General features: G+C 42.7%; 7 protein-coding genes across 16 annotated transcripts in view; 4 read left to right on the forward strand and 3 right to left on the reverse strand.

Annotated features, from left to right (window-relative positions):
• Window positions 1-12,121: 12,121 nt before the first annotated feature.
• On the forward strand, window positions 12,122-18,940 carry srd5a3 (steroid 5 alpha-reductase 3). 2 transcript variants are annotated; one of them, XM_083766905.1, is made up of 5 exons: window positions 12,122-12,364; window positions 13,830-13,969; window positions 15,369-15,560; window positions 15,921-16,049; window positions 18,478-18,940. In XM_083766905.1, exons 1-5 carry the CDS (start codon window positions 12,141-12,143, stop codon window positions 18,735-18,737), a joined length of 945 nt encoding a protein of 314 aa, XP_083623031.1. In that variant the 5' UTR covers window positions 12,122-12,140; the 3' UTR covers window positions 18,738-18,940. The 2 variants fall into 2 exon arrangements, with proteins under 2 accessions (XP_083623031.1, XP_083623032.1); XM_083766906.1 differs by having other exon boundaries at window positions 18,484-18,940.
• A 371-nt stretch (window positions 18,941-19,311) lies between these two features.
• tmem165 (transmembrane protein 165) lies at window positions 19,312-26,740 on the forward strand. Of its 2 annotated transcripts, none has more exons than XM_083767443.1 (6): window positions 19,312-19,696; window positions 21,243-21,468; window positions 21,962-22,137; window positions 25,071-25,253; window positions 25,414-25,519; window positions 25,629-26,740. In XM_083767443.1, the coding sequence occupies exons 1-6, from the start codon at window positions 19,529-19,531 to the stop codon at window positions 25,703-25,705; spliced, it is 936 nt and encodes a 311-aa protein (XP_083623569.1). In that variant the 5' UTR covers window positions 19,312-19,528; the 3' UTR covers window positions 25,706-26,740. The 2 variants fall into 2 exon arrangements, with proteins under 2 accessions (XP_083623569.1, XP_083623570.1); XM_083767444.1 differs by having other exon boundaries at window positions 21,246-21,468.
• Window positions 26,741-27,245: 505 nt separating this feature from the next.
• On the reverse strand, window positions 27,246-82,068 carry clocka (clock circadian regulator a). Of its 8 annotated transcripts, none has more exons than XM_083767968.1 (24): window positions 81,972-82,068; window positions 72,909-72,965; window positions 58,583-58,645; window positions 57,710-57,905; window positions 57,075-57,169; window positions 47,282-47,341; window positions 46,405-46,553; window positions 45,400-45,491; window positions 44,410-44,499; window positions 44,047-44,167; window positions 43,779-43,892; window positions 43,443-43,561; window positions 42,947-43,029; window positions 41,766-41,872; window positions 41,315-41,462; window positions 40,718-40,793; window positions 40,453-40,603; window positions 39,686-39,786; window positions 38,920-39,540; window positions 37,430-37,600; window positions 35,708-35,917; window positions 34,887-35,068; window positions 34,257-34,530; window positions 27,246-32,964 (listed from the first exon to the last, which is right to left on the reverse strand). In XM_083767968.1, exons 5-24 carry the CDS (start codon window positions 57,092-57,094, stop codon window positions 32,701-32,703), a joined length of 3,153 nt encoding a protein of 1,050 aa, XP_083624094.1. In that variant the 5' UTR covers window positions 57,095-57,169; window positions 57,710-57,905; window positions 58,583-58,645; window positions 72,909-72,965; window positions 81,972-82,068; the 3' UTR covers window positions 27,246-32,700. The 8 variants fall into 8 exon arrangements, with proteins under 8 accessions (XP_083624094.1, XP_083624097.1, XP_083624096.1 ...); XM_083767971.1 differs by lacking the exon at window positions 81,972-82,068 and adding an exon at window positions 81,571-81,699 and having other exon boundaries at window positions 37,430-37,594; XM_083767970.1 differs by lacking the exon at window positions 81,972-82,068 and adding an exon at window positions 81,571-81,699 and having other exon boundaries at window positions 37,430-37,597.
• A 3,576-nt stretch (window positions 82,069-85,644) lies between these two features.
• On the reverse strand, window positions 85,645-94,983 carry nmu (neuromedin U; the record flags this gene model as incomplete). Its single annotated transcript, XM_083766662.1, has 8 exons — window positions 85,645-85,782; window positions 88,580-88,622; window positions 88,720-88,773; window positions 90,081-90,161; window positions 92,295-92,348; window positions 92,495-92,542; window positions 92,714-92,766; window positions 94,851-94,983. The coding sequence occupies 7 exons, from the start codon at window positions 94,981-94,983 to the stop codon at window positions 88,587-88,589; spliced, it is 459 nt and encodes a 152-aa protein (XP_083622788.1). The 3' UTR covers window positions 85,645-85,782; window positions 88,580-88,586.
• A 13,394-nt stretch (window positions 94,984-108,377) lies between these two features.
• On the forward strand, window positions 108,378-110,219 carry LOC310859897 (mannosyl-oligosaccharide 1,2-alpha-mannosidase IA-like; the record flags this gene model as incomplete). Its single annotated transcript, XM_083766663.1, has 1 exon — window positions 108,378-110,219. The coding sequence occupies one exon, from the start codon at window positions 108,378-108,380 to the stop codon at window positions 110,217-110,219; it is 1,842 nt and encodes a 613-aa protein (XP_083622789.1).
• Window positions 110,220-115,262: 5,043 nt separating this feature from the next.
• Window positions 115,263-118,918, forward strand: part of chst14 (carbohydrate (N-acetylgalactosamine 4-0) sulfotransferase 14) — a 3,676-nt gene continuing 20 nt past the window's right edge. The window contains exons 1-3 of the mRNA XM_083767103.1: window positions 115,263-115,762; window positions 117,208-117,399; window positions 117,676-118,918. The exon at window positions 117,676-118,918 is cut by the window's right edge and continues 20 nt beyond it. Of these exons, the coding sequence (XP_083623229.1) occupies window positions 115,436-115,762; window positions 117,208-117,399; window positions 117,676-118,311 (1,155 nt within the window). The 5' untranslated portion in view covers window positions 115,263-115,435 and the 3' untranslated portion in view covers window positions 118,312-118,918. The remainder of the gene's footprint in view (window positions 115,763-117,207; window positions 117,400-117,675) is intronic.
• Window positions 118,819-118,918, reverse strand: part of cep135 (centrosomal protein 135) — a 30,522-nt gene continuing 30,422 nt past the window's right edge. Inside the window, exon 26 of the mRNA XM_083767101.1 lies at window positions 118,819-118,918. This exon is cut by the window's right edge and continues 34 nt beyond it. The gene's annotated coding sequence lies outside the window, so the exon portion shown is untranslated.

Consider the following 118,918-nt stretch of genomic DNA (forward strand, 5'->3'; position numbering starts at 1 on the left):
TATATATATATTACTGTTTGCTTTGTTTAGATATAGTTAGGATAAGGTGGGTTGGGGGGGGGGAGTTGCGTTAGTTGGTACTCCATAGTCTTTGCCATTTTGTTTCCTGTGTCTTATATGGTAGCAAAAGGATGGAGCAATGAATACAGTCCCGGGCCATGTATGTTTGCAAACAAATTGCTCAATAAAAGTGAAGCACACATACACACACACACACACACACACACACACACACACACACACACACACACACACACACACACACACACACACACACACACACACACACACACACACACACACAGTTTCCTTGTTCTTCCTCTTCCTGATAACTTGCTTGTATGAAGAACTAGAAAATTCGCAATTTAAAAAAATTGCAGAGTGTGGTTGCCGCAGTGGCTTACATATGCCCCTCCCACTAGTATTGCCAGCCAATTACAATTTCAAGTCACGCCTTAGATCATGCATAAGTAATTCGGAGGGGATTTAACCCCCGAAATTCATGTTTTTGCGACAAACGGTTACATTTCTCGCATTTGCGGCGCCCCCTATGGATGAAAATGGAATTGCTTTTAGAACTTGGTTGATTGAACCACCCCGGACCTGTGATTGAAATTTGGGATGGATTGGACATTCCGTTCGTGATTTATGGCATTTTTTGTGATATAGGCCCCTCCTACTAACTTCGGAAGACGATTGCGGCCGAACGATACGCACTTTAAAAATTCTGCGGCTCAGTTTTAATTGGATGGGTCCAGAGATCACGTGTGCCGATTTCTGTGAGATTTGAACGAAATCTGTAGGAGGAAAAGCAAAAAGTGTGTTTTGGACAAAATTCAAAATGGCGGAAAATCTATCATGGCGGAAATGGGCGTGGCCTATATGGGGAGATGCGTCATGACCCAAGGAATCCAGGGAAAAATAATTTTGATTTTACGACCTACAGTTCAAGAGTTATAAGCCAAAAGGTAAAGTGGGCTGTTATAGCGCCACCATGAGGCCGACCGATAAAATTTTAGGGTTAAATAATTTTAGGGATAATGTTGAATTATCCCTAAAAGTTTTGTAACTATAGTGATTACAGTCTCCGACGAACAAATACTTTTATGTGAATTTTTGCCTTTTCCCATTCATGTCAATGGGGAAATTTAATTCACTAATAAATTCATATCAATTAAACTATACAACATTTCTCTTAACAAAATACAAGCACACGATTCCCGATTTTTCCGGTCAATTTGACATATGGCTCAAGTGCGTACAGCGTACAGTGTGGGAGGTATAAAGCGTCAAAATAAAGACTACTCCAGTGAAATAATAAGTATAAAGTGTTACAGTTACTAGAGTCTGGTTGCCCATTCGGGCAACCACACTAATAAACTGTAATCACCTGTGAACCATGTGACAATAAAGTTGAAGGATGCAATGGCTTTGCAGCTCCATGTGCTCTAGACATTCTACAGCTGACCTCTTGTCATGAAGGGAGGGGAAGTGGTGGGGGGCTCAGAAAGAGCACAAAGAACCTGGAGGCAACTATTGCAGCTGGTCATAGACTACAGGAGGAAGAAAACAGACATTCCACCACTGTTCATCAATGGGGACTGTGTGGAGAGGGTGTCCTCCTTCTGTTTTCTGGGAGTCCACATTGAGGAGGGCGCGAACACCTCTGAGCTGCTGAGAAAGCCCCAGCAGAGACTATACTTCCTGAGGGTGCTCAGGGGGAACAACATCACACAGAGACTGCTGGTGTCCTTCTATCGGTGCTCCATAGAGAGCATATTGACATACTGTATATGTGTGTGGTACACCAGCTGTACAGTGGCACAGAGAAAAAAGCTCCAGGGGGTCATAAATACAGCACAGAAGATCGTTGGCTGCCCTCTCCCCACACTGGAAGAACTACACAGATCCCGCTGTCTTAGGGCGCTTTCACACCCAAAGTTCGCTTAGAAGGTCCGGATCAAGGACCAAGGACCAAATATTTGCAACCGAACCAAAGGGGTAAGCGGACCATGGTTCGTTTTAAACGAACCAAACATGTCCGGTGTGAAAGCGCCCTTAAAAAAACTCTGAACATTATGAAAGACACTTCCCACCCCGGTCACTCACTGTTCAGGCTCAGGCTTTCCTCCGAGGTGGTGGAAAGCCTAAAAATATATTTATTTATTCCCACCACGGAGTAACCTCGTAGCCTCGGTCCCATCCCATGCTTACTTCTGCAAAAAGAAAACCTCGCGGCAGACTATCCAGCATGTAACCTCGCCTCACCAGGCTTTCCTGGAAACAACTTTAAAATACCATATGGCACAGCATACAGTAGGTTTCTTAGTAGTGACAAAGAGCCATATTTATTATGATGGAGGTACAGTATGAAGGCCTCTCAGGGAGAAGGATGACGTTCCAGGACCTGAACAAGAGGCCTGTTCAGCCTCAGCTGGGGTGCCTGGGGCTCATGTGTGATGGTGTCCGATGTTAGCCCCCCCTAGACACCCCCCCCCCCCCCCCCCCCCTCCAACACCACCGCCACTGGTACCTCTGTGATGAAGTGTCCACGTGTATCTGGAGAATGCCTAAAGAGGTACGTATTCAGCACCCAAGTGCATGGACAATAGCGCTAGCACACACACACACTCATACACACGTTTGCATGTGAGGACATCAGCATTTTAAGATGACAATTTTATGAATGCAATTTTCAACCTTTTTTTAAACGCTAAAGGAGATTGCAGCACGCTGTTGTGTTTTTCGGATTTGGTTCTTGGGGCGTTTTTTGGAAAAACTGTGTAAAAAACAGCGCACCTGACATTCGCTCCGATATTTGGGTCAGAAAATGCAGCAGTCTGTAAACACTTTAACCCAGTAGGTAAATCTGCTATTTTGGATGCACTATAGGCCTACCGGCATGCAAGTACAAATCAACCATAACTCTAACCCCACCACCTAAATCTAACCTCTAAATGGAAACTCCTAATCCTAACCAATTGTAAACCTAACTCCTCACTTGTGGGGACATTTATGGGGGAGAGCATAGTGACGCGCTCTGTAGGATTTTGGTTTATTTGGCCGCCATCTTGCTGCCTACATGTAGGCAAGTAGGATGCTAGGCTACTTGGCTGCCAGTCTGTAGTTCGTAAATTTGCTTGTCAGTGACGCTGATGTGAATTCCGTCACTGCAGTACACCATCTTCCATCTCTCTACTATCTTTGACTTGTCACAAATCTTCTACTCTATGGCTCTGGATCAACGGCGGTATTATTATTATTCGTCGTTAGAAAATGTTCGAGTGTTCTGATCTGATAACCCTCACGTCAAACGCACTGCAAGGCTACAATGGAAGCATCATTCTGACGGCCCACGTGGAATGGACAAGTTAGGGTATAAACTAAATTAATTATTTTATATCTATAATGGTATATGTCTCTACAGTGAGGCTGGAAAATGTAGCCTTGCAGCCTACTACTATAGCCTACTAGCCTACTGGTAGGCAGGAAAATGTCAACCAGAATAACCCGTTCTGAGTGAAACTCCTCCCTATGCACTGGCCCTATAGCCCCCACGATAGTAAAGCACACACACACACACACACACACACACACACACACACACACACACACACACACACACACACACACACACACACACACACACACACACACACACACACACACACACACACACACACACACACACACACACACAGTTTTGTCAACATTTATGCAACACACAACTTGCTTCGGCCTTGTTTATCAGCCTACATACACGTCACAGAGGCTGCTCATACAGTAAAAACAGTGCATATGAATATGCTTAACATAGTGCACATTTTCATGTCAAAGACCCCCAAGTTGACAATTTTTTCACAAAAAAGAGATAAGACAGGGTTAAAGTGGTGATTAAACTGCTTTTGATGCTATACAGTACAGTTTGATGCTATATTACAGTACCCCCTGGAACCCCCTCAAGGACCCCTGGGGGTTCCCGGACGCTATGTTGAGAACCACTGATAGTGGATGACTTGAGACATGACACATCATGCTGCTCAGTTACCCATGAGGCTTAACAAGAAAGTCTTCTATGAATAACCAAGTGCGCTGAGGTTGTGTGAGCCGCCGCCTTTGCAACAATCGTGGAGAGAAAAAAGTCACCCCAGTTACTGCAGTTAGAGGGAAAACATTCAACTATAAATGACTACAAACACATCACAGCATCGCAGAAACTATTAACCCGGAGCAGATATAGGCTTTAAAAAGCAAGATTGAACACAATTCAATCTTTATGTGCACAATTTATGTGCACACATAAAGGTTATGCAGAAGACAATACAGTAGTTTGTTTCACTGTCACACGCAACGATCAGAGGCTTCAACGCATTACAAATGGTGCCAAGTCAGTTCATTTACAGGCTTTCTCAGCCAATTATTTGAGTTTTTGAAAGTCTAGGTTTCAAATTTATTCACCCTAAAACCAATCTGGGAACCCATTCTGTAAAAAGAAAAAGGGGGGATTTGTTTTTTTCTTTGTTTTAGCAGAATCTGTCTTTTACCCTAAAACTGTCTGTCTGTCTACAATAGAGCGACGCAGTCCCTCCCCCTTTCAGAACAACGAACGGCCCAGGAAATGAAAACGCAATGCATTTCCCCATAGGCAGTTTTTATTTAATTTATTTAAAGACCTTTTAAGCATCGTACGAAGCCAACTCTTGTCGTAACAAATCATGACAACACACACAATATTTTGGACCAAACAAATAATTACAAAGAAGAAAAACAACAAAAAAAGTGTTGTAACCTGCCGTTTTTTTCTACATTCTAATTCTTTGTTTGGCCCGACATATTGTGTGTGTACGTTGTCATGATTTGTCACGACAAGAGTTGGCTTCGTACGACGCTTAAAAGGTCTTTAAATAAATTAAATAAAAACTGCCTATGGGGAAATGCATTGCGTTTTCATTTCCTGGGCCGTTCGTTGTTCTGAAAGGGGAGGGACTGCGCCGCTCTATTGTACCTACAACCACAAAGACTATGGAGTCCATGGGGACCGTAGAGACACAATGAAGACAGGAGGAGGGAGCCAGGGGGACAGGCAGGAGAGAGAGAGAGAGAGAGAGAGAGAGAGAGAGAGAGAGAGAGAGAGAGAGAGAGAGAGAGAGAGAGAGAGAGAGAGAGAGAGAGAGACAGGAAACAGTACACAACTTCCTCAGACAGGATGCTGGAATCGAATGCCTCAAAGACATTAGCGAGTCCGTCACACAAACACACTCAACTGTCTTTAACACATTACTGCAAGGCCCACAGGGGACGCTTCAATGTTTTTCTTCCCAACGTTCCCATACATTGCTTTACTTTACATTTGAACCTGATGAAATTAAGGCTGCAACTGGCAACTAGAAAAGTCGCGATTTTGAAAAATTGCAAAGTGTGGTTGCCGCAATGTTACATTGCGGCTTAGGAATCCACCACTCTTGGTCTTTCCCTAATGGGACTGATCGAGGGTAGCTACTGGGACGTAAGTCTGCACTTGATAAGTCTGCACTTGGGTCGCCTGAGCGAGGAGTATGATGTTCGACAGACCCTGATGATCTTGGGATACATCACTGAGGATACGTCCCAGGTGCATCCATGCAATGTTTTTTGTTATAGAAGTGCATGCTAAAAAAAAGAAAACGTATTCAAAAGAGTACTCAAGTAAATGTACTTTAGTAAATGTACCTCTGCCAATTCCTGACAGTCCCGTCTGTTTACAGGAAATTGGACACAGTGACCGGCGTGATTGGACTGGGCCAGTTCGAGGGTAGAGTACTATTTGTTCATTGGCAAAGAGACACTATGGCATATAAACCAATTATATTATCAAGATGAAGAATCTGTTTTTAAAATTGATCAATCTGGTGTTCTCCATTGAGTTACATAACCTCCACCTGAGCGACCATAGAACTGGAGTGACTAGATTGTTATAGAAGTGCATGCAAAAAAGAAAACGTAAGTATTCAAAAGACTACTATTTTTTGGGGGTGATAGCCCCTTCTATGTCCAGCTTTAGGTGTATGTGCACAAACTTGAAAATTCTGGGGTTGACAACAGAGTACAGAATCTTGCAGTGGGTCTGGTCCACAAGATTCGCTACTCTACCAAGATACCCATGTAGGCCTACCTGTCTAAATAATTCCTTAATGTCAACGAAGTTCACACTCACAACACCAGAGGGAGTTCAACAAACCATGTGCAACCCAGATTCGGCACAAACAAGGGACTAAATTAATTTTGCTCTTATGCCACAAAAATGTGGTTGATTGATTGATTGAAATATTTATTAAGAGTTTGTAGAATTTACAGTACATTTTAAGCACAAACTCAATACAAAGACTGTCAACTGTGAGTGGACGACCCAATTAAGCATTACACTTGTTTACAACAGGGTCCACATTGTTCAATTCATCAAAACATTTAAAGACATACAAACATTTAGAGACATACAAATAGACATTTCTATGTAGCTAAATTCATCATGTGGGAAGCAAAAAAGGGAAAAGATACAATATACAGTGAGGGAAAATGGGGTGGGGGGGGTGGGGGGGATTCAGATTTTACAGAGGCCAGTTTCGAATTGCAGCCATCCGTAGGTGCCCTTTGAGAGCGGTTTTGAAGGAGTCAAGGGATTCACATGTCTTAATGACTGTTGGTAGGGCGTTCCACATTTTGGTGGCATAGGAGCGAAAAGAATTTAGTCCCTTGTTTGTGCCGAATCTGGGTTGTACATGGTTTGTTGCACTCCCTCTGGTGTTGTGGGTGTGGACTTCGTTTACATTAAGGAAGTATTTAGACAGGTACATGGGTATCTTGGTGGTGTATCGAATCTTGTGGACCAGACCCATTGCAAGATGCTGTACTGTCGACGACCCTAAGCCATCCCAGCCTGTCAAAGTGGGCAGGGGTGAGGTGGGTTCGGGGGGTGAGGCCAAGTAGGAGCCTGACCAGTTTGTTTTGGGAGGTCTGGAGCCTTGTTTTAAGGGCCTTTGAGGTGCTGTGGTACCAAGAGGTGGATGCATAGTCAAAGAAACCTTGTACGAGGGCTCCTGTTAAGGTCTTCAAGGTGTTTTTGCTGACCAGTGAGGAGATCCTGTAAAGGAATCTTGTTCTTTGATTGACTTTTTTGATTACGTTGGTGGCCATCTTATCACCGGAAAGATTGGCCTCCAGGATGGAACCTAGGTAGGTACTAGGTAATTTGATCTTTTCGTGTGATAATATTGTCACCCACTCTAACCAAGAAGCCATCTGCCTTGCTGAGATTACTATTTGAACCGAAGAGGATGGATTCAGTTTTTCCCAGGTGTAAGGATAGTTTGTTATCAGCGAGCCAGGTGCAGATTCTACCGAGTTCAGAGCTGAGGGTCTTTTCAACCTGCAGTTTGTTCCTGTCTGAGTCATCTGCGAACAGGAACAAGTTGCAGTCACAAGCTGAAGTCATGTCGTTAACATATAGGAACAGTAAAGGCCCTAGTATGCTTCCTTGTGGGACGCCACAGCTCACTGGGAGGGGAGGGGACAGTGTTCCGTTCACCTCCACCATCTGTTCTCTCCCCTCCAGGTAGGATTGCATCCGGCTCACTGATGTGCTATCAAAACCAATAGCTTTAAGCTTGTTAACCAGTATGGAGTGGTTCACGGTGTCAAAAGCCTTTTGGAGGTCCAGCATGACCATGCCGCAGTATTTTCCAGCGTCCACCTCGTGTTTGATGTGGTCGCTCAAATAGAGGAGGCATGTGTCAGTGGAGTGGGATGTTCTGAAACCAGATTGGAACTCGTACAGCAATTTATTAGTGGCAAGATACTTTTCAACCTGTTCATAGACTATTTTTTCCATCACTTTCGAGATGGAGCTTAGAATAGAAATAGGGCGGTAGTTGCCGGGTTCTAATTTACTCCCTTTTTTGTACAAGGGGGTTACTTTGGCCAGTTTAAAATCTTGGGGGACCTGTCCCTGTTTGATGGAGAGGTTAACTATGTGGGTGATGACTGGAGCTATGGAAAAGGCTGAGTCTCTGAGAAATTTGGAGGGGATATTGTCATGGCCAGTGGCCTTGTGGGGTTGGAGGGCACAACCTCCTCGGTTGTTACCATTGCCATTTTGAAATCATCTTTACAAACACCAAGGTTTTTGTAGAAGGCTTTGATGTGCTCTACACCAAAACGCCCAGAGTGGGAGGGCAGTTTGCTAACCAGCTTTGTTGCAATGTTTGTAAAGAAGATGTTCAGGTGGTTGGCTACATCAAGCTTGTCAGTGATGAGGGTGTTATTCGATTTGATGTTTATGTTAGTAAACCTGGTTTTTAGTTTCTGACCACAGCCTAGTTGGTTGTTTAGTAACTTCCAGAGTTCCCGAGGATTGTTTTTGATTTCCTCGGCTTTATCATTGATAAAGTTACATTTGGCAGATTTGGTCATGGCAATTACACCGTTTCTTAGCTTGTTACACTGGGTTTTTAGGTTGCACAGTTTGGTTTGGAGATTACTGTCGAAGCGCTTGGCTAGCATGGACTTGCATTTAAGAAGTTCAGAGCATTTGTTGTCTCTGGCTTTCATTGCAGTCAGTATGTCCGAATTCATCCATGGCTCCGAGCGGGTTTTGACCCTGATGGTTCTCAAAGGAGCCATGATGTTTAGTACTGATGTAAATTTGGTTTTAAAGCCAAGCCATGCTTCTTCGACTAGTGAGCTCCTGAGCACATCGGACCAATCCAGACTCTCCAGTTCAAGGTTAAAGGCCTCACTAGAGTAGGTTTTGAGGTCCCTAGATATGACTGTTTTGTGACAGTCAAACTTTAGTTTTTGTATTTTGCGGGTACAGAAAATCATAAAATGATCACTGAGCCCACATACAATAACCCCTTTCTTGGAGATTCTGGATTTGTCCAAGGTCAGAATGAGATCAATGACAGTTTGAGTAGAATCACACACTCTTGTGGGTTGGGTAATTAGCTGACATACACCATGCAGATCACAAAAACGACTAAATGACTTAAACACAGGTGCTTCCTTACGAAGCATATCCGTATTGTAGTCGCCAATCAGGATTTTCTCTACACATTCCTCCCCAGCTAGGCACCCCTCAAGTATATATCATAGAACCCATTCTGATCGAATACTGGACTACTCGCCCCGGTGCTTGCCCGTTTTTCCTCCCGGAACTTTCCCCAGTGAGGGGGATAACTTTGTATATGCTATTGGCTGTTTGTATTCTTTTTGGAAAAATATAAAAAGATACTCCTGTGGAAAGGCTATATTATTTGACTTATATTGAACCTATAAACAATTTAGTATTATTTAGTATATGTAAGGTTTTGCCCCCTCAAATGGTACCTCGTCAGATAATCCCCACATATCCTACAACAACTTCTGTGAATAGACTTCACTGTAGTAGCTTTTCATAAATTATATTTGTACTTATTTGTTCTGCTGTCATGAAAGTTTATAGTTAGAGAAATTCAAAGTCCAGCCGTCTGCTGTCCAGCATCTCCCACCCCTCACTGGGGAAAATTCTGGGAGGAAAACAGAAACGGGGCGAGTAGTCTTGTTACCTTCTGATCGGGCGGTCTATAGACGGTGCCAACTAATACTGATTTAGCATTTTTGAAAATTAATTCAACCCACACAGTTTCAATTTCATCATGCTGTAAGTCAGTACGAGTAACATATTCAGTGTCTTTGTGAATATACATGCACACGCCACCGCCATGCCTGTTTCTGTCGTTCCTAATGATCTGTTTCTGTCGTTCCTAATGATCTGTCGTTCCTAATGGAACGCCCTACTTATAACAAACTATCCTTACACCTGGGAAAAACTGAATCCATCCTCTTCGGATCAAATAGTAAACTCAGCAAGGCAGATGGCTTCTTGGTTAGAGTGGGTGACAATATTATCACACGAAAAGATCAAATTACCTACCTAGGTTCCATCCTGGAGGCTAATCTTTCCGGTGATAAAATGGCCACCAACGTAATCAAAAAAGTCAATCAAAGAACAAGATTCCTTTACAGGATCTCCTCACTGGTCAGCAAAAACACCTTGAAGACCTTAACAGGAGCCCTCGTACAAGGTTTCTTTGACTATGCATCCACCTCTTGGTACCACAGCACCTCAAAGGCCCTTAAAACAAGGCTCCAGACCTCCCAAAACAAACTGGTCAGGCTCCTACTTGGCCTCACCCCCCGAACCCACCTCACCCCTGCCCACTTTGACAGGCTGGGATGGCTTAGGGTCGTCGACAGAGTACAGCATCTTGCAATGGGTCTGGTCCACAAGATTCGATACACCACCAAGATACCCATGTACCTGTCTAAATACTTCCTTAATGTAAACGAAGTCCACACCCACAACACCAGAGGGAGTGCAACAAACCATGTACAACCCAGATTCGGCACAAACAAGGGACTAAATTCTTTTCGCTCCTATGCCACCAAAATGTGGAACGCCCTACCAACAGTCATTAAGACATGTGAATCCCTTGACTCCTTCAAAACCGCTCTCAAAGGGCACCTACGGATGGCTGCAATTCGAAACTGGCCTCTGTAAAATCTGAATCCCCCCCACCCCATTTCCATCACTGTATATTGTATATTTTCCCAGTGCTTGTATATTTTCCCTTTTTTGCTTCCCATAGGCCTATGATGAATTCCTGTTGTTCTTTAACTACATAGAAATGTCTATTTGTATGTCTCTAAATGGTTGTATGTCTTTAAATGTTTTGATGAATTGAACAATGTGGACCCTGTTGTAAACAAGTGTAATGCTTAATTGGGTCGTCCACTCACAGTTGACAGTCTTTGTATTGAGTTTGTGCTTAAAATGTACTGTAAATTCTACAAACTGTTAATAAATATTTCAATCAATCAATCAAACCAACAGTCGTTAAGACGTGAATAACTTGACTCCTTTAAAACCGCTCTCAAAGGGCACCTATGGACCACCTAGAATTGCTGCGTCCCGCGTTGTTTAATAAAAAGCATTTTTGTCCGAGCTCCGGCTACTTTTTTCAAACGGGGTTCGTTTGGGAAATCCACAGTTGCACACCGGGAGCGCACTCGCCTATTAGTCTGTATTGGCAGGGCGGTCAGCGTACCTATATCGAACACACCGAGTGCCACCCTCCTCCCGACCGATAGGGGCGCGTAGTTGAAAGCCAATGGCAAAATAACACCTCGGATAAAAATGCTTTTTATTAAACAACGCGGGATGCAGAAATTCTAATCGCTGGAGCTGCAACTAACTAACACCCGTGGGACAAATTGTGAGTACTTTATATTTGAAATCTGAATGTTTATATATACGGAAATCTTGTAAATGCAGCGAGCGCAAAAAACAGGGTGAATTTCTTCATGACTCTCGTATGAATACGAGAGTCATGAACCATGGCTAATCCAATTGTAAACAAGTGTAATGCTTTTCATGGTGTCGTCCAAAGTTAACAGTTTTTGTATTGAGCTTGAAATTCTGCAAACTGTTAATACATACTTCACCCTGTATTGAACTGTACTTCCCTGTGCTTTTTTCTTGCAAACTGCAAATAAAGTATTCAATAAAAATAAAATAAAAAACATTCCAAGTAGGCCTACGTGCTTTAAGGTTATGGGGTCCCCAGTTCAAATAGGCCTAGGGGTGGGGGGGTCAATAAAAAAAGGTTGAGAAGCTAAACGTGCAAAAGAGTTCCTTTCTTTCACATTTCTTTTCAATATGTTCATAACTTCATAGGCTACTCGTACTGTACTGGTCTGTACAGTTGCATCATAGAGTTGCATACTGACAATGAGCAGCACCCTTAGAGTATATATTTCTATGGCAGCACCACAGTGACCACACGCAGTGCTGCCATCTGCTGTACACTTTGTATTACAGCAGCTATAGGTCACAGTCTTACATTTTGAGTGACATACGGTAATGACACTAAACGTCCATTCACTGTTCATGGTTGTACAAGTTAAGACGTACATAATATAATTTCAAATGAAACGGATAAAGTAACTCCAACTTTCCACCACTTTTCTTCCAGGTTACTCCGGAACGGCGGAACCGTTTTCTTTGTTTCTTTTTACAACGGGGACGTTTTTTCATGCTGCACAAAAACAATGAGGCGGTGGTCAGCATGAGCGCAAGCAGCAATTATTACAGTGTGGTTAATGCTGTCTGGTCATTTTTAGCTGCATGTTTTCTTTTGGCATTTTGCGTCCATAAAGTTTCGCTACATCTGCCAAAAAGACCGGAGAGATCGCGCGTTTATCTGTTATTTGAGGATTTGATTCGATACGGGAAAACAAAGCAACAGATAAAACGGGACAGCTGGTTGCATGTCTTCGATGTCCCCAAAAGGTGATATGCTTTCATTTTTCTTTAAAGACTGTCAACATTTTCTCCTATAGCTATAATGACATGTCCAAAATCTGGAAGCCAGGTTGAAAGTGGTCAAGTGGATATGTTTTTCTTTATTATCTCTGCCCTAGAATGTCTGATATTTTACATTTCATTTCACACACATAAATAGCTTCCATTCCATGACATACGGTGATGCAGGATGTTAGGATGCTCTCCGCCACTGCACACCTGTAGGAGGTGGTAAGGACAGGGGTACCTAGCCCCATATGTGCCCTCTCCCTACGCTCATTCTGTAGCTACAGAATGAGCGTAGGGAGAGGGCACATATGGGGCTAAGGGGTACCCAGCCCCGCCCTCTTCAGCCTCCTCAGGAAGTACACACGCTGGTGGGCCTTCTTTATTAAGGAGGCCGAGTTGCAGCTTCCAGGTCAGGTTGTTGGAATAATATGCACGCCCAGGTATTTAAAACCGGGGACCACCTCCAAAGCATCTCCACAGAAAGGTGGCTGGGGGGGGGGGGGGGGGGGGGGCACACTTTCTGAAGCCCACTATCATTTATTTTGTCTTTTTTACATTGATGCACCACGACTCCAGGTGTTCCACCTCACGCCTGTACTCCACCTCGTTGTTGTTGGAGATTAGCCCCACCACTGCTGTGTCGCTAACTTGACAATATGGTTGCTTTGGTACCTGGCCTTACAGTCATATGTCAGCAGGGTGTACAGCAGGGGACTCGGGACACATCCCTGGGGGGAGCCGGTTTTGAGGGTGATGGGAGAAGAGATGATGTTGCGGATCTTCACAGTCTGTGGCCTGTTTGTCAAGAAGTCCAAGACCCAGTTACACAGGAAGACAGGAAGAACAGACAGTTTGTTCACTAGGGTCTGTGGGATGATGGTATCAAATGCCGAACTGAAGTCCAGGAAGCGAAGTCTAGCATAGGCATTCGGAGTCTCCAGATGGGTTAGAGCGACATGGACCACGGATGCTATTGCATCGTCGGTGGAGCGGTTCTTCCAATATGCGAACTGGTGAGGATCCACGTTGTCATCAAGGCTGAAACTTCCTCTGATCAGCACAAACGTCATCAAAATTGACCTGGGAAGCACAAATGGGGTATATTTGCACCATGCGTTGTGATTTGTGTGGGGTAATTAATTACACCACCTGCCGATTGTGTATGTTTTCGTATTACAGACAGAGTATAATAAGGTTTAATCAATTTGAGATGAATTGAGTATGATGGACCCCAATGGAAACAAGCCAATAGGCTTACTTGGGTTTAAATCCTCTTCAATAGCAGACCTTGTATTGAACTTAGCTCTGGTCCATAGCTCTAATACAAAATGAAACGGCATTAGAGCCGTGGACCAGAGCTATATATTAAACTGTACTTTCCTGTGCCTTTTTCTGCAAACTGTTAATAGATAATCAAAAAAGAATCTGTGTTGTCAACCATTAGATGGTTCTGGCACTTCTATGCAGTGTCTGTTGTGTGGAACGGTGCCCTTATCGCCATGCATGTCAACCAGCCCTACCCAGTATGGTTGACTGACATACTGGGGTTCTTGACCGGCGTGCCGCCGAGGACAATAAGTCAAGGTAGGTTACACTTCAAACCCTTCTAACATTTACAAAGAAATACCTTATCTGCAAGTTCACAATGTGTTGCAACAGTTGCATTGTGAGGCGTTGCGTCACAGGTGCACTTGGGTGAATCCTCCGTCAACTATATCTGCCAGACATAACTGTAGCAGACCCCGGCTGGACTGATGATTTTGACTGACACTATTCCAAATTCCAAAATGCACTGTAGAAACTGAGAAAGATACAAATATCACATAAGTCAATCAATAAATCCATAAACATACACACACAGCAAAGGTTGACATAATGCATATAGGCCTAAACAGCATAAATAAACCATGTTCACATGAACCCTTAATCAAAGTAGCTTCATCACTACTGTGAAGCATAACTCAAGAAACCCCTTTGTATCAACCATGAATACAATCAATACAAACCCCACAACAATAAGACCATCAAGATCATTCCAGTAACCATAAGCAGTAAAAATACAAGATGACAAATAATAAAAGGATTAACCTTGTTCCCCTTCCAGCCAGGCGCTAATAAAGTGGCATGTGCAGTTTGTTCCAGGGCTTGTTTGGCCAGCCGTCCTTAGTTCCTTCGTTGACAAACTTCTCCATGTATTGCTATTCCTCTCGTGGCAGTATCTGTTCCTCAATCCTCTACCACTAAGATGGGCAGGTGGCATTTATGATCTAATGCTGCTATCTGTAGCCCTATCCTGGGCGTTGTCCTCACAGTCACAGGTGAACTTGATCATTTAAATTCAACTGATTTGTCCCTGTGGGCAGGAAAATAAAAGCACTGGAGAACTGACTTGGGGCAGGAAACACGTCAAAATAAAAGCCTCAAAGACAACACAAATTAACCATGGAAACCTCCCTGTGGGTCTGTTACAATAACAGCCCAAACCCTTGCATCCAGCAGCCCAACCCAGTAGTCACTTTGAGTGGCACCACACGCGGAAACCTGGGACATGTACTGTCATCATCATCATCATAACCTTTATTTAAGCTCGGAGTACAATTGAGGTGCAGGCCCTCATTTTCAATGTAGCCGAAATACAAAATCAACAAACAAAAATCAACGACTGTATGTCGGACTCCGTCGCCTCAGTCTTAACCGGCCATGTATGTCGGACTCCGTAGCCTCCGTAGTCTTAACTGACCATCATCCCTACGGGCGAGACTTCCACTCGCCAAGTTTCTGGCAGAAGCCCTTGACGGATGATTTCACCCTTCTGCGTCACAGGCGCAGCTATTTTTGAATAGCTGAAGTATAAAATAGGGTTAAAGGGTCTAAGTTACTGTTCTTTATTTTGATGGGGATACTGCAAGTCTCAGTTGGAGAATCACTGATCCAATGTGTACAGTGTGACTGTGTTTCTGTTCTTGTCGTCGTTGTGTTTTAGTTCCACAGGTGTCTACGTTGCTTGTGCAGCTCCTGCTGTGGCTCCACTCTTTCAGGAGACTGTTGGAGTGTGTGTGTGTGAGTGTGTTTTCTGACGGGGTCATTCATGTGGTCCAGTATGTGTTCGGCATGGGCTACTACGTCATCCTGGGGCTGACGGCCCTCTGCTCAGATCACCAGGGTGCTGGACAAGGTGATTCTCCATGATCGATACTGGATAATTATTAATAACAAACTTTATTTGTATGTAGCACCTTCATACATAATGTGGAAGTCCTTTACATTAATATTGTTTTGTTTGATTCCATCAAGGACTACTAGTGTTTTTAGTAATGCTTTAAAGTGCTAATCTCTGGATTTTAACTCGTGACACTTTTTTGTGATGTTTTCTATCCACAAGCAATGCTTGGCCTCATGGAAAGAATTCAGTTGGAATCACTGTGTGGCTTCTGGCCCCCAGTCTAACTGGACCAGAAAGCAAGCAAGTACACTGATCCTCAGATAGGCACCCTAATTGACAATTATAGTGAATATGCTTCTATTCCCTGTTCAGGAGCTCCTGAGGCCTCCCTCCAACAGTTGGGTTGGCTTCATGTGGGGGGAATCGTGGTCTTTATTGGGGCCTCGTTACTGCAACACTGCTCTTTGGTCCAACTGGCCCGGCTTCGCACAGGAAGATCAGGTAAACCCACAGACCTTCACTGAACTATTAGTAACTGAATGGCACAACTCTTCCAGTATGCACCAATAAATATATGAGCTGAAAACTTCCAAATTGACAAGAAAATTATATATATTTTTGTCGCACAACAAAGTAAATGGGGCTTAAAGGACCACTTCACCACTTTTCAACCCATCTTCATATAATAGGTCCTCACTAATAATCATGATAAAATGGCGCAAAAAAAAAAATCTACTCAGTCTGTGTCTCATAGGAGGGCTGTGGGCAGTTCAGAAACCCGCCCACCAGTGACACCATCGATGGAGAATCCAAGCTATAGAAACTGCAGGCATTCTAGTCCTGAAAAGTTGCAATACAAAAATGGAAGCCATCGTTCTCACGATAATAAAAATCTAAACATTTTTGTAAAAGAATATTGTTTAAAGGCGTAGTGAAATGAAAAATATGTTTTTCACACTTTTAGACCACATCCATGGTCATATGAGCATACCTAACAATGGATGACAAAAAAATGGGTACATTTTCATTTTTGTGTATTTTCTATTTTTATATCAAAAGTCCATAAAATCTCATTTTAATTACTTCCTGAAAACGAAAACGTACTGCGTGATGACGTGTCGAGGCCCACATCGATAAAAGCCAATAAAAATGAAGCTCATCCGTTTGAATCCCCATATCTGCGCGTCCGTCCTACAATGTCCAACACAGCTGCTACTGATTACAGAAATCCTCCGTTTTTATTCCCATTCAAGATACCATCCAGACAGTGTATTACTCGGTTTCAACTTAATCATCACGCTAAAATATGTATCTGAAAACATTATAGGGTAGAAATAAGCCACATAACAGTAAACTGGTACAGCTGGCCAACTATCTGACTTGTAAACAAACACACTACATGCGTCCTGCTATAGCATACAGTAGCTACCGTCCCTAGCTACCGTCCCATCGCCTGAAGGGATCCTTCTGCACCATACTCCTTGCTGTTCACACATGCGCGCTTCCGTTCACTTCCCTGTTTACAGCAAGGACTGTATAAAGAGGACAAGAAGCGAAGACCGTAAGGGCGCCGCCATGTTGCTCACATGGTGCTCCATGGAAGGAAAGAAACATGCGCAGTTGCAGACCAAGGAAGCTGGACGCGGAAGTGTTGGCTGCATAAAGCCCATTGCGAATGTTTCTTTCCTTCCATGGAGCACCATGTGAGTAACATGGCGGCGCCCTTACGGTCTTCGCTTCTTGTCCTCTTTATACAGTCCTTGGTTTACAGCAAGGAAGCTTAGAGAAGGAAGTGTCATGGTCACGTGACTGTGCTGCGCCATGACACTTTTATGGGAGCCAAATCTCGCACCGGAAGTTACATGAATACAAGCAGTGAATGGAGCAAGCTTGACCAGCTCATAACAAACATTATTTATGAACCATTGAGACCTTTGTCATATAATCGGTTCAGGCATATAAAAGAAGACATATCACAGTTTTTGTTATAATAAGGTATCGTTTCTGTTCCGGAGGTATCGCAAGATTTGGCTGGGTTAACGGTGCCGGAGATTAGCCGGTAACAGACGGACGGGCGGATGCACACACAATCTTGCAAACTTTGAAAGCCAATAGGATGGAATATGAAATATCGGACAGATCCATCTTGAACACATGACTATAGAGATACTTGCGGGATTGCAGGATTTTTGGACAGAATCTGGAGGAGTAATATCTAACAATTTGTTTTACAAAAGTCGGCCTCCTGGTGGCGCTTTAACAGGCCGTTCTGGAACATTTGGGGCAGAGGTTCATGGTTGGCATCCAGGGATTGTGTGGTCACAATTTGGCGTCGACCGGGGGGGGGCTTTCAGAGTAAAAGCTGCCATATCTGCGTGGCACCCCGAGCTGCTATCGAGAAAGAAATCACAGCGCTGATTGTGTTAAAAGAATCTGCCTAACGATGGTGTCACTGATGGACGGGCACACAGCCCTCCTATGAGACACAGACTGAGTAGAAAAACATTTTATCATGATTATTAGTGAGGACCTATTATATGAAGATACAGTAGGTTGAAAAGTGGTGAAGTGGTCCTTTAAGTGGTTGACCTCCCATATATCCTGTGTTCTATTTATATCTGGAAGTGTAATTATTTTAGTGTCAGATTCAGCAGAGTTTCTCGAAACGGTTAGGGAAGCAAAATGAACTCTGCTGATATCCACATGATTCTGCAAATTCTCCACCACGCCTTTCAACCAAAGCCTGTTTAATGACGTCATCAGACTTCCTATTCATGTTTTTCATCTTTGACTTGGATTTCTGTTTTATTTATTTGTATTTCGTTTATTGCATGAACATAGAGAAACTAAACGAGGACAAAACTTTTTTTCTTTTTAATTCTGACATTGCAAACAGAGATGTTATTAAACAGTGGCTCTTTCTTAACAGGAAAAGTGGAAACACTGGCTCACAGGATGCCAAGTGGAGGCGGTTTCGAGTTTGTGTCGTGCCCCCACTACTTTGCAGAGCTGCTAGTCTACGTTTCACTGAGCCTGGTCTCTGGAGGCCTGTCTCTCACCTGGTGGCTGGTTGTCCTCTATGTGGTCTTCAACCAGGCCCTGGCTGCACAGCTCTGTCATGAGTTTTACACAAGCAAGTTTGAATCCTACCCAAGACAGCGCAGTGCATTTATACCTTTTGTATTGTAAATTGTAACTCCATCCTTGTGAACATTGTGAACCAAATGGCAGAAAGGTTGCTGGACCAATATGGATTTTAATTTGTTGGCAGAACACTATTACTGTCCTCATCCATTTGCTAAGAGCTGTCAAGAGAGAAAAAGCCTGGTTGTGCCAGACTCCAAAATGTAAATGTGTGTAAATAAACATATGAATGTGTATTTCTTACCATATTTTCCTGTGTATGCGTGTGTGATTAATAATTTCAATTTGTGTTGTATATTTTCGTTTAAATACTGTATGTATGTATAATGTATAAATTAATCGTTTTTGTTTACTTTAGCGGGTACTTTTATTCTGAAGAGCTCAGCCATCGAAAGTCTTATTTGCTTGACAATATTTGCTGCCTTGACTTCAGTTTCCTTTATTTTTGAAGTCTCTCAAAAGCTTGAACCCCATTTTCCACCGTCACACGACTGACAGCGCGCTTATCCAATCAACGCTACGCACAGCACGTGCGTAAAAATGCAACGTCCACGTCATCCTTCCGACGCTCCAATCAACGCGGCGGCTTTCCTCTGCCTTTCAACCAGCAGTTCTGATCTTTTAGTTCCGCTCGATGGGGGAAGAAACATCGCCGAATAGCTTCTAAAGTAAACCAATACAATAAATAACAAATCTACCTCATTAATATGAAGTTGGCAAGCGATGTCAAATGACTCACAGCCACAGCTGATAATTAACACAGCACACTCTTTAATTCGCTTTAATTAGTGAGAAGCGGGGGGTTTGCGTCGATCCGCGTAGCTTTGTTGTTGGAGATGCCTGCTCTCATGGTGGCTGGCAGAGGAGCTGGACGGGCTGATGGGAGAAGTGTGATCGGCGTCCTGGTGCCGCTGCTGGCCGCCGTGGTGCTGCTGTCAGCCGGAGTGGTCTCTGCCATCCCGGAGGAACACGGCAAAGCGCTCCCAGAGCAGCCCCAACAGGAGGTACGAGCCACGATTTACATGATAACCTGTATAAAACAGACAGAGTTGCAATTTGCAACTGTACTTGATGCACTCTTTCCCCCTCCACTCTACACCAAATAGCTTGTCCAGAAATAGCTGATCTACAACAAGCTCGCAACAGAATAGTTCTTTGTCGGCAAGCGACAATGTCGTATGTGCTTGCCTGCCCTGCAGTGCTGTCCTGCAGATGCTAGGGCAGGTCAGACAGTACAACGTGGCTCTGATGTACTATTTAGTTGAATCTAACATCTGAGTCGATGTCAAAACTCAAAAGGACGCAGCCTGGTCTGGGTGACATTTGTGGTGATGTCACCTGCTGATGTGATTCAGATGGCATATTTGTTTACCGGCTAGTATCCTGGTTATTTTGAAGAAAAACAAAGTACCCTGCCTTTATTTTCTTCTAATTATTTGATCGGCCCAAAACATTGTTTGTCATGATTTGTCACAACTTTGGCTTTGTCAGTTTGTCCCGCGGCGTAAACGTCTTTACTTTTTGAAAAGCCTATGGGGAATTATTTTCCTGGGCCACGTTCTGAAAGGGGGCGGAACTGATTACTCTGCTTATAACCGAAGACACACCCCCGCCCTGACACTGACAGTAGTTAAAGTGACAATTTTGAGCCCTATTTCACACCTAATGAAAGCTGAAAGACCATTACTGCATCAAAAGTAATCAACAAACTATAAAAGATGGTCAAACATTGGCCAAATAATGAAGAGGCAAAAGTTGTGACCACGTGAGCTTGTAGATCTGCTATTTTCACAATATTTAACCAACTAACAGTAACAGACGGCCTACTGCATTAGCTCCTACAATTCCAAGTGCTTGTCGGGGTGGGGATCCCAGTTCACATGATACTACAAATAGGATTTTTTGTTGTTGCGGCTTGAAAAAAGGTTGAGAAACATTGTTTTTGAGCGGTGCCGTAAACTGCAACATGTGGCTTTGTGTGTAGGCCCCCCTCCCCCGTGATGTTGTGTGGCAGCCGCATTCAAGTCAATGGCAAAATTGGTCAATGGTATGTCTAGTAATTGCCCAACTTTATTCTGTGTAAACGTTTTAGGCCCCTGTGACGTTATGTGGCTATGGTCATGATAAAAGGCACCACTTCGATTGATTTAAAAAAATATATAATTTACATTTTTCAGGGGTGTTTGTCTTTAGTTCAATGTTTGTTTTAAAAACGCCATTGACAATGAAAGGTTTAATGTGTCTTTAGTTCAATGTTTGTTTTACATCACCATTACATCACCTAATCAACATGAGTTAGACTTTAATATATTAGCGCCCCTCACTTCACATGGGTGTGATTTTTTTCACCCCACTTAGTCTTTATTCCAATTGATTCCCCACCTGGCTTCCCTCCCCCAATCACAATTATGTTCGTATTAGACGCCTGACAAGGCCGGATGCACCACGGTGGATTCTAACCTACAACCTTCGTGGTGGTGGTCTGTGGTGGTGGTGTGCCACCCGAGAGTGAGAACCATTGGTTTTAATGGACAGTTTTTTTCTTTTCAGAAGGTGCCGAGTCCCCATCCCATAGGGCCGGTGGTTAGTGAAGATGACCCCGGCAAAGCGAACATGGGCTTCATACACGCCTTTGTGGCGGCCATCTCTGTCATCATCGTCTCGGAGCTGGGAGATAAGACGTTCTTCATCGCTGCCATCATGGCCATGCGGTACAACCGGCTCACTGTGCTGCTAGGAGCCATGCTGGCACTGGGCCTCATGACCTGCCTTTCAGGTCGGTACAACTTAGTAGTAGTAGTAATTAGTAGTTCTGTGCTGAACCCAAATATTCTAGTCACTTTATTTGTTGACCAGGATCTCCCAGGGCTCTTTTATTTTCACTCTACATCAAATCTCTTTGGTTAAACTATCCTATCAACAAACTCTCAATGCTTTGTGAGATGGTAGATCATTAACGACTCATACTTTGTTGACTGGGGTCTCCTGGGGCCAAATCTTTGTCGAAAATAGCTGATCTACAAGCTCACAACACGTGGCGTTGTGAGCTTGTATATTGGTTATTTCCAGTGTTCTATTTCATGTCCTGAATAGAGATACAAGGGTTCATGTGGCTTAACGTCACTACAAACGTTGCGACTCACTGAGCTTGTAGATGAATAATGTTCGCCTTGAGTAGGGATGCTAGGGTCTACAGTATGTGGTTAATATGACTACCTCTGTATCTTACCTGTAATATTTTACGTGTTTTGTTCGATTCCCCCTCTCAGTGCTGTTTGGCTATGCCACCACCATCATCCCCAGAATATACACGTACTACGTGTCCACAGCTCTGTTTGCCATCTTTGGCGTGCGGATGCTGAGGGAGGGCCTGAAGATGAGCCCGGATGAGGGGCAGGAGGAGCTGGAGGAGGTGCAGGCGGAGATCAAGAAGAAAGATGAGGAGGTATGCTGTACACATACATAGACATTTTAATGACTTCCTTTGAACGAAAACGTGCTACAGTACATGTGTAGAGGCCTGAAAGAATGTTTATTTCATTCACCTGTTTTATTCCCATCGCTGTGCGTTCCTCCAAACACAGCTGGTTTTGATTGCAGAACTACTCCAGACCAGACAGTATATTACTCATTTTAAACTTAATCAGCACACTAAAATATTGATCTGAAAACATAGCTTAGAAATAAGCCACATAGAACACATGCTGATATCCACCATAATGTCAGTCAGACTTGTAAACAAAGACTAGACTCCGATGTATCTAACGTCCCATAGCCTGAAGGGATGCAACTCTCTGATTGGTTCAGAAACTGAGGCTTCCGTTTCAGTCTGAAACTACTAAATAAAATGCCCCAAAAAGTCATTGCACTCTCACTTTAAAAGTATGCCATACCAACAATGCCAGGCGCCAGAGTATTTATTAAGCACCCCTTGTGGACAAATTTGCAGAGAGCAACCTACAGACTTTCAGGAAGCGGGGAAAAAATAACCTACCTGTGTTCCATTGGATCCAATGTAGTTATTTAGTCACAAGCTCTTGTAAATACTACGGGTTAAATGTTTATATAGCCCACATACATAACTATTTTTAAATGAGCAAAAATAACAAGCTCACAATGCGTGATGTGAGCTTCTAGATCGGCTTCTTTTGCAAGACACACAAGCGTTTTTTCCCTGACAGTAACAATAAGCACAGAGAGCTTTTTCCCTGACAGTAACAATAAGCACAGAGAGCTTCTTAATACTTTATGCCGGGCAATTTTTCTGAATAAAGGTGCTAGAGTGCCAAGCAGATGAAAAGCCCCACCTTCCATTTCCCCCCAAAACCGAAGGTGAAATCTCATTGCGCTAATACAGTGGAGGAAATAATTATTTGACCCCCTGCTGATTTTGTAAATTTGCCCTAATACAAAGAATTGAGCGGCCTATAATTTTTATGGTACTTTTATGTTAACAGATAGACAGAATATCAACAAAAAAGTCCAGAAAAAAACATTATATAAAGGTTATAAATTAAATTCCATTTGAGCAGGTGAAATAAGTATTTGATCCCCAAGCACATCATGACTTAATACTTGGTGAGAAACCCTTGTTGGCAAGCACAGAATTCAGACGTTTCTTGTAGTTGGTCACCAGGTTTGCACACACCTCAGGAGGAATTTTGGTCCACTCCTTTTTACAGATCCTCTCCAAATCCTGAAGGTTTCGAGGCTGTCGCTTGGCAACTCGAAGCTTCAGCTCCGTCCACAGATTTTCTACGGGATTAAGGTCTGGAGACTGGCTAGGCTACTCCATGACCTTAATGTGCTTCTTCTTGAGCCACTCCTTTGTTGCCTTGGCCGTATGTTTTGGGTCGTTGTCATGCTGGAAGACCCATCCACGACCCATCTTCAGTGCTCTGGTTGAGGGAAGGAGGTTCTTGTCCAAAATCTTACCGTACATGGCCCCGTCCATCAACCCCACAACGCGGTGAAGTTGTCCTGTACCCTTAGCAGAGAAACACCCCCAAAGCATAATATTCCCACCTCCATGCTTGACGGTGGGGATGAAAACCATTGGAAACACATTACGCCGTAATGGATTGAAATCCTGAAGTGCCCGCAAGGTCCCCCTGCTCAAGACACATGTACAGGCCCGTCTGAAGTTTGCCAATGAACACCTAAATGATTCTGAGAAGGCTTGGGAGAAGGTGATGTGGTCAGATGAGACCAAAATTGAACTCTTTGGCATCAACTCGACTCGTCGTGTTTGGAGGGAGAGGAATGCTGAATACAAACCCCAGAACACCATCCCCACCGTCAAGCATGGAGGTGGGAATAGTATGCTTTGGGGGTGTTTCTCTGCTAAGGGTACAGGACAACTTCACCGCGTTGTGGGGTTGATGGACGGGGCCATGTACGGTAAGATTTTGGACAAGAACCTCCTTCCCTCAACCAGAGCACTGAAGATGGGTCGTGGATGGGTCTTCCAGCATGACAACGACCCAAAACATACGGCCAAGGCAACAAAGGAGTGGCTCAAGAAGAAGCACATTAAGGTCATGGAGTGGCCTAGCCAGTCTCCAGACCTTAATCCCATAGAAAATCTGTAGAGGGAGCTGAAGCTTCGAGTTGCCAAGCGACAGCCTCGAAACCTTCAGGATTTGGAGAGGATCTGTAAAAAGGGGTGGACCAAAATTCCTCCTGAGGTGTGTGCAAACCTGGTGACCAACTACAAGAAACGTCTGACTTCTGTGCTTGCCAACAAGGGTTTCTCACCAAGTATTAAGTCATGATCTGCTTGGGGATCAAATACTTATTTCACCTGCTCAAATGGAATTTAATTTATAACCTTTATATAATGTTTTTTTCTGGACTTTTTTGTTGATATTCTGTCTCTATCTTGTAACATAAAAGTACCATAAAAATTATAGGCCGCTCATTTCTTTGTATTAGGGCAAATTTACAAAATCAGCAGGGGGTTAAATAATTATTTCCTCCACTGTAGGTCTGATCTCTCTTTAGAAGCGTTAATATTCTAAACAAGATGCATGATGACAGTGTCCAGACCAGAACAGAACATCAGCGTTCTGATCAAAACCATGGACAGCGTTGTAGATTCAGAGTAAATAAGGAAGATTGTCGGCCCATAAACCAGGAAGTGAATGGCTGCGTGCAAAACAAAACAGCTCCAGAACGGACGAGCAAGGCGTTGCGTAGCAACAACCGCTGATTTTAGCAATCATGTTATGTCATTAAAAAGGACCTAAAGATGTGTCCACATGTCCTGGGCCTCTTACGGGTGTAATTATGAAGACGTGTGGACACGTCCTGGGCATCATAAGTGTCACACTCTGGTTTGGTAGAAATGGCCTTGTCTCATCTTTTTGACTGCCACAGTACCAGCGGAATAAGCTGGCCAACGGGACATCGGACGTGGAAGCCGGCACGGGGACCACCCTGCCTCAGCGGAAATGGCACAGCTTCATCTCACCCATCTTCCTCCAGGCGTTCACCCTCACCTTCCTGGCAGAGTGGGGCGACCGGTCGCAGCTCACCACCATCATCCTGGGCGCCAGAGAGGTCAGTCGATCTCTGTAGGGCTCCATGTCATTTTAATCTCACAGCTAAGCCCCATAAAGTGTACAAGAAAGATCTACAAGGTTTTTCCCACCTGCCCAAAACAGGGATGCCAAGTTGAAAGGGGAAACTTTGTCTGACCAGATAAATACCATTTTCCCAGGATCCTTTTGGAGTGGCAGTGGGTGGTACACTTGGACACTGTTTGTGCACAGGACTGGCTGTGGTTGGAGGAAGAATGATTGCCCAGAAGATCTCCGTCAGGACTGGTAAGATAGCGGTGATTCTGGCTTGTTACACAGCTAAAAAGTTTGGAAGTGGTTCATTCAGTTACAATGCTAGTTCTTCTGGAAATGATTTGTGTCTCTGTCTCCTCAGTTACAATCATTGGAGGGATCGTATTCCTGGCCTTCGCCTTCTCTGCCCTTTTCATCAAGCCAGATGCTGGATTTTGATCAAGCAAAAAAAAGACTCAGGCTCACTTTGTACATAATTGTAAAGCTCAACTCTGTTCCTGTAAAGAGACTGTACTCTTGACTCTGTGTGTGGTGTGGATGAGAGCTGCACTCTCATGTATGTGTGACCGACTGTATGACTAGTGTCTGTGGCCCTTCAACTTTTTTGGACATGCCTCCCTCACACTAGAAACAATATTGTTTATTGGGTCAGTTTAGTTTGTTTTCCAAAGCCTTGTTTATTATCTTATACAAGCTGACTACGTTCATTTGCCTCTTCAGCCCAAGTCCAAGAGCGGTCAGGTGACTAGGGCCGTAGGCTGATTGGAGGCTGCTAAAGATCACAGAAGGAAGATAGTGTTGAACTATTAACGACTATCTCTTCCAAACATTGTAAACGGTCAAAGCTTAGTTATGCATTACTACCCATTCTCTCACTGACCACCATTGAATTAACGTTCATTTTTGGTAAAGGGTATGGCACTTCTTGCCACTGTGGCTTTAAAAAAAAAAGTCCAATAAGTGGTCCTACTTTTCCACCCTTTGTATTTATTAGATGAATTACCATAAATGCCAGCCGTGTACCCAAACGGTGCTTCAGTGGTGTTCATAGTCTGGCCTAGCAGACCTTCCACAAATTCTTAAGTGTTTCTTTTTTTATGTGAAGCAGTGAAAAATGTATTTGGTTTATTTTATATTAATAATCTTACTTCACTGCCAACACAAGGATGGCCTTTTAAAAATGAGTTCCCGATGAGACTGCCTAGTCTCACCTTTCTCTAAAAGTGATTTGTATTTATTTACAACTTTGGAGCAAGGAGATGAGTTTAATTTGTTTTTCCTTTGTTTGTAAAAGTACTGTAGACAAGGTATGAGTGGGGGATATTTTTAAATGTGCAGGGTGATACTACACTGTCAATATTTGACGGGTTGTGCCCAGCTGTGAAACATGTCTGAATTCTGTTTGACACGGCTGTACAGTTGATTGATCCAATGCCTGACACTATTGCTCAATAAACACCTGTCTTGTGTCAACTGCATTGCAAGACATTATTGTTTAACACGGTTACTTTACACCATCAATGTTTAAGGCCTAAACCCCAATCATACGTAGTTGTTAAAACAGTGTAGTGCACAGAAAATACCAGACTGCACAAAACATTGTGAGCATTGTGAGCTTGTAGGTGTGTCTTTTTCTCTAGAGGGTATGCACATCATACCCAGAAGTTATGCAGGAACAGCAAAAAGCTACTTTCTGGCCTTGACGCGAGCATGGTTCCTTCCTCGGGTTGAGTACAGAGTGAGCTGTGATTGACAGCCTAACCTTAACCTCAGTAAAACTATACCCAAACCTTAACCTCAGTAAAACTAAACGCAGTGTCTTCCAAGAACCCAGAAGAACGACGGAATTCGCGGAAAATACCGTCCTCGTGGCCTTGACAGCCCATACATCCAAACGGAAAAGCCCATCTGAATGCATTAAATGTCGTTAAACACACTATGATGACAGTCATACAACGGAGCATAAATTAAGCATAAGTCACTCCTAAAGTAAAGTCTTCATTGTGGCTGCCAAAACAAACAGAACAGAGATTATGATTTCATACTTGAGTATTATTTTCAAATTTGAGTAAGGGGAGCAAATGTCCAATACATTTGCTTTAAAAGGTTCAATTATGTTTTAATGGTGGTCTGGCTCTTGAAATAAGCAGCACAGTGCAACAATTGAGTGGGGGACACTGCATGGTTTAATTAGATCATGTGATGATCTATTCCACACCAGAGGGTGTATATGACATGGCTACAAATGGAATGTTTGTTCTTGGTGTGATTCTTGTGACAGTCAGTGTATCCTACAGGTGAACAGCAGGTGGCAGCAGAGGACCGGTGAAATCACAGCCCGCCTGTGCCAACATTTGCTAGTCTTAACTTTCAGGTAGGGCTGCAAACTATCATTTTCTATCAATTACCGTTTTGATTAATCGAAAATAACAGATTTCACCTATGAACATACCAAAAATATTGATTATTAAGCCATTACTAAATTGAACTACCGATTACGTTTTGATTAATCGTTTGTCCGATTAGTGTTACAGCCTTATTTGCACCGTGCACTGTGCTGGTCGATTTCATGAGCCAAACGAGAACGCCACACAAAAAGGTTAAATGATGGAAAGACGAGAGAACACCGATAGACATTCAGTTTCTAGCGTGTAGTACATCAGAACTACAAGAACATTGAACATAAGTCTCCTCACACACAAACATACTGTAGGGCGTTCCAAAACAAGTGCCATCAACTTTTGGACCTCTTTGGATACAAAACATTTTCCCTCATCTTCAAAACCTGATGTATACGTATTTATGTCGTATGGCGGTCTGCCTCACCGAAAACAGCAGATCTACAAGCTCACAACGCATCATGATGCAGCACGTTGTGAGCAGGTAGATTTGCTAATTTCAGCGAGGAACACTGCCATATAACAGTGTATAAATAATCATTAGTCTTTTTTTTTAAATCCCAATATATATATTTTTAAATCCAAGATTGACAGTTTCATTTTAAGACTTTTTTTTCTCTTCTTCCCTACTGGGTAAACAATAAAATGAACATTGTGTGGTCTTTTTGGACAAAAGTATTTCCGTCAATCAATATTCCTCCACAAATAAAAATAATTTAAATTGAGTGAAGAATTATAATTTATCAGTTTAAAAATATAAATCTTTTAAAAATATTTAGAGACCAGTTTGAAATGAGTGTGTATTTTGCAATAACCAGGAAGGTGAGAAGAAACCCAACTCTTGTATTTTTTGGGGCAAATCAATTCAACAGTCATCATGTGTGTGTCACAGTTCGTTTAAAATCCTTCACTGGAAAACACAACATTATTGGAACATCATGGTCTTTGTGTGTTTGCACGGCATAAACTGCAGCGCAATTACAGTGTTTGACGTCATAGTTTTATCTATAGCTGAGGTCTATTTTGGCCATAGAAAAATAAGCTAGGTCTATGCTTTATGGTTATATATTTAATACATAATACATTGTGAAAACGCCTCCGTTGCTGTACATCTCTATAATAAGTACTATAATGATATTTAATTTACATTCATTCAGGTATTGCACTACCTAGCCCAGTCCAGAGTAGGTCTACGCCGTTCAGAATAGTGATCATCTACGATCACTCAAGGTTATATTTCTGTAACTAATAGATACAAAAAGAGGTGCTGTGACACAAGTTAGTACTGATATGCATTATAGCACCACAGTGCATTTGAAATGAATGGCTATGAAATGAATGGCTATTTTCTGACTAACAGGTCCATATTGTAAGATCTAACAATATGCAGCCAGCCAACAGCCAAGCAATAGGCACCATTTGTTTGTGACATTGGTTATTATGATACTTCGTTCAGTGGTTCTCAAAATGTGGTCCCCTCAGGGTTACTTGAGGGGGTTTCAAATTTATCCTTACAGGCCTGTAACTCTGAGTGTACAAATGGAACCAAATGGACCCAGCGTACTCTCAAAAGAGTTGCTATTGGGGGGGTCCTAGTTGAAACGTGAACAATAAATGAAGTAGGTGGCTTTGCTACGACACAATGCAACATTTTGACACTGATCAGCTAAAGCCCTGTTGGCCGATGACGGGCTGAAAGCAGCTCCAAAGAGAAGTTACAACAGACTTTAACAGTACTACACAGCACAACCAATGACTTCCCACCACAAAACTTCAAACACAAAGCAACATGCAAACCATTTCCATCACAAAAAGAGACCAATAACAATTTGAGCGGGCCGGGTGCTATTATAATTCAAATACAAAACCAGACACGCTCTGAAATGATTGTCAAAAACATCCAAATTAATCTGTTGAGAATGAGAAGTTGTGTATGACAGTGTCGTGAATGTGATGCGTTGTGAGCTTATCGATCGCCTATTTCTGGCGCACAAGCAGCGGCGCTGAAATCTGGCTTAAACTGTAAACCGTGACCTTTGCACTAAATTGAACATTCTCCAATATCTAAAGTGCCATTCCACAGAGAACAATGTTCCACGTAAATTAAGAAAAGAAACACAAGCGTCTTGTTCCCCCAGAAACACTTAGCTGCGTTATGAGGCAATCTACAGTACTTGCCAACCAAGTGGTAGCCCTTAGAGAATTGAAAAGGGGGAGTACACATAATGCACACGACAGCTGCACTAAACTCCCATGGAAAACTCCATGACATCTCAGAACACCATTCCATCCACCACCACCAAGGCAAACTTTAATACAGGCCAAACACCTAATCAAAACCCATACAGAAACGCAAAGTTACCATCCCCCTGGGCTTGTGAGTATTCTATGCAGAGCCAGATGCGGCTATAGTTGTTGAAAACATGGGAGAACATTTCTTCCCTTATCTATCTGGGACTCAGGCCCAGATAGATAATATGAGCTGGTAAGAGGCGACGTGTGTGTGCGCGCGCGTGTGTATGGGTACTAATAAGAGAAATGCATTTGTTAGCAAAAGTTAGGCTTAAAATTGGGACATTTTTCAGGTTAAGCCTGATTTATACAATCTTTTAAAAATGACATTCATGAAATTGCCGTTCTAAAAGGTGGATGTCCTCACAAGTATAGTACTACAAGTGTGTGTGTGTGTGTGTGTGTGTGTGTGTGTGTGTGTGTGTGCGCGTGCACGCACCCCCCTGCGTATGTACGTGCGTGTAAGATACCCTAGGGGTTCTATTATGCCAAAGAAGGACTCAACAATTGAGGGGGTTACATTTAGAATGTCTTCAATGGCTTTATGTTACTTGGTTAAGAGAAACGGGTATGACTTCTGTTGTCCCGCTTGTAAATTGAGTAAACTGAGAAGTCTGTCCCTGCAGCAAATTGTTAAGTGAATAAATATAAACCGGATAGGTAGGAGATCACAGCCACCTCATGGGAACTTGGGAAGGGCAATCTGCTTTTAGCCATTTGCCATCAGAGCAATGGGTGGTATATGCTTACTGTAGGATGGTGAGACACCCACAGTGGTGGACAGTATAGAATTGCATTTACTCGAGTAGTGTACTTAAGTACATTTTCTGTACTTCACTTGAGTATTATTTTTGGATACTTTCACTCCACTACATTTCAAAAGACAAATATTGTACTTTTGACTGCCATTACATTTCTAGGAAGGGAAAAAGTACATTATAAATTAAACACTTAAAACCTACTAAAAAAATACAAAAACTAGACTTTCAAGCTCACAACGAAACGTGATCGGAGGCGTTGTGAGCTTGTAGATCTGCTATATTCAATATTGTTTTGTGTTGTTTAAAATGTCAAAACACCAATGCATTGATATTACAAAGAACATGTACTTTGTACTTTTGAAAAGTTACAATTTTGTAAGCAAGTACTCTATACCGAAAAGTCCAAATTTTGAAATTAAATTAAAATGAATGCAGCCTAACCTATCCTGTGATAGGGGGGAGGGAGGGAAAAAGTGCTGATAATATGACTGCTATTGCCATACCATATTGTAGTAAAGCATCTTACTATCTTTGTACTGAGGTATAACCTCTATGGGGGACATTTCAAAACAAAGCTCCTGTAAAAGGTACTGTGCTGATGTTCATGCATTATATGAGTAAGAAAATCAAAGAGAAGAATTGAATAATTAAAAAGCTATTAGTTAATTCAATATTACGAGGAACAACTAGGCATTATAAAAAAAGCTAAGTTTAAATTGGCAATGTTTTTGCGGGATACACACCTACCCCGGCAGACTGGATTCACTTCATTAACTGAATCAGTGACAGATTCAATTACCGACTTGTACGGCGAGTTAAACTCCTCTGCCTGTTTTGCGGCGTAAAGCTTAGCGAGATTCCAAAAGCGTCTCAAAGTGCTTCTAGTGTGTGTGTGTGTGTGTGTGTGTGTGTGTGTGTTGGGGGGTTTGGGTACATGGATGTTTGTGAGGCTTAAACAAACTGTGACACAACCAGCAGCATTGGCATCGTCTGCTATGCAAACATTTAAAGCCTGATTCACTTAGTTGCGTTCCGGTGTCGGCATCAACAAATTGCATCTTCAAGCTCACATGGCGTCACGGTGCGACACGTTGTGAGCTTGTAGATCGGCAATTTTTTGGTGCACAACGCGATGCGCAACCAAGTATAAATCAGGCAGAACACATCCCCTCAGAGAAAAAGGAAGTCCGTCAGAGAACATCAGCAATGAAGCATGTTAGCTTCTTTCTTTTTTTCCTCTGAGTACTCAAAAAAAATAAAAGCATTTTCAAAGCTACAAATAACAGACTACACTTATTTTCTGTTCATGCATCATATAAAATATTAGTTTCTCTTTCTTTTTCTCCATATATTTACACATTATCTTACACGTAAATGTTCTGTACAGTTAAAAGTTCAATCTACAAGACCATCTTAAAAATATTTTCTGACCCATAATTACTTTGACATGAAAAACATAAGGGGAAAACAAAATAAAAAACAGTGGGAGATATTATAACATAAAAACCCCAGAAAGCATGCCATCTGCTGGTTCGAAGGGACTCCGGTGTGTTTGCTGGACAGCTCTGCATAAATTATTCCTGTTGAGGCTTGACCAGAGCGTCCACGCCACACACACAAACTGTCAAGGGCCATCGGGCGGGTGGGGGGGAGGGCAATGAGCTCAGCCTGGCAAAGTTGATCGTGCCACAAACCCGCCCCCGCCATCTCGGAGAGAGTAGGCGCCGCCTTTGGTCCAGCAGGTTCTGGAGCCAGGGTGGCGAGCCAGAGCCACTCCGAGACACGTTGAAGACACACTGTACTCACATGAAGTTAAGTGCAAAAGATCGAGCTAGGCGGGAGCAGGGCAGACGCCCAGCGTTTCTCCAGACGCGGGTCTCAGTACTGTGCTTTCAGCACATCTCCGAATGAGTCGCCTCCAGCGTAAAAAACAAACAAACAACAAAGTGCCCGGCGCCTGGGTTTGGCTCGATGGCAGATTTTACTGTGGCTGCGTGACTGAACGCTCGTCCGGCCTGTGAGAGGCCTGCTGCTGCAGTTGCTGATGTTGCTGCTGCTGCTGCTGTAGTTGCTGTTGTTGCTGCTGTAGATGCTGTTGCAGCTGCTGCTGCTGCTGCTGAAGCTGCTGTTGTTGCTGTTGCAGCTGCTGTTGCGACGTGACATTGAACGCGCCCTGCTGTAGCTGTGGGAAGGCAGCCTGCAGGATCAGCTGTGTGGACTGGTTTCCATGGAGCAGCCGAGGAGCCTGGAGCATTCATTCATAATGAATTATGAACTTCATACTATAGTACAATACCTTAACTGTAATAATAATATGAGTTTAAGTCTTTACCACAGTCTTTACCACCTTTTGTGCCATGTTTTTGTTTTCTAGATGGTCAGTGTGACATGTCAGCATTCATTTTAATGACACCACATAAAAAATCCCAACATATTTTTAATTGGATTGTCCACGAATATATTTTTTTTTCCTTCTTTTTAAATATTTTCTTTCACATTGTTATAATGTTCATTTAATGTTCGATTTAAGTTATTTGACTATATTTGACTATTTTTTTTAAATCAATTTTAAACCAACACTCCTCTCTCTCACACTTATGCCAGTGTGCCAGTGATGAGTGATAACCCTCCTTTGTGCCGATGTTGGCACAGTCACAGTGGTGCCTAAAGTTGCCTACCCCTGCTTTACCTGTGTGTGTGTGTGTGTGTGTGTGTGTGTGTGTGTGTGTGTGTGTGTGTGTGTGTGTGTGTGCGCGCGTGTGTGTGCGTGCCTGCCTATGGTTGCATTCCGATGCTGCTGTCACTTGATTGAATTGATTGTCTTGCTGCTAATTTTACCCAGTGAAAAATTATCTAATGTAATCCTGGGCGCTACACTTCCTCTGCCAACCTGGGGAGGGCAGCAGACTGACATCATGCTTCCTTCTATGCATTCGGAGTCCAAGCTACTTCTTTTCACCTGACAGGGGGGAGATTTCTCAGCCGGACATAGCGCGTGGAAAGAACACGTTATTCCGACCAGTCCCTCCCCCCCCCCCCCCATCAGGCTGGCCATGGGGAGGTAGTTTAGAGACCAGGATTACTGTATGTTTTTTGTGAGAGTACCTACCCTAGGGGACACGGGGAGAACATGCAAACTCCACACAGAAAGGCCCTTTCGCCAACCCTGCCTCGGGTATGGGCATTGATGACGCAGAGGAGAGAACACGCTCTAGCTGTGAGGCGACAACACTACCGACTGTGCCACCGTGCCCCTAATTCTGCTTCTATTATACCTGCTGCAGCGTTAGTGTATCGTTTCTGGCTGGTACAGCAGCCGGATGGCAACCGCGAGGTACCCAGTACGATCCCGGGCTCCCCCAGAATAGTGTCACAGTGCACAGTATGTGTGAATGTATGAATGTAATGCACAATCTATGTAAAGCGCTTTGGATAAAAGCGCTATATAAATGGCACAACATCATTTGGGGGTCCGTGGCTAAATACTTAAATCATATTTTGGAGTGCTGGGCATGAAAAGGTTTGAGAAGCACTGACCTGAAGGAACTGGGCCTGCGTTTGGGCCTGTCCCGGCTGCAGCGCTGTGACCTGCGTCTGCCCTGTCTGGTCCTGCGTCTGCTGCTGCTGGGGCTGCTGGGAGATGCTGATGGTCTGGGGCTGGCCCTGCTGTGGAGCGAAGGCCGTCATCACCTGGCCCAATTGGTTCATGGTGAACATGCCGGAGGGGACCATGACCGCCCCGCACGCCATGGGACCTGCACCACCTTGGACCTGCACCACCTTGGTGAGCAGCTGGGGAGCGGCAGAGAACCTGGGCCGGGCAGGGAGAGACAGGAATGGGCACAGCGTGGTCAGGTGTGGATTCCTCTCGGCCATAAGCAGACTTTTCTTTACAGACTTTGTCCGAGAAATGTCCGAGCATGAGAAATGTCTGTATGAAATGTCTGGTTCTCCAGTTGGGATAGAGGGGGGAAACTTCATTCTGGGTTGTGTGTATTTTTGGGGAGACTGATGACAGCCAGTGTTGTATAATTTTGAATTACGAAATAGTTTGAGAACTGCTGATTTAGAAGGCATACATTTGTAGATTCGGCCTCAGATCTTAAACAAAACCCAAGACCTAAAAATAAACTGCGGGCTGCCCTGAGTGCCAGTGCTGTAGCATACCTGATTTGACCAGAGCGGTCCTGGGCAAATGTAGCCACGGTGGGAGTGTTGGGGCTGTTGTTCTGGGCCAGACTGCTGGCAATCTGGACCACGTTAGCTGGACTCTGCTGGGAGATCATCATGGTGTTGTAGAGAGAGGCGGGCAACACGTTCTGTTGAGGCTGCAGTGTGAGAGGCGACCGCTGAGAAAACATAACACACAACCAGGAAACAAAGTCAATGTCGCACGCATCAGAGGATGAGATTAACCACTTCGTCCCTATTCTGGGGCAAACATTCTGCGAAAATAGCTGATCTCACAATGCCAAGAGATTTGGTGTAGAACGAGCAGATCACGTTTAGAGCCTCGGGCAACCCTCGTCAACTAGGCAAGCTCTACTGCAGTGTGTGTGTGTGTGTGTGTGTGTGTGTGTGTGGTTAAAGCTGTATGTTCCGATAGTAATCATTGCTATAGTGTGTTCTTTCAGTAACAGGCCAGGGTCTCCCTGTTACATGTTATAGTAAGTAAAAAACTATTACACAGCACCTTTCACAGACAATGACTGCTTTACAGGTAAAAAACTAAACAAAAACAAACATAGTAACACATTTCAAACACCCAGTCATTAAACAAAAGATACAATTGGTATCCTGAAAAGAGAAAAGAAATTATATATATACTGTATATATATAGGCTGTGTGTGTGTGTGTGTGTGTGTGTGTATGCATGTATATGTATGTATATATGTATGTATGTGTGTGTGCGTATATATACACACACACAGACACACTAAAAAGCGTTGCAGTGTTGCAGTGCTGCAGTGCGATGGTGTTGTTCTGACCTGTGACAGGGCCTGCTGCTGGGTCTGGGCCTGTTGCTGTTGGACAGCGTGTTGTTGCTGTAAGCTGCTTTGCAGAGCTCCAGCAGAGACCACCTGGCCCTGCAGGGTGAGCGTGGCCCCCTGCTGCTGCTGCTGCTGCACCACGGCGCTCCCCTGAGCCATCTGCAGCGAGCCCAGAGCCAGCCCTCCAGATCCAGGCTGCAGGAACATCTGACCACAACAACAACACAAGCACAGTGCACAGGCGGTGAGGAGGGTTGTGCAGTGTCTTTTGGTCCTAGACCACCGATGTTTTACTGGATATTTTGTCACAATATAATTAAAAGAAATACGTTTTATTTTTATATACACACACACACACACATAAACCAAAATAACTTTTTTATAGATACAATTACCGGTAAACTTCAATAGATGAAAACAATATTTAACCGTTCTAAAGCATCACTATACAAGTTTTTGCAATTCTGTATATTAGAGTACCATATGTTAATATAACAATATAACTTGGTTGTATTTTGTTTGTTGCACACACACACACACACACACACACACACACACACACACACACACACACACACAATGATGGGATAGGATAACATTTAATTAATCTGCCAGGGGAGGGATTCAGAGTGTAAAAAAAGTGCACAAAGCGTGCACAATGACTGTAGTGTTAACAGGAGCCTATTGCATAATTCATTGTAACAATATTCATCATATCATTCAGGATAAATTCTGTAAATACCCTGCAGTAAGTGTAATATCAGTAGTAGGCAGGTTTCTGAATTGAAACACAGAGTAGCTAGATAGAAATGGTGCCATAAGTGAGGACCAATTATATGAAGATAAGGTTGATAATTGGTGACTTGCTCCTTTAAGTGTTTAATGCTCTTTAGCATGTAAGGCACGGTCCACTTGCTTTTATGTAGAACACCAGAACTTATCAGGAAATGGGAAATAAAACCTGTGTCAGTGGATCCAGTGGAGTTATTATTTAGTCACAAGCCCTTCTTAATACTTGGTTAAATATTGATGAAACCATCAGATACTACCACTTCAACTTTCAAAATGTTCCTAACATAGTGGAACTAGCCGATCTACAAGCTCACACGCCGCGATGCAACATGTTGTGAGTGTGTAGTAGGGCATTCATTAAAAGAATCGATGCATCGATTTCATTAACACAAGTCGATTCAAATTAGAAGTCACAAAAAAAATAAAATAAAAAAATTTCAATTGTTTTCCCCATATCATATTGTTTTCTCTATGTCTGCGTGTGTACATAATTCAAACTGTAGGATGGTTATTGTAAGTAATTCTTTCCCTTTGCATACCGCACCATTAGTTTGCATTGCATGCCCTTTATTAAGAACCTAACTGCAGCTGTGTGTGGCTCTCAGTGGTGTCCTACTATTGACTGGCTGAAGTTGAACTGCGCTGTGTCAGTGAAGTAACAGATAGAAGCGCGCAAACAGGGCCGGTTGGACCCTAGGTGGCGCTATAAGCGAGATCTGTAGAGTCTGCCCATGTGTGGGGAATGCACCCTGGACAGCTCCACCTACCTGTAGACCCTGTCCCTGCACCTTGGACAGCTCCACCTACCTGTAGACCCTGTCCCTGCACCTTGGACAGCTCCACCTACCTGTAGACCCTGTCCCTGCACCCTGGACAGCTCCACCTACCTGTAGACCCTGTCCCTGCACCCTGGACAGCTCCACCTACCTGTAGGCCCTGTCCCTGCACCTTGGACAGCTCCTGCTGGATCAGTCGGAGCTCATCCTGCTGCCGCTGGATGTTGGCCTCGATCAGCCTGGTCCTCTGCTCCAGCTGATCCTTCAGGTGCTGCATGACATCCAGCTGATGGGAAAACGTTGCCATGGGCTGCTGCTGCTGCTGGTGGTGGTGGAAGGGGGGACAGAGACACAATCAGCAAAACGGACCAAGACATGAGAGTATGTGACACGTCTCTGCATTGGCCCGTTCCAACAATCTCCTTCCACCTCCCTCGTCCAGTGGAGCTAGACTAGAGTGACAATAACTCACAGTTGTGGGTCCTGTGATTTAGATTTCTTTTTTCAGACACATGGCCAAGGTCACATCACAAGGTCAAATTGTTTATAACCTACATGTAGCTAGGCTGCTAGGGTTAACAAGCTTTGGCTTTGATTGTCTGATTTGGCTTTATGTTTCTCACTCCCAACAGACTGTGCTGTCTGTAGCAGACATTTTCTTTGAAATAATTTGTCCAACACCAAGAAGAATGCACTACGTGACCCAACAACTAGACATATTGGATACATGTCATGATGTCTTGCTCAAGCAACAAGCAAAAAAAATAAAATCACGGCACACCGGTTGAGACACTGGTCTAGAGGCAATGCAAGTAAAATAATTCTTTCACCAAACCAGCCTCAAAACAGTGAACTCAACTTTTCACTTTTGAGGCAATGCAAGTAAAATAATTCTTTCATTACCTCAAAACAGATTTCTTTCTATATAGTTGATCAGATAATTCAATAGATTGCACAGCCCTGTATTTAGTGAGGCCTGCAATATGCAGTTCAAACAGTGTCTTAGGTCACATTCACACCTTTAAAACGAATTCTGCTGCGCATTTTCAGAAAGTGCACTTCGTTTGGCAGGTGTGAAGGCTCATTCGAATCCTAATGCGTATCAAAGAACCGCATTTTACTCCGAGCAAAAACGAGGGTTTCGCTTCGCTTCCAATCGCACTTGATTACGATTCGGTGCAGGTGTGAATGCAATCCGCAGTAAATAAAGGAAATTAAGCAAACAATGTGGCGGGTGAGGAGCTGAACACAGTTGGAGACGGAGAAGGCATATTTTACGCAGCGCAAAGATGTCCCGTTACCGTGGATAGACGTGGTCGAATGAGGAGACTGAAGCCCTGATCGAAAGTCCCAGACGGCACGACACATGCACGTTTATGAGAATAAATTTATCACCATAGATTTCACTGTGTAGGCTAGTTTATGAATGGAACACATTGATAAAGGTCCCCCCTGCTGCGTTTCCAATTGCTGCGGATGACAGTGTGAAGGCAAACCGCACCAAATTAAATATGCAAGAATCCCAATTTCTACGCATCAAGTCTACCGAAGTATTAGGTGGGAATGTGACCTTAGATTAGCTTTCTCTAGTCTACAGCTTCTACAATGTAAAGTCTGGAGTGAAGGAGCTCAATGTCTTACCTGGCCACTGGGCTGGTTCTGTTGTGGTCGCTGCTGCTGTTGTTGATGCTGCTGTTGTTGATGCTGCTGTTGTTGCGGCTGTTGATGTTGCTGCTGTTGTTGCGGCTGTTGATGTTGCTGCTGTTGTTGCGGCTGTTGCTGTGGCTGTTGATGTTGCTGCTGTTGTTGCGGCTGTTGATGTTGCGGCTGTTGATGTTGCTGCTGTTGCTGTGGCTGTTGATGTTGCTGCTGTTGTTGCGGCTGTTGCTGTGGCTGTTGATGTTGCTGCTGTTGTTGCGGCTGTTGCTGTGGCTGTTGTTGCTGCTGCTGTTGCTGCTGCTGCTGCTGCTGTTGCTGCTGCTGCTGTTGCTGCTGTTGTTGCTGCTGCTGCTGTTGTTGCTGCTGCTGCTGTTGTTGCTGCTGCTGTTGTTGCTGCTGCTGTTGTTGCTGCTGTTGCTGTGCCTGCTGTTGCTGTGCCTGCTGTTGCTGTGCCTGCTGTTGCTGTGCCTGTTGTTGCTGTGCCTGTTGTTGCTGTGCCTGCTGTTGCTGTGCCTGCTGTTGCTGTTGTTGCTGCTGTTGTTGCTGCTGTTGCTGTTGCTGTGACACCATGGTCTTCCCTGTAGTCTGAGAGCTCATAGAATGCTGAGGAGTAAAAATATGGAAAACCAAACAATGCAGCCAGGTCAATGATGACTCGGTCTATTCTCCGCAAACACACACTTCAGAGCCTGCTGCACAATTAAGACAGACATTAAAGACAGGCTTAAACCAGTCTATCCCGACTGACCTGACTACTGATGGACGACCTTCTCTGTGACGTCATCTCTATGGCAGAGACAGACTGCCGCCCCAGTGTGCTCCTGTCACCCTGGAGTTTAGTCTGCGGCGCTGCACGGGAGCCAGAAACAAACTGTGATTAGTTGCTATTGTTTTTGTTGGGGAAGGTACTTTTACAATTTAGGCATTTAGCAGACGATCTTAATCCAGAGCGATTTACATTAAGCAAGAACAAAAAAGCATGGGAATACGTCACATAAAAAGCATTTATCATGAAACATGCGTAAGCTAAGAACGTAACAGTGGAATATCTATATAATGAAACTATACATATATACTATACTATGCTATACATATTTACTATGACGTGCTATGACTACATACAATGCGATTATAGCGCTGTCTACATAACATGCTATAAGTCTGTATCAAATGCTATCTAAGTCTACTTTTCCCCCCAGCAGAGTTCTGCCTTTCTTTATGTGTTTACAATCAACTGAACATGATCTCATGTAAACATGCCAGATTTAGCTTGGAGCAGTCCACCAACATACAACATCCTAAGTTGCGATGAGGAGTGGAATGCAACATCTAGTGTCTGATAATTATAAATAGCAACTTAACTTAAATCCTATATACTTAGTTGACCGGGGTCCAATTTTGTAAGATACTTTCATAGAATGTTTGCCCCAGAATAGGTATGCTAGGGAACTAAGTGGTTAAGTGCTGGGAGGGGGTTAAAGCTTATGTGGAGCTGTGTTTGTGGTGGTCTCTCACAGGCTGGATCGGACAAGGCGGTGTGGGTGGACTTGGCGGTGTGGGAGCTTCGGGAGGACTCTGACGGCGTAGGGCTGTGGTCAAAACGCTCCAGTGCCTCCTTCAGGCTGGAGTTGTTGAGCTGGGACTCTGATTCAGAGTCCTGCGACTGCTGTCAAGGGAGAGAGAGAAGCAGCAGTCAATACAGGGAAACCACTAGTGCTCGTCTTATGGCTTAACCGCTGCGCTACTGCATCATTTTGTCCACATTTGGCAAACATCTCACCTTGTCCACCGTCATTTCTGGCAGCGACTCTTCGATCCCAAGCTCCCTGCGTTGCTCGGTCCTCACCTCGGAATAACTGCACAGCAAAGACAGGAAAAAAAGATGCAACCTTTGGTTAGGTTTTCTCATGTGACCCATATGGGTTTCTGCCATTTCTAACTACAAACGATAATCAGCAACACATTCTCAACCTGACGAGTCGTTTTGACCAAGCGCCGTGGTAGTAATTGATGGAGAATTCGGTGAAGACATTTAACCAGGTAGACTCAACATTGAACATGGCATTAAAGACGCAACGTAAACATGTTGGCGCCAGAGCAAGGCGCCTGCGCCACATCTGGGAACCCACCGGCAAAAAAAGGAAAAACAGCACCCTCTACTATTTGTGCGCCGCTCAGAATCTGTTCTTGAGAGATTGGCACGAGTGGTGTGAAGGCTGCTTCTGCAGACTCTGCATTGTTCAAGTTGCCTCCCCATAGGCAGAGAATAATAAATAACTGTTCCGTCAGCATCAACATGGTTGACGTGAAAGGTACATTGACCGAGCAGCGCAATATGTGCTGGAATCAGCAGAGAATACTGAAGGCAGTTCAGTACCTGACGACGGTGTGCGTGCAGACAATGAACTCCGGTCTGGAGTTCCACTGGTGGTAGGTGATGTAATAGTGCGTCTGGAGCCAGATCCACTGCTGCCCTTTGGTGAGGAATCTGTAGTAGCAGGACTTCCCCTTGCCGTACTGCATCACTATGGGACACAGCGAGGGGGAGATGAGCGCACAGGACAAGCCACACCAGCTGTAATCCTCAGTTGATTGATTGATTTCATTAGGATTCGGATTACATTAAATCAGTTAAGTCAATCCCTTCACCAGCACCTCTTGATGCCGACCAGCTTGCTGTAATATCCAAAGCTAATTTACTGTAGCACAGGTCCAAACCTGATGCAGTGAGGTAGCTGGCTTTTTTGTTTCTTTTTCGTATATTTGCTGTATATACTGTCACAATTTGATTAATAATATAAAATAGTAAGTAAGATAAAGTCACTCACAGTGTTCATGGCATTTGGCCAGTGTCTCCAGGTCGTCGACATGGTAGTAGTCGTACCCGGATGTGCCCAGCACCTCAAATGGCAAGTAGCCTATGATGGGCGGGGCTCTAGTAGACATAAACAAATGATTGGAGAAAATAAAACGTCATTGGAACGAGTTGGTGGAAACTTCTTCTCCAGAGCGTTGTTTAAAAGGGCACAGATTAATCCACCGTGTCAATCCATGTCACATGCAATCATTTAAGAATCTAATTATAATGGAGTTTCCACAGTAGAGGGAAAAGAAAAACTCAGTGCTCTAGAATTGCCTCCCCGAGGCAGCGACAGCAGTTTTCCCCAGGGAAGCAAACAGAGATCGACTAAACAGAGACCACGGAGCTGAACACAACAAGATGCTATCAATAGAAGCATTCTGTGAGCAATGCTCACCATCATTAAGGGGCAACATAACACTAGAACTACTTCGTTGAGTTATTAGGTTTATGGTCACTTCATAATGCCAGCAATTGATTCTGATCACAATTTCGAGTGCTTAGTGCCATGGCGCAGGTCCTGGCACTCTCAGCTTCAAGCATAAATGTAGGTAGTCTATGGCAGGGGGTCTCCACGTTTTTGGCTGGGGACCCCCGAAAATGCTTTGGCCATGTCTCGCGACCCCCGCCCCCCGCCCCACCACCAATAGAAATTGACTGCTACAATAACCTTAATAATAGAGCTATGTATGTGGCTGGGTCTGTCCCTGTGTCTGAGCACGAAAATATGTGTGTGGCTGGGTCTGTACTGTGTCCGAGCATGGAAATAGCATTATAGCGTTTGTTCACCACCAAGTGTCACTGTTGCACAGCCTAACACACAGACACACACAGGCCAGGGAGGGCTTGTACAGTACAGTACAGTACAGTACAGTACAGTACAGTACAGTACAGTACAGTACAGTACAGTACAGTACAGTACAGTACAGTACAGTACAGTACAGTACAGTACAGACAGGTCTGATTATTATTTTTTTATATAATTTGGGGACCTCCCAAAAACATTTCGGGACCCCCGAGGGGTCGCGACCCACAGGTTGAGATTTGAGAACCCCTGGTCTATGGGTTTAAAAAAAAGGCAGGCTAGTTGCGCAGTGAAGGGGCCTAAAACATTTAGTTTCCGGAAGACACTGGAAAAATAATGAATACCTGTGGTCCAAGAAGAGAAACTTCCATTCTAAACTATGTCTGGAGGTGAATTCCTCATTGGGTTCTTCTACAGTGCACATCTCCTGTGGAAGATGGGGAGGATGGGACAGTAAAGGACGGGGATACAGTATCAGTGATTCTTAACCTTTTAAAGTTTTATATGCAAGACCACAGACTAACTTCTCAAGGACCCCTGGGGGTCCCCAGATCTCAGTTTGAGAACTGCAGTATAGCAAATAAATTACAGTAGGAGTCTAAAAATTTAAATAAAAACATATATGAAATCATCTAGCATTGTTTTGTTTTATATCCATTATCATAATGGTAAATGTGTTAACAAACGTATTTCCCTCTGCACCAAAACTGTTTGGCGAAACTAGACAATCCACAACCTCACAATGCCTCCCATTGCAATGCAAGCTTGTAGATCGGAACATTTACCAATTACTACATGCCCAGAAGGGATGCTAGGGTTTATGTGTTTAATCTGAGTTACCTTGATAAACTGTGGTTTGGCTAGCCTCACGGTGGCTATAAAACAGACTCTGTCCTCAAAGGCCGGGTGAAGCGATCGTTGGATCACTCCTTCAAAACCGTTTCGGGTACAGTTAGGCACTACAGGAGGGGTGGCAGAAAACAAATAGTCTTTATGAAGCTTTTCCAGTTCAAGATCCAAAATACACATTTCTTTTATGAGCTTTTCCAGTTTATTTCTCTTGAAAATGTTCTTATTCTTGGAAAATAAATTCTAAAAGTGTATTTTTTTTAAATAGATTTACAGAAAAGGAAAAACTAAACTAATAGTGTCAGATGCTTGCTTATTTCAACTCACCATTGTCCAGGGACTTGAAGTTCCCAATGAACTTCACATATTCGTACACAGGGGGCTCTTTGGAGTCTATCGTCCCTCGGAGCATGTGGCAACAGAATTCTAACTGATTCTTTGCTGGAAAGAACACATAAATCCCTGTTTTATATATAAAAAGTACAATTTATCGCATCTATGAAAGCTTACATCAAACGTGTATAACGCAAATGCATCCCGTCGAAATGACGGGCCGAAATGAAGCCCCAGTGGAGATGTGTGTGTGGTTACTTACTTTTCAGATATTCAGGTGTCACAGTCTCTACGTCCATTATGTGAGAGGACAGGGCCTTGTAGACATCTGAATGCTCCCCAATGGGCAGAAAGTTCAGCAGGTTCTGATCCACCAGGTCAGACTGAAACGCACAATTACACACATCAAACCCTGCAGGGTGAGTCAACCCACCACTGGTGCTGTTTGTACCTCCATAAAACACTGCAACATCAACATCAAACACCAGTATGTTGGGTCCAATCGTTCAATACAATCTCATTCATTTGACAGCTCCAGTCAGTATTTGAGGTTCAGAGAAGGGCTGTACCACTCACAGGTAAATGTTCTAGTATTTGAGGTTCAGAGAAGGGCTGTACCACTCACAGGTAAATGTTCTAGCAGAGACGTAACGCTCTCTGAGACGTAGATGATATTCCCATCGGTCATGATTGCCAGAAAGAAACCATCTAATGCCTGGTACAAACAGAACATACTGTTATTATTCAGAAAGAAACCATCTAATGCCTGGTACAAACAAAACATACTGTTATTAATCAGAAAGAAACCATCTAATGCCTGGTACAAACAAAACATACTGTTATTAATCAAAAAGAAACCATCTAATGCCTGGTACAAACAAAACATACTGTTATTAATCAGAAAGAAACCATCTAATGCCTGGTACAAACAAAACATACTGTTATTAATCAGAAAGAAACCATTTAATGCCTGGTACAAACAAAACATACTGTTATTAATCAGAAAGAAACCATCTAATGCCTGGTACAAACAAAACAAACAGTTAAACACCCGGGCCTATTTAATCCATTAATAAAATGTGCCCATCGTCAGCAAGCGCCTCTAGGCTTGCTGACGATGGATCAGTTTTCATAGCACTAATTTTCATAGCACTAATAACTCGGGCACATGACCGTGCACTTGAACTTGACGGTGATTTACGTCATGGGTTAACGCTCTGCCCTGATTCGTGTTATAGGATTTTCACCATGATGACATTTCAGTTGATGATTAATTGTCACACAAATAATTGCGATTTAATTGTGTTTTTGGCATTGAAAAACACTGAAAAAAAGAAAATACTGACAATGACCGATACCACTAATCAAAATAAATAAGGTGGGGCCAAAATGTTTTTTTTTTAAGTGTAAATAGCCGATCTACAAGTTCACAGTCGCAATGCCACACGTTGTGAACTTGTAGATCTGCTACTTCCATTATTTTATGTTTAAAAAAAAATCCAACAGATTCATTTATTCACATGAATGGAAAACGATTCAGACGATTAGACAAAAAAAATATTTCAACAACTACCTGCGATCAGGAGATTATGTAATATTTGTGTCTCAGGCCTACCTCTAACATCAGCTGAGTGAACTCTTCATTACTAAGAAATGATGGCTTCCAGTCTTGTCGGATCTCGCTCGACTCTGTCTGGGCGGAACTTTCTGATGGAGAGAAGGGACAAAACGGCTCAGGTCTGGGTGCTTTGTCTCTGTTCAGGTGGAAACCTCACACTGGATGTGCAACACTGTTACTTTTCAGGATTCAAATTCAAAAGTAGCAGATCTACAAGCTCAAAAACGTGGCACTTGTGTGTGACGCTGTAGTATGAGTTTTAAAAATAAGTTTTAATATGGCGATTTGAGGTTTCAGAATCAGCTTTATTTTTAAAGTAAAAAAGTGGGTGAAAGTCATTTTTTTGCAAGTATATCAGGACCCAAAATATACATTTTATACTTACGAAGTTACGCCCCATTTAAAAGTGAAAATAGCAGAGCTCACAACACAAGTCACTATTTCTTAAACGTTTTTGAGTGGTGCAACCTCTCCAAGGAACAGCTTTGTCCCTGTGACTGTCTGTTTAGAGTATCAATAGGGGGTGCTGTTGCACCACTTGCTTCAGACTGGTCAGATTTCTTTTAATGCATGTATTTTTTTCTGAAATTCAGCATTTTTAAATTATTATTAGATATTTTTGGGGCTTTTTTGGATAGTGTACAGTAAGTTGACAGGAAATGGGGGGGAAAGAGATGGGGAGTGACACGCATTAAAGGTCGTTGTAGCAAACTTTAGAAAACAAAGTGATATTTATAAAAATCACACCCGTATGAAGTGAGGGGCGCTCTTATCATCATCTCAGTCCGGCCAATCACAATTTGCGTCCTCACTTTTGCCTTCAATGTTTGGGTTGCCTTCAATGTTTGTGTTTGCACAAACACTCAAAACTGGCCATTCATTGTCTGTCAATGGCATTCAATGTTTGTGTTTGCACAAACACTCAAAACTGGAGATAGGAGGGCCTAGCGCCCCTCAAAAATGGGTCCACAACCCCTGGGATTACAGCTATAATGTCTTTACCTTTATGTTTGCGTAGGAAGTCAATGCTGTTCTGCAAGATAGTGGACTTGTCCATCTTCCGGGTGTTGCCCGGCAACATGGTCCCCAGCTCTTTGATGAGGACATTGAACTGATCTCTGCGTTTCTTCTCAGACTTGTTACGGGACACACTGTCAGGGCGACAACAAGGGTGTAAACCAGTGGTTAGCTTGATTTGGCAAATTCTCCACACCTGCCATTTGATTAGTTAGTCAGCACTCTTCAGACATTCTCCACAAACAGACGTTTACCAATGCACAAGGACTTTCCACAACTGCCGATGCTCATATCATCTATGGGCAGGCCCACACACACATGCCCATATACTGATAACATCAGGGATCTCCATATATTCACGACAAGGACATATAGATATCTCCATGTGAGCATAAAAGGGATACAGGCACACAGACAGATACAGAGATCTCCACAATGAACACAAAAGGGACACAGACTGACAGACTGTTAAAACGGGTGCTATGATAATGGGTATTGCATAATAGGGTGGGCCATTACATTCCCCATTTTCGTTGTTGCCAACTTGCATCGTTCCCAAGTAGGCCGGTGCCCAACGGGCACAGGTCTAGTCTAAAAATAAATAAATAACCCTGCCCACACAGTGGCACGCACACACACACGCAAACATTTTCAACACAAATCTTCTCTTCTGGGAGCACCCGGCACAAATAATTTTCAGATGGAGATTGAAAACCACTGCAATAGTTTGATTATTAATTATAAGGAGGCGAGAAAATTATTAGGCTACATGGTGTAAAATCTGTGAAAGTCACAGATTGCGGCTTGCTGGTTTAATCCAGGCTACAGTGCAGCTGGATAAACATCTTTGCTAGCAACTCACCGCTTTGCTTTGTCCTTTTCATCTTCTTCCATTAACCCATCAAAGATACTGCTGTCATCCCTGCAGAGCAAACACAACACAGGTTGGACTGGATTCTCCCAGCAGCACCGTGACCGGGGCTCTAACACTTTAATTCAGGACTGGAGCTACGCTGCAGGCTAAATACTAAATACCCCAAGAATAAGGTTATGGAAAAGCAGGAATAAGGCTGTGGAGACAAATATAGGCCTGTTAGGAGTTCATGTGGTGTGATTTTATCTACAGTATCTGTAGATCTTGATAAGTGTCAGCATCTATGTACGTCGCCTACACCAAGAGTTTCTCACATTGCACATTGTTGAGGTTTAAGTTTGATCAGTACAAATGCAAACTGCATTTACATAGCACCTTCCTAGTCTGTCCGACCCATCAAATCGCTTTACAATGTAAAACAAACACACACACGCACGCACGCAATCGCTTTACAATGTAAAACAAACACACGCACGCACGCACGCTAACTAAAATAAGTATCCAAACATACCTCCCAACTCATCAATGGAATCTATATTTCTACCTGACCCATTGCTCAAAGGAGGTGTTTCTATTATTTATAATTCTCTCTCATGTTTAGATAATAATGCCTCCTTGGAGTATTTAAAAACTGCTTGGGAAAACGACTTAGGAATACCTATCACTGACGAGCAATGGTCTACATCTCAAAAGTTCTTCAGTATGTGCCAGGCACGGTCTTATACAGTTTAAAATATTACACAGGTTACATTTGTCAAAGGAAAAACTCAACAGAATGTATCCAAATGTGAATCCAGCCTGCGACAGATGTGGCCAGTCGCCGGCCACTCTAGCTCATATGTTCTGGCATTGCACTAAACTAACATCATATTGGCAAAGTATATTTAAATCACTGTCAGACATTGTTGGAAGACCTTTTGACCCGGATCCACTGACAGCAGTTATGGGAGTCAGGGGGCCCAGGGTCAAACTATCTTTCCAATATAACATGGTAAAATATGTGACTCTACTGGCTCGCAGACTGATACTGTTGAATTGGAAAAAAGCACAGGTTCCGACTCACACTTCACTTATGAGAGATGTTATGTACTACTTACAATTGGAAAAGATTAAGTTTGAATTGAGAGGGAGTGAAGATAGATTCTACCAGACATGGCAACCCTTCATTGAATATTTCAATAGGTGCACCTCACTGCACGCTAACCCCTCCTACACAATAGAAAAAAAAAAAAAAAAAAAAAAAAAAAAAGGAACAGAGTGTTTTTTTCTTTATTTTATTTTTTCTTATTTAAAAAAAGAATGTCTGTAATTCACTTAATTTACAACAACATGTTGGGAAAGTTTGAGAGCAAGAGTGTCTGTCCTGTTGTCTGTTTTGTTTGTCTGTTCACACTGTGAACACCATGACAATGTTCACATTGTTTAACTGTTTTTTGTTTTTCTTGTTTATCACATTTATATGTCTTTTTTATTATGTATTGTATGTGGAACATTTACATTGCCTGTTATTTTTTTCATTTTATTTAACAGAACTACTCATCATTGTCGAGAATATTCTGATGTTGTCATACAAAAAATGCCTAATAAAAACAGTATTAAAAAAAAAATATATATATATATATATATAAGTAATAAGTAACATGATTACACATTATGACTGTCCCATTTTTTGATTGTTATATTCCACTGGACATCATTCTCCTGTCACAACAGCTCATAATAGCTTGTGTTTGCAGATTGTTGTACTTAATCTGGGAGTTTTCTTAGTCATTATTTTGTCATGTCTTCAAACTTTCCTTGGGTGTAATCTGTGGGAAATGTGATGTCTTAGTTGGTACAGTGGGCAGGGTACCCTAAACATAGGGACGGACATAGGGATGGAGATATGGACATAGGGAGGGACAGACATTGCTGTTCCTTGGAGTGGTTGCACCACTCAAAAATGTAGCTCAGATTGTATGTATCCTCCAGATTCTGTGTACCGTGCACACCGTCTGTCTTCTCTCATATCGCATGCACAGTCTCTCTACTCTTCTATCTCATATCACTGAAAAGACTAAGATAGTAAGATACTGCTTTACTCAAGAGCGGATATGAGAGATAAGCCAGCACTCCATGCGTGCCAGTGTCATCCCCAGCCTGAGTGCATATGGCAGCGTGTGTGATCCGTGTGGCCTGCAGGGAAGCAGCAGTGACGTGACGTCGGCCCCGCATTGTTCAGCTGCTTGCGATGGCCGTGGAACAGCAGAGATGTTTAGTCAGTTAGTCATTACTGCTGCTGCTTTCATTAGCCACCCGGAGTCAGGTCAAGTTCTGGCGGCCCACAGGCTTTCGTTTCCTTCCATTCAAGCACTCTCCCACTAAACAAGTCTAAGCATGCTATACTGAGACTATGCCAACATAAGGCACTTTGGACTACTGGCATGTCACACACACTATATTTGCATGCCTCCAAGAGTCTGCGTTTACGTAGAGCTCTGCATCATTTTCACAACGCAATTTCCAATAGGAATTATTCTGAAGACTCATGATAATTTGGCAATTTCTTCGTGAAAAACAGATGAATATTGAAACATATATTTTTAAGAATATTGACCACTGTCCCCACATAAATGATTTACCTATTTTGTACTCGTATGACAGTATGATCTACTATTCTTGGAAATATTTAAAACATTTTGAAAATGTTCGCCTATGGACATGCCCAAAATAGAGAGACACCATCTTCAAAGTAGGTGGGGCCTGCTCCCCCTTTGGCGGCAGAATAAGATCCGTCAAAATGATCATCCTAATCAGATTACTACATCTTTTCCTATTACTACCAGCAGAAATACCTCTAAAACAATTCAGAGAAAACATATTTCAAGATTCATGTGGGATAAAGAAAGACCAAGGGTGAAATTCCCGACCCTACAGTTGTCGCAGAAGATGGGGGTCATGTACCTTCTGTCTTCAAGGGATTATTATTTGTCAGCACAGTTGAGACCTCTTGTATATTGGGGTCACCCGAGGCCAAATGGAAGGGTCAAGAGTCAGTCTTTCATTAAAAGTTTGGCTAGAGGTGGTCAAACATTTCCAAATCAAAGAGGCTAAACTACAGTACTTACATTGCCAGCATTGCAGGATTGCCAATTCACTAAGGCAATTAACTAAGATAACCAAAATATGTGGCATTAATAGTTTTGATATTTTATGTAAAACATATGGGATGGGTAGGCAGGACTTTTAAAGTTATTAGCCCTAACAGGGCAAACTCTCCATGGTTTTGACCAGATGGGCAATGTTCGGTCTTCATTTCTGACTTCAGCATGCCTCTCGTTTGGAATATTAACACTTCTAGAGAGACTTTAGCGTGACCAGTGCGAGGTAAGAATGGAACATTATGCCTCCTGCTTTTGGTGGGGAACGGAAGGGGGGACCTTTCAGAGTAAAATCTGCCATATCTGCTGGCACTCTATCACTTATATTTTGAAAGATGCTGGCAGCATCCATTGTGTTAACCCGGTCGATGCCAAATTTTGCACACACTCCCTGGATGCCAATGCTGAACCTCTGCCCCAAATTTTCCATAGTAGGCAGACTTTTTTAAGATTTTTTTTATATTACTCCTCCAGATTCTGTCCAAATATCCCGCAAATCGTAACACACTATCTCTATAGTTATGTGCTCAAGACGGATCTGTCCAATATTTCATATTTGATCCTAACTGGCTAACATTGGCTTTCAAAGTTGGCAGGATTGGCCCATTTTGAACAAAAAGTGTCAAATCATGAACGCAGCGTGCAAATTACGTGCAATCTTTCACAGACTTTCCTACTAGGCTGAGGAATATATCCCACCCTTTTCACATCTGCCTGTTATAGCGCACCCAACAAGTGGATTTTTGGAACAAAATGCCTCAAATCATCCAATTACCATCCAGGGCGTAAGAAGAAATGGCACACATTTCACATTGGCCTATTATAGCGCCACAACCTGACCTGCCCTGGTGGAGTCAGTTTGTATTGGTGGTGGGGAGGGGGGCGGGGCGGGGGTCGCTAGACATGGCCAAAGCATTTCTGGGGGTCCCCAGCCAAAAACTTTGAGAACCCATGTCCTAAGTAGGCATGGAAAGGCATAGACAGAGACTCTTCCGGACTCCTCTCAAATCTCGCGAGTTTGTTGCTGGGATTAAGAAAGGTCGATAACAAAGTAGATTTTCTCCTGATTTGTCTCGCTAAAAGAAGTATGATTATCTTGGAAATATTGTGTGCCTTTGATGATTAGGTCCAGTATTTTGTTCAGTGACCATGGAGTTAAGGAATGGATCATAAACTGTGTTCACGTTCATTCTCGAATAGACTCAAACATTCTCCCCGTCTCTAATAATCTGTCCGCCCACTTCACGCAGATACAGGAAGTAAAGCAAAGTTGGGACCTCTTGCTATTGGCCTCTTGGGCCGCAGTCACATAAAACAACATGGGGTGAGCATTCGGCACAACTGCCAATCAAAGTGAATATACTGGCCAATCACAGTGTGTCTTTTATGGGACTTTGACAACCAAGGCATGGATGCGTGTGCAATGACAACTAATAGCAGATTCATGAAGAAAATAAATCACTTTTAACTGAAAATAAGCGATAGGCTTATGGGCTCCGCTCTATGCTATGAGGGCTGCTGAGTTCTGCTGGGGAAACTAGACGACAGGGGCATTTCTACTAAATAGACCCCATGGCAAGTCATTTGGGATCAATATAATTAGGAAAATTAGTCTATATGTTATTTAGTCTGGAGTTGTCCTTTAAGAGTAGGCAGTAAATAGTCCATTACAAAATACTGGCTTCAGAGGAAAAAAGAACTGTCCTACTACTGGCCTATTTGTCAATATAAACAAATAGATCTTCTACAGAAGATCACCTACTCCATCCATATGACTCCAAAAAGAATTGGAAGGAGGAAAAAAGGTGGAGAACATGGTGTGCAAACTGTGCATTATTATCTAGTATCGTTTTTATTTTGACACTGTAAACGGGGAGCATTATGATTAGGATCACGGTGAGATGAGCGCTTTGAGAGCAGACGAGTCGCAACAGCGTCTACAGTCTGGAATTACTTTTGGTAGACACTGCAACAGCACAGTCTGTGAGCACTTATTGGATTATGTGGTACATCTGTCTGCAATTAGTTTCACATATAAGAAATTAAGATGTTTGCACAATAACACTGCTGAGAGCTTTATTTAGTCAATGGCTAGATCTACTGGAGTCAAGGCTGTTGGCATGGCTATTGTCAGACTGTTGATTAGAATCATAGACTGTAAATAAATATGGACAAAGCGTTCTCCGGGTCCGATATGGGCGTAAAATGAAGCCCCGTCAGTCCTTGAATTGTAAGTCACCATCTTTCTAGATCCGTTTGGGCACAGCTGAGCCATTGGCTGACCCAGACAACGAGGCAGGACTTCCCCCCTTCTTCTTCGTTGGTTTTTATTTTGACTCGAGTGGGTGGGGGATCCCGTTCATAGATTGTAACGGTAGCCACGCCCCTCAGAACATACGCGACTTTATGGTCATTTTTTTAATAAATGGAACCATCATTTTCCCAAAAGAATATTATGACATTAGAAATGAGACTTTAAACTAGTGACTGGAAGCAGAAAGTATTCATGACCATGTTTATTAAGGTAATACAGTCTAGGTGAAGTTGGGCCCAAATACATGGATCTCTATGGAGCTATGGGGTTTTTTGAGCCCAATGACAGGCCATTATATGAATTTTCAGGAAATCCCGATTTCCTTATGGCTTCACAAAATATCTGTCTGACTGCCCCCCTGATTAGAATAGACTAGCAAAGTTTTTATGAAATGTGATATTGATTTCTAAGCTTTCTTAGCTTGAATTCGTAAGCAGTTATTGTGTTCGGTTCATTACAAAAACATTGTTGGACTGGGAGTGGTTAACAGAAACTCAAGGCGCTAAGATGGTGCAAGCACCAAAAAAAGATGCTCAATATTATGTGCACAAGATAATGTAAGCTGTGATCCGTGCCCCCAACACCCAAAAGCAAAGTCTCAACCTGTAAGAAACACTACAGTGTCTCGCTAGTCGTGACTAATTTTGTTCCATCTAGAGAGAAAGTGGACTGGTGTCCCCGAGGCTGGCTCCTTTGAACAATGACACACACACACAAACAAACACACTCAGACCCCTCTGAATGATGCATTATTATGAACAGCTCAAACCATGGAAGGTCCACTGTTCAAACAGCACACACACACACACCAGTCAAACATACACAATACATACAGACACATGTAGTACAAGCTAATCATTAACACTAATGATATTTGCTCTCCACAGGAGGATGAATGGGTGTGTGTGGACTGCAAGCCTTCCCGTTTTGAAAGAATCACGCATGGCTGGTGACTCCACCCTTATGGGTTTGCAATAGACTAGATTTATTATACTGATAGCTGAGCTTGTAGATCGGTAATCTTTGGTGGAGAACCCCTCTCGCAACTAAGAATAACCGAGGCTTTAGAGCACCGAAGCAACGATGGACTGCAGCCAACCGACTGCAGTTGAACCTGATCTTGGTGTTTGTCTACCTACTAAGCCGATTAATGACGTCCTCCTCTGCGTCTACACGGCATCACGTTTGCGAGGCATTCAGTGTCACGGGTGTGGCATTAGTTTCCTTCACATGACCAGAGAAGCTCACGCTCGCACACACGGATAGAAAACAAACAAGAGCACAAAATGCGGCTACGAATCAGGAATCTCGTCATTTTAAACACCACCCATGCTAGCCTCGGTCCCAGGCTTATCTCGTCATTTTAAACACCACCCATGCTAGCCTCGATCCCAGGCTTATCTCGTCATTTTAAAACACACTTACTCATCTGCGAAGACAAAAGCCTGGTCATAATATAAGGCAGACAGAGAGTGCATAGCCGGTAATGTCGGGCCGGAACATCAGTCAGACGTATTTCCCCTGGATACGATGTTTTTTGACCAATCACAACACTTCACACACACTCACTCACACTCATTCACAGAGAACACACACTCACACTCATTCACAGAGAACACACACTCACACTCATTCACAGAGAACACACACTGAGTCACACTCATTCACAGAGAACACATACTCACACTCATTCACAGAGAACACACACTCACACTCATTCACAGAGAACACACACTGAGTCACACTCATTCACAGAGAACACACACTCATTCACAGAGAACACACACTCACACTCATTCACAGAGAACACACACTGAGTCACACTCATTCACAGAGAACACACACTCACACTCATTCACAGAGAACACACACTCACACTCATTCACAGAGAACACACACTGAGTCACACTCATTCACAGAGAACACACACTCACACTCATTCACAGAGAACACACACTCACACTCATTCACAGAGAACACACACTCACACTCATTCACAGAGAATGTAAACAGATTTGTAAAGCGTCAACGTCACTTCCTTGAGCGGTACTTCCGCCAAATTCCAGCAATGCACTCTACAGCGTATATTGTGCCCAGCGTGCACCCATGTAGTACTGCTGAATTTTGCCCTCTTAGTCTCAAAACAAGGGTCATTTACAAAGTCATAAGTATGCCTTCCCTTTTATTTTTAACAGGAGTTTAGTGTCAACAACCAATTACCAAGCAAATGTACAAAAAGAAGAGGAAGAAGAAGAAATGTTGGGTACATTTTAAGATTTCAGCCGGGGGCCCATTGCTGCCCTTTGTCTCAGTATATTTTTGACGAGGCCGTTAAATCAACACCTTCCCCTTTCACGGAGCCAAGAGAACTCCCAGAACATTAGGTCATGGTCCTTTTTCTCTGCCAGCTGCTTGCTTTAGGCTTCAGTGCTGCTCTGATGCCAGCGGCAGGAAGGACAGGGGAAGCTGACAGTGGGGCCACCCTGGCCTCAAGCCCCCTGGTGGCCCCTCACTCACGTGAGAAGGGCACTCGTTTTGCAAAGAGCAAAAACACTGCATGCTCAAAATGGAGGTGTGCATGGTAATCTGGGGATTAGGTTGGGTATTCCAAGCTGGTTAGAGACAGAGAAAACTGGCCCCCAATTTTGCTTGGACTGCCTGCCCGGCCTGTTAAAATGGTGGTGCCTTTATATAGAGGGGCGCCTTCATCCAAAGCACTATAACAATATGCATTTACATGCACCCATTCACACTCAAATTCACACATTGATTAATTAGTTAATTAACAATTTGCAAACAGTTCAGCAAGTACAATTACACAAGCAATGCTAAAAGCATAACACAAACAGAGTTAGGGGTTAAGTGACTCTTGGACATAGGGGGAGCCGGAATTTAATTGGGTTTTCGATAATAATAACCAGTAAGATGCCCTGAGGGTGTTCAGCGCCCTGAGGGCGTTCACTGAACTGGTGTCAGTGAGGTCAGATGTAGAGTTGCTGACCGGCTCCATATATGCACATCTAGTATGTCAAACCATGTGTGGCTATCCAGGGTTTGATGAGGTTAGTTAGATCCATGTGTTCATCATCAAGTGTGACTTGCACTGCGGCAACCACAATACGGCCATATATTGACATTCCCATATATTTCTCCTGTTATTCATTGACCAAACGATGCACAATGAAAAACAGGTATGGCCAGGGTTCATGGCCATATATAGCGTGTCTTGAGTGTAGAGGGTTTGATGATCGTTGTGATCTTTATATAATTATAGAGACGGCCATATAAATTCTGAGATGACTGAAAAAAGCCATATAAATTCTGAGATGACTGAAAAAAAACCATGGGGAAAGAAATCATCCTTTTTGCTAGATTGACATGGCGTGGGTAGACTGAGATTACGTCATTTGTTTAGGGTGATGAGTTGTCTGTCAACGCTATAGTCCCGTAACCAGAGTCAGACTCCATCAAATGCAATTTCTGTGACGTGGCCAAAAAAAGGCAGAAAAGTGGATAGAGAAATCATAACAATTTTTTCATAGAGAAATCTAAAGGTCAGATGTCTTTTGACGAATGAGTCTGAGCTTCAGTTCCTGAGGTATCCTCACGGCCTTCTACCATATTAGCTCAGAACTGCCAAAAGTGCTAAAACGGCGGAATTTTCACAAAATCTTTGTGCTTGATCCCTAATCATCATACTATAATTAACCGAATGTCTGTGTGTGTGTCTGTCTGTCAGAAACAGTGCCGTAACTCCTTACTGCCTGCACCAATCACTCCCACTTATCACACATGCATTGACCATATGAATATGGAGGGCGTAACGAAGCCCTTTTTTCGATTTGACACATTAATGATTATTAATTAATGTATTAGTCAATTACAAACGCACCCGGGCGCAGTACCCTTCACGGCCACAAGGGGGGGGGGGCAAATATCTCACAACGGGTAAGGACTAGTAATAATATTAATAATAAAACGGTATTTGTATAGCACCTTACAGAGCAATAGAGAGTCACTGAGCCACTGTCACCCCATTAAATGACACATCACCAGCAATGACCAGCCACAGACGTCAGACACTGCCTAAATAGGTGTGCCTACATAAGCATAATGGTGATAAAAGACAAGACAACTTCTCTTGTTACTATGGCTACTGAGTACCGATGGCTTAAAATAGCTTCCGTTCAGAGCCAGGACACCCAAGTTTTAAGGGCGACAAGCTTGAATATAACCGCAAAGCCGAGTGATTTGCGATGAGGTGGTGGCGAATGGGGAAAGCCAAACAGAAAAAAAACAAAGAAAGAAAAAGGTTTGAGTGACTCACCGGTCAATGCTAGAGGTCATTTTGGATCCTGTTCTTCAGGGTCGCAGTGGTGGTGAGGGGGATTTTAATCGTGAGGTAGACATTTGTGAAATAACCTTTGAGGAAAGAATGATAAAAGAATAAAATAAGAAATAGAAATACTGACACAGCTCACAGTGGTTTTGTAATTAACCGCTTAAACCATATTATACCTTCTTGGCCGTGTTCTCCCGGGGGTCTATACTAGCCCCCCCAAACCACAAAGCAGATCGACAAGCTCACAACGCGAGCAGTTCTACAACCTCATAGCTTGTAGAACTGCTATTTTTTTTACAAAATGTAATGTTCACCTATTATTGTGACAACCTATTATTGTCCAAAATAGGGACTAGATTAACTAATTTACCGCCAGCACCAAAGGATCAAATCGTTTAGTCAGTGGTTCCCAAACTGTGGTGCTTGACATGAAAAGGCTAGGTGCTATGGTTTTATTTAAACATATTAACATATTATGCCAATATATGCAGAATATAGCCTATGCTGCATATATATACACACCATATCCAAGTTCATATATGTGCATATTAAAAACAAATGTATCTGTGAATTTGGACACATCTACGAGGCTGACGCGGAGCCAAATAACCTCACCTCACCTCCAGTGCGGCCAGTCCTTTGAGAGGATGATGAAGGTTGTGCGGGATGAAGGCAGGGTCCGACAGGAGACGCTGTGGCGAGTCGCGGAGACGGTCCCGGGACAGAAGGCTGAGGGTCACCAGAGGGCCTTTGATGAGCTGACTTCTCCGTCTGCTTCGGACGTGGACGTGCCACATGACAGCTACATGTGAGAGGCTGAGATGAACGGAAGGGGGGGAGGGGGGGGACTTTATTTTGCATTCATTCATCATTTAGCTCAGTGATTCCCACACAGACACTGGGTCAGGAGTCGGGACCCATTTTTATGGGTCATGAGAAAGTATCACTCTTTTTTTCCACCGGTTTATTTTTATATACACCGGTAGATATAGATATAGATATATATAATATTATTATTATTTAATTTACCCCAACATATTTTCAAAAAGTAAAAAAAATAAATTCATACATTTTCATAAATACCGGTAATAAAAACATTTAAGAAGTTGTGAAATATCTGATCGACCGGCTAATTACACTAGTTTGGGTCCCAGACATCAGATTTCTCTTTTGGGTCTCGAGCTAAAAGGTTTGGGAACCACCAAGGCACCAATTTGAGCTTGACACCGTTTCCTCACCAATAGTTTTCAGTGATACCAAAATAAGACCGTGATGTGAGCGACATGTGGTCCTAATTTCATGCCTGGTTGACTTTACTGAACTAATGTTTAAAGACACCAGTGAAAGGTGGGACTGCTACCATGGTTAAGTGGGCCAATCCCCGACCCTTGAGTAACCTCACAAATGTGGAGCCAGGACGATAATCATATACAGATTTCCTAGATTGAATGTAGGCGGACTGGGGATGATAATACAAAAAAGATATCACTTACCAGTCACATAATTGATGTGAAGCCACAATGTCATTACACTGCAGTCTTACTTTCCTCTTGAATCTAGAGGAGAACAAAAGGACAAAAATGTTAGCTGTCTAGCCTTAATCACGACAACTGCTTAAAAGTTCAGAACAGACAGGACCACTTTATTGTTGCTGTCGTGGTCGAAACCTTGTATGTCCGAAATGGGAAATAGAAATAAAGAATCTGTGGTCTCTTCCAAAGGATCCAAAGTAGTATCATTAGGATGCTAGTCAGATCAATCAACCTGGCATCTGTCTACTAACATGCTATATAAATTACATACCGGTATTTTAGCCATTGCAAGGTTCTGAAGGCTATGGCAAGTGCTATGGCAAGTGCTACCCATTTGCACACTCTCAGAGTTAAATTAACACTGATGATATTACAGTGTAGATTGGGGGTCCCAGAGATCAAAATGGTATCAAATTGGGGTCTGTGGTCTAATGCATATCAAATGCTGGGGATCCATGAAATTAAAAACAGTTGGGAATCACTAAATGTCTCTTTTGTGGGTCCCTGGCATATCTTTTCAAATGCGGATGCGGGGGCTGCGGCTGCACAGTGTCAATTTGGGGGTCCTTCAGACATGAATACGTTTGAGAACCATTGCTCTAATATGACAAAGTAAAGTTGAAATATGGACATACACGTTTTCTGCCCAACAGCAACAATATGCTGCCCATGGCCATGTCAGAACAGTCAGTTAACATGTCTGACGATAACATAACCTTGACTTAGGCATTAACATATGACCTCATGGCACTGGGTCACATACACACATGGGCAAAACATTAAAGGCCTTGCCCAATGTGGATTTCAAGCGTATTATTCACGCATTTCTGCTTTAGTAAATAGTGCAGTGTAGTAAGACGGAAAGAAAAGATGGGGGAGAACTTGGAGAAAACAACATGCAACACAGCAGCCTCAACGGCTGGTTCATTACCAGGATGTCACCAAGTTTTAACCACTTAAACCATATACTTCCCACACTTATTTTAATTTTTGTTTGGTTTTTAGGCTTCATAATCACAAATTGCACAGATATGACAAATCATGACTTCCAATATACAAAGACATTACTGGCATATTAAATAATATACTTTCAACACGTGTTGGAAACTTATACATGAGCTATTTTTTTGGGGGGGGGGAACATTTGAAAATGTATGAACATTTTTCAACATGGAAACGATTATGATGATAATTTGCGAATATCTCAAATAATTGCGTTCATTATGCATGACTCTAGGCCAGACTCGGAACTTGAAGACCATGGGACCCATATCCACTTCAACCCTATACAATTTGTTGTAATTTGTTGGTCAACACCCAGTTGTCTGTACTTGATCCCTTCTTTCTTTTCATGTCAAAATATGTCATGTCAAATCTAATAGTACTAACCAAAAATTGCCGATCTACAAGCTCACAAAGTGACAGCACGTTGTGACCTTGTAGATCAGCCATTTTAACCAGATTTCCTCCCGTTTTCGCAGAATGCTTGCCTATTATGCCATTCGCAGAATAGGGACACAGGGTTCGTGTTGTTAAAGCTATCACTGTTTCAGTTACTCCCCCACCCTATTCTAGTTACTGTGGGAGAAACCATCAACACCCCAGTTTCACAACATAAACATATCGAGTAACAACTAGTCAAGAGGTGGAAACTAAGCTCGTAACTAATGCATTGACTCAAGTACTGTAATTAAGTGCAATTTTAAGGTACTTTTACTTTTTGCGTATGTCCATTTTTGTATACTTTATATTTCAACTTCAGAGGCACTTTTTTCTCCACATCAATTATTTGCAAAATGTTGTGTAGTGTAGTACTATAGAATTAGATTATGACACAAAACATACATTAACTAGAAAAAGTGCCCTTCCGGGCACAGGTCTCCACCAGGTTATCCACAGATCCGTGCAGTTAGAGGTAAAAACACTTTTCGGCCAGTTATAGCGCCACCTTGAGGCTGAGTTGAAATTGTTCATGTGGCATTTCGTCCTCGGCCTAGTGGGAATGTGGGTGCACAATTTCAAGGAAATCACGCGATGTGTTCATGATTTGCAGCATTTTGTTTGAAACTGAGCACTCCTGTGAACTTTGGAAGCCAATCTTAACCAATCAGGATGGAGTCTGATAAATCTGAAAGACCCGTTTCGTTGAATGGCTCTAGAGAGACTGTGTACCAATTTGCGTGATGTTTGGACAAAATCTGTAGGTGTACTGTGCAAAAACTTGTTTTGCACAAAGCGGCCTCCTGGTGGCGCTATAACAGGCCGTTCTGGAAAGTTTGGGGCAGAGGTTCATGGTTGGCATCCAGGGAGTGTGTGTGCAAAATATGGCATCGACCGGGTTAACAGTGGCCGAGATTAGCTGTTCACGGACACACGGACACACAAACGGACGGACACACACACACGCGGACGGACGGAGTGCAAAACATACTCTCCCCACATGCCTTCGGCCTGGTGGAGACAAACAGTCAAGCCCTACGTTAACCTTCATTCTATTTTATTGATTTTGATTCGATTTTTGGGCCTTTATTTGAAAACGTGAAACAGTCTTTACAGGAAATGGGGAGAAAGAGATGGGGGGTGACACACAGCAAAGGTCGTCAGGATCGGGACTCGAACAGGCAACACGCCGTCAGGCTGGCTCAACAGTCGAGGTGCCCAGACGTCTACGCCAGCCAGCCGGGCCATGACTGCTAGTACATTTTTATGCCAATATGTTTGTACTTCTACTTTTACAAAGTAACTTTGAATACAGGACTTGTATTTGTAACAGAATATTTTTAGTGGTACTGCTACTGCTCTTTTTTTTATATGTTAAGAGTGCTTAACTCTTCCACCACTGTAAGCCACAAGAACAACATTCATCTTGAAAACTCAGTCTCTGAGACAATTGACCTATAGCAAAGCCCCTCCCCAAACTGTTATGACTCCAATCACAGCTAAGTATAACATGGGTTAGTTAGACAAACCTCTCCACCAATAGTTTTCCTATGATAAAACATTGTTTTAAAAAAAGAAATTACACGCACATATTTTTCCAGTGCATATGGCAGGCCTTGTTGACGGATTTGGAAGAGATTCTGGTTCCAAAAAGTATTTAATGTGTAAAATCCATGATATTTACATTGGAATGAATGCGCCCGGCTGGAAAGTGTCTAAGTGGGAGTGTCTAAGTGGGAGTGGGCGGGGCTTAGGGCAATGGGTTGGTGGTAGGTTTTCAAAAGTCATACTGTTGTGCCAAAGAGGTTGGCATGGGAGGAGCGTCACTTTGTCCAATTCCAAGAAGTCACAACAACCGGAGTAATGAGTGATTAGGGTAATGGATGGTATGTGGTAATTTGGTACGGAAGAGAAGTAACTAAATTAGGTGAGTAACTGCTTTGAACATTCAGACAAGAAGCCTGGCCTAAGTGCCCTTGTATTATCTGGATTGAGCAGAGCCTTAGTGAACAGACCATTTCCCTTTCAAACCCTACACCCTGAGGTTTTCCATTCAACAAACCAGAAATCTTTTTTCCATACCGAGACATTTCTACACAAAAAAAGAGCAGCACAGAGCCCAGCGAGCACCTGAATAAAATAAAAAAAGGAAAATAGGAAATCAATTCCTATTACTGTACATCGCGTAGTGTGTCGAAAGTATATTATGGATTAATTAATGTATAGTGCTGGGAGAGTGACACTGTGTTACTAAAGGTGAAAGAGGCTTACTGGCTCTCTGAAAGGTGGGGGGCTGTATCGTGGCCAATAAGACATCCAGCTATGCAGGCTTATTTCACCGCTCACTGCACGTGATTTGTCAGACACCAACACAGCTCACAACGAATCCCATCTTTGTTTAGGGCGACATTAAAAAGGAGCTTACTGTCAACAAACTGCCGTCATTACGATGCAGAGCCCTACAGTAGTGTGAGTTAAGCTCACTGTCTAAATGTCATATCAAAGTCATTCACTGACTGATGGCTGGCTGCCGAACAGAGCAAACGTTACGGTATCAACCTTGTTGCTGCCTGAAAACAAACTGCAGTGCTTTCCAGGGATGAGGAGAACGGGGGGAGAAAAACACTAGGAAAGGAACCACTTGAGCGTATAAAAGTCCAAAGTCAAGCGTGATTCACAGAAACAGAGTGGACAGTCAGGGGGAGAGAGGGAGGGATCCAGCGTGAAGGAAAATTCCTTTGCTGCGAGAGGCAGAAGGCAAACACAGGCTGAGGCACAGATTGTAGCAACGGTAAGCACGAGCAGCGGCCACTGGGGGCGCAGTGAGACGACGGGGTTGTATAACTTGTGATGTCATGTGTGCTTCAATGACCCGTTGACCCAATGACCTACTTTCCTCTCCTCCTCCTGTTCCCAACACAGTCACAGCTCCGCGCCCAGCCCCCCTCCCACACAAACACTGTTCCCAACACAGTCGCAGCTCCACAGGCAGAGCCCCAGCCCCCCTCCCTCACACACAACCTCCCGAGTCCCACCGTCTTTTCTTACAAATAACTGAGTTACGTCTCAACTCAAACACTCAACAGGCTAAACTATTCCACCAGGTATAAACACACAACTAGGGATGCAACAGTCAAACTTAACCAATTTAATCGTTTCTGGTCTGGGGACCAAATTATGAGCGTATACAAATGGAACCAGATGGACCCCAGAGTAAAATAAACATGGGGGATTTTACAGTTAAATTTAAACAAATCGTACCAAATTGTCATCGGTCCGTGGCCTAATGCATATTCAAACAAGATTGAGAATCACTGGTCTATCTCATTTGGATCTGTAAAACCTATACGCCGTTATACCTTTCAATCCATGACAGCATCTGTGTCCTTTTAGATGTTGCCAATATATGATTTATGTTGGGCAGAAGCCTCAAACATGACCAAAACCCGTTTTTATGATTAGATTGTCAACAACACGGAATAATGAAAATAGCAATCTCACAATTCATGAGCTTGTAGATAAGCCATTTCACTACTTCTGAGCGACACTAGTCTATGAAGTAGGCAGTAGGGTATATTTATGGGGGGGGGGGGGGGGACATTAAAAAGTGAACACATTAAAAACAAAATAAATGTAACCGTGATCATCGGATCTTTAGTTATTTTTTGTTTTGTTTGTTTTTTTAACCAAAGACGCAATCTCTGAGATAAATGTATTTTTCTAAATCCGATAACATTGAGGCGGATGGCAGGCGAAATGTTCACTTCCGGTCGGCGGTTCATTTCCGGTTGTTGATATCGCTTAGCAACCTAGAACCGTTGGTGAACCTAGAACCGTTTATCTATCATAAACCAACATGGATGGATAAGAGGATTCTGCCTGACAGCGATAATATATAGCAACATACATTTTAATTTAGTTTTCTATTATTATTTTTTTCTGTCAGAAAACTGTCTCTAGAATCAGACTCAGATCTAAAAGGGCTAGAATACATCCATTGCCTCGTCGTATATGAAAGCAGACACTTTCCTCTCACTTACATGGAGCACTGTTGATATAAGGTGCATGATGTATGTGTGTGTGTGTGTGTGTGTGTGTGTGTGTGTGTGTGTGTGTTCATATGTAGGGCAGTGGAGCTCTGAGGATATGAGTCACCGTGTGGCAGTGCAGAGCATCACTCACTCCTCCTACACAGTACACAAGCACCCAGGCGCCACAGCGGCTGTGCCAACAGCGGGCAGTGCCATAGCAACCGACCTCACCGTACAGGGCAAAAATAGCTTGGCTGAATTCCTCCACAGCTGATCCCCCCCCCCCCCCCCCCGCACACACACACACACACACACACACACAAACACACAAACACACACACCAGAGCTAGCATCCCCTAACTCCAGTATTTAGACGAGAGGGTGTCTCCCCTTGCGGCAATGTAAAGACGCTGTTCTAGACGATTCTACACCAATGCAATATCCTGTAACATCTGCGAATTCCGGTGCAATATCCCGTGCAACAGTGTACAGATTCTTAAGCTACACTAAAGTCAGTGCTATGTTCTTTTGATATGATCTTGATTCTGTAGCTACTACTCATGTCAAAAAGAAGCAAAACACAGCCATCTATAAGCTCGAGATCACCTATTTTCGATCAGTACAACTTCAAGTATAAAATATGGCATAAGTGGTTAAGACACTTGCAATGTGCAATGGTTCACTTAGCCCACGGTTCGGTTCGTACCTCTGTATACCCTCGGTATACCCTCGGTATGGGGGTCACGGTTTCGGCTCGGTTTCGGTACAAAAAACGAAAACAATATATATATATAAATAGCAATAAATGTTTGTTATTATTATTATATTTTTCCCCTATCCAGACACAATCCAGCCTTTTCCTTATTTTCAAGGAAAAACATAACACACTGTGCCCCAGAAGGGCTTATCGAGTAACTAATTATAATAAAATTAAAACATCTAATGAAAATACATAATCATAATAATAATAACAAGAAATGATATGATAATGATGTCATTAATAATGATAATAAAGAGCAGGGTGAATAGGGCGTGTTGCCCAAGCTTGATAATAGGAACTGCGGTAATTAATAATGATAATAAAGAGCAGGGTGACTAGGGCGTGTTCCCCACGCTAATGTTATACTCAATGGGGAGAGAAATCACCCTATGCACTCAGACACATGCAGCTGCAGTGCAAGAGAAGGGGGACGGGGGCAGTGAGAAGTGTGCGCAAAGAAAAAGTAAACACAAGTTTAGTTTACAATTAAAGATCCACATTTAATCTCTGCATAACAAGGATTTAAGGATATGCTTACAAGAAGAGTTCCTACTTCCTACAGTATGTACAGCCATGGAATATTGTTGTTTTTTCTGATGGAAAATACTTTTAATGAGCTCCTGCTGTGAGCACGTCAGGTAGGCTAATTAATATGATCTCGTATTAATCCAATGGTGTCGCCTGACGAATATAGACGGGCTCCCAATGTGTAGTGATGCTTGTGGATCAGCTGTTGCCAAACAACACCGGGTGGATGGGAACTCTGCAGTGATGCTTTTTTCTTTTCTCCTCAAAACCGAAAGATTGCGGTCCGTAAAACCGTATTGAACCGTGCAGGGCGTACCGAATGGTTCGGTTTTAAACCGTAAACCGCTGCACCAGACAGACAGACAGAACACACAGAATATTGTGTAAAAGTTTTTCTTCCGTAATATAATTAAAAAAGTGAAGTTTTCATATATTCTCAATTCATTGTGCATAAGGTGAAGTATTTTAAACCTTTTTTGTTTTAATCTTGATGATTATGGCGTATTAATGTATGCAGTCAATGCTTGGTGGGAGGGGGAGTTGCGGACTGGCCTCATGCTTCCTTCTATGCATGAGGAGTCCAGGCTGCTTCTTTTCACCTGACAGGGGGGAGTTTTCCCAGCCGGACGTAGCGTGTGGAAGGAACACGTTATTCCGACCAGTTCCTTTCCCCTCCATCAGGCTCCCCAGCTGCCCAGGGGGAGGTAGTTTAAAGACCAGGATTACTGCATGTTTTTGTGAGGGTACCTACTGGGGGACACAGGGAGAACATGCAACCTCCACACAGAAAAGGCCCTTTCGCCAACCCCGCCTCGGGTATAGGCGCTGATGACGCACGCAGAGGAGAGAACACACCCCCAGAGTCCCCAGCGGGAATCAAACCCAGGACCTTCTAGCTGTGAGGCGACAGCACTACCGACTGTGCCACCGTGCCCCTCTGGTCTGGGCTACTTTTGAACAAATGATTTCATTAATGGGGCGTGGCATGGTCTCGTACAATATTCTTATTTGTTGATAGGATTTTTTGGATTTTCATGAGCTGTACGCTATAATCACCAAGATTAAATCTAAATAAGGTTTTAAATACTTATACTTATACACAAGCACAATGAATTGAGAATATATGAAAGTTTCACTTTTTGAATTATATTAGGGGAAAAAAATGAACTTTTACACAATATTCTAATTAATTGAGATGGACCTGTGTATACAAGCCTGCTATAATAGGTCAACACTTGTCCCAACCTTCCCATTCTATCAACATGCTGATCTCCATAATGGAGAGAGCTTCTCCTGTTCAAGATTAGAATGGGAAGCAGGACAAAGGCAGTTAAACAGTACAGGCAAAGAGACATGTGACATGTGTGACATGTCATGTCACAATGAACCATATACTTGTCAACCCTTTCAACCCACAAACAGGTTATGCATGCAAGGATGTACTGTAAGTCACAATGCAGCCATGCTGTCCACTGAACCATTCCAGATTGAGTATCACAACTATTATGATAGAGTAAGGAAATTCAGTTGTTCATATTCACTGGTAGATATATTAGATTTCCAGACCTATAGAACAGTCATTCAGCGTAATAGTGAGTCTCTTACTCCTATTATATGTGCAATGACCTGCTAATAGCTATAGAACGTCGCAGTCCCGCCCCCTTTCAGAACGACGAGGGCAGCAGAAAATAATTCCCCATTCATTTTCCCCATAGGCGTTTCAAAAAGTATTTATTTAAAGAAGAAAAAAAAACAACAAAAAAGTGTTGTCCTGCCCTTTTTTCCGTCTTTGTAAATATCTGTCCAGCCAAAAGAAAATGCGTGTTGAGTGGTCACCTACCGAGTTGGCTTTGTCCGAGGCTTTAAAGGTCTTTAAATAAATACTTTTTGAAACGTCCATGGGGAAAATTAATGGGGAATTATTTCCTGGTGCCCTCGCAGGGGGCGGGACTACAGTGCTCTATAGTGCAAAGCAAAGAATACCATGAGCGTGGGAACCCCGTGTAGGAGAAAAAAGGTTTTCAAAAATGGTCTAAAATAGCAGATCTAAGCCAGATTTGGGTCTGAAGCCGATTACGAGTTCTCGGAAATGTTTTATTTTGTAAAATAAATTAAAAATTAAAAATTAAATTAAATGCTCTCAATCCTCCCCTCAACACCACAACAAAAACCACCCCAAACCCCACTGAGATGTATTTGACATCATTAGAGTACTGAGAACTGAAATGAAATTCAAATCTGATTTCTAAAGATGGGTCTCATTCTGGACACAAGGACACTGAAGTCTGATTTATCCAACAGCCAGATCTACAAGCTCACAACATTCCGCATCAGGATGCACTGTAAGGTCATAGATTTGCTGTTTTCGGTAAGCGAGTATATGTTAAGCATTACTGTCTCACGAGTCACGCCTATATCAGCACAGTAACCAATCCAGGTAGGTCGATGATGTAGGACAATGTAAGAATCGCATCTGATCACTTGCAAATAACATTGCGGACAGTCGGTCCTACAATTTAATAAGACAACGTTCATCAACTTTCTAGAGGGATTGACAAGATGCATTTTCATACCAGGTGTAAATGTAATCTGGTCCTTCTCTGGTTAATGCCAGCTTGTAAATGGGGCCACTCATTTATGTATTAATCAAGGTATATAAGTCAAATCACGTGGTGGTGTAATGCGTGCTCGGGTATCCCATCGTTGGGTAAGTGCGCTTTCGTGGCAGTCATCACCACCCGCGTCACATCATTGACACCTGAGAGCATACTGTAAGTGGAGGGGGGTTTGTCAGCCATCCATTAATGAGAAGCACACCCATCTTGAGTGTCACTCCTACACAACAACCGCTGCCTGTCCATGGGATCCAGACAGATAGCGGGGGGAATGAGTCTACCGTTGCCATAGTAACGCGGCAGTTCCGGAAGACTTAATTTGAAACCTGCTGTGAAGCTCCACTGTAAAGCCTGAAGTACAGCGAGGACAATGTCATTTTAACAGTCGGCTAATTTTCAGGGAGGGACATTGGACCATGAATACATATCTCAACTATTACTCACACACTGTGCCTTGAGGCAGCATGGTGCACCACACCTCTTGATGACAATTGGAGAGCAATTGAGGGTGATTTTCCTCGTGGCTAGCGTAGTGTGATTTATGGGCGTAGGAGAAGGTATGTGTGTACTTTTTGTGCGTGTGTACGGAGGGGTGCGCACGCAGATCCGACACACATGCGAAAATCACCCGTCGCTCTCGACAAGCGTTGGTCCGACATGCGTCGTGCTTGCGGTTAGGTTTAGTTAGGTTAGTTTTTTGGTTAGGGTGTCGGACTGTCGGTCTAAGAACAGTCGGACCAATAGTATGTCGTAACTAAAGCCTGTACCCGTGTATGGAAACCCGTGGCTGGGGCGCGTGTGACAATTATCACTGCACCGCATCATCATCATAACGGGCCGAACCCCCTAAAACTCTGAGTCCTCAGAGCCGTTTTTCCAACCAACAGTAACGCATCCACAGACCTCGGTGCCACAAAAGGGGTCTTTGTTTTTGCGTTTTCACCCCTGCGCCCCACAGACAGGAATGTCTGAAGCAGCAGCGGTTTTCCACTGGCAGACGGCTGCAGCGGTGACAGGCAGGGACCCTTGTGCTGCTGTTCTCTCCTGGAGGACTGGGAATAGTGCCAGGGCCCTCTGACGAGAGCCAAGTGGGTCACTGGAGTTCAGAACAGAGAGCACCAGCACAAGAGGAGTGACTCACACAGCGACCGCAGACCATACACAGCGAGTAAAGACACAGAGTACTTGGCAACATCTTCGCTAGAATACCGTACACAGTGACCAACATCCAAGGAATAGCCTACAATGGGCGCAGTCTCTATGCTCTCTTTTATACTCACAGAATCTGTCAGCCCCAGGAATCAAGTAGACTTCCACATTAGCAGTGGATTGTGAAACAGAAAGAAGTGAAACTTGTGACAAATACTTTGAAAGGTAGCTAAGGACTCTCGAGCAGCAGTAGTGGCCAGAACCTTACTTTGTCCATTATTCTTTTGCGAGTATGTGACCCGTCTAAAATGGAAGGAATAGGACTTTGTCATTATAGCTCACGAGACAGGCACATGTATGCTTGAGACTACACATAGTCAGTCCAAAGTCGCACTATATTGCATGTAGTTAAAGCTTAGATAAACAAAACACTTCTGATTCCTCGTCAGTTACTACTGTATCTTCCATCAAACATAACTGAGCACACAAAGGGCTAATCTATCATCATCTAAATATAATAAACAGCATTTAATTAAAGTGGACTAGTAGTAGCAGGGTCATCTGGCATCATAATTAGTGTCATGCTATGGCAGTTAAGGTTGCAAAGTACAGGATATAAGTGAAACTGAAATTGTTGATAAAAAGGCTAAAAAAAAAATAGCGATACAAGCTCACAGCGTGCTTTTTATAGAAAATACTTCCATTTGGGGGTCCTTGGCAGTGGGAAAAAACAGAAAATAAAAAAAGAGAGGGCCTAGTAGAGCCCTGGGCGATTCCGGCTCCAGACTTTGATTAATATGAGCAAAATAATTTCCTTATGGAAAATAGGCCACATGCTGTTATTGTTTTGGTGTTGGAACATGAGGTACAAAAAAAGCTTAAAGCAAAGACAGCAATGGCCAATTTGATATCGTCGCTAAGCCGCAGCGTCACACAAAAGTATCAGAAGCAGCCGATTTGCAAGCTTGAAACACGATGCAAAGCTAGTTGACAGTTTTTGAATTTTAATTATTTAATGCAGTGGTTCCCAAAGTGGGGCCCGGGGGCCCCCAGTGGTCCTTGAGGGAGTTCCAGGGGGCCCCCCAGCTAAATGATAGTTTGGAACCAAATGGACCATTATGGGTCTGTAACTCTGAGAGTGTACAAATGTAACTAAATGGACCCGTTAGGGTCCATTTGGTTAAAGTTAAAGAAACATAGATTTTTACAATATAAATTGGGGGTACCAGAGATAGAAATGCCATTAAATGGGGGTCTGTAGACTAATATCCACGTCAAACTGGATATTAGACTGTGAATCACTGCTAGAGCCATCTTCTCTTATGGGGGTCCCTGGAATATCTTTTCAAATGGGGGTCAATTTGGGCGTCCTTGACATGAAAAGGTTTGGGAACCCATTTAGACCTGAGGATGATTCTACAAATGCCTTCTAAATCATGACAGTTTTCTGAAAAACCCATCTTTCAGTGGTTCTCAAACATTTTCATGTCAAGTTCCCCCAAAAAATATATGTAATTGGCCGCCGACTCCCATCTGAAAATATGTTGTTCCAGGGTACCCCCAAAAGCAAAGATTTCAGTTAAACGTGTGCTCTGAAAGAATATATATTTAACGATTTGCACCACATTTTCACGATTTTCGAAAATAGCAGACCTACAAGCTCGTAGTGCGGCACTCGGTGCTATGAGCTTGTAGATCTGCTATTTTTCAATAGCTAAAGTATAACGTAAATGCTTTAAACACCAAAAGGGGTTAAAGTATTAGTTAGGACATGAGGTTTCCAGGCTTTCCACCCGACAGACGATATGCTAGTTACAGTGCATTCTTGGTTGCATCAATTTAGTTGCATGTAATTCACCTAAATAAAAGGCCTCGAGTTGAAAGTCCAATCTCTTTCCCTCCCAGGCCAAAGGCAAAAGGTCTTGGGGTTAAAACGTTTGGTGACCAGTGACTTAAACCCTACATATACTTAGCCGACAGGATTCCCAACGGCTAGTTACTTAGTTCAGTGGTTCCCAAACGTTTTCATGTCAAGGACCCCCAAATGATTGACACTCATTAGCCTGCGGACCCCCATTTGAAAAGGTATGCCAGGTACCCCCATAAGAGAACAGTTTTACAGCTCTAGCAGTGATTCTCAACCCGTTTAATTTCAAGGACCCCCAGTTTGACATGCATAGTAGTCTACAGACCCCCTTTTAATGGCATTTCTATCTCTGGGACCCTAATTTATATTGTAAAATCAATGTTAATTGAACTCAGAGTGTGTACAAATGGACCCGTACACTCTCAGAGTTACAGAACCACAAGGGTTTCTTTTGGTTCCAAACTATCATTTAGCTAGGGACCCCCTGGAACTCCCTCAAGGACCCCCGGACCCCACTTTGGGGTCCTGGTAGCAGCTTCATTCAAGAAACCTTTTCTCTACTTCTGAATCTTATATAAAACATGAATACCTCTTTTGGTATTAGTCATAATTGTGAAATAGATTATATTACATTTCCACAAGGCTATACAATACAAATGTGTGCGATGTTTGTTCATCTAAAGCCTTGTGATATTGTCTGTCCCAAAAGTTTTGCCACACAATTTCAGTAATCAAATTCTACGCTGGCGTGAGAGGGCCCGGTTCCAGCATTACTACCTGGAGGAATAGAAGATAAATCAAATGTGTAAATAAAATCATGGGCAGCCAGCCAACATTAGTCTTCTTTGCTTAAAAAAAAAGTTGTAATAACCCAAAATAACAAATAAGGCACATTCTAACAAACGAATTAAAATGAAGTTCTCATTATAAAATCAACATATCGTTAGATTAGATTTAGCCAAACTTGTGTTTGTTATTAGATATTTTACTTTATTAGATTAAGAAGAAACATACTTTTTAGTTTAATAGTTTCTTCTAAGCCACATTGATAAGTCTGAATATGAGCCAGTGTAAAATGTTTGAGACACAAGTCAAATCCAGTCAGACATTGCGAATGAAAACACTAACACTGTGCAGGTAGTATCAAGTCATATTTAAGGCCAAGCAGAAACAAGTCTTCAATTTGGTCAGGTTAAGTCTAGGCATGTAAGATAAATACCAAATAAAGAAAGAATACCATTGGCTGTTGATCACAGGTGCAACTTTAGGATTCAATGCAATCTACAACTGTCTGCAATTACAATTAGTGGTACCAGTTGTGCAACACAAGTATTTATAGATCTCTTTGTCCTGTGAACTTGTAGATCGGTTATTTTCTATTAGACAGAGGCCTTTTGTGGCGGTTCTGTACAACCGCGGGTCCGACCAACTCGACACCTGGCACTGCACTCCCTGTGGGGGTGTGGAACACGCATGTCCAATTTAAAGACGGTTCTCGAGTTACATGGATTAGACGTACACACGTACAGACGTAAAGAGACTTGTGCATTTATAGATAGATGTTGATGCAAATAGTTTTGTGCTTCTTTTGTACAAAATGTTTGAAAACAGGACTTTTACTGGTACCAGAGTATTTATACATCGTGGTATTGCTACTTTTACTTCCGCCATTGGTTTCAAGTCATCATTATTTAATTTCCACATGAATGAAGAGAAGCTAGGGGATTTTGCAATGTGAAAATGAATAATGTCTGAGCAAATCCAGGCCACTGTGGTTCCACATTTGAAATGTTCTAAATAAATAGTGTATTAAATAAGAACCAGCCCTTATCAACACCACTTTATCCATCAGCAACCATTCTGTTCTTCAACCTAGATTCTTTGTTCATCCTCCTACCTTTTGGCAAATGGGCGATAACCGCTTCAGTCATTCAACTCTTCTTGATTTCTCCATCTGTTGAACAGAGGGGGAAAGAGAGACAGAGAGAAACCATTCAGAATGTAGAAAAGAATACGAGCACTCACGTTGTATCCTGGAAGGATACCATTCAGAAACCAGACGATATTATACCAGTGACAATATTCACTCCCCAGTCCCCCCCAGCCATTGTTTGTCAAAATCGCTGCTTTCCACTGCAAACTATCATGTTACTGAAGACACATGTTTAGTATAGGAATCATCTAGCTGAGTTCGAAGTAAAGTTAGTGTTTCTGAAGAAAAGAGAAGTCTGAGGCGGTGCCCTGCGCCGTGCTGAGAGTTCTGTTCCAGATCCACCAAAAGCCGGCCCGCCAGTCCCAGAGGTTCAGATTAAGAGATGAATCACAACTAAAACATCTGGGTCATCGTGAGACTCCAACAGCATTGAGAGACCAGACATGAACATGTACGTGCATAAATAAAGACACACAAGTGAGCGCGCAGACTGCACAGACACTTCTTCTCCTCTTCTCTCCCGGCAGCTAAAGCTTGATTTATACTTAGTTAAACAAGTCCAACTCAGACTTAAGCTCCAGGCCATCAGATGGAATGGGGCTCCGCTAGACCCCCATTCCTATGAGAGACGCAAACACAAGCATCTGCTCTTGGAAGTACATGGGGAAGGGGGGGTAACTAACTTGTTAATGTTAAAAATATTGCAAAGCTTCCCCAAATTCGGGACATAGGCTAATGCATACTACCGTAATACCATACCATAATAAATAATATTTTAGCGTATATTTGAAAGTGACCATCCAATATTCTCAAAGTTTTTTTGTTTATTGTGATCTGTGGGAATGCCAAAGCAAAGAAAGTCTAACATATATTTTCCAGACCCCAAAGTATCAGTTTACGCAAATGTGGTAAAGCTGTTATCTGAAACACACACACACACACACACACACACAATGTTGACGAGAACAGAATACATCTGGATTTATTTTTCATTTAACCAGGACACAAATAACCAAATTATATACCAAAGTATTAACAGTTTGATGGCATAAAACGCTTTACCCGCTATTTAATCAAATATTCTACGCTGCCGAGATTGTTTTATTACCTTTAGACCAGCATAGGCTGAAGTATTTGCAGCTTTCAACCACGAAGATCCGGCGAAAAATGGTCCGTCGGCTTGTTATGATCAGAAGCATGAGCAGCCATGACAATGAGATACCAAACCACAGAGCAGAGTAGTCTAAACAAACGGCCCGTCCACTTGTATTGGGCTCAATTTCCCAGATAAGAAGCCCTAGCAGCCCAGAGGTTGAATTGATTTCCGGTTTCGTCATCATAACCTGACGGCCTCGTCACCAGGTCCCGGATAAATCTGCTGTTTCTTTTTAATTATTTTAAAACGGCGAATTAAACGCATTAAACACATGTCGGGTATAGCGTTTCACGCGCGGTGGAACTCTGGATTAAACAATTAGTGGCCGTCAAAACCGTCAAAGGGTGAAGTGGCCCTTTAACCCTCTAACACCCGCATTAATTTCTACTTGCAAAAATTTCAACCTTACTACTACTTTGTACTAGACTAAAAAAATATGTTAAAAAAAATTAATAAAGTTTGATGAAAAATGTATAATAATTATATAATAATATAATAAATTAATAATTTACATTTTGGGGATATCTTTCAAAATAATGAATAAAACATGTTATAGACATTCTAATGATCACAAAAAAACATATATTACAATTATTTTACCTACTTTTATTAGGGTAAAGGTCAAAAGTCTTAGGTTAAAACATTTTCAAAATTGCACAGAGTCCAGACATTTTTATTTGTGTGAATTTCAGCCTCTGTGGGGGGTATTTATATGCAAATATCATGACCAATGGCATTGAAATGGCATTGCAATGAACATCACTGATGACGTTTAGGTGAAAAAAGAACAGAAAAAAAGAATAATAATTTAGTAATTAAATTAAATTAAATTGTTGCTAAAAAGCAACGCTGGGTCTTAGAGGGTTAACTCGTCTTCTACCCAGAGCCAAGCAACCTATCAAAATGGGTTGCAAGCTTTGTGGCCAGCTTTGAGTCAAAACGAAGACAATACAATGCCACACAACAGGGGCTAGGGAGGAAAATGAATGACATCAATTGAAAATGAGGTAAAGTGAAGTCACTCATCAAGCTTTGTACTTTAATCTCAATACAGTCAAAAGATGAAATGAGGCTGAAGTAAAGTTCACAATCGCTTTCAATATGGACCTTGCTGTGCTGTGCCGTGCAGGAGCAGCATGTCAGAACCATGTCAGCGGTTGGGCTCAGCCACCTCGTTACCACGTGAGCGGAGTATAAAGACAGGCCTATTTTGTGTGGTGAAGAAAAGTTATGTGGAGAGAAGGGTTCCCCATTACAAACTTACAAAGCCCTTTATAAATAACTGCCTAAACTGTGTTGCACAGCAGCACTTATGTCATCCCCTCAGAGAGACCCTCCCCTGAGCCCTTCATGCTCTCCTTTCCTTCCAAGAAAACAGGGCTGAGAAGTGTGGCTGATGCCTGGGGGGCCTCCCACTAAAAACTTAAGTGATGTCTACTCATTATAGGCAGCCCTTGCGTCAGGCAGAGTTAATATTTATTGCAGAATGATAGGGGAAGGCAGTATTACCGATTATAAATAGGGATGCTCCGATCAGGTTTTTGGGGACCGATAACGTTCACCGATAGGTCCGATACCGATCTTGTGAAATGTTGCAAATTTTAATATTTCCAAAATGATTACCGGTATATGTCAAAACTGTCCCTGTGTGTGGGGAGGACGGGGAGAATGTTTAGGCCTGTCACAAAAATGCAAAATGATGTTATACTATATATCTGACATTTATACCACTTAAAATAGTGTAAAAGATCAGTTTCTCCAGATAGGGTAAATTGCCGATCACAGATAGGGTAAATGCCAATCAGAGTGAATATCGGCCGATATGGCCGATCACCGATTGCTGGCCGATTATCGGAGCATCTCTAATTATAAACTTGTTTCGATTACCAGTGCTATGACCTTTCAGGTGCATTAGGAACTGAAAGAGGGTTGCACTCAGAAATTAACCAAGAAAAAACAAAATAAACTGTATTTTTTTTGTGTGTGACTGTGACCCTTGTATTATTAAGTGGCAAAGGATGCTGAAAAACAGCAAAAAAAGACACATCTAAAATCTATTAGGCTGGGGGCCGGATCAAAAACTTGGCTTATTACCCATTAACCACAAAGGTTAACCATAAAGGTTAATGGGTAATACCCCATTACCCCAGATAATATCTGGGGTATTACCCCATCCCTTTTGGGTGAGAGCCTGACTTTTAAGGCATGCTGCCTTAAAAGGAGCTCTTTGCCCATTTCAACCATTACTTTCATATAATTGGTCCTCCTCACTAATGCTCATTATAACATGGTAGTGGTACTATAACATTTTGTCTAATAATCTCTCAGACTGGGGCTGTTTACAGTTCAGAAACCAGGGACATCATCAGTAGGCCATTTCAAACCTTTTACTTCATTGATGCAAGAACAAGGAAATCATAGCAATCCTACTAGCTTCCATTGATGATGGAACGGTCCATATTATAACCCACCTATGAGGCAGAGCAAGTAGAACTGTAGAAGCATAATGAGCATTATTGAGGACCAATATATGAAGATACGGTTGAAAACGTGTGAAGTGCTCCATTAAATAAATATCCAGAGTTTAAAAAATAGCCTTCCATCTGTCATACCTTATCTATAAAAAAGGTCAGTAATGGAGATTTGAATGATCACCAAAAGAGTCCAGCGCTTGACACCTCCAAAGTCAAGGAAATCTCTCAGGAAAGAATTTACACAGTACTTATGCAGTCAGTTCCTTTGCTTAATGCTTACACTGCTGTTCTACTTTTTAATATGAAAGCGTACAGTATGGCTGACCGAATGAACCCAATTAGTTAGTTACACATGTTAAGGACGTTCTGTGAGTTGTGGAAGCCTTCTGCTTGAGTGTCAACAGCTGAATGGACAATTCTGTCACAAAATTGCCAATTTGCTTACCACATTTTATCGTGGGTAAGATAGTGTGTGCCACTTAACGACATGAACCCTAGCGTCCCTATTTTGGGGGCGATCATTCCATCCAGAACATTTCAGGGATGATATTTAGTGTATGGGGGGGGGGGGGGGAGCTGACCTAGTATATAGCCCTGGGAGACTCTGATCAATGGAGTTCCTACAAGGGTTTAAGTGGTTAACATAGTGTGCTAATTATTATTTATTTATTTCAACTCAAACAAAAATGTCAGCCAAGGCATGATAGGGACAATCCTGCATCATTCAGTGTTAAACACTGCTTCTGGCAGTCAGGAAGTTGTTAGTTGTGTTCTAACTTAACTATAGAAGTGATGCTGTTTGTTTTCCCTTTTTTTCTCCTGTCTCCCCAATTCAGTCCTCCTTAAATTCAGTCCTCCTTATACCAATTCCCTCAAATAGTCCCGGTCACTGCCAACCCCCAATGTTGGTCTTGGGAAGGATGAAGACAACCATGTCTCCTCCGATACACATCGCCAGCTGCTTCTTTTCACCCGACACTGCCGACAGTCAGGTATTTACCTGGCTAGTGGTGTGGAGGAACATTCAGCGCCATACTCAACAGGCACCTGTTGGACCTGTTGGAGTCACTAGTGCAGTGACAGAATCAAAGAACCCTCCCCTCAGTCCCCTGATGGTTTCCCACCCATGTACATGGCCTTTGTTTGTTGGATCACACGGCCAAGCTGGAGGCAACGTGGAGGAGTCTACACTAGTGGTGGATATTGCTTGCAATCTCACGATAGATATGTATCACGAACGATGCAGAGGCCACAATACGATATATATCGATTAAATGTTTATTCATGACCATGTTGCACAAATAAAATAAAGCACTTTCAGGCCCACAGAGATCTTTAAATTCAAATAAATGTCTAAGCATCCTAACAAGGGATCTGGGAAGGGAGTGCATATTTTGCAACTTGCAAGGGGGGCTTTGATAACGTTAAACAGAGGTACGTTTGGCAACACTGCGTCACCCAGATAATTCATGCCGTTTATTGCTGTATCGATACAGCAGCCTCTCAATTCACCCATCGTCCGGAATCGGATTGCCGATCGATATATTGCCATATCTTATCGATTAATTGAATGCACCACTAGTCTACACGGTGATGGGCAGGAAATGTTTCTGTGCGCCACCTGGATAGTGGATACCCAATACAAGTGATACTATACAAAATGTCCGGGGCCGGGGTCGGGGCTGTGTCCACCGGGCGTTTTGTCTCAGCTTAAAACGCCATGGCGCTCTCCTTAAACGATTCCAAACGTCCATGATGAAAATATTGTAGCTCTCAGCTAGCCTCGCATAGCCAGCCTTCATCTGCCTTTGCAATGCGTATGCATATTGCCCCAGGCAGATTAAGTCTGGCTCCTCTCAATTGTGGAGGACTACAGGTCTTCACGGCCAAAGTGGTGATGAGCCAACCAGATTCGTCTGGAACCAGGCTATAACCAACCAGGGCCCAGTATGCAAAAAGACATCGCAAAGAAAATCTAATACTGAGAGGGACAAGAGTCGAGACTAATATCCACACAGTGATATTAGTATCGCTACGCCAGGCTAACTCAGGAAGCAGAGAAAACGGCACGCGTGAACGCTCTCCCACTGTAAACGATTCAAAACATACGCTGAACCAGAACTCAGCCTCTAAATGTGCATAGTGAATGCCTTAAGTTATTTTTAAATAAACAATGATTGTGTCAAGGGGTGCATCAAATTGGCTCTCATGGTTGTGGTCAACACAAATGTTAACCCTACTGAACCATATTCTGGGCAGGGCATGTCATAAAAGGCAAACATTCAGCAAAAATTAGGAAAGGTAGGCAATCTAGTACTAGCTCACACTGCCTATTTTCACTGTTTGACATAGAACAAAGTATATTATAGAGTTTAGAATTTGGTACAGAGGGAATAAAATATATTACAGACATTAATATTTCGGGCCTCCATCAGGGGATAAAGATAATAGACTTTAGTTATATTTGTCATAAGGTATGACAAGTGTGTGTGATTGCTGGAGCCACTGCAGTGAGTGACCCTCTGTTGAATTCACTGATGTGATGTCATGTCATACATTCTGGATAGCCAGTTCTGATTTTTATCACATGTTCCTTGTCAATAGTTGTGTACAGCAGGCTAATAATGTCTTCCGTGAGAAGGAAGCCCAACAACCCACGGTGAGGCCTTTTAGGAGTGCCTTTCAAGCCCATTCAGTTGCCCAGGTGGAGCTCAAGAATCCGCCACTCCTGAATGAAGTGTCAGGAGTGCTGGGAGTCTGGTGCAACAGGTCCTGGACCTGGTGAGAGCAGGAGGGGACCCGGTGAGACGTCACGTAGGAGGGGACCGGACAGGAGTCAACCCACAGAGCCAGGCGCCAGATTGGTCTACCTCCCAGTCCCGGCAGAGTAGTTCGGGAGCGGCGGATTGTGTGGCCCTGGTCTTTCCCTAATGGGACTGATCGTGGGTAGCTACTGGGACATAAGTCGGGACTTGATCACCCCAGCTGGGTCACCTGAGTGTGGGGTATGATGTTGCGAGACCAGAAAACCTGATGACCTTGGGATACATCACTGAGGATACGTCCCAGGTGCATCCATGCAATATTTTTCGTCTACATCATTGTATCCAATTTGTTGTTTACTTCAGGTACATACAGTACTAGCCCTACAAGTCAGAACCCAATGCTACTGAAGTTTCTGAAATTTTTGAGACCCAGATAGCATGGGGTCCTATTCCACCTCCACCCTGCCACTGGGTACGCACACATAAATAAACATAAATACCTTTGGATACGTCCTTCTGCGCTCTTTGAGAGCTTTTGTTCGTTTGAGGGCTTCTGAATGTGTGAACTATAAGTACCTATAAATACCGCTGCGAATATCTCCTGTGGCGCGGAAGCCGTTAAGTATTTTTAATCTTTGTTTGACCGATTTGGTCGCTTTGATTCTTCTCTTCCTTCCTTATTTATTGACACCTCATTGTACCGCCCATCTGGCTAGCTAGTGGCTATAGCTATGACAGAGCAGATCAGAGGCAGGAACGTAGCCATGCACAAGCCAACCGCACATCGGGAGGCGGTACAATAAACGGTAAATAAACAAGAAGAATCAAAGCGACCAAATCGGTCAAACAAAGATTGAAAATACTTAACGGCTTCCGCGGCACAGGAGAATTCGCAGCGGTATGTATAGGTACTTATAGTTGACACATTCAGAATAACGAAAAGAAGCCGTCAAACGACGCAGACACGACGTATCAGACGATATTTATTTCCGCGTTCTATCATTTCAATATGAAAACACAGATACGCACAGTGACCCTACGGGTAGCCCGGTTCGGCACGAATCGATTGGGCTGACCCAGGGGGTTCCGAGAGGGGCTAATACAGTACATTGGACCCTGGTAATCATGGTAGATGGTACTACTACTCAGTACTCACTGCTTAACATTAAAACTGTGCATACTTTCTATAAATAACTCCTTCCATCTCAAGTCTCATGTCTAATTTATTGCATTGTCCGAATGCATGTTCTACAATGTGTCTTATGTCTAATGTATGTGCTTGGTGGTAGCAGTCAAATTTGTTCTGATGGGCTGTTACTGCTTCACAAAACAAAGCTAATTATGCATTTAAAACCGGACCATACATACGTGGGAATAAAGAGTTATCCGATTCTAATCAATGTCTAAATGAAGGACAGTGCAGAACTTTACACATGTACTACTGAAAAGCTACTGACAGAACAGAACTCAAGTGAGAAAAGTAGCGGTGATCCCCATGACATGAAATGTCACTGGGAGGAAAAGAGACACAAGCAAGCGATGGCAACGAGGTGCTTGTCACATTTATATAAAGTACAACACCAAGTCAAACCAAATTCTAGCAGGGGTCAGTCACAGCAGCCCCTGGAAGCTTGCCACATCGAAATCGGTGACCTATCAACGCCAGTGCCTAGAGAGGTGGTCGTTTTGCAATTTTGCCTCTTAAAAAAAAAACTTCAAAACCAACTTTTCTTCAGCTGCCCAGCCTGCCCTTATACAATCCTCTGGCGTTTGTATTACAACAGCAAAATCTCGAGTTGAGCTTTTTTTGCGCCAGGATACACAACAGCTAACCACCTGGGGGGGGTCACCAAATTCGATAAGTCACGCGTGTCTGTGTAACGGATGTGCCGGCGAGCCGGCGGGTGTCGGTGCAATTCGCTGCGATGCTAACGAACTAGCTCGCTTTAGCTAGCGTCCATTTACAGCAACAATAATAACAATAATAAAAACACAACTTAAACAGCTTGTCACACTTACTGGGACGCGTGTCATGGACAGTCAAGACTCAAGACATTCCATAGATGACAAACAAAAGCGGCCACCAGCTGCGCTGCTCGCTCTGCAGCCAAGCGTCCCAAATGTGTGTCAACGTTAGCCACCGTTAGCTCGCAGTGCTAGCGTACAGTGGCTTGAGAGGAGAGGAGAAGAGGAGAGGGGAGGGGAGGGGAGGGGAGGGGGGAGAGTTGTACCTTAGTTGCACGCCGGTGTCGCGCTCCGAAACCAGCCAATGCCAATCTACAAGATCTCAACGCTTCGCATTCGCGGCGCACTACTGTGAGCTACTGAACTTGTAGCTCTGCCCTTTCTCCCGGTGCGCGACACAGGCGCGCGGCTAAGTATATACTCAAGGCTTTAGATAAGAATGTGGGTCAAACTCAGCGGGCCTGCTCGGCTCCCCCCTCCTGATTCCCTCCACCCTCGCTCTCTCTGTCAAACACAACAACACACACACACACACACACACCCGCTGTTTCTTTCTAATGCAAATCAGCAAAATGGACAAGAGCTGCACAACAAAAAGCACAGGTATTCAATTCAACCAGGAGACTGACGTTATGGTTAGAAATAAATGTCATGATACATGACTTACCGCTGGACCTGTCTGTCTGTCTGTCCTCAGTCGTTACTGGAAGGAATCTCCTGCTCTACTACAGTAGGTCGGTCCAGAGCCTTGGGTCGGTCTGTCTGTTGCTGCTGCGCAGGGCTCCAGCCTCCAGCTGACTGGAGTTGTTCAAAGAACCAGGCAGGGCCTCAATAGAATAGACGGAGCTCAGAGCGCACATGCCTAGAAGGCAAGCCTACGTAACTAGACCACCATTATCTTAATATCTTCCTCATCTTCTTCATCATCTTAAGTTAGCATTTTCATCATAATCGTCATCATCATCATTTGATTGATTGATTGATTAATCGAGGACCCTGATGTAAACAAGTTTTGTGCTTTCGTTTGAAATACCCATTGTACAAACTGTTAATACATATTTCAATCAATCAAACAATATTAAATTAGCATTTTCATCATTCATTTTCATGATTCATCACCATTATCGTTCCTATTAGTAATAACTTTAATCATTATGTTTATTCATCATCATTAGGCCCATGGGGGATGCCAAATATGTATTAGCTCCAACAAAGTAAAACCAGCCTGCTTTCAGTGTCTCAGTCAGGATGTACTTTTTGTCTCCACCAGCCGAAGGCATGGGGAGAGTATGTTTTGCACTCCGTCCGTCCGTCCGTGTGTCCGTCCGTCCGTCCGTGACCAGCTAATCTCAGCCACCGTTAACCCGGTCGATGCCAAATTTTGCACACACACTCCCTGGATGCCAACCATGAACCTCTGCCCCAAACTTTCCAGAACGGCCTGTTATAGCGCCACCAGGAGGCCGCTTTGTGCAAAACAGGTTTTTGCACAGCACACCTACAGATTTTGTCCAAACATCACGCAAATTGGTACACAGTCTCTCTAGAGCCATTCAACCAAACCGGTCTTTCATATTTCTCACACTCCATCCTGATTGGTTAAGATTGGCTTCCAAAGTTCACAGGAGTGCTCAGTTTCAAACAAAATGCTGAAAATCATGAACACATCGCGTGATTTCCACGAAATTGTGCACCCACATTCCCACTAGGCAGAGGACAAAATGCCACATGAACAATTTCAACTCAGCCTCAAGGTGGCGCTATAACTGGCCGAAAGTGTTTTTACCTCTAACTGCACGGATCTGTGGATAACCTGGTGGAGACCTGTGCCCAGAAGGGCACTTTTTCTAGTTACATTATATTATTTATTTCACATTCAAGCAGTTTTATTTTGTTTTGTTGAATGGCTAAGAACCTGTAAATGGGTTCTCTTTCCAGGCAATGTTGAGAAAGTTACTTTAAAAATGTAATTAGACTAACCTACATAGTAGGCTGATTGGACATTATAGCAAATTTTGGATAAAACACCTGTAACTGAGACTAAAATATTTTTGCTGCAAGTGGTCCCAAAGGCAGACCTAGCCTAATGTACGTCTGCTGTAGAACAGCGCCATCTGCTGTGAACATAAAAAAGCACTAGTTAGTGGCTCTGAGTTAAGTTAACAGGAAACACAAAACAAAACAAAGAAATTAACGTGATATTGGGAACCTAGCCAGAAATCTATAGCCTTGATCAAGACTCTTGTGTAAGTAATTTTATCGATGTTGACATTTTCGACATGATAAATAAGCGTTCGTTTTCTTTTTTAGAACCACTGGATATAGTATTACGGTCAAAGTCCACTGGTTCAAGTGGGTCTGGGACCCCCTGAGAGGGGTTCATCAAGGGGGTCCAGTGTAAAACCTTAAGCCCCGTTTTATTGTTATGTTTTAAAACTCTTGAACATGTTAATTGTTTCCAACCAGCTTTCTTTCCATCTCTCACAGAACAACCTGCTGGATCCCAACCAGTCAGGATTCAAACTGGCCCACTCCACGGAAACTGCACTCCTTGCGGTCACAGAAGCACTACATACTGCCCAGGCTGCCTCCCACTCTTCAGTCCTGATTCTCTAATGTAGACCTATCTGCAGTGTTTGACAGTTAACCACCAACTGCTCCTGTTCTCCTCCTACCTGACCGGACCTGACCGGACGGCGGACCTACCAGGTGTCTTGGAAAGGTTTGCTTTCATCCCCCTTCTAACCCTTACTTTTCTACCTGGGCCTCCAGGGACTTGGCCCCCTCCTTTTCTCCCTTGTACACTATATCTCTGGGCTCTGTCATCTCTGCTCACAATCTGTCTCAAGTTATCACTGCTGCTGTGCCGATGACACTCAACTATTTCTATCACTGAAAATGCTGATATTGGCCTACAAATCAACCAATATGGCACCCCGATATCTTCAAAGCCTGATCCAACCTTAAAACCCCTCCCGCTCCCGTCTCAGATCAGCTAACAGATTATTTATTAGGATTTATTAGGATGCATCCTAATAAATAATCGGCACTTTGGCTATCAGTGTGTGCAGCCACTCTTTCGTCTTTTTAAGACTTAACTCTTTAGAATAGATGTTTCTGCCGTGAGCTGGCACCAGGACTAAGACTGGTGTGCGTTTAGCATCCTCCTGCACAGTATAAGTTTGTGCTCTGTCAGACACACTCTGCTCGATGAGTGCTTTATGAAATCACATCGTTATTGATACAGGGTTATTTCACACGCACATCCTGCACTTCGACCCATTCTTGCCTCGTGCTAATTCGCAAGTCCATTATTGACAAAAGCCTGATGTGAGGTGCTGTGAGTGTGAGCTTGTTGATCGGTTATTTTAGGCATATACAGTAAGCATCAGCAGAGAGATCACCACTATCTATCACTGTCAAAGCAAATTCTGAAATTTTAGACTAGGGAGACTGGAAATACTGAGAAACACGTATAGCTTAACTTAAACGCTTATAGCTAAGTCAGATAACATTAAAGCGTTGTTCTTTTTTGTTTACTGGCAATGATGGTAGGTCAAATGTAGGCATATAACATATTATTTTGATAAAATCACATCACTCTTTGTGTGTCAATTTGGCACACTTGTGTAAGTTTGATACTTAACGTGAATATTGAATGGTAAATCATTTTCTAGCTACAGATATTCTCTTGACATAGTCTGAACATTATTGCTTCATTTGGTATCTTGTGCACAGCATTAGTATAACTGATTGTATTATAGCCCTGTGTGTGTGTGTGTGTGTGTGTGTGTGTGTGTGTGTGTGTGTGTGTGTGCGTGCGTGCGTGCGTGCGTGCGTGCGTGCGTGCGTGCGTGCGTGCGTGCGTGCGTGCGATTGGGTCTGTGCAATGATTTGTCTGCAGTGATGGAAGTAGTATTCACATTTTTGAGCGGTGCCAAACTGCTCCAATGAGTGACCGAGTCTGTATGTCTGAGTACGACGCCTCAACCGTTGCTGGGTGACCTAAAGAGGCACTGTTGAGCAGCCTAAAGGGCCATTCACACTGAGCGCTATAACTATAACTGCAGCCAGTCAGCGGTGTTGTTGAGCAGCCTGCACCACTCAGTTCACACAGGTGTGATTTTTAGTTAAGTAAAACTATCAATACCGTTTGTCTGCGTGCAGTGATTTGCAGTGACAAGAACCATTTTGAACGTGACCCAAAATCTGAAGCGTGAGAATAAAAAGTCACATGACTACACACGTGATCACATTACAGCAGTGTTTAATTGAGTATGACGCAGGGCCTAGCGGTGGACAAACAAAACCGTGCTTAAATTACATTCTGTGAATCTGTGCGTACATTCAAATAGCACTATGCAATGCAGGGTGGGGGTGGTGCAGTATGGTTGAAGTCTGGGTCACCGTGGATGCGTGGATTGTGCAGTAAGTCACAATGTGTTGTCTCTGCACAGTTCACTTGACAGGTGAAGTGTCTGCAACACATTGCCAAAAACAGTTTGCGTCAACCATCAATGACCATAAAACACCTCAGCACAGTCATGATCTTGCAATAATCACATAGAATCTTAGAGGAGTAGTTCACCCAACAAATGTTCTTATTTTCTATCATTTACACACCAAGGAAAGCTCTTGGAAAAGGAAAGCCCAATTACATCATGACTGGCATATTTTGCACAACACTACAGTGGAAATAAAGCCTCCAAACAGACTCAGGTCCTGCCATCTTACAATAAGGCGGTACAAGGGATGGTCCGTTCCATCCCGGAGGACTTGTCCACAAGTGCATGGCTGGCGGCATCCTGGTTTTTGATTGATTGAAAGATTTATTAACAGTATGCAGAATAGGTACATTTCAAGCACAACGCAATACAAAAACTGTTAACTGTGGACCACACCATAAAGCATTACACTTGTTTACAATAGGGTCCACCATTTTCAATTCATCTGAACATTTAGAGACACTGTACAAATATACACTTCCATATAACAAAAAACAGGAAAGCATCATAAAAGGAGGTAAAAAGAGAAAAGATAATATACAGTGAGGGGAAAGGGGGGTTGGGGGGGGGCGTCTGTAGGTGCCCTTTGAGAGCTGTTTTGAAGGAGTCAAGGGATTCACATGTATTAATGACTGTTGGTAGGGCTGGAAATCACTACATCTGAGACCCGGGTGATGGCGTTGAAGGAGAGGACCTACAATGCCGGCAATGGACCACCTGCACACTGGAATCGGCTGCTTCAAATCACTTATGAAGAAGTGGGTCTTGACAGACAGTGCAGCATGCGAGTGTGGCGAGCCTGAGCTGCCTGTCGAACACATAATTAACACCTGCCCCCTGTACAGACCACCTTCGGAAGCCGGCCTCTTCCAAGTGAGACCAGAGACAAGGGCATGGCTATTTAGTTGGACATTTGAGCATGATACACGAAATAAGAAGTTAGAAGCCTTGAATTCATGGAGACATTTTAGTTTTTGTCACATTCTCTATGATAATAATTTGATGACTCTTTGAGTCTCCTACCGACTTTGCCGGTCATCAGATTGGCTTAGGAATGCAGGAAAGAAATAATAATCCATGAATTCAAAGCTTATGGGGTGTGTAATAATACAAGTCATTTTTAGGGTGTACTACTCCTTTAAGTTGATTGTTAACCACTTAAGTCCCTATACTTACAGGTATACAATGAATAGCAACAGATATACGGTAGGTTTGTTTAAAAAACTTTACACCTATGACATGCCCAAAATAGGGACGCCAGGTTGAAAGTCGTTAAATGTCGCCCATGCCATGAACGATAACTAAGGTCACATTCATACCAGAGAGCTTTGCTGCGATTAAAACGAATCCTGCTGCGCATTTTCAGAAAGTGCACTACGTTTGGCAGGTGTGAAGGCTCATTCGAATCCTAATGCGCAGCAAATAACCGCATTTTACTCCGTCCAAAAACGTGGGTTTCGCTTCGCTTCGAATCGCACTTGACTACGATTCGGTACAGGTGTGAATGCAATCCGCAGTAAATAAAGGAAATGAAGCAAACATAATGTGGCGGGTGAGGAGCTGAACACAGTTGGAGACGGTTAAGGCATATTTTACGCAGCGCAAAGATGTCCCGTTACTGTGGATAGACGTGGTCGAATAAGGAGACTGAAGCCCTGATCGAAATGAGGACGTGTAGGCTACATTAATCAATTGCTTAAGAAAACACATAAAAACACTGCAGTGTATTATAGCCTACATAATATTCTGTCTGTCTGTCTGTGCGTGCCGTAAACATGGAGTGCTGTCACTGTGTGGGACTGGGGAGTTATATCAGTGCGCTCATGCAGCGCTGTGCCTCCATGCCCAAAAGAACAGTGTGTGGCGGCTGCGTGCGTAGAGAGAGAGAGAGGGGGGGGGGGGGGGGTCCCAGACGGCACGACACATGCACGTTATGAGTGTAATTTTATCACCATAGATTTCACTGTGTAGGCTATAGTTTATGAACGGAACACATTGATAAAGGTCCCCCCTGCTGCGTTTCCAATTGCTGCGAATGACAGTGTGAAGGCAAACCCCAGCCAATTAAATATGCAAGCATCCCAATTCCCCGCCCATACGGATCTGAGTCTACCGAAGTATTAGGTGAGAATGTGACCTAAGATAACTTAAAAATTAACAATTTTGAGAAATGGCAAGTGTGTTTGACCCGACACGAGTCGTGGTTTGCGGCCTTGGGGATCCAAGGAATCCGTTCTTGTGTGCAATTAGTCAGTTAACTAGAAAATACTGTTCCTGAAGAAACTGTGGGCTCGAGTAGCTCTCTAAGTACAGTATGATGATGATTGACCCACATGACGTCACAGGTAGCGGAATAATAAATACACTTTTTGGGGTTACTCTATGAAAAGTCCAACCACACTATAATGATAATGATTTGAGAATCCACACTAATAAACAATAACATTATATATTATAATAATATAATATATAAACATGACTGACGTGACGTGATGAAATTTCATTGGCTTAGTGTTTCTAATTCTATCATTTACCAAACTGCTCTGAAGTGATCCCAATGATATCGCCCTATAGATGTGTTATGGACTGTTATGGAATCAACTTGAGTTAGAATTATTATCACGCACAAACAAGGAATAAACAACAGAGCTTTGGCAGCATTTGTAGAGCTCTGTTCCACCGGAAGTCTCCATGTCAACATTACTTCCCATATAGACTCTGACTCGGCAAAGACAAAGTCAAAACAGCAGCTGACAATGAGCTGTAATACCTTTAATTTATTCATATTCTAGGGATCTTCTTCCATTCCTTGGCTGCAAGAGTGAAGAAAAGGTTATTGAGCAAATTAGTACAAGTGTCATTTTTACGTAAGACAACTTCACAAATTCAAGAAATGCCTGACATTAGTACCCGATAGAGGAAATACCCTCTGCTCTGGATTCCCCCAGGTCCTTGAAGATCCTCCTAGACAGACAGACAGCACATTCATTTAGCTGATTCAGCATACACATACTGTACAGGACCTCATAATCCTCAAAATCACCTCAAGAGAGTACAAATAGAACCAAATGGACCCTATTGATCCTTTAAGTTTTATTTGCTCTTTTATTTTATTTTTCTCATTTGCTTTATACTTATAGTAAGATGTCTAATAAGATACTAAGTTTTATATTTAGCTGGTATCCCATTTTTATCACTAAATAGTTTCTTTGCACTCTAGTTATGTGACCATTTACCTGGTCATTTGTTGCGCTGGATTCATACCATTTAGTCAGATCTCTAAGTCATCTGGTTATGCTCCTATATGCTGACAAATAAAGGTGAAGGCCACAAGTTTTCTTGCTTTTAAAATAAAGTCACAATGTTGTTGCAATTCCGTTCTGTGGAAAAAAAACACAGGATTGCTCATTCTCTCACGGCAGTTCATTAACATTGCCGCGTGCAACAGTTTCTCTCAGTCCTCACATTTTCAGCAGAATGTCAGCAGCAGCTATGGGAGGGATAACCACCCTCAGCTCCACTAATTTTAGACCGTAATTACCCTCAGCTTGGGAAAGAACAACTAATGCAGACTGAGCTCAATGCACAGAGCGAGAGAGAGCTGCCCCACAGGAAGAGACACATTAGTGTTCACATTGTATAGCTTGAGCTGAGCAAAAGATGAAAGATGAATCAAATGTGTCACATAGGGCTTTTTGTTGCAATTATTCTATAAATACATTTATTTTGATTAATTTAATAATTGAAGGTGTGTTTTCTTAAATAAATGTTTTATATATCAATGAATTTACTTGAAAAAAGTATATACAGTATGTATTCAAATTGATTAGCAGCTGCCTCTGACACCCTCAGCCCTATTTTCTGCTTTGTCATATAATGGCGTTGTGCAAAGATAGCAATAGCTAAGTAAATTGATTACTTTGATTAACTGTTACATCGCTAGTGTCACATGTTTTAGTAACATCCTTGTGTAAAATATATATAGGACTCCTGCTGCATTTTGGGAAACCTGGAAATGAAACCAGTCATTATCTCACACCCCGTGTCCCCAGGAAATGTAAAGCAATAATCTATTTAAATAGATTATATCTCTAATGTTTAGTTTAAACATGTGCCATTGATTGCATATACAATTATGTCAAAAACAAAACAGAAAAAAGCTTCTTTAATTATGATAGTTTTGTTCTTGTATATCAATCAAAGCTGTAGGACAATGTTGGCGAGGGGACATTGAACAGAGGAATGAAACATGTGGATGGCACTGTACATACGCGTACGCGCACTGTGACTTGTCTCTCTCTTCTGGGATGGAGCTGAGGGGCCAGCTGTAGGAGAGGGTGCAACACAGGAGACTGACACACACACACACACAAACACACGCACGCGCGCGCACACACACACACACACACACACACACACACACACACACACACACACACACACACACACGCATGGCCAGACATGGAGAGACAAGATCACTATGAACTATGTTTGCAAAGAGAACTGAACATAATGCACATTTCACACCACTCACACCAGTATAAGACCAAGTGACACATCCAAATAGAGAGCCAGTCCCAGTGCACTGGTAAATGCTGTGTTGCATTGCTGACATGCAGGTAATGCTGAATGTGATTACATAATTCACAGTAGGGGGGGGAGGACACACCTGGGAAGCATAGTGCAAAGAGATTTGAAAAAGGATGAAATAACTCAGACCATGCAATGCACAACAAATAAAGAGACAACATTTATCAACTATGTCATAGTGTTAGTGTTAGTGTTAGTGTTAGTGTTGTCACACAGGGGATTTAAATGCATTTGTCTTGACACCACTGCAGAGGAAATGCTGTTTCGTGCTCCCACGGTGTCAACTGCTCTGGATGTTATTTGGTTGAAAATATTTATTGCTTTCAGTTAAGTTTCTAAAATATTTAACACATAATATGTGTTATTATTTGCTGGCTAGAAAGTAGAATATCAGCCAATTAATGTATCAAGTGCACTTAATCCTTGTTCCAATCTCTGAAATACATAGCCGCTACTCTACTGACAACTAAATATGTCCAAATCCATGATAGTTAATTAATTCATGAATTAAGTAATGAATTAATCACACAAGAATTGTAGTCACCCCCCTGGGGAATTGTGTGTTATCCTTTTTTTACTGTATTATCATACTGTTAACAAAGATGTTCATAAACATTTCAAGCAATGAGTCAATACATTTTAAATCACTGGTTGATTTGAAAAACGAAATGAAACCAGACAATGAAATGTGTTGATGCTGATATGGTCCTTTAACCACTCCCCAAGAGGCCCGTACTTAAATATCTCCTTTTTCCCTCTTAACCAAAACTTTGCTGTTTATGCTGAATATTTTCCAACTTTTGCGAATGTTCGCCATTTTCTTTTGCCCACGATTTTGTAACCAATTGTTTTCACCCGGTGCCTAAGATAGCAATGCCTAAGATCGCTACTCTCCCTCTGCCACCCTGGGGAGAGCCCCGAACTGAGCCCAAGCTTCCTTCGGTGCATGAGGAGCAGGCAGCTTCTTAAATATCATCTGACAGGGGGGGAGTTTCCCCGGAAGGACGTAGCGTGTGGAAGGAACACGTTATTCCAACCAGTTCCTTTCCCCTCCATCAGGTGCCCCAGCTGACCAGGGAGAGGCAGTATAGATTTAGGGTACCTACTTCCTACCCTAGGGGACACAACTCCATAATCATAGGTGAACATTTTCAACTTTTTTTTTTTTTAAATTACGCTGAGGCAACACAGTATTATTCACTATTATAAAGTCGACAACCACAACAAAAAGCACAAGTCACAGATAGTACAAATAGTAATAAATGTACATGTAAGGTGCTGGTTGGTGCCAAGAAGCATAGCAGTGCAGTGAGTTATTCTCAGCGGACTTACCACCTCCTGTGTTAAGGCAGCGATATGTGCAGGCTTTGTGTAATGAAATAAAAACTGTACATAACACAGCACACACGCACGCGCACGCGCACACGCACGCGCGCACGCACACACACACACACACACACACACACACACACACACACACACACACACACACACACACACACACACACACACACACTCATTCGTCAACAAACATAGTTTTGTGCAATGTGTTGTCTAGTATTGAACAAAGGAGAAGATTATGCAAACAGAAAATGACCAGTGCGCGTGTGTGTGTGCGCCCTCACCCTTTTTCTATTGTCTCGAACCTTCAACTCCTCCTGTATAGGCAAATAAAAATGGAATAATCATATCACAGTATGATTCTCCGTTCACCCCTAGCACATGATAACCATTATTATATCCTTTAAATGTATCATAATGAAGGAATGTATCACTTGCACATTCAGATATTAACAGCTGTTAATCTAACACAATAAACTGCGTTTTTAGACAATTACAGTATTTTAAAAGAAACGCTATTGTTAAGGTCTAAGGGCTTGAGAAGTGGACTATACCTTTGACTTCTGGACAAGCATCAGGACACAGAGTTCTCCTAAGGCATTAGATGCCTGGAATAGTGGCCAGCAAGAGAAACAGTTCAGGCAATTACATGTAAGAAATATATCCACAACTTAGAAAATAGATGTGCACAAACAACAACACCAAGGTAGGGTGAGAGGGGGGTGTGTGCTATTGTTTCATTATCCCAACTCACCTGAAATGGCAGGTCTGCTGAGAGGTACAACGAACAGACATCATCTATCTATAGAAGAGAGCAGAATGCTGCAATGAATGAGTGGAGCTCAGTGGCAGAGAGAGAGAGAGAGAGAGAGAGAGAGAGAGAGAGAGAATCAACTTCATTCATAGACCACCTTTTTCTCATATAAATGCAGTTCGAAGAGTTTTACAAGAAAGAAAGAAAGAAAGAAAGTACCTGGCTGACTAGATGATTGTCTGTCGTGGTTCGTTGAAGTTGTATGGGAGCAGCTTTTGTTCCATGCCGCAATTGAGAAACAAACAAGCACTAATAACTTAAAGAGCCACAACATAACATAATATGCAATGACTTTAACAATTAAGAAACATGCTTAGCAATGTATACATGGAATGGCAAGAATAGTAACCATACATCAGAACAGCAATAGCATATCTGCCACGCTGTGACTCATGACAGCCATCATCTCTGATATGTCTATTATTTCACAACTTCCAGAACAAGATGATTGCCCTGGATGCATTAGCAAGATGGACAGTAATATTGTACATGTGGATGTTGGGCTTATGGCCGTAGTACTGTACATAGTACTGCATGGATCAATAATGATAACAGGTAATGACGACAACATGTATTAAAATTTGCCCATAATAATGCGTCCATAGTCGACAAAATCAAATCACCATGCAAAAGCTTTATCACAAATGTAGCCTAGTATAACCACTTACTTAATCCTTTTACTTTGTTGTATGACGAATTGTGAAAATAACCAAACTTCTAGCTTTGTTAGCCTATATAAATCTGCTATTTTCTCTATTTTCAACACATTATTTTGTACATTTTGAGAATGTTATGCCAAAAAAGGAATGCCAGGTGGTGGTTGAATATTATTTTTAAACTGATGACTAATTAAGTCTCTGTCACTTATCTGCTTCCAGGCTAATTCACACCAAATAAACATTAGATCAGCCCACAACATCGCCAAAGTGACAAGAGTGTCGATTATGGCCAGTGTCAAAACGCATAATCTAATGGGACGATCACAATGCCTTCATGAGAATGCTGCCGCCGTGACTGCCACGCTATATCTTCAAACATCTCAATCATCTGAGAGGTCATATGACTGCTGGGAGCTACCAGTCACAGATCCTATTATAGGCACGTCATGTCCACCACGAAGATATTGTGTTATTAGAATATTACTCCACACATGGTCATATGAAGTTCATCTCACATTTTATAGTTAATATACTATAATTAGCAGGGATGAGGATGATGCATGACAGACAGGCAGGCAGGTGACAGACAGAGTCAGTCAGACACTATTGGTACAACTGAGAGCAATACACATAAAACATAGCTAGGTTACAATGTCATCTCCACATTAAAAGTCCCTGGACCCACTTTGAGAACAACTGGACTCTAAACAACATGCTATCTAAACATTCTTCAAATCAGTGGTCAAGTCACTCGTGTGAAATGAGGGGCGTGACTCACTCCTTTAAGTGTTATTGTGTAAAACAAAACCAGTCACAAGATGTATTTATTTGGGCCACATGACGTCTCACGTCGTACTGCTGTAAACAAACATTAACATGACATCATGTTTTGTGCCCTAAACAAACATTAAAAGTCCATAGACTTGGCTCACGCTGCCATTAGATTTTCTTTTAAAGTGCTCTAAACAAACATTAAAAGTATTGCAGCCATAGACGTGGCTGCAATATGACGTAATTTCAAAAGCCAGGCATTGGAGGGTCCTCAAAAACATGTCTGCCAAACAATTTCAATGTTCTGCATCTCTTAGATTAAATTAAAGGGACTGCAAGTGATATTTTACAGGGATCTCAGCTCTCCCCAGCTCTCTGGCTCTTTAGTAATCAGCAAGAACATTTTCACTTCAGAATATCAATTTCATCGAATTAGGAAAGAGAACTCATACAGTTTAATGAATTAACAAGTGCAATTGGAAGTGATGGGAGAAAAGAGCGGACAAAATTGGTACAATAAGAAATTGAAGCTGATTGTTGCAATGATTTAGCAGTCTATCGTGTTGCAGCTTACTTCTACCTATTGTAAACAAACCTAGTACATTATGCCGGAACATGAGAAAGCCATTGGTGCACAAGGGAAAATATTTTCCCCTTTTCCCTATTCTTTGTAAATGTAGAGAACTAACTTCAAAAATTCTGCTTTTTTTCCTATAGCCGGAGAGGAAAGTAGAGGGATAATTATTATACAATAAGTTAAAGTTAATGTTCTTGCACCTCCCTTGTGTTCCAGTGCTGTTACAATCACACAAAGCATTTCTATAACATCATTTCTGTCCATCAAAAAAAAAAGTAAGAGGACTTACTTTTGCAGACTGGGATGGCCAAGATGAGTAGAAGTGCGAGGGTGATGCTGGTGGTGCTGAGTGGACTCATGACGGTGCTGAAGAAGCTGTCTGTCTGTCTGAGACCGTGCCTTTGATGCTGGGAGCTGTTCATCCTCTTTTCACTGCATAGGTTACTTACTGCTCTAGTGGCTGCTCTTTCTTCTCGTGTTACTGTAGTATTTATGTGCGATTAGATCTCCCATCAGGACCATTTGAAGCCTTGTATGGGTCACACCCTCCATGCATCAATGACTCTCCATTGTGCGTCAGCATTAGACCTAGATGCGTAACATTTGATCGAAAGCTTGAATGAACGTGACGTTAAGCTGTTCCCCAAGCCTATCACAGCAGGTTATGACACAGGGTATGTGGGCCTACGGTATCCAGACTGTTTTTATCACACTTTAAACCCTCACACGTGACTGTTTCTTCAAAACACTTTCAATCTGGTGTCCCGATTTTAGGCATGCATTATGGGGCGAAAATTGACAAAATGAAATCGTAAAGATTTTTGTATTTTCTTCCATTTCTACATTTCTACATACATGGCATTACTGACTGTGAGCTTGTAAATCTGTCTTTTTTTAATATTGTGCACATCATAACTTACTGTGTCATGTATTTATTGTCATACCAATACAACATCTGTTTTGATTGTTCAGTAACGTTCATAATGACGTTACAATTTCACCACATTCAGTTAATGTTCATCAATACTTTGCAAAATGTGTGGGAAACTGAAATGAAAGCTTGCACTGGTCATGTTTGATGACAACCGTATTTTTAAAATGTCCTTATCTTCAGCATAGGTCTCAAGTTGCTCAAAATGAATGCACATGTACCGGTAGGTCTTTCAGTGTCCTTGCTCTCAAATTCATATAATTCAAATAATTTCCATTTAACTGACTTGATTGCATATGATTTATTGTCTCAATCTCAAATACATAAGAAAAGCTTCAAAACAACCTCAGACTTGCACAGGCCATGTACTGTAATTCTATATGAAAAGTGTAATCATCTTTCAACTTTTGACAAAAGAGTAACAGAATATCCACACATTCATTTACCACTGTATGTAAATCTAAACCATTACATTATTAAAACGCCACATTATGAGAAGAGTTACCATATTAACAAAAATCAACACAGAGTAGGTCTATGTGCATACATACAGTGTGTGGGATGTGTGTGCGTGTGGCGTGCGTGCATGTGTTTTAAAACCTATGGAAACAAAAAGAGACAGTAATTATCCTGTGTGGACACCAGAAGAATGAATAAGCTATCCTCTCCCAGTTGTGTTATTATAGCTTGAAAGGTTATTGGCCCATTCATAAAAGTACAGATGTACCTTTTTGTTATGAGCAGACATCAGTCAAATGAGGCAGAATTAGAACGTGTAACACAGAAGCTGGAGAACATAATTTTCAAGAGATATTGGGCTGATATGATTGTGAGCAGCCATGGAGCTTTGGGATACAGAATGTGTGACAAATTTGCATCATAGCGTTGGATTGGGTTGATAGTTGTTGTCGGCCCCTTGGCACACGCTCATAGACATATTACTTCCAATAAACCCTGTTGAGAACATACAGTCAGTAGCCTACTAATGTTCTACTGTCCCCTATATTACCGTACTTGACTTATGGCTTCATCATTGTGTGAGTGAGACTATACAACACAACACCGCAGTTTGATTCTCCGGCAGCGGTATACAAAGTTTGTGTGGTGAGAAGCTGGCTGAGCATTGTGTCCTTGTGGTCGGAATAGCAAACAAGGCTCTTGTGGATGGACTTCATGTGACCGGCTTGTGACATCAGTCACATCACGTAGAAGTCTTGTTACTACTTATAACGTCAGTTGTCTATGACACATCTATGATCGTGCGCGCACACACACACACGCACGCACACACGCATGCACACGCACGCACACACGCATGCACACGCACACACAAACACAGTCACACACACACACACACACACACACACACACACACACACTCTGTTGTCTCGGTTTCAAATGGCAGCACCGTGGGTAATAGCGAGTGGAGTGCAATAAGAAATTAAGAATAAATGGAAACTCCAGCCAGTTGTCATAATCATCCACACCCTAATCTCTCCCTCATTAGACTTTTTCTCTTCCCCTCTAATTCTCATCCTCCCACACTCATCTTTCCGTTTATTTTGTCAGATGTCACTTAGCACTGCAATCTTTGTGTCAGCACTACACAGGCCTCTACAAGAAACAGTACTAAAAAAACCTCAAGGCCCTAAACTCCTCTAAAGCCACGGGACAGGACAATATCCCTGCCAAATTCTTAAAGGACGCAGCTGAAGTCATTACCCCGCAGCACTTTTATTATAAATCAATCAAACAGGGCTATTTTCCACAGTGAGTAACCCCACTTTATAAAAAAGGTAGCAAACTGGATCCTGGGAACTAACGACCAGTTTCCAATCCCACTCCACCGATACCTGTCTGCTATACTTGACAGATCTGATCAGATACATACCTGTCTGCTATACTTGACAGATCTGATCAGATTCGTACCTGTCTGCTATACTTGACAGATCAGATCAGATACCTGTCTGGCGTCTGCTATACTTGACAGATCTGATCAGGACTGAAATTGATGGGGGAAATTATTGTGGCATGGTCATGGACCTTCAAAAGGCCTTTGACGGGGGGTGTCCTTGGTTTGTATCCTGTGGACTCGGAGTGTGGACACAGTTTTATTAATGAAACTCTTTTGTCTACCCTGAGCCATTTTAGGCTATCAAAATGAGCAGGGAGAAGATGTGTTCTGGGATGGAGTTTTAGGATAACCCTACTGCAACACCTGTAAATTGGCCAGTACAGTACAGCTACTACAGCACAGAGTAAAGTGGCACAGAGTATACTACAGTATACGAGCCCTGGGCCGTTGCTGGGGCTCTGGATGTTCCGGGGACCCCCACACGGACCCCTCGAGGACCCCCACATGGTAACTCTGTCATTTCTCGACCGTTTCGGACGTGTGGCAGCTCGCCGGAACCGGACCGGCCCCCTGGGCGTGTTCCTGGGGGTCTTGATGTTCCGGGGAACCCCACATGGTAACTCCGTCATTTCTCGACCGTTTCGGACGCAGGGCGGCTCGCCGGAACCGGGTCGGCACCCTGGGCACGTTCGTGGTGGTCTGGATGTTCCAGGGACCTGCACAGTACACTACAATACAGTACAGAGCACAGTGGAGTATACTACTCAGTTCACACAGGTGTGATTTTTCTAAAGTTAGCAACGTTCATAATCCTTTCACAAGACGGAGTACTACAGACCTTGTACCTGTCAATTTCAGTAGCTGTATGGGGAAAAACTCATTTTTATACTCGGCAGCTGTAAGGTGAAATGAGTTACCCAAAAGCTTAAAACTACCAGCTCCGGCACCTAGGCTGCTGGGCCAGCCTGACGGCATACCGCGGGTTCGATTCCTGATCCCGACGGCCTCCTCCACGTGTCTTCCCCCCATCTATCTCCCCATTTCCTGTCTACTTTCAACCTATCAATAAAGGCAGAAAAAGCCAAAAGAAATATGGTAAAAAAAAAAAAAAGAACTACCAGCTCCACTATCACTTTTAAGTCCTCCCTGAAGATATATGGCTGATTAGCAGCTGGACCTAACTTAAACTCAAACTAAACCCCTACCAGTGGCTAAGCAGGATACAACCTAACCTAAATCTTCTGCTTCAAGTGCCCCAGTCTTTTTACTTGTAAATGGTTAGTTTTTTTTAGTTTTTTTACTATTACTTGAAATTATTGTACATTGAATGTTATATCCTTTTACTATTGCATATCCTCCTGACTTGTGTTATGTACCCATGTCTCTTGTGGACACTACACATATGCATACAGGCACACGCACACATACGCGCACACACAAAGAAGAAATATTATATTAATAATTATTATATAATAATTACTCATTCCTAAAACACTGGACACACTCACACGCATTTATTGTTATTTTCATTTTTAACTAAGGGACTGCAATGTAAATAAGCCGTTGGCTTTCTTGCATATATCCTTTTGATAGTGATGTATAATTACGTCCATTTTCTGTACATGTAAACATTGTCAACAAACACATCAAACAAACAAACAAACACTCTACACTATGTGTATACTGAATCAGCAACATAAAAACAGTGTCTGTTGTACACACAAAAGCCAAACCAACCAACAAAGGTAAAAATATTTAAATCCGGGATGTTTCACCATTCGTTATTTTGATCTATTTTGACCATGGCGTCAGGTACCAACTGGCATCTTAAAATGGTTGGAGACATCAATTCCTTTTTACATAACATAAACTCTCTGAGATTATTGTATTTCTAAAGAAGTAGACTCATCACAGAACACAGCGATTTGTAGCTCACACAAACACACCCACATCCGGCACAAATCTGCAAAAAGGACCCACCTTCCTTCTTGCATCCAGTGAATGCAATGGAAAAGCCCCAGCCATCACAGAACAGTTCAACCAACTGTGATGAGAGTAATTTGACTAATGGCACATCTTTATAATAGAATGCTCCCTTTATATTCTGCTTTGTTAACTCATAAAGATTATTCCATCAGGATCCGCATCAGGGTAACAGGAGCTATGGGGTAGAGCTCATGTTACATAAAACGAGGTATAATTGGGTGATATTATAGGTTAAAAAGTCATTCACCCACGGTCCAATATTGAGAAAATTACAATACAATTATTTCCACTAGATAATCTGCTTTGAATCTCAACTGTTGATATATCTCCATATGAGTCATGCGCTTGGAACCACCTCAAATTATGGTGTAATTTGGTAATATTCACCAATATTACATGACTGTCATTATTCTGTCACGAGACATTCATGGACCTACTGATTACTGAATACAAGGAATCCAGTCAAAGCAACTCATAGTTCAGTGTTGAAATATTCTTCCACTGTTATTATTTTATTATTACTTATGCTAGTTCAATGTTGAAAAAACAAAATGTTCTGTACTTTGAGGAGAAAGTTTGGGTCAGGATATGAAGCAAGTGGCTAAAATTATCCTATGGTGCGCAAATTGGTTTTGAGGTTCCCAAATGTAAAATGTATTATGAAAAATATATATACCTGTGTGAAGTGAGGGGCGCTCTTATCATCGTACATAATCATACATCATCTCATTCCGGCCAATCACAATTACGTATAGACGTAAAATTCTCCATTAATTGTCAATGGGAATTTAATGTTTGTGTAGGACAAAGTTTGTGCACACACACTAAAAGCTGGATATAGGAGGGGCTAGTGCCCCTAAAAAATAATGTGTGGAAACAATGCAGGGAGTTACTTCCGTTGCCTACTGATAGCGTTTACACAAGATTTGCTCTGATTGATGGGGATGGGGATTGATGAGGAAAGAAACAAAAAATAATTATATAATTAATACTACTAGAAAATAGTAAAAGTATATGATTATATACTACTAGAAAATGGTATTCCTGAAGAAAGAGTGTGGGCTCTACTTGGCGATGATGTATGATCTCCCTGTTCTTCACATACATTGTCATGTATGTCCAATGCTGGTTGACAAGTAATCATCCAAATCTGTCGCCTGTTATATCTCAACATTACAATGTCTGCGTTTATGCGTGTTATATATCGTATATATATCGTGCGGAGTGCCGCAGGGCTCAATACTAGGACCGAAATTATTCATATTATATATTAATGATATATGTAAGACATCCAGTATCATGAAATTTGTTATCTTTGCCGATGACACCAATATATTTTGCTCTGGAAAAGACATTCAGCAGCTGCTGGAGGTGGTAAAAATTGAATTGGACAAGTTAAAGGTATGGTTTGATCAAAATAAATTATCACTTAACCTGAAAAAAACTAAATATATGGTCTTTGGTAAACAAAAAACACTGATGAACACAAACATTGAGGTCAAAATTGATAATATCATACTAGAAAGAGTTTTTGATAATCTGTTTTTAGGAGTAATAATAGATCATAAGTTCTCTTGGAAACCCCACATAAATTATATCCGGTCTAAATTAGCGAGAAATATTGGTGTCATGGGCAAAACAAGAAATGTCCTTGAGTCTAAATCACTATACACCCTCTATTGCACCCTTATAACACCATATCTCACCTACTGTGTGGAAGTGTGGGGTAACACTTACAAAAGCAACCTTCAGCCAATATATTTACTGCAGAAAAAAGCAATACGAATAGTAAATAAAGTAAATTACTATGAACACACAAATCCACTGTTTCTAAATTCACAAACATTAAAGTTTTTTGATTTAGTTGATTTTAAAACAGCACAATTATTATTTAAAGCTAGACATAATCTGCTTCCTGGAAATATCCAAAAAAGGTTTAGGGATAGGGATGGGAGGTATGAGCTGAGAGGGGAACTAAACTTCAAACAATTAAGTGTTGAAACAACCTTAAAGAGCATGTGTGTTTCTGTCCATGGGGTTAAGCTGTGGAATAGCTTGTCTGAGACAATTAAGCAAAGCAACAACCTTAAACAATTTAAAAAGAGGCTCAAACAGGAATTATTGCATGGATATAACCTGGAATGAGTAGGGAGCTGAGCTATGTTTATGCCATGTAGAGTTGGACTTAGTATAACATTTGGCTTTGTCTGTTCTTGTCTTTCTTTTCCTGTCTTTTTTTCTTTTGTCTTTGTCGTTGTCTGTTTTTATTTTCTGTTTTTGCTTTTGGTTTGTTTAATTTTCTATTCTTCTATAAATGTCATTTGTTTTTTTTTGTTTTTTTTTGTTTTTTTTGTGTTGATTGTTATGCATGTCTTCAACAGCATGTTGGAGCAAGTTGAGCTAAGGATAGGCACTTATAAGCTTTAAGCTTCTGCCTATGCCTTTTTGATCACAAAAGAAAAAGTAAACTGTTTTGTGAAATGTCTCCCTCTGTAAGATCGAAATAAACTAAACTATTCATTCATATAGGCTCGAATGACCTCAATACATACTGTGTGTATTGAGCATCATAACATCACATGTGTATGTTGTCTACTGCACATGTACAGTAGACATACACTTGTGATTGTGAGCTTAGAATAGACACACACACACACACACACACACACACGTTACTGAGAGTTGAGAATTGAAAGACTAGTCCAGATTCAGATTCAGATTCAGATTCAGATTCAGATACCTTTATTTGCCATTGTGTAAAACACATAGGAATTTGCTTTGACATTGACATGTGTGCATTTCTTTTCCTTTTTTCACATATAACGAAAAAATGACAACAACACAAGAACAACACCGTGCAGAAATTATAAATATAAAGTGCAGAGTTCCTGGAATAGTGCAAAAAACATGACCGGTGACACTCCCTAGTAGGCCTATATATCATATCATACTATAATTAACCGAATGTCTGAGTGTGTGTCTGTGTGTGTGTGTGTGTGTGTGTATGTGTGTCCGTGTGTCTGTCAGAAACAGTGCCGTAACTCTTTACTGCCTGCACCAATCACTCCCACTTTTCACACAGGCATTGACCATATGCATATGGAGGGCGTAACGAAGCCCTTTTTTCGATTTGACACATTAATGATTATTAATTTATTTATTAGTCAATTACAAACGCACCCGGGCGCAGTACCCTAGCCTGGTTAATAAACCAGACTAATATCGCACGGATCCGCGGGATATTAGTCTGGGGAGGCTCAGCTTGGATTTCATTTCCAGGGAAACATTTTCTCTTTGACGCAATTGGTCAGAGCTACTGTCAGTCAAAGGTCTCAAGCATTGAACGTCACTGTACCAAAGCCCGCCCATATTGCATACCGTGTCCCTATTGGGCGCACACGTTCTCGTGTGTAGAAAATGGGCGTACAATTGAGCCTCTCCAGACCGAAATCCGCCGGTAGGCAATTTTGTTTTGCGGCTGATTCGGTCTGGTTTATTAACCAGGCTAGCAGTACCCTTCACGGCCACAAGGGGGGCCAAATATCTCACAACGGGTAAGGACTAGTAATAGTAAGTAAGTAAGTAGCCTTGCCGAGCCATGAGGCCCATAGGGCAGGTAACCTATCTCCTATTTTTAGAGTCTTTGGTATGACCCGAGTCTTTGGTATGACCCGGCTGGGGATTGAACCCCGACCTCCCAGTCTCAGGGCGGACACTCTAACCACAAAGCCACTGAGCTGGTTCCTATATATAATACAATATATCAATGTTTGTGTTAGGGAATTTGTCAGAGAAACACAGAGTCACCCCTTTCCACTGTGGAAGAGAAAATAATTTAATCAACCAACATTTTCTCTAATCACCAACAAGGCCATGGGCAGCAGCACTAAGTACTTATATATATTCCAACTTTACTCTATTTCACATCTGATTCTAATTGGTTATTATAATCTTTTCTACCTCCCGGAGTCAGCATTTGTTTTGTAATCAACTTTTGAGATTTTGTTAATTCTTTATGTATCTCAATTCCCCGTTTCTAGCTTTCTACCATAATCACTCATCTTGGAAGTTGGATTTAATTTTCTTCACAGTTTGAATCTGTGGACACAGATGGTTTCCCTCAAAACGTGTGACGCTCTACAGTTTGGAAGAGGGAAATGCACGTGTAAACAGATCAAACTGCTTGCGCACATCACCTTCACATGCGCACACTTCAAATGACATGATTACATAACAAAAATGGCACATATGGTTGGCTAAACTAACAACCAAAGAGCTCTGCACAGGGAAATTGCTCACCTAATAGCAGCTCTACCTCATGTTGTTCGACTGCGTATAGTATGTATAATAAAGTACTAGTATAGACGAATGACAGTTTGTGTTAGAAAGGCCACACTGCCATGACCTAATTGTGTGTAGTGCCAATTTGTTGTGATTTATTGTTTTACATATTTAGTGAGATGCATTTATGTTGTATGTTTCAGACCACAGCTGTAATAAATACCGTCATCTGGGATTATTCTTTTTCTGTATTATTTCCGTGTCCTCTGACCGGGACACACCCCCACACCGTGCGCCACTCTAAACCACATTCCCTGGAGACCCCGTCTCCTTTTCAGTTTGAGTCCACACTAATTATCCATAATGTATAAATGATGGATAATGGGATAAGGGGTCGAACTGTTATTCGTCTATAGTACTCTGAGGAAGGAAGACATCACCTTGGGCTGGCATGAGTGGGGCACAGTCAAAGAAGTTGTCATAAGCCACGATCATTGTGTTGTCTGTAAGAGCTTCTTACACAAGTATATATAGTGTAACATGGAGTAAATTGGCCTATTGTGTGATCTGCTAGAGCTACATTTAAGTACAAAGGTCTGAGCAGTCCAAAGTAAACCCCTATAGAGGAGAGTTCAGGGACAGGCTGGAAGACTCTCCAATACATCTAGGGATATGCGTGGGAGAAAACATGATACCTGATACTGTACGTATGTAATTGTATGTTTCATAATATCTCAATTTAAAACCATGTTAGCCCTGTCATCCCTATTGTGGGCCAATTTGTAAAAGAGAGAAAAATGTATACAAGCATCACAATGCCACAATCACAATGTCATTCTGATGGTAATCAGAGTGTTTGTTCAATGTTCAGTAACCTATGTCAGTAACGGGCCGAAATGTGACAAAATTACAATTGGAACACTGCTGGAAACCGGTGCTGACAAAACATACTGTACATTGCAGACATAAAACTAAGTTGATGATGCATAAAACCCGGGTTAAGAAGGCATATTATTTAGAGACAGATGAAATGCCAACCCGATAGCAACATAAAGATGTATGAATCCAATCAGAAATAGAAAGGCTGTCAAGCTTTCATCACCAGCATGAATGTCATGTAGATTAGCCCATTCAGGCCTGACAATCATGACAATTTTCTGAAAGATTTGAGGCACATTTTAAAGATTTTTCAAAAATAGCAGACCTACAAGTTCATAGCGCGACACTCGGTGGCACGCTATGAGCTTGTAGATCTGCTATTTTTCAATAGCTAAATTATAACATGTTTAAAACACGAAAAAGGGGTTCCCGCCCAAAATAGATTAGGAGATGCAATCACCATGCATGTCACAGGGGGCTCCCTCTATGGCGTAGTGAATCCCCCCTACACTCCTCAAAGATAATTTTAGTATGCAGTGTTTCCCAAGGAATGGGTTAGGTCTCGGGACCCATTTTTGGGTCTCAGTCCAGTTTCTAGGGGTTGTAAATTAATCAAATCTCGTTCTCTCGGGCACGGCTACCTGTCTCGTTCTCGGGTTTCAAGGAGTTAAATATATGTATTTTCTTTAAATAATAGTAATGATTAAAAAGATTAACTAACTTTAATTAAATAAATCTATAAGAAATTCAAAGACTACAAATAGCAAATAAAGTGTGTGTGTTTGTGTGTGTGTGTGTGTGTGTGTGTGTGTGTGTGTGTGTGCCTGTCTCTCCAGTGGTGGTATTGATACTTTTAGTTAAGTAAAAACTTTTAGTAGTTTTTCCACCACTGTTTGTGTGTTGGGTGTGGCCATAGGGTGTGGCTCATACCTAAGCGACACACACACACGCACACGCACACACACACACACACACACACACACACACACACACACACACACACACACACACACACACACACACACACACACACACACACACACACACACACACACACACACACACACACACATTTCAACTGCCTCTATAATATGCCTTCTTAACACACCAAGTTCATTGCTTCCTTCACTCCTGCAAAATGGTGCAATATGCTTTAGTTTGTTTTTTTCTTTCAAAATTAATGCAATCAATCTACTCACTGATGAGTGCTGTGGGATGATGAGGCATGTTTCAATTCACCTTACAAAACCCAATATGTGTGAGGACAAAATACCATCATTTCAGGGCACAAAACTAACGACTTACAATTTCAGAAGTAACTAAATAATACTAAGCACTGCCACTGACTGATTGATTTGATGCTTGGATTGACAAGATGCCTATACATGTCATGAACATATAAATATATGTGAAACGGATAAAACACAATAAAGCTTGAGAGCTTATTTCCATTGTGGACAAATTATCTTTGGCTCACATCAGCTGTTTAGGTTAAAGACAAGTTATCAGTAAGGCTGCAATGATTAATCGTAATCGAATCGATTATTCAATTAGTTGGCAACTGATGTATTAATCGTAATTGAATCGGCAAGTAATTGCTTGAGTTTTTTTCAATTAATTGTGGGTGTTTTTCCACTTGACCATATTTTTTCCAGTGCTAAATGTAACTAAGCAATGGAGGAGTGAGCCATCTCTCTTCCTTTACAATCTGCTGATAGTTGCACATGCACAGTAGCAGATGCAAGGCAAAATATGACACAACAATGCATAATCACATGGTATCCAAAAAAACATCTAAAGGCCATTTAACCCTCAACATCTTAAAGAAAAGGATTACCTGCAGTATTGTACCGGTGTGCAGGAATATAGGATAAAGAACAAAATAATTATGTCTGCGGTTTAAACTCACACCTCTTCTACTACAGTGAACTGTAGAGTGACTGCCTCAAACATTACTCTTTTACCTGCTTTTTACTAACACTAACATTACAAAGATGCCCAGAACATGAAGGATGAACCTGTGTAAAAGGTACATAACGTCAGTCTTAACCATTACACAATCTTTCTGCTTAGTATGAGGTATAAAGTACAGCAGCCTTGTGTTCATAAAACATAAAGATTGGGTATTGGGTAAGACTGACGTTATGTACCTTTCAGGACCTTCCACAGCTTTGTCTCAACCATTACTATAGCCTATGGCTCTGGTCTCAGCCACCGCGGTGGATATTTTGACATTTCGTTTTTATTTATTTTTTATGTTGCCACTACTGTTGGAGCAGCCATAAACTACACAGATTCATCCCGATGTTCTGGGCATCTTTTGTTAGTGTTAGTTAGTAAAAAGCATGTAAAAGAGTAACGTTTGAGGCATACTAACATCAGTCACACTCACTCTACAGTTCACTGTAGTAGAAGAGGTGTGAGTTTAAACCGCAGCTATGTCGGCTCCGCCTACAGGAAATACGTTGCCTGCGACCATGAGACCCGTTTCTGAATCGGTCTATACCAGGGAGGTATGTGTGTGAGTGGGTGGGTGGAGGGGGGTCTACCCGGTACAGCTCAGCAAGCACTGCATGTGTGAGGGGATCAATGAGATTACATGTTCCTCAATTGTCTTGAAGGAGAGGTCCCAGTGAGATGTTCACTCAACGTGCATCGTTAGGTGGATGGTTGTGGTTGTGGACTATCGTACAAGCATCAGGGTTCCACCGGTCCTTAACGTCATTCACAGAGAGGTAGTGGAGATCGTGGATAACAAAGTTCCTGAACAAGCAATTGGACTGGACTGACAACTCTGATGCCCTCTATGGCAAGGGCCAGAGTAGATTGTTCTTTCTGAGTAAGCTGAGGTCTTTCAGGGAGTGTAACAGGACCCTGGAGATGTTCTATCAGTCAGTGCCCTATTATTTGCAATTGCCTGGGAATTATATTAATGTTGAGGACACGAGCCAGAGCATAAATCATGCTATCAATGAATCAACAGTGACATTTCTGAGGCGAAAATCTATATTTTCACTGAGAGCCCGTTGAAAACAGAATATCTGGTGCCATCTTCTGGTGGCATTGTGCACAACAGTGAATGAATTGAATGGATGTGATGTTCTGACAGGGAGTTGGAATATGAAGTGAGTGATGGAACCGGAGGAAGTACTATAGGATTTTTACAGCTTATTACAGCTTGCAAAAAATGGTTTTCAGAATCAGTGGGGTCAAATAGTGCTGGCATCGCTACATCACAAAGACACCCATGTACCTGAAACTACTTCACTAACATCAATGAGGTCCACAACCACAACACCAGAGGGAGCTCCACTAATCACTTTCAACCCAGATTTGGCTCAAACAAGGGGTTAAATGCATGCTCCTGCTATGCCACAAAAATGTGGAACAGTCTTAAAAGGAGTGTCTCTTACAGACAGCTGCAATTCGAAACTGGTCCCTGTAAAAAGTTAAAAGCTAGCTCCCCCGGCCCGGAATCAATGATGTCAAATAGTGCTGGCATTGTGTCTTTGGGACTGTTTGGAGTTGGTAGTTCCTTCCAAGCAAATCTGTATCGCCCAATATAGACCCATCTGAAAACATTTGAGGTAAGAAATAAATAATGCAATAATATAAACGTGCCACTGCACTGGCCTCTCTCTCTCTCTCTGCCTCACTCTGCATGACGAGACAGTCCTCGATCTCATAGCCCGAAGGACCGTCGGCTGAGACCGTTACTGGTTGAGGCCCTATAGCCATATATGGTAATTATGTCCCGACATCACATACAGTATGATTGGCTGAGAGGTGTAAACTAAGATACGCCATGCCTCTGGGTACTTATTCTGTTGCCTGAGCTTAGTTTGCCTTAGCTTACTTCCAAGTATTACCTCCACAGTGAAACCATGGCAAAGACTTACCTTCTTCCACTCTATGACCGCAGGGTCCCCACGTTTTCTTCACGCGCCTCATCCTTCCTCCATCGCAGGGCCACACAGAGGCTCTCCAAGAGGTTAATCATCCTCATCCTCGTTGCCTTCACCATGTGCTTTGGAGTCTTCTCATTCCTGCCCAAGAAGGTGGTAGGGATCCCAGACCCCTACCAGGGAGAGACCCTGGAACACGATGTGGAGGACAAACAGAGTCAGGATGAGATGAAAGACAGAGAGCCGGTCGAACCCAATGTGAAGGACAAACAGAGTCAGGATGAGATGAAAGACAGAGAGCCGGTCGAACCCAATGTGAAAGACAAACAGGACATGAGCAGAGATGGAGAGGAACCGGAACACAATGTGGAATACAAACAGGACAAGATCAGAGACGTAGAGGAACCGGAAATTGACACGGAGGACAAACAGGACAAGATCAGAGAGATGATGATGCATGCGTGGCACAGCTACAAAGTCTATGCCTGGGGTCATAATGAACTGAGGCCACTGGCAAAGAGAGGTATTGATGACCACTTGTTTGGCAATGCCAAGCTGGGTGTGACCATAGTGGATTCTTTAGGCACCCTCTACATCATGGGCCTTCATGAGGAGTTCAAGATTGGACAGCAGTGGGTTGAACAGAACCTGGACTTTGACGTGAATGCTGACGTCTCTCTCTTTGAGGCCAACATCCGTTTAGTAGGAGGACTGCTGTCTGCCTACTACCTTTCTGGACAAGATATATTCAAACTGAAGGTGGTGCAGTTGGCTGATAAATTGCTTCCTGCCTTCAACACCCCTACAGGCATTCCTCATGGCGTGGTCAACCTAAAAAGTGGTGCAAGTTATGGCTGGTCTTGGGCATCAGGCAGTATTTTGGCTGAAATCGGGACCCTTCACCTCGAGTTTGTTCATCTCACATACATAACTGGGAACCCTGTCTACTCTCAGAAGGTAATGCACATCCGTAAACTGCTAGACAAAATGGACCACCCTAACGGACTATATCGAAACTTTGTGAATCCTCACACAGGCCATTGGGGACAACACCAAACCTCAGTGGGAGGTCTTGGGGACAGCTTCTACGAGTACCTGCTGAAGTCGTGGCTCATGTCCAACAAGACTGACAGAGAGGCACGCAAGATGTATGATGACGCCATCGAGGCTATAGAGCGTAATCTGATCCGTAAATCCACTGGTGGGCTGACCTTCATCGGAGACTGGGAATACGGTAACCTTCAGAGGAAAATGGGCCACCTGACTTGTTTTGCTGGGGGGATGTTTGCCATGGGAGCCAAAGGTTCGCCAAATAACAAGGAAGAACACTACCTCCAGCTGGGAGCCGAGATTGCACAGACCTGCCATGAGTCCTATGACAGGACAGCGTTAAAGTTGGGTCCAGAGACCTTTGCTCCTGACCTATGGGCCACACGGCCCGCTGACAGCGGTTTGATGAGAAGCTACATCCTGCGTCCAGAGGTCATAGAGACATACTTTTACATGTGGAGGTTAACCCATGACCCCAAGTACCGCCAGTGGGGCTGGGAGGCTGCACAGGCTATAGATAAGTACTGCAGGGTTAATGGAGGTTTCTCTGGGCTGACAAATGTCTACTCTTCCAACCCTACCCACGACGATGTGCAGCAGAGCTTCTTTCTGGCTGAGACACTCAAGTATCTGTACCTGTTGTTCTCCAATGATGACCTGTTGCCGTTGGAGAACTGGGTGTTCAACACAGAGGCTCATCCTTTGCCTGTCCTCCACAAGGGCCACAGCCTGCTTGGCAGCCATCCGATACATATAGACGCAGCCTGGTAGACTGCGCTATCGTCTGAATCTGAAGAAGCAAAAGCACTTCAAGGACCTGTGCTCTGTATATGATACGAATGTGGAAATGCTCACTGTTGTGAGACGACAGTTAATGTCAGCACAAACTCCCACGGTTTTGTGGGCAGGGCTTGATCAGAGAGGGAGACTCATCTTGTGGAATGGGATGAGGAGAGTCAGCAGACAAAGGGAGGTAGACCACATCTTTGGTTTACCGGAAATAAATAACCTATTTTTGAGGGGCGCTTTCCCCTCCAATGCATGGCTTTTGGAGATTACATCATATGGCAGCCAAGTCTATGGGATTTTTTATGTTTGTTTAGAGCACTTTAGAGCCAGCCAAGACTATGGACTTTAAGATTTGTTTAGAGCACTTTAGAGTCGGAATGTTTTAGAGCACTCATGACGTTAATTGTTTGCCAGCCAAGTCTATGGACTTTAATGTTTGTTTAGGGCACTGAAGAAGTAAGACGTCATGTGGCCGATATAAATGTGGGCCCCCCTTACTTTTTTTACAGTCTTACAGTGTTTTGTTCTGTTTGACAATTGTCCAAAGTATATATAAATATATTACAATATATATTAGGCTATTTATATGTAATTTGTATGTAAAGCCAGGGTTCCAGTGTCTCCCATGTGGAAAGCAAACATCTTATCCACTAGCCTAAAAGGGAATTCTCTCTTGTTGGCTGTGGGAGATATGGGGACAGACCAGGAACAGACAGGCATTCCGAAGCCCTGCCACTTCAAAACACCCCCATTTCGAACACCCGCCAGTGCCACCACTCCGAAAAAGTCTAGTCGAAATGGCGGGGTCTATCGAAAAGGGCTTAAACCCCGTCATTCCGATGAACAGCGGCCACGGACCCCCATCTGAATATGTTTCTAGCCAGGGAACCCCAAAAAGGGAAGGTTTGTTAAAAGTAAAATCACACCCGTGTGAAGTGAGGGGCGCTCTTATCATTATACATCATCTCATGAGCAAAGTGATTAGTTAGCCGATTTGCTCTGCATAAATGTGGGACTCCTTGGCACAAACAAGTGTGAGAACTACTGTTAGAATGCATTTGTAGAATCGGCCTCAGGTCTTAAACAATTTGAAATAAATGCTGATATTGTTTTAAAGTCATATCACCACACTGCTTTCTCCTCCCCCAAGGCCATGACAAACTGATGGCTGTGAAACAGCAGCATCTGTTCAGCGAGCTCAGGGAGACTTTCGCCAGAAGACTCACCAACCACCTCACGCACGCACATGCAAGTATGTACAGGTATATGTAACTGTAACCAGCCCAGCGATGTAGCAGTAGAGGCTCAGAGCCTGATGACCAAAAGCCTAATATCTCCCGGTTATGTAAATTTTCCATTCATGGCATTTAATGTTTGTGCTGCCACAAATTTACATCATATTTGACAGACATTTGACCTAATTTCTCCTTTCATCGTCAATGGCAAATATTGAGACGTGTAGGGACAAAATGTACGTCATATTTGTTTGAGGCTCATATGACCTAATTTCTCCTGTGAATTTATGTGATAGGTTAGCAGAATATTAGTTGGGTCGCAGGGGAAACAGCTCCACCAGAGGGTTCCAGACTTCCCTCCAGAGCAACATTAGTGACTTCCTCCTGGGGGATCCCGAGACGTTCCAAGGCCAGTGAGTCGATGTTTCCTCCAACTGCGCCTTGCCCTTGTCAATGGCAAATATTGAGACGTGGGGACAATCAGAATTTGCGTCCCCACCTTCATCTTCAATGTTTGTGTTTATGCAATGTTTGTGTGGGAAGTGAACGTGATATTGTTTATTTATGTTGTTGGTGTCTTATAATCCCGTAAGGGGTGGGTCTTAACAACAAGACACGAAAATAAAGATTAATTCATTCATTCATACACAAACACTCAAAGGCAAAGCTGGCCATTCATTGTCAATGGCAATGTTTGTGGGCTAGCACCCTCAAAAGTAAAGTGTGTGAATCTGCTATTTTCAAAACATCTTGAAGAATTGTGATAAATTGTGAATAAATTAAAATATTTAAACACAAATCTCTTATGAGGGTCCCTGGCTGGCACAGATACTGTAGTAAAAAGTTTCTTGAGATGTAGTGGATTAGTGAAAGTATGGTCCACTGCTGTATCTGGTCTTACAATATTCATCCAGAAGATGGTGCTCTTGTATCCCTTATCAACTTCATCATACTGGAGTAATATTCTTCATTCACAAACCCAATTTGTTTTAATCTATTAATTTCCTGGGTTTGCTCCTTTTCTCTTGGAATTAGCCTACGTTTATGAACATAAAAAAATAAATAAACGAATTGTTGTTAAATACTATCATTCCACATCAGGACACGATGGAAACAAGCCATAAGTGTTTTCTTGGGTTCAATCCTTTTAGCATTGTATTTGTATTAAACTCTTTTGTGCTTTCCCCCCAAAATAATACATTTTAGCGTTGTATTTGTATTAAACAGTAGACCTACTCTTTTGGGCTTTCCGCCTTTCTCCCCAAAATATTTAAAGTATTTTGATTGATTGATTGATTGATTGAAATATTTATTAACAGTTTGTAGAATTTACAGTACATTTTAAGCACAAACTCAATACAAAGACTGTTAACTGTGAGTGGACGACCCAATTAAGCATTACACTTGTTTACAACAGGGTCCACATTGTTCAATTCATCAAAACATTTAGAGACATACAAATAGACACTTCTATGTAGCTAAAGAACAGAACAGGAATTCATCATATAGGAAGCAAAAAGGGAAAAGATACATATACAGTGAGGGGAAATGGGGTGGGGGGGGGGGGATTCAGATTTTACAGAGGCCAGTTTCGAATTGCAGCCATCCGTAGGTGCCCTTTGAGAGCGGTTTTGAAGGAGTCAAGGGATTCACATGTCTTAATGACTGTTGGTAGGGCGTTCCACATTTTGGTGGCATAGGAGCGAAAAGAATTTAGTCCCTTGTTTGTGCCGAATCTGGGTTGTACATGGTTTGTTGTACTCCCTCTGGTGTTGTGGGTGTGGACTTCGTTTACACTAAGGAAGTATTTAGACAGGTACATGGGTATCTTGGTGGTGTATCGAATCTTGTGGACCAGACCCATTGCAAGATGCTGTACTCTGTCGTCGACCCTAAGCCATCCCAGCCTGTCAAAGTGGGCAGGGGTGAGGTGGGTTCGGGGGGTGAGGCCAAGAAGGAGCCTGACCAGTTTGTTTTGGGAGGTCTGGAGCCTTGTTTTAAGGGCCTTTGAGGTGCTGTGGTACCAAGAGGTGGATGCATAGTCAAAGAAACCTTGTACGAGGGCTCCTGTTAAGGTCTTCAAGGTGTTTTTGCTGACCAGTGAGGAGATCCTGTAAAGGAATCTTGTTCTTTGATTGACTTTTTTGATTACGTTGGTGGCCATCTTATCACCGGAAAGATTGGCCTCCAGGATGGAACCTAGGTAGGTAATTTGATCTTTTCGTGTGATAATATTGTCACCCACTCTAACCAAGAAGCCATCTGCCTTGCTGAGATTACTATTTGATCCGAAGAGGATGGATTCAGTTTTTCCCAGGTGTAAGGATAGTTTGTTATCAGCGAGCCAGGTGCAGATTCTACCGAGTTCAGAGCTGAGGGTCTTTTCAACCTGCAGTTTGTTCCTGTCCGAGACCAGCAGTGCTGAGTCATCTGCGAACAGGAACAAGTTGCAGTCACAAGCTGAAGTCATGTCGTTAACATATATTAGGAACAGTAAAGGCCCTAGTATGCTTCCTTGTGGGACGCCACAGCTCACTGGGAGGGGAGGGGACAGTGTTCCGTTCACCTCCACCATCTGTTCTCTCCCCTCCAGGTAGGATTGCATCCAGCTCACTGATGTGCTATCAAAACCAATAGCTTTAAGCTTGTTAACCAGTATGGAGTGGTTCACGGTGTCAAAAGCCTTTTGGAGGTCCAGCATGACCATGCCGCAGTATTTTCCAGCGTCCACCTCGTGTTTGATGTGGTCGCTCAAATAGAGGAGGCATGTGTCAGTGGAGTGGGATGTTCTGAAACCAGATTGGAACTCATACAGCAATTTATTAGTGGCAAGATACTTTTCAACCTGTTCATAGACTATTTTTTCCATCACTTTCGAGATGGAGCTTAGAATAGAAATAGGGCGGTAGTTGCCAGGTTCTAATTTACTCCCTTTTTTGTACAAGGGGGTTACTTTGGCCAGTTTAAAATCTTGGGGGACCTGTCCCTGTTTGATGGAGAGGTTAACTATGTGGGTGATGACTGGAGCTATGGAAAAGGCTGAGTCTCTGAGAAATTTGGAGGGGATATTGTCATGGCCAGTGGCCTTGTGGGGTTGGAGGGCACTCAGTTTTTTAAGTACCTCCTCGGTTGTTACCATTGCCATTTTGAAATCATCTTTACAAACACCAAGGTTTTTGTAGAAGGCTTTGATGTGCTCTACACCAAAACGCCCAGAGTGGGAGGGCAGTTTGCTAACCAGCTTTGTTGCAATGTTTGTAAAGAAGATGTTCAGGTGGTTGGCTACATCAAGCTTGTCAGTGATGAGGGTGTTATTCAATTTGATGTTTATGTTAGTAAACCTGGTTTTTATCAACAGATGGAAAAATATGTAGGCAGATATTAGTGCGCATAGGCCTATAATCAGACGTTAAACACATAGCGCGGATAAATATAGCATATTTAGTTACCACCGTGAATAAGCCTAGCCTAATCAAAAGTAAAAACTGACATTTCTAATAATGTTTATCAAAATGTCCTGTATGCCTTTCCTTCGAGGTGGGAAGCCTGGTGACGCGAGGTTACTGTAGGCCTACTTAAATAGATTTTAATGCTGGATGATTGATTCGAGATAAAAAAAACTACCACTCCGCAGTAGCGGCTATAGACCAACTCTTAAGATTAAGATTAATTTACGCTCAGTCGTACGACGGTGTCGCGGAAAGAATAGCCGAGCTACAATGCCAAAACGCGTAGCGTCAGTGACGCGTTTTGGTTTTGTAGATCAGCCTTTTTTTTCGGAAACCAGGCTTCGTGTGAAGACGTTGAGTTGTAGACCCCCATAGTAGCCTCTCTCTCTCAGTCAGTCTTAACTATGGGCAGCCTACGTGGAGGATAACCGACTCACATTCTTTTGTTCGCTGAGAATTCACATTGGAAAAACACCGCAAAAACTAAGCAACAACTGGCGTAACAAATAAACAGATGCTTCCTCGAAAGCAGGACGCGGCGATGATGATGATGATGAAGAGGCCCGGTGGCGGTGGGTCGAGGAGCGGCTCAGTTATGAACTTTAGAGCCGCGGTAGGGGGGCCAGTCGGCGGCTCCCTTCGCCGCGGCTCTGCCGTGCTCCCGTCGGTGCTGACGTTCGCCGTGATCGTCGCGTCTGGAGGCCTGCTGCTTATGATCGAGAAAGGAATGCTGAACAGCGTGGAGACACCTCCGCCCCGCGGGAGCAACGGAAACAAACAACGGTCCGACTACATGAGACAAGCCCGGCCGCACGACGCGTCCGCGGACACAGAGTCCCAGGTAGGCAGCCACTAAAGCAGCGTCCATCGATCGCCTCGCCTCGGTCAGGTCTACGCTCCACAGTAGCCTACACTGACTAGTACACCGCAAATCACTGCTGGCCTGAATGATGCACAGATCTTTGCCTATACTTAAAAGTAGCAACAATGCCACAGCACAGAAAGTAGGCTACAAAGTAAAAGTCCTGCGTTCATAATTTTACTTTATAGTCAAAGTACAACGGTATAGCCGCATCAATACCGTAGCATGACTACTTTAAGTTTTACCTGTATGAGTGGCAAAAAATACCTGATTCTTGAAATATAGCTCCTTTAAAAAAGTATCTAGTATTTAGCCATTATTAAACAGAAATTTGACTATTTCAGAGTAGGCCTATGTTATGCATGTGCTGTAGGCTTTATTGTGTTATTTATTGCACTATTATTATTAGGCTAATGGAAGGTTAAATCACTTTAATATTGCAGCTGGTAACAATGATATACTGTTGTGTGACTTTAGGGGGGTGTAAGTGATTTGTTTTGTTTTTGTTACAATAAGTGTTAAATAGCTCTATATTATATAGTAGCCTAATCATTGCTATAGACTAGTGCAGGGGTCTGTCCAGCTCAATAGTAGCTAAACAGAAAATAATACATTCAGGTTGGGATACCAATTTCATCTAATTATTACAGAGGGTACAGGATAAACAAGTGCATGTTGGACATGATTAATACAAAAAACGTACAATATTTCCCTTTGAAATACATATACTGGAGTATTTAAAGTAGCATGAAATAGAAACTCAAGTAAAGTACCTCTAAATTGTATTTTTAAGTACACAGTACTTGCATAAACGTACTTGGTTACATTCCACCGCTGCAACAAATACACTCAACAACATTTGCTTTCGCAAGAGACTATGTAGCTCCCCAGTTAAACTGGTGTCAATGTAAACACCTAACCACATCAACCCTCTTCTGGGTTGAACGATCAGCCAAAATAGCCCATCTGCAAGCTCACAAATCATCATTACACGCTGTGAGCTTGTAGATCGGTTATTCTCAATGAAGAGGCTTGGTGTTGAGGAGGGTGCAAGGAGTGGACCAAGTATAGAGCCTGTCCACAAAGAATAGGTTAAGCCGTAGGTCGTACAGTGAAAATAGCCGGTCTATAAATTCTATGTTGTAATGCTTGTAGATTGGCTTATCTTTGATGACAATATAAAATAAATACATGTTCGATATAGGGACGCCAGGTTGAAAGGGGATGTACACGCAGATTAGGTGCCAACGGACCGGCATGCGGTGGAACATGCGCTGCTCTCGTGCTTGCGGTTAGGGTTAGGTTAGGGTTTGAGCCTTTTGAGGTAGGTTGTCTAGTTTGAGAACCACTGAACCAGAACCTTTTTTCTCCATAAATATCCAACAATACCTCACACATTTCTCCCCTTTGGTTTTTGGACCCAGATCCTGCAGGAGATCCGCAACCGTACCATCCGGACCGTGTGCAGCCAGAAGAACATGCCCCACAGCGTGTGGTCCCTGAGCCCCCCGCAGCGCAAGACCCTGCTGCAGCACATCCTGGTGAATGACAAGTACCGCTTCCTCTACTGCTACGTGCCCAAGGTGGCCTGCTCCAACTGGAAGCGTGTCCTCAAGGTACAGTATGTCTGTCTGTCGACAATAACACGACTGCCATGATTTGAGCTAGCCACATTTATCTTTGCATACTTGTTTCCATTCCTCTGTATAAATGTATCCATTGAAAAATGTTCATTCATTTTCCAATATAGTGGAAATAACCGATCAACGCAAGTTGTTTACAAAGCCCAAAAGGCAAACCGAAATGTATTTTTTATTCATATGTTCCAATTAATTTGTACGCCAATTAATTGTCTACACATTTTTCATGATGGGTCACAACGCTACCTCAAGGTCCTGAATGGAGCCCTGGAGAGCGTGGATGTCAACATCAAGATGGACCACCGCAGTGACCTGCTCTTCCTGTCCTCCCTCAAGCCAGAGGAGATACGCTTCCGCCTGAAGCACTACTTCAAGTTCATGTTCGTGCGCGAGCCCATGGAGCGCCTGCTGTCTGCGTACAGGAACAAGTTCGGGGAGATTGAGTCCTACCAGAAGAAGTACGGGGTGGAGATCATAAAACGCTACCGGAAGGGGCGCGCCAAGGACGTGCCGGTGACCGGAGACGACGTGACCTTTGCTGAGTTTGCGCGTTACCTGGTTGACGAGGACGTGGAGCGCATGAACGAGCACTGGATGCCCATATACAACCTGTGCCAGCCTTGTGCTGTGACCTATGACTTCATCGGCTCCTATGAGAATCTGGAAGGTGATGCTGAACGTGTGCTACAGCGGGTCGGTGCGCCGCAACACGTCCACTTCCCCGAGCGACAGGGCTGGTACAAGCCCGTCACCACGGCCACCTTGCATTATTACCTGTGCAAATTGCCTCAAAAGATACTGAGGGAACTCCTTCCCAAGTACATCCTAGACTTTTCACTCTTCACTTATCCCCTCCCTAACACAACCACTGAATACTGCAGACATTAACAGGACAGTTTTACTGCATAGTTTTGAATTTATTTTTTATACGGAATCTCTCGTACAGTGTATTTTTATTCCCAAGGAGCAAGCTGCGTTTTATACCGTCTTCATATTTTACATGTTGGTGCAGCATCATCGAATACAGGCTTCTAATATTAGAAGCCTCGAAGCGATTCGTCTGGTGTTCATTTCTCAAGCCAGACCGCGATGGTATTTGACCAATCACGATAGTGTTCACAGAAATGTTATAAATATATTTTGGAATTTTCCATTTCTGATGAGCAGCTAGCTAGCTAGGCTATGATTAATGTGGTTTCCAGTAGGAGTTAATGATGTGATTGCACTACATTTTAGTGGGGAGATAACGTGACATCCTGCTTTATTTTCTATTAATTTCCAGAGCTTCCTAAATACAGACTGTTAGGCAGAAGCATTTGAAAATTGTGGGAGTCAACACATCTATCTAAGACTGTTCCGATGTCAATGCCACTAAAACTTGAAATGAACTGTAAAGAAGGACCAAGATGTAAAGAAATGTTACCAACTGACAAATTGCACTGTTTTTGTTACTGTTAAACAACCATGGACTGTTACCATTGATAGAAGCTGAAAA

Source organism: Protomyctophum parallelum (genome assembly GCF_964188405.1).
Source record: "Protomyctophum parallelum genome assembly, chromosome: 6".
NCBI classification, from domain to species: domain Eukaryota; kingdom Metazoa; phylum Chordata; class Actinopteri; order Myctophiformes; family Myctophidae; genus Protomyctophum; species Protomyctophum parallelum.

Coding starts and splice junctions, on each gene's coding strand:
- clocka (XM_083767968.1), bottom strand. CDS start 57,094: ATGACCTCTAGCATTGACCG. Junction 44,500..45,399: donor TCACTCAGCTGATGTTAGAG/GTAGGCCTGAGA, acceptor TGTTTGTACCAG/GCATTAGATGGTTTCTTTCT. Junction 41,873..42,946: donor TTTCTCTTCTTGGACCACAG/GTATTCATTATT, acceptor TATGTCTACTAG/AGCCCCGCCCATCATAGGCT.
- srd5a3 (XM_083766905.1), top strand. CDS start 12,141: ATGAGCGCAAGCAGCAATTATTACAGTGTGGTTAATGCTGTCTGGTCA. Junction 13,970..15,368: donor GCCGAGGACAATAAGTCAAG/GTAGGTTACACT, acceptor GTTGTGTTTTAG/TTCCACAGGTGTCTACGTTG. Junction 15,561..15,920: donor TCACCAGGGTGCTGGACAAG/GTGATTCTCCAT, acceptor TTCCCTGTTCAG/GAGCTCCTGAGGCCTCCCTC.
- tmem165 (XM_083767443.1), top strand. CDS start 19,529: ATGCCTGCTCTCATGGTGGCTGGCAGAGGAGCTGGACGGGCTGATGGG. Junction 19,697..21,242: donor CAGAGCAGCCCCAACAGGAG/GTACGAGCCACG, acceptor TTTTCTTTTCAG/AAGGTGCCGAGTCCCCATCC. Junction 22,138..25,070: donor TCAAGAAGAAAGATGAGGAG/GTATGCTGTACA, acceptor TGACTGCCACAG/TACCAGCGGAATAAGCTGGC.